Source organism: Notamacropus eugenii, chromosome 3, assembly GCF_028372415.1.
Source record: "Notamacropus eugenii isolate mMacEug1 chromosome 3, mMacEug1.pri_v2, whole genome shotgun sequence".
NCBI lineage: Eukaryota > Metazoa > Chordata > Mammalia > Diprotodontia > Macropodidae > Notamacropus > Notamacropus eugenii.
In genome coordinates, this window is record NC_092874.1 from 180,793,716 (window position 1) to 180,937,894 (window position 144,179).

Here is a 144,179-nt window from a genome sequence, read left to right on the forward strand (position 1 = left end):
TTTTCATTCAAGGTCTGTTATGTGCCAGGCATTATACTTACAAATATTATCTTATTTGATCCTTGCAACAACTTTGGAAGTTAGGTGCTTTTATCTTACCCCCATTTTACAGATGAAGAAACTAAAGCCAACCCAGATTAAGTGACTTGCCCAAGATCACACAGCTGGTAAATGTCTTAGGTTAGATTTAAATTCAGATCTTCTTGGCTCCAGGCAAAGCACTCTATCCACTGTTCCACCTAACCACCTCATCCAAAACAAAGCATAGTACTTTACATTCATTCCTAATAGAATTTATCTTGCTACATTTACAGAGTACTTTCCTCATAAAAACTCTGAAGGATACAATTTATGATATTGGAGCTCAGGTGGTTATGTGTACAATGCCTTGAATGTAGTAGGTTTTAATAAATGCCTATGGACTGACTGAATGCTCAGGGCCATCTATGCAGTAAATGATATCGATGGGGACTAGGACCTTCTTCTTCTACGTAACAATAATAATAATAATAGCCTACATTTAAGGAGCACTAACTGTGCCAGGTACTTTACAATTATTATTATTGAATTTGATCCTCACGGCAATCCTGGGAGGGAGTTACTATTATTATCCTCATTTTATAGATAAGGAAACTGAGGCAAACAAAGTTTAAGCAACATGCGCAGGGACACTTGACTAGTAAGTCAAGTATTTGATGTCAGACCTATCCCAACTCCAGGCCCCATATTCTACCCAGAGCACCTCCAGCTGCCCCAAAGGATTTCTCTTTCTCTCCTGGCCTGCTGAGAAGAGGTGGCATGACCTTATCTTTACAGATAAGGAAACTGAGGCAAGGAGAGCTGAGGTGAATTGTTCAGGGTCATTCAGTACACATCTGAGGCAGGACATATCACTCTGTTATCTCATATTAATTCTTTTTCACTTATTTTATGTTTTAGTCAAATTGGACTGGTAGCCTTGCCTGGCACTTCACATGTTATCTCATGTCCTATTACATTTTTGTGAACTATCCTCCATTTCTGGAATGTGTTTCACCTTTGGAATCATTCTCTTTCTTCAAAGATCAGTTCAGGTGTTTTTTTCTGAATTTTCTAACCCTCCCCCAGCCTCCTTCAGTTGTTAGTGCTTTCTCTCTCCTCAACTTACTTTATATCAAACTTTTCTTATTCAGTCATTTCTTTAGACTCTGATACTGGAGTGGTTTGCCATTCCCTTCTCTAGTTCATTTCAGGTACATCAAACTTATCTGTACATATTTTGCATTCCTGTCCCCAGGAGAATAAAAGTTACCACCAAGACTTAGCACAGTGCCTGGCATGCAGTAAGTGGTTAATAAATGCTTTTTGACTGACTGATTACTTGAATTCAAGGACTGTTTGGTTTTGACTTTGTATCCCCAACCCATAAGCACGGTCCTTGCACACAGGAAATATTTAATGATTTTTTTTTTTACTTAAATATAAAAGCCAGGTTTTTGTTCATTTTTTTTTCAGGGGTGGGGAAAAGGTAGTTCAGAGAGGAGGAAGGAAGGAAGGAAGAAGTACATAAGATGAGGCAAGGTCAACAATCAAAAGGAAAAAAGCAGGCACATAAAGGTGGAAATGGAGATACAAAGGGAGAGATAAATTGATTTTGTGGGTTATGAAGATAGTGTTGATCTGAGTTTATTAAGCTCCTTACTATTTTTGTTTTTGTTAGGGAGGGATGTGACTTTGGATGAATGCACAGTAATTGGCCCATAGTAGGCACTTAATTTATTGGATTGGATTCCACTGGGACTGATCTGAGAAATGTCATGGAAATTAAGTTATAGGGTGTAGCAAATGGATATGGGGTATGAGGGAGAGGAAAGAGTTAAGGACAATACTGAAATTAAGAACCTGGATAACTGGAAGGATGGTGGTGGTGCCTTCCACAGAATTATTGGAGGAGGTGAATATAATTATTATTAATAATGATTTAACACCAGCCTTTTAAGAAAGTAAACTTTTGTGCTCTTTGATTGGGGAGCTGTGGTTTCCATTCTATACTTAAAATACCAATTAGCTCTTTAATCTTTGTTTAAAGTTGTTCTATTGCACTTTATCTTTAAACCCTAGAAATTCCTGAGCCTTAATTTCCTCAGCTGCAAAATGAGAGGTCAAATTAAGTGACTTTTAAGGTTCCTTCTAACTCTAGATCTAGGATCTTATGATTTTATGGTTGATGGTGTAGGGATGTCATACAGTGTCTTAGTAACAGCTCTCCTTTCTATGACCTGATAAGATTTACAAAGCACTTTACCCAGAACAACCCGGTGAAATAGACTGGGCCTGTATCTTTGAAATTTAGGTGAAATGACTAGCTCAGGATTAACAGCAGGGTCTTAAGTACTAATTTAAATCCATATAACTCTGGATAGAGGTCAGCAGCTCTTTCTACACCAAGTTACCTCTGATGATAGTTGGATATGTCCCAAGTGCTAGAGCATTTTCCAGATGGCATGTCTAACCACTTCATCTTGAGGTTGATTTTTTTTTTTTTTTGCATTGGGGGCTCTGCTTTAAAGATGTGAATAGAGAGGGAAAAGGTAACCATTTTTCCCACGTTTCAACTCTTGGAATTGCTTCTCTGAGTTGCAAGTTTTATGTATGTATTAGCAGAAAAGAGCGTACAATGACCAGGATGTCCCATCCCATGCCTTTCTTTACCCACATCATAGCATAAAAAACCTACCAGGCCTTTCCCTGCGCCCCGCCCCCAGGGGCTGCTCAGTCCTGGCTAATTTGCTCTGGGTCCTCCAGATGGGGAACGACTCTGCCCGCTCTCTCTAATCCCTAAGAATGCACGGAGTCGGAGGTAATTTGAGTCTTGGTGATTTCTGGCCAATGACAGCGTTCTACGGCTGAGGAGGAAAGAGGCTAAGACGTGCGTCTTCTCCAGCTCGCCCGGGACCGGGAGGGAAGGGCTTCATTTGTCTCGTGCGGGTGGAAGGAGGACCACGCTGCAGTGACCCTCTCGCGCCTTCTTCTTGTCGCTGGCCCCGGGGAATCGGAGCATCACGCGGCAAGTGGGCCGTGCGCTGCTGGCACGGCTGCTGGCACGACTGGTGGGTGCCTGGGGCGCTCGCTCGCTCTGGTTCGGGAGAAGCCTCGCGCTGCAGCAGCTACCGCCGCGCCCTTCAAGGACACAGCATGGCCAGCCAGCCGGGAGCAGCCGAGGCCATTTCCTCTCAGGTACATTGGTGGGGGCACATGAAATGGGGGGGATGCAGGAGGGTTAAAGGAGATTTAAGCTCACCCATCTCCCCATCATTCTTGCCCTTGCCTTTTGCCTCTCTGATGCAGCCACTCTTACACCCATCCCAGTTTCCTTGCGCAGCATTCACCGGGACATCATTTCTTCCACATTTCTTGCCCAGGGTAACCCGCACCACCATTCGCACCTCCTCCTCCTCACCCCTTAAAAAAAAAGCCCAAACCTTTTCAAATGGGCCTCGCTTCCCAGCCCCTACAGCAGTAAGCCACAAAACCCTGGGATTCTGTGACATCCTTGCTTATCCACAAGGTTAAGGCTGGTGTGTGGCTGGCTCCCAGTTAGGCTCCGCTGAAAGCAGCTTTTTGTGGGGGTGGGGTGGGATGGAAACGTGATGCATCTCCGAGGTGGCAGCCAGACATCCCCCTGGTGGTGCCCGAGCCTCTGGCGCTGTAAAATTTCCCCGCACCTGTCAGCAGCTTTTAGAATTGGGGGCATTGCCTATTGCTTCGTTAGGCTCCCTTTCTCCCGCTTCCTCCCCCTTTTCCCTCCTTCTATCCCACTGTTGCCTGTCAGTCATTGATTAAGGAATCTCCAGATCAGCTGATTCCTTTGATAATCTCCTCCTAACCCCACGCCTGAAGAATAATAGCCAATTTTATTTGGTTTGGAGTCCTGTTCCCTAAAACGCCTCCTAAAACATCTATTCTCTGTCACTGTGTCCACTTTCAAAGGTAGGTCTGATATTGTGTGTCTTTATTACTCGTTTGGTTTCCATGAAGCTGCATTCACAACTACTGGCCTGGAGAACACAGAAGGAAATAAAAAAAGACTACCACATCCTTTTTCCACTCTTCTATTGTGCTCCAGTGTTTAAAAGACTGAGCCTTTCCCAAGAGGATGCTGGTTAAATTGTTTAAGATCCTAACTGAAACCATTTATTCTCATGTAAGAAAACAAACACAAACCTAGCTTCAGCAGGGCAAAACTTAAGATGTAACAATCCCACGGAAGCCAGAAGAAAAGCTAAATAAGTAACATGGATTGTCCTGGAGTGGTGGCAACCCTGGTGGTTGATATGGCAAGAGAATAGTCAGTGGGAACATCACCATTAATAATAGGTGGAAACAAGAAGACAGAACAAGTGTTTGAGGTTTAATTTTGCTTTTTATTCTACTAAATAGTGTTTCTGATTTTTATGACTTCCATGATTTGATTGTGCTGAGGACTGGACCTTCCATGAAAATTTTGCTTTGGCTTTAGCTAATTGAATTCTGGTTTCTTTTTAGGACTGTAATTATGAATGCTCTAAAGGATGTAGTGGGACAGGAGAACTAAAGCAAACGGCAGAGACTTTTAAGGTAAGATGCTTCCAAAGGCTAGATTAATCTGAAATATCACAGTATGCCCGTTTTTTAGATGTGGGCACATTTTCTCTGCAGTGAAGCAATAGTTTGGAGCTGCCAATATATATATACTCTAAATCCATTATAGGTTTTGTTCACTGGAGAGTCATTTTGGGATAACTTATTCAAAATGCTAGAAGTTATATTTCATCTCTTATTTAAATAAACATTTTTCTCTGCAAATTAACTAAATGAATTTTTAAAAGGATTTTACCTGGTTACATAATGAATCCGATTAAATTCACCCTTGCTAAATTAATCCAAGTTAAACACATAATTATTGTTGTTGTTCACTCATGTCTGGCTCAACATGACCCCAGTTGGGTTTCCTTGGATAAGATACTGGAGTAATTTGCCATTTCTTTCTCCAGCTCATTTTACAGATGAGGAAATTGAAGCAAGCAGGGTTAAGTGACTTGCTCAGGGTCACACAGCTAGTCAGTGTCTGAGGTCAGATTGGAACTCAGAAACATGTCTTCCTGACTCTAGGCCTGGTGCTCTATCCACTGCACCACCTAGCTGCCACTATTGTAAGTCTTAGTTTTAAGTTTTAAATGGTATTCTAAAAGCAAACCCATTATAACTTTTTTCCTTACCCTTGATTTTTCAAATTTTTAACATTTCTTATTTAAAAATTTGAGTTCCAAATTCTCCCCTTCCCTCCCCACTCCCTGAGACCATAAACAATCAGATATAAGTTATACATGTGCTGTTATGTAAAACATTTCCATATTAGTAATTTTGTACAAGAAGACTCTAACAAAGGGGAAGAAAAAGAAGGTGAAAAATAGCATTCTTCCGCTTGTATTTAATCTATATCAATTCTTTCTCTGGAGGCAGATAGTGTGCTTCATCATTAGTCCTTTGGGATTGTCTTGGATTGTGTGAGACTAGCTAAGTCATTCATAATTCTAAGTTGAACAATGCTGTTACTGTATACAATGCTTTTCCGATTTTGTTCACTTCACTATGCATCAGTGTTCATGTAAGTCTTTCCAGATTTTTCTGAAATTGTCATGCTTGTCATTTCATATAACAATAATATTCCATTAGTCATATACCACAGCTAGGTTAGCCATTCCCCAGTTGATGGGCATCCTTTTGATTTAAAATTCTTAGCCACCACAAAGAGAATTGCTATAAATATTTTTGTACAAATAGATTCTTTTCTCTTGTTTTTGGATGTCTTTGGGATAGATAGATAGATAGAGATCTATTTGCCCCTTTATTTTTAAAGACCTTATCTTTAAAGATTTTTTTTGTGATGATAAAATGAGGATATGTATTTTAAATTTAATTGAAAATATAAAATATCCTAAAATGACATAGTGGTATTTTACTGACATCACTGCCATATGAGGGACATGCCTGAAGTCAGGAAGACTCTTCTTCATGAGTTTAAATCTAGCCCCAGATACTTATTAGCTGTGTGACCCTGGGCAAGTCACTTAATCCTGTTTGCCTCAGTTTTCTCATCTGTGAAATGAACTGGAGAAGGAAATGGCAAACCACTCCAGTATCTTTACCAAGAAAACCCCAAGTGGGGTCACCAAGAGTCAGATGAGACTGAAAAATGACTGAACAATGAAAAACATATGAGGCCCTTTGTTTGAATTATCCCTCTTGATGTTAGTTTTCTACCCAAGGATGCCTCTTGCATAGGAAGGACAGGATAGGAAATAAGGTAAAACTAATTTCATTCTAATTTGCTTTTTTCTTAAACAATGTTATTTAAAGTAAAATAAAATAGCTGGGCATGAAGATCTAATATTACCAGTTGGTAACTATGAAATTTAATTACGAGTTAATCTTTTTTTCTCCTCTGGTTGCAGTGAATAATTGAAATATGACAAACCTTTAATACCATATTACTTACTATAATGTTATAATAATATAATAATGCTAATTATAACATTATTCACTTAAAGGTGCTCAAGAAAAATCAGATGATATTAAACATACCAATTCTTAGATCCAGGACCCTTTGGGGATGGAAAATAAACATTCTTCTGTGGAATTCAAATTCATGACATACAACTATGAAAAGAACTTAAGAAAAGAATAGAGAAGCTAACAGTCTGAGGAACTGTATAAGAGGTCATTTAGTTCAAATGCCTAATTTTATAAAAAAAAAAGAAATTAGGATTCAGAGAATAAAGTGAAACATAGGCTAGACAGAATTTTATCACACCACTCTATTTTGTGGCCTTGATGACTCACTCTCTGTCTCTGTTTCTCTCTATCTCTGTCTGTTTCTCTCTTCATACAGACATATATACATAGAAATGTATACATGTATGTATATATGTTTATGTTTACACATATACACACCAGTGTGTTTTCAACCGAGTCCTTTTTTTGCCATGTGTTTTCCCCAGCACTTTCTTTTCATAGCATCTGATTACCCAACCATTCATGATGAAATAGTAAAATTTTTATTTCTTATATAGCCTGCTCTGCCAATATTTTCCCTGTGATTTCACAGTCCACTCATTTCGACATTTCCAAATTTTTCCAGAAGCATATGGCAACAAGCATGTAGACTGTAATCTGAGCAAAGCACTTGAAGCATCTGAAAGAGATAGATTAATTATACAGGAGAAAGTATCTTATTGCAACTACTTTTGAGCTAGGGAAGGAAATCATAGGATGTTTGAGCTAGAAAAAGTGAACTTCAGAGACAATCTAGTCTAACCTACTAATTTTGCAGATGATGAAAAGGAGGCAGGGAAAGTCAAGTTGATTCGCTGGAAATTAAATAACCAATAAGTGACAGTCAGGATTGCAACTTTGGATTCCAAACCCATTGTTTTTCTCCTATATACCTTGTTAAAGTGTAGGAAAAAATAATGTCATCACTTTTAGTAACACTAATAAAAAGAAAATCTCAGATTTAGAACTGGAATGGAACTAGAAATTCATCTAAGTCAATTGCCTCATTCTGCAGGTGAGGAGATGAAAACCCAGTTGAACAACTTGCTTAAGATAATTTGGTTAGTAAATGTCAAAGCCCAGGTACTCCCAACTCCAAACAGTTCTCTGGACCTGGAGTGAGAAAAACCTTGAGTTCAAATTTGCTTAGACTGACTAGCTGTGTGACCCTGGGCAAGTCACTTAGCCTCTGTTTGCCTCATTTTTCCTTGACTGTAAAAAGGGGATAAAAATAGCACCTATCTTCCAGGGTTGTTGTGATGATAAAAATGAGATAATATTTGTAAAGTGCTTTTCACATAGTAAGGACTTAATAAATGCTTGTTTCCTTCCTTTTTTCCTTCTTTTCACTGTGCCACATGCTGAAAGAGACATGTATTTTTTAAAAAGAGGTAAATGGATAGCTTACTGAAAACTTGTGCATTATATCTTTTCCCAAGAGTGTAAAAGTGACTTTGCTGTCCTTCAATGAATGTTTTTGGTTTACTTTTGAATTTAACTAAAGAATGTAAACTCTTTAATTTTATTTTGTTCCCAAAAGAGTGTCTTTTTTGAGCTCTGATTGGATTCTGTAGTATATAGTCTTTAGGAACTACACGAGGCTATGCTGATAAAGGGAACTGCAATTTTGGAGCAGATTCTAAAATCATAGCCAGAACTACCTCTCCTTAGGAGGTCTGCTTTAAAGTCTCAGTGAAAAAATGCTTCCTTCCTGCACTAAGGATCTCCTTTTTTGGATGTCACATGATACTTTCCTTTGCAAGTATGTAAAGCTTTACTTTTGTAGTGTTACCAATTTTTGTGTTTACTAGAATGTAAACTAAATGAGAGTGACTGCTTTTTTTTAACCTTTATGTCCTTTGCACCTAAAACAGTGCTTTGCATACAGCAATTACTTAATAAGCATTTGTTGAATTGAGCTATAGGAAAGTAGAAATTTACAAACAGATTAGTTTTCTAATTTACAAATAGATTCTTTTAATTATTTGTTTCCAAAAGGAGTACCCAGTGATTCTTTTATATAACATTTTTCTAATGGATTTCAAGTGTGGTTTGATGATTCTTTGACCTCTGATCTACATTAAAGTTTTAGAAATTTACCATCGGCCCATGTGGGCCCATATGGAAAGGACACTGAATTTGGCTTTAAATTTAGTTTCTTAGAGTGCTGTTAACTAGCCTCTGGCTTTTATACAAGGCATTTAACCTTTCCCCTCTCTCTCATTTTCCCCATTTGAAACACAGGGAGATTGGAATAGATGATCTCTAAGACTCTCTTCTAAAATTCTGTGATCCTGTGATTTAATTGCATGAAGTATCTAGACATCGAAGGTGGGCACTGAACTTGGAGTCAGGAAAACCAACCTCTCAGGCTAGCTTTTTGACCCTGGATAAATTACTGACCCTCTTCTAGCCTGTTTCTTTATCTACAAAAGTGAGGCTAATAATAGCATCTCCCCACCTTCCCGGGTTATTGTGAGGACAAAAAGGTATTTGTAAAGCACTTAAAGTGCTATGTAAATGGTAGTGAATTCTGTAGAAAAGCAAAAGCCCATTATTATGCAGTATTTCATTCCCCTTTATTAATGTTTTAAGCTGACCTTCTATGGGAATGTAGACTCAACTGAGTGTTATATTATCATAATAAAAACAACTTACACTTACAGAATGAAGTTAGGTTTACCAAGCAGTTTCATCACTGCCAATCTGTGGAGTAGATAGGCAGTGCAGGAGAAAGTTAATCTGACATATTTAATGATATGCATAACCTTTGCTGAGCTGCGTGGTGGGGATCTGTAGAGTAAGAAAAGAGCTTGAGATTATTGGACTCTGGGGGTGGGGAGTATGAGCAAGGGAAATTTTGCACAGAGGGTAGCAAGAAGTGATAGGATAGGGGGCCAAAAAAGGAGGATTAGGATGTGTTTGCAAGTTTTTTCTTCTCTGAATTGAGATGAAATCTACCTTTCTATGACTTCTGTCCATTGTCCAAGTAGCAGAATAATTGAAATACTTCTCCCACTCGATAACTTGTCAAATACTTGAAGATATCTATCTGATCTCACCTAGATCTTGTGTTAATCTCTAGTCTCTTTACCTTCTAAGTTGTTCCTCTCTGGATTTGCTTCAGCTGGTCAGTATCATGACATTAAAATGTGGTGCCTAGAATGGAACACAATGTTTTCAATAGGGTCTGCCCGGTACTCAGTACAGTGGAATGATTGTCTCCTTGGTTCAGGACATTATGCCTAATGATGCAGCCTAAGATTCCATTAGTAGCTGCCATGTCACACTGTTGACTCATTGAATGTGCATCCCTGTAAAACCCCATATTTTAGTCATCCTGTAAGGCAGCTTTGGGAGGTGGGAGGAAGAAAGGCAGTCTGTGTCCCAAAATACACACATCTAACCAGGACACATCTACCCTTTAGGGTCAGAAACTTAGTGAGAAATTATCTTTAATTTTGGGGAAATGAGCTGATCAAGATAATAAATACTGAGATGTACTGAGGATATGGTTGTTTTACTTTGTTGAAGGGGTGAGGGGAAAGAGAGGGAGAAGTCAATTAAAAATGGGGCCAGCATTCCTGGCTAGATTATAATATTTTGAGGCCTCTTGGTAGCCAGAGGGCAGCACAAAGGCACTATGCTTTTGAGGGATGGAGAAGGGCATCTGTTACTTATCAGATTTATCATACTCTTGATGGGAAAGAGAGGTGTGCCTGCTTCTGTAGTCCTAAAGAGGAATTTCCTTCTCCATCTTCTGCCTCTAAAATAGTAGTGATTTGTTTCTTGTTCTGTCTCCTTATCTGCTTAGTTTCCACTGGAGGAACCCACCCTGTTGTGAAACTCTCAGGTCAGATGATGTCTTTGGTTTTGGTTTACAAACATAGTGAAATGTCCTTACAAGTTAGCTAATTTTTAAGCTAACATATCCTGCTCTTCATTCCTCTTTGTCCTTACTTATGTCATTCCGTGTGCCTACAAATCTCTTTACTTCCTTTCATGTACTCATCAGTTTTTTTTACTCATCTTAGAGCCAGAAAAGGGGCTGTAAAATCCAACTATCTGATCTGAAGCATAAATTCTATTTATAAAATCCCTAATAAATTCTGTTTATAAAATGGTCATCCATCCTTTTGTTCAAGGGTCTTCGGTACTTAGGAAGCCACTATTTCCCAAAGTAACCTATGCCACTTTCAGTTATCTCTCATTATTAGGGAATTTTTGTAAATTTCTAAGTCCAACTTTTCATTTCTGGAACTTCCTGGTGTTTCTAATTTTATGCTATGGACCACGTAGCAAAAGTTCATTTTTTTCTCTCATTCAGATACTTGAGGACAGCTTACATATTCCTCCTAAATTTAGGTTTGAATATTCTCATTCCTTTCGAGGTGATTTAAAGCCCCTTCATAAACCTGGTTGTCCTCTTTTGTTCAAGTTCTGGGCAGTCAATGTTGCAACTAAAGTGTGATACCCAAGAGTTCCAGGAAGATGGCTGTATGAGTCATTAACAAGTCTAGTCTGCCTTCATGTTCTCAGAATAGTGACAGTTATGTCAAAGAAAATAGAAGCGATGCCAACCCACCTCCAAAGCAGTAAAGAATCCTCGTGGAGATGAAATGAATAAACAAACAAAAAAAAAACCTCCGTACAATCAATCAACACACATTTTTTGCCTACTATATGCTAGACATTGTGATTACAAATTTAAAAGACAGGCTCTCTGCTTTCAAGAAGAGCATTCTCCTGGTGGGAAACAGCATGCTCCCAGATAAGTTCATAGAGGATATAGGACAAAGTTCTAAGAGGTGGAGATGAGAAGCGAGAACATTTCAGGCTCAAGGCTCAGTCTTTAAAAAAGAAAAAAAGTAGGAGGCAAGGGATAGAATGTCCTGTATGGGGAGCCACAAGTAAGTGAGAGTGCAGTGTAGGAGGTCTTGGAAAGTGTATTCAGGCCCCATGGATAGTCTGGAGCAAGATTGTGGAGGGCTTTAGAATTCAAGACACTCTTGGCCTTGGAGTAGCGGAGAGGAATATCAATTTGGCTGCTGTGTGGAAGATAGTTTGAAGGGGGAGAGACAAATACAAAGAGACTGTTTAGGAAGCTATTAAAACAAGTCTAGAAAAAGATGATGAGGACAGCACAAGAGTACCTGTGGTGTGAGTTGAAAAAAAGATGCAAGAAATGTTGAGGAGGTGGAATTGCTAGAATTCTGTGACATACTGCTCCATGGAGGGAGCGCATGGATGATGAATTAGAACGAGGAAGGAATAGTTTGACAAGTAGGAAGAGAACCATATGTGACAGGAAAGCCCAGGCGAGGAGAGAATGTTCAGAAGTGGGGCTGATCAACAGCGTCATGTCCTTCAGAGAGGTCAGGAAGGCTGTGGAGCTAAAAAGACATTAAATATAGAAATAGAGAGATTATTGGCGATCTTGGAGAGAGCTGTTTCAGTGAAACTTTCAGGACAAGTGAAAGGGAGGTGAAGAAATGGAGGTGAAGAAAGTATAGATAGCTTTTTATGGTAATTTAGATGTGAAAAGGTAGAAAGGTAAAACAAAAGCTTAAGGATGATGATAGTTGTTTTTTCTTTAAAGATAGGCAGCAGGGAAAGAGCCAGTGGTAAAAAGGGATCAGATACTGGGGATGAGAGATGATCAAGAGAGAGGGGGAAGGGATGACACAAATAGAAAGATTACCACTGGGTCAAATGTTTTGTACAGTTTAATGACTTTATGAGTGAAGTTCCAAATGATTGTTCAGAATAGTGAGATAATTTCACAGCTCTACTAACAGTGCAGTAGAGTCTATTGTCCCACAGCCACACTAACCAAAACACTGTTACTGGTAGCAAATGCAACATTCTCTACCCATAGTTCTTCACCTCTCCAGTGAAGTGAGGAAGGAACAACTTCTCATCTATTTTCCATGGCTAAGCTTGGCCATTGTGATTATAGAAGTTTAGTGTCACTGGTCTCTTCATTTACGTTACTGTAATCATTATAAATATTGATGTTCTGATTTTATTTCCTGTACTTTGCATCAGAAGATATATTTGTCATTTCTTCTAGTGTAGTAATGTTGCATCATATTCATGAATCACCATTTGGCAGACAGTTTTAGGTGGTTTTATTTAACTGTTTAGGAGCAATGTACTTTGGTTTTGGTGGTGGTGGTGATGAGGTATTCACTGAGATGTACCTGCTCTGTTAGAATAAAAAAAGTATCAATAAAAGCAGATAGAGTGTTACTAGGTTCATTATTGTAACCCTTGTTCCAGGACCTCATTTCCAGGCCTGGGTGTACTTGAAAAAAATTAATTAATCTTTTTTTCATTTTCAGCATTCACTTCCATAAGGTTTTGAATTTTACATTTTCTTACCTCCTCCCTCAAGATGGCTATACACACGCTATCTTCTACCTGGGGAGGGAGGAGTAGTTTAGCAATAGTAATTGACTTCAACTAATGCTATGCTAAGTAAAGAGTCTATATCCTTGTGTTATATACATATGTGTGTCTGTATATATGTGTTTATACATATGCTTTACATACACATTCATATTAAACATTTTCACATTAGTCATGTTGTAAGGAAGAATTAGGACCAATGGAAAGAACCCCAAGAAAGAAGAAAAAAACAACAAAGAGAGCAAATAGTCTGCTTCCATCTGTGTTCAGACCCCAGAGTTCTTTCTCTGGATGGGGTTAGCATTTTCCATCATGAGCCTTTTGGAATTGTCCTAGTTTCTTGCATTGCTGAGAAGAGCTAAGTCTGTCATCGCTGATCATCACAAAATGTTGTTGTTACTGTGTATAATGTTCTCCTGGTTCTGCTCACTTCACTCAGCATCAGTTCATGTAAATCTTTCCAGGTGTTTCTGAAGTCCTCCTGTTCATCACTTCTTATAGAACAATAGTATTCCATGGCATTTATATACCACAACTTGCTCAGACATTCCCCAATTGATGGGCATCCCCACAATTTCCAATTATTGGCCCCCACAAAACGAGCTGCTATAAATATTTTTGTACATGTGGATCCTTTTCTCATTTGTGTGTTCCCTTTGGGATACTGGTATCCCCAGGTGTACTGAAAAACATTTTTTTCTTTGACATAAAAAATTATGAACTTAACAAACACCAACTAAAACAAACATTTCTATGTACATAGTGGAACAGAAAAATAGGATTGTACATGCAACTGCAGCTTTCCGTTATTTATACCTTGCTTTTATTTTAAAGTTTATAATATATCCAATATGTAATTTTCAAAACTCTCTGTCCTGCTTATCTGTGGTTCCTTCTGACCTTCCTTCTGTTGTCTTCTGTTCATTAAAAATGTTGCAAAGACCCTTTTTAATTTTCTTTCATTTTTTTGGCAACCTAACGTCTAGCTTCTCCTTCCTCCCACCCACTCTCACATTGCAAAAGACAAAACAAGCCTAACCCTTGTGACAACATAGTCAGGTAAACACATTCCCTTCATTGATTATGTTAAAAATGTCTGTCTTGTTTTGCATTTTGAACCCATCTCTAGGTAGGTTTTTTTGAAAATCATTTATCTGGCCTACTACTCCCACTTATGTGGAACCAGGAACTGTAGTTCCAGACACTTTTCTAAGTGTTTAGCAGCTCCTTTTATAAGCCTTCCAACTCACTAGGTTTCAAAAACATAGAAGAGGCTTTAAATATATAGTAAAAGAAAAGGAAAGAATTCACATCTGACCCATAGAAAACTGAGAAACTGTTTCCCTCCAGGGATTAGTAGGAAGTCTGTGACTTAATGGGAGTAAACTTAGTGGGGCTCCAGCAAAGATTAGCAAGGATTTTTGTCCTATACCTTGATGTTTCTTCAGTGAATTGCCCTCTCAAAATATTGCTTTTTTCAGGATCTCATCATCCGGGTGACTTCTCCACTGATGTTTAACTCTGCTATGGTCCTCAGTGGCACAAGGTTTTCCCAGTTTTCTGTCTTCATTCTTTTCTAGTGGTCTGACTTCTTTTCTTACCTTGTGTGGTTTTTCAGAAGCTTGACCTAAAAAAAAGCATGAGGGTAAGGCAGAGGAGCAATAGGAGGATCCTTATTGGTGCATGCAAATGTTTCTAAGTTTTATGAGTTACACATGAATAGATCATTTCTCATTTTCTTTGTCAGCACCTCTAGCTGTAAAACCTCATCTTGTTGCGAGCCTTGCCTCTAAGTCATCTTCTGCCTGGGGAGGGAGGATTAGTTTAATAATACGTAATTTACTTCCACTGATGCTATGCTAAGTTATGAGTTATTTCCTTGTGTTACAGACTGCTTTCAGCCCCTCAGTGGTGATTACCATGATTTCTGATATATGAAGCCTTTTGTTGTTGCTGAGTCATATAGTCATGTCCAACTCTTTGTGACCCCTTGGACCATAGCGCTCCAGGTCCTTCTCCAGAAGTCTGTCCAAGTTCATGTTCATTATTTCTATGGCACTATCTATCCAGCTTATCCTTTGCCATCCTCTTTTCCTTTTACCTTCAATCTTTTCTAACATCAAGGTGTTTTCCAATGAGTCCTATCTTCCAATGAGTCCTATGTGGCCCAAGTATTTGTTTCATATTTAATTTAAATTTAATGTTTGTCCTTCTGAATTAATTTCTTTAGGTGTTGACTGATTTGGTTGATCTCCTGGCTGTCCAAAGAACTCTCAAAAGTCTTAATACTGTCCCTCTTATTATGTATAACCAACCAATTACCAAATATTGTTAATACTTTCACAATCTCTTTTTACTTTTAATCCGTTTTCTCTACTTAGCCACCCTCACCTCTCACCTTGATTATTGAGCCACAGTCTCTCAGTTGGTTTCTCTGCCTCAAGTCTTTCATTACTCTAGTTCATCCTAGACTTCTGCCAAAGACCATAGGATTCCCCACTTGGTCAACTCCAATGACATCCTGTTCCCTATAGGATAAAATATAAATTCCTCTGTTTAGCTTTTAAAACCCAACACAACCTGACCCTGACCTAACTTTATAGGGGTATTGTACATTAATCCTCCACTGGTGCTCTGGGATTCAGTCAAACTAGCCTTCTCTTTGTTCCTCACACATAATATTCTATCTTTTATCTCTGTGCATTTGCCCTGACTGTACTATGTGCCTGAAATGTACTCTGTCCTTAAATCTAACTTACAGTCTCTCTCTTCCTTTAAGGTGTAGCTCAAACATCATTTGCTGTGTAAAGTCTCTTCTGTTCCACCCCAATGCTAGTCTGTTTCTTCCTAAAGTACTTTGTATTTAATTTCTATGTGTATATTTGCATTTATTCACTTTATAAAAATTTGTTTGTATTCATACAATATAAAATTGCTTCCTTCCCTTCCCATTTTCCTTATTCCTTCCTTTTTTTCTTCCTTCCATCCATTCCTCCTTCTTGTTTCTCTCATTAGAAAGGGATTTCCTTGTTAAAATACATTTTTTCATTCTTTTCCTTGTGTCCTGAATATCTAGCACACTGCTTGCCACATAGTAGACTTTTTATAACTACTTCTCGAATGCTTGATTGATAATACTTGGAGTATCATTGCAGAGAACCCATGGATTGGTAGCAAAATACATTCATGGAGGGAATATGGACATCTATGAGATGCTGGATCCATCAAAGGACTGAAACAGTAAATATTAGCAATGTTGCCATCAAGTGTCATTGTGAGGATCTGATGCAATTTACATTAGAAAAGTGTTGGAAGGTAATGGATAGACTTGAGAAGGAGAAAAAAATAAATACTGGTTAATTTAAAATTATTTAGGGTGAATATCTAACTGACTTGTTGATAAGAGAAAATTAGACTTTTTATGGAAATGCAAGGCCTATATTTAAAAATATTTTTAGCTAAAGTTCTAGGAGAGAAGTGAATTGGAACAAAAAGCCCCAGAGAAGTAAATAAAGAATCATGACTCTTTAAAAATAAGTTAATAAATGAAAGTATAGTCAGGTATTATTAAACAGAATGTCATTATTATTATGCAACTTACTGGCAAACATTTGCAGAAGGTGAACATCCAGTCCTTATTACATTTCTTTGTTCTTGTTTTTTTCTGAGGAATATTGAGCTCCTCATTATGTATCATCATTAGGGTTTTTGTTTCTCTCTAATATTGCTAACTACAGGAAGACCTTGGTGTCAATTTAAAGACAAAGGCCCTTTTATCCTTGAGAGCATTTTTTCAAATCCATTTCATTTCAGAATTGGTCTGAAGGTATTTTTATTGTTAAGCAAGTTGCAGTTCACTGATGTGTTAAATGTGAAGTGAATAGAAATTTTCATCACAAAATCCTCCCTCAGATCTAGGCTGAATTTCCCCCTGTTCTGCTTGTCATCTATGTTAGCGGAAAGGCCAAGTATTGGATGAATATAGGAATTAAACCTTTTATTCACTCTCATGTGAATTAAAATAATTGCAATCACAGTGACAGCACATGTAGCAGACTATACACACATTGCTCTTGTCACTTTTGCATTTGTACCAGTTTAATCAGTTAATATTTTCAACATTATAAGTCAGTTTTATAGAAAAATGCATTTTTAAAATGAATGTAAGTACATTCCAAAGGACTATCATTAGAGATATTTATTTTTTTGTTCATTGCTTGGGTACAGATTTGCAATTTTATTAGCATGGAGAACACTCCCTGGGGTAGAAAACATTCTCCTCCAATGCACCTCCTCACATTGTAGAATAAATAGGGGATACATTCATGGTTCCCATGCTAGTATATGTTAGAGAAAACACTTAAACTCAGGTCTTTTTGACTCTAGTCACTTGTCAATTCATTCATGAGGCCCTTCTGAGATATTTGCATTTATTTAAAATCACTGAGAAAAATGGAAGGTTCTGGATGTTGTCCAAGATTCTGAATAAGTAGTCAAGAAGGTATATAACACATACAGAAAGAAATAAAATAAATCTATAGGTGTGAGAGGTTTTCTGAAAGATATTTTTGTAGTGAGGAAAATCTGTTTTGTTGGTACTGTTCTATAGGACCACTTGCTATGATCTGAGGTGCTTTGACAATGTAATCCCTCCAGTACTAAATGATTACAATGGGCTTTTAGAAGCAAAGGCAACATTCTGTTGTGTAATGAAAACAAATTAAAGAATGCCAAGATGGCAGAGTGAATGTAGAGCAACCTAGCTTAACTCTCTCAATATTCCCTTCCAAACAACTTTAAAACAATGCTGAAAAATCAGATTTTGAGCAGAAGAGTTAACAAAAGGTCACATTTTTTCCAGCATTGGAAAATTTAGGAAGTTGATAGAAGAGGTCTACGACAGCTGGGGCGATGCTTGTGAAGAGGTTTAGGGGTGAAAGGGACCCCAAAATGCCAACGGTCTGGGTCATGCTCAAATGAATTCGACTCAAGCCTTCTTAAAGCCAAAGAAAACAAAGTTTATTAAAGATTCGCCAAACTGGGTTGCCTCTTAAGGAGCCTAAGCATTTGTGATGCTTGTATTCACAAGCGGACCAGATAGAATCCCAGCTAGACAGAGTCTGAGCTGGATTGAATCTGAACGCTTTCATGGAGGCAAGGTGGGACTTAAATACAGAAAAGAGTATAGGAGGGATCTGGGGGGGGGGGAGGTCTGGTAGTCCAGGGTGATGGGAGGAGGGGTTTAGGAAGGGTCTTGAGGAGAAGTCCAAGGAGGGTCAAAGGCTGGAAACAGCTGTAGGCTATCAGGAGATAGCAGACCATGGAGGGTTTGGGTGGGAAGCAGGTGGGGCAATCAAGAGATAACAGACAATGGTCACAGATTTGAGTATGAAAAGCCAGGTTCTGTGGAGAGAAACAATGGGAGCTCAATTTGAGTATGAAAAGCCAGGTTAAGTGAGGAGATTCCAGGGGAGCTCAAGGAAGTTCCCAGAGTCTGAACCTCATCACTTGCAGCACCAGTGGTGGGCCTTGAAAGCAGCTGAATAAGCCATCAGCACCAGTTTTGGGAGCTCTCAACCTAGAGAAAGTAAGGGACTTGGACACCTGGTCCAAAAGATTACAGAGCAAACTTTTCTAGCACTGGGAGAAGCTTGCACTGATTGGCAACTCTATTGCCCATACATAGTTCTGGGTTGCAGTTAAGCATCAAGAGGAGCACTTGTGGTCAGTCACAAGGGAGCAAGGGCCCCTGGTTGCAGTACCAAGGCAGAGAGGAGCACTAGAGCTTGCATCAAAGGGGAAGCTGGGGACTTGGTCACAGGTATAAGACCAAGACGATCTCTAGAGCTTGTGATTGCAGGGGATTTCCTGGAGAGAGAGCAGTGATTATACCTCTCCCTAGATTGCACAATCTTGAAAGCAAGGGAAAATTGCAGACTACTAGAACTAACTCTGAAAATAGCGGCATAAAAAACCCTGCGACTTGGAGCAGTGCCTCCCCACTTCTAGGTGAGCAGAGCTCCATTTTAGCATAAATTTCAAAGTCAAGAAGTGGGCTAGGAAAATGAGCAAACAACAACTTGACCATAAAAGGATGCTACAGTGGCAGGAAAAAACTAAGACATAAATTCAGAAGACAACAATAAAAAAAAAGAGCTACAAACAAAATCTCAAAGAAAAATGCTTTCTGGTCTTGAGCCCTGCAAGAATTCCTGGAAGAAAAGAAAGTGGCAAGAGTAGTAGAGGTAAAAATGGGAAAAGGAATGAGAGTGATGCAGTGTTAAAGAAGCTGAAGTGTTGGAATGTAATATTCTAGAAGGCTAAGGAGCTAGGATTATAATCAAGAATAACTTACCCATTAAAACTGAGCATAATCATTCAGGGGCAAAAAATGATTATTTAATGAAATAGAGGACTTTCAAGTATTTCCAAAGATGAGAGCTAAATAGAACATTTTTCATTCAAGCACAAAACTCAAGGGAAGCATAAAAAAGTAAACATGAGAGAGAAATCATTAGGGATTCAATAAGGTTAAATGGTTTGCATTCTTATATGGGAAGCTGATACTTGAAACTCCCAAGAATTTTATCATTATTAGGGCAGAAGGAGTCTTACAGAGTTAAGTGTCATGGGTGTAAGTCATGTATGTTGGGATGATCTAAAAAAATGAAAGCATGAAAAAGAGATGTACTGGGAGAAGAGAGAAAGTAGAGATTGAATGGGGAAAATTTTCTCCCATAAGAGGTACATAAGCAGGTGCTTGTGCAGGGGAGGGGGAAATGGTGGGGTGGTGGGCAATACTTGAACCTCATTCTTATGTTAATTGGTTCAAAGAGAGAAGTACATGTATACACACACTCAGTTGGTTCTAGAAATCTGATTTCAAAAGGAAAATGGGAGAAAGGGATAAGCAGTACAGTGTGGGGGACGTGGGTGAGGGCTGGTTAAGGAGGCAGTGGTCAAAAGCAAAATAGACATTTAAAAAGGGAGGAGATAAAGAAAGAAAAGGATAAATAGAAGAAAATGGGATTTAGGGCAGTACACAGTTAGTAAACATTACCATAAATGGGATGAGATTACCCATAAAATAGAAATGGATAGGAGAATGGATTAGAAACTGGAACTAGAGAAGAAGGAGATAGACACTCTCTCTCTCCCTCTCCCTCTCCCTCTCCCTCTCCCTCTCCCTCTCCCTCTCCCTCTCCCTCTCCCTCTCCCTCTCCCTCTCCCTCTCCCTCTCCCTCTCCCTCTCCCTCTCCCTCTCCCTCTCCCTCTCCCTCTCCCTCTCCCTCTCCCTCTCCCTCTCCCTCTCCCTCTCCCTCTCCCTCTCCCTCTCCCCCTCCCCCTCCCCCTCCCCCTCTCCCTCTCCCTCTCCCTCTCCCTCTCCCTCTCCCCCTCTCCCCCTCTCCCCCTCTCCCCCTCTCCCCCTCACTCCCTCACTCCCTCACTCCCTCTCTCCCTCACTCCCTCTCTCCCTCACTCCCTCTCTCCCTCACTCCCTCTCTCCCTCACTCCCTCTCTCCCTCACTCCCTCTCTCCCTCACTCCCTCACTCCCTCACTCCCTCACTCCCTCACTCCAAGGGGCTGGAGCAGAATCTATTCTGCTTCAGCTGAAGAATAAAAGCAGGGTTAGTAAATATGATCTCAGACAAAGCAAAAGCAAAATTTAGACCTCATTAAAAGAGATCATCAGAGACACTACATTTTGCTGAGAGGTACCATAGACAATGAAGTAATATAAAAATTTTTACAGGAAGTTTCTCTGATAAAGGCCTCATTTCTCAAATAAATAGGGAACTAAGGGAGGAGAGAGCCAAGATGGTGGACTAAAGGCAGAAATTCGTCCAAACTCTCCCAAATTTTCTTCCAAATAACTTTAAAATAATACCTCAAATTGGATTCTGGAGTGGCAGAACCACCAAAAAGATGGAGGGGAGAGTGAAACCATTTTCCAACCTAAGATAACTTTTATAAGGTCAGCAGGAAATGTCTGTTTCACTGGGAAGAGAATGGAGGGCAGGCCAAGCTGACACAGGCCACATAAGCTGGCAAGCCAGCACCAGGCCTTGGGGGATGACTTAGTCTGTGTATTCAGCTTCTGGAGCTCTCAGCCCAAAGACAGTGAAGGGGTTGGACAACTGGCCAGAAGGAGGTTTCAGGGGATCATTTGCTGACTCTGGTTGCAGGACTCTTGCACCACTTATACACAGTGGTGAGGGAAGTTAAAAATAAAAACTGAGAAGAAGACAGCAAAATGCAAGCCTCAAGGAAAAATGTGAATTGGTCTCAGAACCAAAAAAAAAGTCCTGAAAGAGCTCAAAAAGAAATTTCAAAATTAAGAGGGCTAGAGGAAAAATTGAAAAAAAAAATTAGTGATGCAAGAAGATCATGAAAAATTAGTCAACAGTTTGGTAAAGGAGGCATTAAAATTACTGAAAAATAGACACCTTAAAAAATAGATACCTTAAAATATAGAATTGATCAAGTGATAAAAGAGGCAGAAAAATCCATTGAAGAGAACTCCTCAAACAGTAGAATTGATCAAATAGAAAAAGAGGAACAAATCTCGCTGAAGAATGTAATTTCTTAAAAAGTGGAATTGGGCAAGTGGAAGCTAATGACTCCATGAGAGAGCAAGAAGCAATCAAACAAAATCAAAAGAATGAAAAAAAAATAGAAGAAAGTGAAGTATCTCATTGGAAAAACAGCTGACCTGGAAAATAGATTGAGGGGAGATAATTTAAGAATTATTAGACTACCTTAAAGCCATGATTAAAAAAAAAAACTTATTTCAAGAAAATATCAGCAAAAACTATCCTGATATTCTAGAACCAGAGAGTAAAATATAAATTGAAAGAATTCACAAATCAACTCCTGAAAGAGATCCCAAAATGAAAACTCAGAAATATTATAGCTAACTTTGAGAGCTCCCAGGTCAAGGAGAAAATGTCGTAAGCAGCCAGAAGGAAACAATCACTAATATCATGGAGCCACAGTTAGAGTAATACAAAATTTAGGAGCTTTACATTAAAAAATCGAGGGGCTTGGAATATGATATTCCAGATGACAAAAGAGCTAAGATTACAACCAAGAATAACCTATTCAGCAAAATGGAGTACAATCCTTCAAGGGAAAAAATAGATATTCAATGACATAGAAGACTTCAAGAATTCTTGATGAAAAAACCAGAGCTGAATAGAAAATTTGACACTCAAGCACAAGACTCAGAATAAACATTAAAAAAGTAAACATGAAAGAGAAATCATAAGGGATTCAATGAGGCTAAACTCTTTGGATTTCTACATGGGAAGATGATACTGTAACTCCTAAGAACTTTCTCATTATTAGGGTAATTAGAAAGAGTATACATAGAAAGAGAGGCTGGGTGTCAGTGGACTATGATAAGATGATAACCAAAAAAATAAAATTAAGGTATGAGAGAGGGATGCACTGAGAGAAAGGGGAAGGGAGAAGTAGACTTGGTAAATTATATGACTTAAATGAGGTGCAAAAGAGTTTTTAGAGTGGAGGGGAAGATAGGACCTACTGGGCAATGCTTGAATCTTACTCTCATCAAAATTGGCTCAAAGAGGGAATAATATACACACTCATTTGGGTATAGAAAACTATCTTAACTTACAGGGAAGTAGGAGGGAAGGGTATAACATGAGGGCTGAGAGAAGAGTGGGCAGATTGGGGGAGGTGTTGTTCAGAAGCATAACACTTTTGAGGCAGGATAGGGTGAAAGGAAAGAGAGAGAGGAGAGGAGAGGGGAGGAGAAGAGAGCAGGAAAAAATAGGATGGAAGGAAATAAATAATAATCATAATCGTGAATATGAATAGGACGAGCTCATAAAACAAGTGGATATGAAAATTATTAAAAACTAGAATTCTACAATATGTTCAAAAGAAATACAATTGAAATAGAGAAATACACATGGTGTAAAGGTGAAAGTATGGAGCAGAATGTGGTGTGTTTCATCTGAAGAAAAAAAGGGGTAGCGATAATGATCTCAGACAAAGCAAAAGCAGAAATAGATCTAATTAAAAGAGATAAACAGGGAAACTGTTTTGCTAAAAGCAACAACAGACAATTAAGTGAAATCAATACTAAAGATATATGGACCAAATAGTATAGCATCCAGATTCTTTTTTTGGAGGGGAATATATTTTATTTTTAAATAAATTAATTTGTTTTTAATTATTTTTAAAAATAAAAACCTGTGATAGCAGATTCCCCTGTGTATGTTGGGGTGCTTACTGATACAAACATTCGCTTCCATAGATTTTGAGTTCCAAATTTTCTCCCCCTCCTTCTGTTCCCCCCACCCAAAGACAGTGTGCAATCTGATATAGGTTCTACATATACATTCATATTTAACATTTTCACATTAATCATGTTGTGAAGATTTAGAACCAATTTGAGGAACCATGAGAAAGAAGAAATAAATAAAGAGGGTAAATAGTATGCTTCAATCTACATTCAGACTACAGTTCTTTTTCTGGAGCATCCAAATTCTTAAAGGAAAAGTTAAAATCAGTTATAGGGGGAAATAGTAAGTAAAACTATAATAATTAGGACCTCAATTTTCCTGTCTCAGAACTAGATAAATCTAACCACAAAGCAAATAAGAAAGAAGTTAAGGAGATGAGTAGAACTTTGGAAGTGTTAGATATGATAGACCTTTGGAAAAAATTGGATGGAAATAGAAAGGAATATACTTTTTTTCATTGTTATTTGGCACCTAAACAAAAATTAGCCTTGTATTAGGATATAAAAACCTCACGACCAAATGCAGAAAAGCTGAAATATTTAATGCATCTTTTTTTAGAACATAATGCAGTAAAAATTATATTCAGTACAGGGATGTGGGAAAACAGATGAAAACTGGAAACTAAATAATCTAATCCTAAAAATGCATGGATCAAAGAATCAATCATAGAAACAATAATTTCATTAAAGAGAATGACAACGGTGAGACACTGTGCCAACATTTATGAGATGCACCCAAAGCAGTAGTTAGGGGAAAATTTATATCTCTAAATGCTTATGTGAATAAAATTGAGAAAGAATAGATCTATAAATTGGGCGTGCAACTGAAAAAGCTAGATCCAGATGATTCAGGGAGGAGCAAGTGAGGCTGGTGACTTGCCTAGCCCTTCCTCACTCAAAACAAAGTCAAGTACAAGTCATGCCATCATTTCAATGATAGTCCTCTTCGAAAATGAAGGACAGCACAACACACGTACAAAAAGGCCATCATTGGTCTTGTACTCAAAGCTTTTATAGCTTTTTTTGGATATGCTAATTCAGATCATTCAACCCAATCCAATCTGATCCAGTAAGCATTCATTAAGGACCTACTTGTCCTAGCTTCTGGGGGCATATTAAAAGGGTGAATTCTCTGGAGATTAATGGACTCCTGTGTCCCCTCTCCACAAGTGATTCCTCAGAAGTTGGGTGGCTTTATATGAATCCATACATAAAATCATTTATACCATATCAGCTACATATATGTCTTACCCCTCAGTTGAATTGTGAACTCCTTTATCTTTTAAAATATCAAATTTGCCAATACTAGGCACAGGTCTGATGGTTTTTTTCAGGAAATTCTATTAGATGATGATGATGCTAAAAATCTAATTTTTTATCTTTTAGGCTAAAGATATAATCATCACACCAGCCACCATTTTAAAAGAAAAACCTGACCCAGATAATCTTGTATTTGGGACTGTTTTCACGGATCACATGTTGACCGTGGAATGGTCTTTGAATTTTGGATGGGAAAAGCCTTGTATTAAACCTCTTGAGAACCTGTCATTACATCCTGGCTCGTCAGCCCTTCACTATGCAGTGGAAGTAAGTAATATATTTCTTATGTATATTTAACTTTATTTTCAATGCATTGCATGCACATCCTAAAATAGCTTTTGTGCAATAGGCATTTTTTAAAAATTCTCATTTTTATTTTATGATGTTCAGGGGGAAATTTATAAAAATTTTTTTTCCAGACAGATTAAGGAGGGGGTCATTGCACATCCTTTAGATAATTATATAGTTTATAAAGAGGGACTGAAAGAAAAATTGAAAGCAAATAGAAAGGTAATTTCATAGAGAAATTTACCTAACCTAAAGTGACTAATTAACATTTTACATATCATTTAGCCTTTAAGTCTGTTACTACTGTGGAAAAATCAGAGTCAAATAGTATGGCTGGATTTCTGAGTGAGCTGGATACTTTCATGACTAGTAATAACATTTATAGTTATGAATGTTAAAAGAGGCATTTAATTTAATGTCTTTCTTCAGGCATAAGTTTATTAGTCTATAAATGTAAGGGTTTGAGAAAGGGATTTTTCTCCTTTCCATCTCATTATGGAACAGTTGTGTATGTGTGTGCATGCGCGTGCGTGCGTGCATGTACACATTTTTCTGTATGAGTGTATTATGTTTTCATATATTATCTCCTTGGAAATAAGATTATATTAGGAATGGCTAAGAAAAAATTTTGGCCCAAATATTTGGAGAGGGGGCAAAAAAAGAAATTAGCATAAGGCAACTTAGTTTCAGCCCACTGAAAAATAAAATATTATCCTTTTTTTAATTTGACTTTTAATAGGAATCTCAAACTAGAGAGTAGGACCCTTCCTACCTGCAGTTGTGGTTGACTTAAGGTGTCCATTCAGAGACCCAGTTGCCCAAGCTGTATGTGATCTACCTTCACTGCTGGCAACTCTGATGCCATACATGATCTTGAATGGCTCTGGAACAGTTTTTCTGTCTAATATATCAACATAATAATAATCTAATCATATGAAGAGTTGAGGAGGTCAATGATGGTAGGTGGAAAGAGGGAAATAGGTTGACACTCATGTCTGGGACTTTGCAGAGACTGTCCTCATGCCTGGAATCATGCCTGCTTTATCTTCTAGTTTCCTCCAAAACAGCTTAAAATATCTGCTACATGAGCTGTTTCCAATTTCTCATAGCTGTTAGTGCCTCATCCCCTAAATTACCTTGTGTTTATTTTCCATATAGTTTGTCTTACCTTTACATATTCATGTTGTCCTTCTAATAGAATATCTATTCCTTGACAGTAGAGACTGTTTCATTATTGTTTGTGTATATCCAGGGCCTGGCACACTATACACTGTGTGGTATATAATGTGTTTAAGAAATTTTGATTGATTGATGAGTCAAATAAGGCATTTATTATGGATTGATGAGTCAGTAATATTTTTGAAACCCTGTTAGGCTTTGGGGAATAACAGTTATATTGAAATAGAGATCTGATGAACTTTGACAATTGTGTTTCATTTTAGTTTAAGGAAGACTTAAAATTTCATTTGTATCAATAGTTTTAAGAAAACTCATGATGTATGGAGCTTCATGTTTTATTTAGAGGTTGAAATTGTGACTAAATTACAAATAAAGGGGATGATGGTGCCTTTTTAGGAGGTCTTAGTGCCTCTTAAGCTCAAGGGACTAGAGAAAGTAGGAATAGTATATATACTTAGGACAGGTGATGACTATATGGCAAGTCATAAGCAGATTATTCCTGAAGTTATGAATTTCCTGCTTAGACAGACCATTCACTTTCCTTTGGACAGGGTATGTATATGCATGAGCATATGTGCATATGCATACACTGGCATATGCCCATGTTCTTGAAATGGTATTTTTTATCCAATTTTTCCTAAAGGTATAAATGAACTTGTCCTCTACTCATAATCTTGAGTCTTCTACAGGTATGCTAGTCTCCCCTCTCTATGAACTAATTCTTTATGTACCCAAGTTGAGAAGTTTCCACCTCCTTTCCCCTCCCCCCTAAACTGTGAGTTCAAATTTGACTTTAGACACCTACTAGCCATAAGACCTTGAATAGTTCACTTTACCTTTGTCTGCTGCAGTTTCCTCAATTATAAAATTAGCATAATAATCGCATCTACTTCCCAGGATTGCTGTGAGACTCAAATAAGATAATATTTGTAAATTGTTTAGCATAGTATCTGAGACAGAGCAGGTACTTAATACATGCTTTTTTCCCCCTCCTTTCTCTGTCTCATTTACCATCCTAAATATATAGCAGGGCAAATCTTTTAAGATTAGATTTAGAGAACAGGTTTTCCAGCCCAATTCTCAATAACTGGATCCAAGGAAAGAGACTTTACCAAGTGATTTTACACTCTTCTCTAAAAGAGACTACTGGTGTATAGGCATGAAGTTTTGAGTTTTAAGTTATCCCAAACATGTAGGCTTTACCACTCATGCCTCCCTCTAGTTCTCTACAAGCATATCACCACTCTCCTCCAAGGATACTATGCATGTTGGTAGGAGAGTGTGACCCAGGTTTATAAGTGGACTATTGTAATTTCAATATTTCTGCTTTTGTCTTCTGTTGAGCTAACGTTCTGTTATGATCATTTATTGCATTTACCTTCTCATTCAGTAAATGTTTCCTGCTTAAGAGTTTTTAACAATTGCTAACTTGAACCATACTCTAGCCAGATACTGAATTTCTGCACTTTTAAAAATTGTCAGAATACAAGTGACCCTAACCTGTTTCTGAGTTCCTAGGAAATTTTGGAGTTGATATTTCCTTTGTTCTTTGCCCAGCTTTCATATGCCCACTTTTATTTAATATACAAATATAAAATAATAAATATAAACTTTGAATCCTTTCATCCCACTTAGCATGTGAAAGGTGGAGGAGGACCAATAAGGAATTAGAGAAATTTACGTGTTAGAGTTGGGTATACTCCACTAGCTACCACTTGTTGTTATAGTAATTTTTTGTTGTTATTGTTGGTTTTTGAATAGGACCAACCAGTGGTTTTACTGGATTCCAAAATGCTGAGGTCATACTCTTCGAGGGGAATCATGATAAAGTGAAAAGAATTCTAACTGTGGATTCAGAAAATTGGAATTCAAATCCTGGCTCCTCTGTCTGATCTTGTCTCTCTCAGTTCCCTCATTTCTAAAATGGGGATAATGATATTGCATTACCAACCTTGAAGCATTGTTCTGAGGAAATTTTCTTTGTAAAGTGACACTGCTCTTTCCTGGTTCTCCTACCTGACTGACTGTTCCTTCCCAGTCTCCTTTGCTGGGTCTTCATCCACTAACTGTGAGTATCCCCCAGGGCTCTGATCTGAGCCTCTTTTCCCTCCATACCATTTCACTTGGTGATCTGCTCAGCTCCCATGGAATCAGTCACAATCTCTCTACTGATAATTATCAACTCTATATATCCAGTGCTAACCTCTCTCCTGCCTTCCACTTTCACATCTCTAGCTGCCTATTGGATATCTCAAACTGGGTGTCCTTTGGACACTTCAGACTTAACATGTTCAAAACCAGAACTCCTTTCTTCTCATCAAAACCTCCCCTCTTTTTAACTTATATATTACTGTTGATGGCATCATCATCTTTCCAGTTATTCAGGCTTGCAACTCAGGTGTCATCCTTGACTCCTCACTCTCTCACCTCTGATTTAAAATTTGTTGTTAAATCCTATCGATTCTACCTTCATAACATCTTTCATATACTCCCATTTCTTTCCTCTGACATTGCTTTCACCTTACTTTATCTCATTATTTCATGCCTATTAGATTGCAATATGTTTCTGGTTGTTCTCCTTAACTCCAGTCTCTCACCAGTACAGTTCATCCTCCATTCCCCAACCAGAGTGATCTTCCTAAAATAGATATGCCCTCTGTCAACTCCTACTTAATAAGTTCAAATGTCTTCTTTTTGCCTCCAGGTTCCAAAATAAAATCAGCTGTTTCGCATTCAATATCTTTCACTACCTGGCTCTTTCCTACTTTTTCAGTCATCTTACACTTTACTCCCTCCCCTCCATATCCAGGGACATTGGTTACCTCACAAAAGATAATCCACTTCACAACTCCATGCATTTTCTATGTACTATGTGAGTCCTTGGCTGTTCTCCATGGCTAGAATTCTCTTCTACATTATCTTTACTCCTGACTTCCTGTAAATCTCAGCTAAAATCTTAACCTTCTGCAAGAATTCTTTCCTGATCCTCCTTAATGCTAATTCCTTCCTCTGAAATTATATCCAATGTATTTTGTATGTATCTTGTTTGTACATAGTTATTTGTGTGTTGTTTCCACCATTAGTCTGATCTTTTTAGGAGAAGAGACTGTTTTTGTCCTTCTTTGTATCCTTAATACTTAGAACAGCGCCTGTTACCTAGCAGGTACTTAATAGATTCTTGCTGAGTAAAGTGTAAAGCAAATATTTCCTCTTTCCCTACTGTTATTTGACATAGTATTAGAAATGCCATCTATAGCAATATACAAAGAGAAAGAAATTTAAAAGTAAGCATTGAATATGAGTAGGAAAAAAATTATACCTATTTTCAGAAGAAATAATTGATAGTTTTAATAAAAGAGCAGGAAGCATAAATCTACAATTATCATCAACATATTTGCATTATATTAACAAATACAAGAAGGAAATGATAGAGAAATTCTGTTCTAAATATTCCTAGGGCCCTTTCAATATAGTTCCCCAAAAGAAGCATCCAATTTTTAAGTCTCTCTTTGAGTCAAAACCTTTGCCTTTGTGTTCTCTCAAAGACCAAACTGGAACACACATTAAATCATCTCTTTTCCCTCTCTATATACAAATGGATTTTTTCATAGAATCTTAATATTCCAGTGGCAAAGAGAATGTTTGTTACCTGAATATTCATATATACCAATGACTGTTTCAGAGTTGGAACATTTCTTTGCCTCTTAAGTGGGTGCATATAGCTTTCCCATAGAACTGCTAATGTCCCATGAGTTGCTTGCTTTGATGACCTCCCACTCTCAGTTGTCACTGTCATTTACTACTTCTCTATTGAATTTCAGCTGGTAGGGCGTCTTTCTTCTTTAACAGGAGTATTCATAGCTCTTTTGTGAGTCAGAGCCACTGCAATACCTAGTCATCACAGCAGGTGTCCTTTACTACAAATCTGTCTTTTAAACATGTTATTTATAAAATAAATTGTAAGGCGTCACTTAAGATAGGCTATATTTATTCCAGAGAAATAAAAAAAAGCCTTGTGATCTCACAACTCATTTCCTTTCTGTATTTAAAATTATATAGCCTAACATCAAAAAGGCAGGCAATCAAAAAAGAAATACTTAATCTTAGTTTTAGAGCACTCTGTCTACCTAGCTTTTGTTTCCCAGACCCCAAGTTAAAAGTGTTGGTTTATGGTTGGGGAGATATTTTGATTCATTACACACTAGCAAGCTGGTTAGTAGGTAGTTCTGAAAAGATGAAGAGAAGTTCATAAAGAGAAGCAAGCCAGTTGAAACACCCAGTATCTACCAGTAGATCAATGCTTAGAAGAGAGGATGAATTCAATGAATATTAAAGACACAATACTCAGGAAAAAAATCCCTAAGAATAGTGCTGTTATATTTTTGAGGACATCACCAACTCTGTAGCAATCATACATATGATTTTCTCTGGCAGCCCATATTCCTTGTCCATATGTCCTTTATGTAGTCCTTTATCCATTTGTCCTGACCAAATATATTCCTGGCATAAGCCTCTTTATGTGTGTTTCTTGGCCACATGTGCTTCTTAAATGTATGTCCTCAATATTTCTTGGTTTACTGTTTTCTCTTTGTAAATTCCCTTTCTGTGGTGTGACCAGTAAGGGAGCACATCCCATGTTCACAAGGCAGTCTTCTTGTCACTTCTTTTGTTATGCTGTTTGATTAAATGTCTTTTGCTAAAACTAATGTATTCTTTAGTTGACTGGTAAACACATTCATGAGGGTCCCATTTTTATCAGAAAAGGTAGTATATATAAATAGATACATGTACCATCTCTTTATTGGAGTGTTAAGTAAATGGTTATTTGAAGATCTAATATGTCTTCACTATGAGTGACTCAGTTTGTATAGTGGAAGCACCTTGGTAGAGAAGTGAGAGCCACAGTGTTAAGTAGAGAGATAAGAGAGATAGGAGAGAGTAAATTCCCAAGAAAAGGGGAAAGCCAGTGCAGAAGCACAGAGATGGGAGATTTAGTAGTGTATATGAGAAACGACATAGAGTAGAGGTATCAGGGATAAGTAAAAGGCCTCAATTTCATTTTGGCCAACAGTTTTAACTTATTTTGTTCTCCCTTATCAGAACTATTGATAAATATCCAAATTTTAAGTTAGATCACCTTCTGTCCTTTATTAAGCCTGCTCATGGATGGAGTTAGCATCACAGAGTGGGCAGAACCCTGGATCTAGTGTTAGGATAACCTAAATCAAATCCTTCTTCAAACCCTTATTATCTGTACTGGTTACTTAAGCTCTCTGGACCTCAGCTCCATTATTTGTAAAGTTAGTGGTTTGGACTAGAGGACCTCCAAGGTCCCTTTAAATGTTTCTCTCTATTCTTTGAAGATAGGGAACTGGTTTTCTCTTATCTTTCTACCACCGATCATTGTGGTTTGGCATGTAGCAGGCACTTAATACATGTTCATTGTTGCATTGTATCTATGAATCTTTAGTATGAAAGCATCAACAGACAGGAAGGAAAAACAGAATACTCAGGTAAGTGATAGCTCCTTGAATTTGATGGTAATAGTAGTGACTTCTTTCTTATGCCAGTTTTTGTTGGCCAGATTTTGCTAACACTCTGCTTAGACATAGCAGGCTGCTATCTGGCACAGTGGAGCTTGAAGTAGTGCACCTGGCCTGGAGTCAGGAGGATCTGAGTTTCAGATCCAGACTCATCTGGCTGTATGACCTTAGGCAAGTCACTTAACCCTGTTTGTCTCAGTTCATCTGTAAAATAAGCTGGAGAAGGAAATGGCAAACCACTCTAGTGTCTTTGCCAAAAGATTTGCCCAAATGGGGTCATAAAGAGTAGGACATGATTGAAATGACTGAAAAACAACATGCTTAGAAATAATTGTTCCCTCTTTAAGAAAAAGGCAAATTTAAATACGTAAGGAAATATGAAACCTGGAGAAGTCAGTCCTTTGATATCAAGAACTCTATTTACTAATCATCATTGGTAATAGATTTTCAATTGTCTTTAAACTTCAGTTATTTGAAGGAATGAAGGCATATCGAGGAATAGATAAAAAAATCCGTCTGTTTCGACCAGACCTCAACATGGACAGGATGCTTCGATCTGCAGCAAGGTTAACTTTGCCTGTACGTAAGTCAAGCAATTTATATTCCTTTTTATTGAGAGAGTTTCCAGTACACTATTTGAAAGAAATGTCCATGAATTTGGAAGAAATGTATCATTGTAGGGAACTAGCAAAATGAATTGTGGTTCTAAATAGTCTGGGTGTTGTTTCTTGCCTGCTTTCTTCTCTAGAAGTGACAGCTAAAAATCTTCAGGATGTGAATTTATTCCATTTGGTAAGTGCATAATATGAGGCAGTGTGACTTAGTGAATAATCAATTAACCTTAGAGGGAAGTGCACATAGGTTCAAGTTATGACTTTTTGGGACTGTAGGCAAATTTAAGTCACTTAGTCTCTTAATGCCTTGGGGAACTTTCTACTTTCTTAATAGTCAGAATTCCTATTTTTTTAACTGTAAAACAATTGGTAAGAGTTTTTATGTTTCCTATAGGTTTTGAAAGATAGTTTAAAAAAAACAACAGAAATAAAACAAAAGAAAAAAAACTATACAGCCTGAAGTATTAAACATATATAAGGACGAAATCAGTTTAAATCTAAAAATATTTCTAAAATATGTTTAAATTATAATATTGAAAAGAAAAAAATGATACTTAGAAAATGTAACTGTTTTTTCAGTATATTGATTGCTGTTCACAATAATAAACATGTTAAAAGTCTTAAATTACCTTAAAACTTTTTCCAAAGCTAAGTAGATAGAAATGTTTAAAAATGGAACCTAGGGTATCCTTTACTAGTAAGCTGAATTCACTATAAGATGTCCTGAGCATATCAAAGGTAGTAATTTTCCATAATGAATTTCCACCTCTCATTAAGAAATGAGAAGATCCCTTTGCCACAAACTGGGAGAAATGGACTATCCTATAATTAAGAATTTGTTAGATTTATCAGTAAGTTCTATCCATAATGCTAATTTATTTAGCTCAATATGCTTCCTAAGAAAACCAAAGGAAAAAACATTTAACTGCTTCTAATCTTTGCCTTCAGCACTGCATGGGAGCTCTGGGTAGTATCCTGGAATTGGAAAGTAAATTTATGTGGGACCCTGACATCATCCACCACTTCATGCATATTCTCTTTATGCTTATTCTGTATACGTAGCTATATAACTTGTTGCCCATTAAAATGTAAGCTCCATGAGAGTAGAGATTATTTCACTTTTTGTTTGAGATTCCTAGCACATATCATAATGCCTGGCATATAGGAGAAGCCTAATAAAGAAATGCTTCTTGGTTAATTGATTGATATCTTTGAAAAAGTATGTTTTTATGTGTCAGGCAATTATTCCACTCACTTTTAGTTCAGCAGCCACTTACTAAGTGCCCTGTGTGACCGTATGCTTTTAACCTCTCAGCACTCCAGGCTGAGCTCTAAATTTTGCAAAGCAGTTGTCAGTATGAATTGGTGGGGGGATTTTCAAAAGGGAGAATTACACTGGGGAAATCAACAACAACAAAAAAAGTTCCAATGCATCTGAGACAAAAATGAAGGGGTTCCTGCCCTCCATGTGTTTACATTTTACTGGAAGGAAACATGTACACAGAGAAGTAAGTCCACAGTAATAGGAAAAGGGGAAGGAAGGACAATACATCCTAATAGGAAGAGTGAGACTCTGTAAAATAGTTTGAGATCCATGGAAAGGATATTCTGGTTGGCTTATTTGAGAAAATAGTTTTAAGATTTGTGAAAAATATATTATAGCAGTAAAAAGCTATGATGATTTTTCTGGAAGAAGCCAAGATACAAGTATTGTGCTGAGAGCTTGAAGGATCCCGCAATGGATACAAGAGAACAGAAGGCTGACCCCTAAATTGCTAATGTCCTTACTGGTTTGTGTTGGGGGAACGTATCTTCCAACAGAATAGCGTAAGGTGAGGATTATAAATTACTATGGAAAAGAGAATCTTCTTAGCCCGAAGTCACTGAATCAGAGTTTTGATATATTACAAATCAAGATTTCGCACACCAAGATATTAATAATCTGTTTAATACACCCTACAGCCCCAAAGTGGACTAGTATAACAACATTAAGCAGATGCATTTATTCTTATAACCAACAAAATACTTCTGTTTAAACTGAACACTTCAATTTATTAGTTTCATATTTGCTGATTAGTAAATTTTTTTTTTTTGCAGGATGACAGCTTTCAGGAAGGCACAGAAGGGCTTATTTAGGTCAATAAATGACTGTTCTTTGTATCAGAATTACTAACAGTCTGCTGCTAAATGAATATGCCATTTTCTATTTCATATTTCTGAGTTTCAGCTCAAATTCAGGCCCTAATTAGGACTGATTATAAGGAGTAAAATCATGATATGTTCTTCTCATTTGGAACTTAAAGGATTAGGAAGTGAAAGAAATAAGTTTGCTAATTTTTTTCTTCTAGAAGAAATTCTTGAAAGTCTTATGTCTTGTGATGTTACTAGTCAAATCATAACAAGTCTTATGATGGCATTAGTTGTTTCTCCTTACGTTTCATCTTCCTTCTAAAATCTGCCTGTAGAGTCTGGCATTCAAAGCTGGGGACAGAGAGCTATATTCCAAGTCTCTGCCTCAGTTCCTTAATTCTTTAAGGTCATATGGCCACGATAACATACAAGTTTAGAGCATAAACGATTACCCTACTGTTTAGGAATTCTGTCTGATTGATCCTGAGCATGTGCTAATTCTTGCTTTGCCTTTCTTTTAAAATGCTTCAAAGTTGCATTTTGTAGAATGCTCATCTTTCTTAGGCTTGTTCGCCTCACAGAGATAATTACAGTCTCTTAAAGCATGACTTATAAAAGCTTACACCCCTCCTTAAGAAGTGAAATCATGCTGCCACAAGGCAGCTGTCATCTGGGAACCTGGAGGCCAATAGCATACATCTGAAATGACAGGGGAATTCTATTCCAGGTCATGGTGATTGATTACAATAAACATTACTATGGGGAATTAGAAAGAGACAATTTTTACTAAGTTTTAAAGCCAAAAGTACACAGCATGAAAATATTGTTTATGGTTCAGGGCTTTTATATTTCTGTACTCTTTAACTTAGGAGCCATTATGGGCTAAGGCAGGAGTCTTAGGACCATGATTTTTTTTTTTTTTTAGTATTTTGATAACTTCAAATCAATATAATTGGGGTCCTTTGTAATTTAATTTAATTTAAAGCCTTTAAAAACATTATTCTAAGAAAGAATCCATAGGCTTCACCATATACCCAAGAGGTTCATGACACACAGAAAAGTGAATACCTCCTGGGAAGGATCATGGATTAGAATTTTGAAGTCCCTGAGGGTGAGTCCCAGCTCTTTCACATCCTAATCACATTACCATGAGTAAGACACAGCCTCTTTGAGCCTCTGTTCCATAGTTGTAAAAGGGGAATAATATTTTTTTTAATTACGTATTTTGCAGAGTTGTTTCAAAGAAAGTTTTTTTAAGTGCTATATATATCTAAGGTATTGTTATTATTTGACATCATTTCCTGGAGTCAGGAGTGTGGCTCTTACAGTCTAGAAAATTTCTTCCCAAACATATTAGTACTAACCACTTCTCCCAGTTACTTTGTGTTTTTTTAAAGTATATTTTCATATATGTACAATTATTATTTTCTCCTAGTTGAATGTAAGCTCCTTATTGGCAGGGACTGTTTTTGTTGTTATTTTGTCTTTTATACGCACTGTTTAACTCAATGCCTAGTCCATACAAAGGCTTAATAAAGCCTTGCTGAATTGAAGGCTTGTGAGGAAATTCTGATCCTTTTTTTCTTGTGACCTTATTTTGCTCCCCATCCTTGTAGGAATTTGACAAGAAAGAACTTTTAAAGTGCATACAAGAACTCGTGAGATTGGATCAGGAATGGGTTCCATATTCAACATCAGCCAGCCTCTATGTTCGCCCGACCCTTATTGGAACTGAGGTATGTCACGGGTGTTTGGAGTGGAGTGTGTGTGTATAAATTTCATTTTTGCCCCCTCTGCCAAACTGTTGTCTCTTGTTCCAGTTCGTAATTTGAAATACGTAACCACCTTAGTATCCCATCAATAAATATTTGTTTTTATATTTATGTAGCAATAGTATGAAATTATTCTCCTATGTGTATGTACCTTTGTGACCTCTGCTGTTCAGGCACTACTATTCTTTTTAGCAAGAGACGGCAAGGGAACTGTGAGTTTAGGCTATCAGACCTACTGGTACCAGTTTCTTTGCCTCAATCCCCTGCAGTAGAAGGCATCCTCAGCTAAAGGAATCTGAAAGAACTGGGGTCATGCAGGTAAGGGAGTAAGTTGTATTGTATTTGGAAAGTGTGCTGCTACTTGTTCTTTCCCCAGTGAGGTAGCTGGCACCAGTAGGTCAGAAAAACCGAGAGGGTTGGTAAAGATGACTCTAAATATTGTTTCCAGTTTTAGATCTGATTACTGTCATCCACACTTCAGGCAGTTTAACGACCTAGAACTGGGCCAATTTGAGAAGTTTATTTGAACTGTTTACTAAATTTGTAGAATAATACTACAGTTATTTAGACAGGTCTGTGGAAAGTAACACATCCACTCCCCCACTCTACGGTATAACAACCCTGCATACCCTTGCTAGAAGCTCTTTGTATCATACTGGTATAAGTGATGAGACCCTAAAAATTAGCCATGTAATTAGGATTCATTTCCTGCTGTTGTTTATAATGTAATTTGATTTAGAGGGGCTTACTTAAAAATTTGATTAATTTAGGAATTTCAGAAGGATCAGATTTTAGCTGTTGATAGTTTTATCATTTTCACTCAATATTAAAACAAAAGATGGGAAGCTGTGGGAAAGGAAAAAGGTGTAGTATCAGTCCCTTTGTTTGCCCCAAACTTTGCTGATATCATTCTAGTTCTAGAATCTTTATCTTACTTTTCAGAAGTCACATAAATCAGGAATTGTAGGAAATTTTATTGTGTAACAATATCTGTAAGAAGGCAAGGGAGAAGAAGACTTTTTTTAACAAAAACAGACCCATGGCAGTGGTATTACATTGTTACTGCTTGTGCTGAACTGCAAGACTGGATAGCCTGTTACCAACTTGATTTAAACATGGTGACAACAAAGTTACTTATTTTCTGTCTACACATCTTTCTAATCTACAAGCTGCAACAATGAAATGTATCCTTTTTTAGCTATCTCTCAAAGAAGAAACTCTTGGATTCTTCCCTTTCCTTGAGTTAAGTAGCCCAGTCCTTAATAGATGTCTGACCATGGCACATATTTGACATCTATCAGTCTTATTTTTATTTTCTTAATTTGTAAAATGGTGATAACAAGACTCACATGATATAATTCACCAGACTGCTGTGAGCAAAGTGCTTTGCAAACTTTTTTAAAACTTGGTGGAATTGTGTAACAAATGCATACATCCCAAGGCTTCCCTGAAATTGCTGCTTTCCTTCATGAATCTATCTTTTCTCCTTTGGTACTCACAAACTTTTCTGTGTATTTTTATCTCCATATCTAGTACACATTATTTAATTATCAGTGCTACTGTAATTGTAATGTAGAAACAATCAATTCATAATCTAGTCAATAAGCATTTATTGAGCACTTACTGTTTGCCAGGCATTTTAATAGTGTTACATGTGTTATCTCACTTGATACCCCTCCATAGGTTGGGTGTTATTCCCATTTTATAGGTGAAAACTGAGGTTCAGCGATGTTAAATTTACCCAAGATCACCTAGCTAGTAGCTGTGTGAGGTAAGATTGGACCAGATTTTCTTTACTCCAAGGCTGGTACTGTATCCAGCATGCCTTCCTCCATCTATTTAAACATCTAACTTACCTTTTTCACTGAATCTTAGAGTTGGAAGGACCCTGAAGACTATTCAGTACAAACCTATAGAATGATTTTTATCTACAAAGTCCCTGACAAGTTGTAAGCTAGCCTCCATTAAACAGTCTCCAGAGATGACAAACTCACTACCTGATGAGACATCAATCCTTTCTCACTTCATGTCAACTGTGTTAGGAAATTTGCCCTCTATTAAGGCAAATTCTTTCTTTCTGAAACTTTCATGTATTAGTCTTAGTAGGGTTAGCCAATGTCAAGCTGAACAAAACTTACTGATGTTTTATTAAAACTTAAAACTGTTATGAGATTTTTGAGACACACTATGTAATCTTTCCATGTGACAATTTTTCAGATATCTGAAGTTCCCTATCACCTATTTCATGTTCCCTTCAAGTTTAAAGAGGTTAAATATCCCTAGTTCTTTCAACTGACATCTGGCATGGTTCCAAGATTCCTCACCATCATGAGCCACTCTCCTCTGGATGTGCTGCCATTTCTAAAATATTACTTGTTGAGTTTACACACACACACACACACACACACACACACACACACACACACACACATACACATATACATACACTGTTCCTCAGTCTTTTTCATTTAAACTTCATTGCTAGCCATGCCTATGCTTGAGCTTCCTGTACTTGAGAATTTGATTTTTTTAAATCTAATTGCCAAACTTTACATTTAACCCAATTACATTTCATCATTTTGGTTTTAACCCAACGTTTATCCAATTCAGGAAGAACATTAATATCCTCTGTAATTACCATGTTACTTTTCTTCCTATCCTATCTTAATATTCAGTTTCCTCAGCTTTTATGGCTCCTATGTAGTTTTTCAAACTTATTATTATCTTTTATTTAGTTTAACATTTCTCAAATATTTGTATTTTTGTGCTCCAGATCTGTTATTTTCTTTCCATACCTTCTGTTGATTTGGAGATTTTTCTCAGTTGCATCACCTATGTTCTCTCGTGTCTTGTTTGGTTTATTGGTTTCTTCTTTGAGAGTTATTTCTGTCCTAACCTTCAGCCTCATTTCTTCATTTGAACTATGCTGCCCCATGACCATTCATAGGAATCAGAGAAATTTGTTGAAGAAGCTTCTCCCAGGAGATTTTTCAAAATTATTTGTTTCCCTCCACAATACTTTTTCAGTGTGTTGGTTCTTTGCTCTTTTGTTATCTCATTTTTGTTGTAATTTTCTAGTGAATTTCCTGTGATACCTTTTTGTGCTTAAGTTTCCTTTTCATAATCCCCTTTATGTTTATATGAGATAGGGTTGACAGATAATTTCTTCCCTTTCTCGTTATTGCTTCTCTTTTGCATTTAGTCTTCACTTTTTTTTAGAAAGACTGTATCTTCTAGAAGTGTTAGCCCAGTTCTACATTAACAATTACTTCTGCTATTTGTCACTGGGCACTTGAGTTTTTTTGCTTGTAAACTGTTAACTGAAGCTCAGAGTCACGGTAATTGCAATGAGGGTGGGGAGTATCACTTCTAGGGTACAAGGCATGGTTGGACCTGGATCAAGTAGAGTTTAAGTTGGGGTCCTTGCCTCAGGAGTTCAAGGTAAGAGCTTTCTTGGGGTTATGTGAGCAGCTTTCCTCTTGGCTCTCCCAGGCTTGTCTTATGCTCTTGGACAGTTCCATGTTTTCTCATGTGAAAAATACAAACTCCTTTGGGCATATGAAGCCCAGCACAATCAGACGTCCACCTACCTTTCTAGGCTTATTACCTATTACTCTCCATTTATGCTGCTTAAAGATTCTATTTGGCACTGTATGTCCCAAAATGTGAGGGAGAAATAATTTCTCTTAAAATTCCTTATGGACTTGGATTCTTAAGGCAATCCGTAGAGCTTGACCAAAATAGTTTTAAACAACTTTTTTCTTCAGTGACCTTTTGAACTCATTTTCTATTTGGCTAATTCTACTTTTTAAAGCATTCTTCTCCTCATTGGCTTTTTAAGCCTCTTTTGCCAATTGTTAGCCTATTTTTAAAGGTGTCATTTTCTTCAGCATTTTTATGGGTCTCCTTTAGCAAGGTGTTGACTTGCTTTTCATGCTTTTCTTGCATCTCTCATTTCTCTTCCCAGTTTTTCCTCCACCTCTCTTACTTGATTTTCAAAATCCTTTTTGAGCTCTTCCATGGGCTGAGGCCATTGAATATTTATTTTGGATGTTTGAGTTACAGAAGCCTTGATTTTTATGTCTTTTCCTGATGGTAGGCATTGTTCTTCCTCATCTGAAAGGATGGGGGAAGATATCTGTTCACCAAGAAAGTAACCTTCTATAGTCTTATCTTTTTCCCTTTTTTGGGCATTTTTCCAACCAGTTACTTGACTTTTGGGTCCTTTGTCAAGAGTAGGGTATACTCTGGGGATCTGTAAGATCTCAGTTCCTCCAAGGTGGCACAATCAAGCATGTGCACTGGTCTGGGAGCAACAAGAAACTTTTGTGCCCAGAATCTGTGAGTAGTAGTTTCCTCTCCACAACCTCCTGGCCTCCAGTTCCACCAAGCCAGCACTGGGGGCTGAGATTCATATAAGCTGCTCAAATCCCCCAGGGGCTTTAGGTGGGGGCAGGGCTGCCATTCAATGTGAGATAAAGATCAGCTGCTCAGATCCCCCAGGGGCTTTACAAGTTGGATTGGGCTGGTATGGGAGCTACTGGCCCCTGAAGTGGCTGCCACAGCTGCCTGAGGCTGGAGCTGTGGGAAGACCCCCGCTCCCTTCTCAGGCAGCTGAAAAAAACACTCTCACTGACCTTTGGTGTCTGTAGGTTGAGGGATCTGCAAACCGCTGTTACTGCCACTGGGGATTCCACCCCTGAGGCCTGTTCCAGTCCTCCTCCTGGGCTGGGCTGGACTCCGCTCTGCATCCAGTGAGACGGACCTCTCACTCCATTGTTCTGTGGCTTCTGTTGCTCTAGAGTTTGTTGAGTCTTTTCTTTACAGATATTTTATGGGCTGCGGGGGAAGAGCTAGTGTATGTGTGTCTTTCTATTTGCTATCTTGGCTCCGCCTCCCAAAATAGTTTTAAAAGAAATAAAAACAGGCTGACACTGATCCTTGCCACTTTCTCTACCAGCTGTTACCATCCAGATTTAAGCTTATGTTACTTGATTTTGATAAGGACCCTGACCATGTCATTATAGTATTTTATGAGCTGGAATTTGTTTAATGTTGTATAACAAGATAATTGAAACTCAGCAACTCTATGGAGTTTAAATAGTTGTGTTTAGTTTAGTTTAAATAGAAAAGAACTGTAACAGATAGAAAAGATACTTTCAATTTGTAGGAACCAGAAGAAGAAAAGGCTTATTTCATCATCTTGGTCCTCCTCTGATTGTTGTCCCATTTAATTCAGGGGTTTAGTTGTTCTAAATTCTGAATAAATATGGACAGTTTCAGTAAAACTGCAGTGGTTCTTTTCCTAAACAAGACTGCAAAGTTAAATAACTTGAGATGCTGTCAACCCCAGTACTTTGAAGAACAAAGAAACATGATCTATGGGTTTGTATAACCTGATTTCTCTCTCTGCTTATAAAAAGTCATTTAATAATTTATTTGCTGCCAGAATTATTATAAAATAAAACACACTACATTACTGGACTTGAAGTCAGGAGATCTGCATTCAAATCCTGTTTTAGATACTTGCTAAAGAAATTTACTTCTTAGAGCCTCAGTTCCTCTATCCACTGCTAAGTGGCGCATTAGATAGAATGTTGGACCTGGAGTCAGGAAGGTAGGAGTTCAAATCCAGCCTCAGATACCAGCTGTGTGACCCTGGGCAAGTCACTTTACCTCTGTCTGCTTCAGTTTCCTCTATGCTCAGGGCCTCCCCTGAGCCGTGGCCTAGAAACTTACCTCTCCTGTTAAGCCAACTGCTTTTACCGGTCTTCCAACGGTTCTGGCCCCTCCTGTGGGGGAGGGGAATGACCAAACAGTTCACCTGAGGAGGCTGCTTACTGCACTTTATTCTTACATCACTTTCACTTCCCCACCTTCCCATGTTCCCTCCCCCCACCCCCCATATATACCCCGCCGTAGCTCCTCCCATGTTCCGCCCTGGAGGCAGAGCCAGCTCCGTAAGGGGCGTTCCCAGCACCCGAAGGTGGGTTCTCACCCCCGGGCGTCTCTGGGCTCACCAGGGGGCCACGGTCCAGAGCTCGGCCCTCTACACCTCTACTGTGAAATAGAGATAATAATAACACCTGCCTTGAAGAGTTCTTGTGAGGATGAAATGAAGTAATTTGTAAAGCTCTTAGCACAGTGCTTGTTACACAGTAATCATTATATAAATGTTAGTTATTGCTGTTATTATTTATAAAATAAGGATCATTGTACCTGGATTCAATAATACTTGTATTACCTGCTTCATTTGCAAGCCTTAGAATATCATATGAGTTATTATTTTTGCTGTTGGCTGCTCCTTTGGCTGTTGCTTGGTTTTCAGTGTACAGACTTATTCACTTAAATAATCCTTTCCATACTCTCCCTACCACCATCTAATGGACCTCATTTTTGTTTAAATCATGGATTTATGAGGTATGCAATCAGAAAATTTAATGTACGTAAAGAAGGGAATAATTACTAGGAATGAGGTTTACCTTAAAAATGTTTCCAAGTGCTAATAATTGCTCTTTATTTTTGGATATTCTATTACATATTATTATATGCAATATGTATTATGCATTATATGTAATTATCTATTACATAGATATCCTACAATAATAGAGAAAAAGTTGCCATATCTGTTTAATATCCAATATCAACAAAATACTTCATCAACAAAACCTGAGAGCAGTTTCACATAATCAGTTGTTAAATCAGTTACTCATGTCACGATTTGTGTCTCTTTGAAGTTTGGATTCAGTCAAAGGGCCACACTTGAGGACCTAGAGGGCCACATGTGACCTGGAGGCCACACAGTCCCTACCCCTGATAAAGACTCTTTTAGTTACAACCGCCCCCCATCCTATTTCTTCCCTGCCATTTACAGATGCAGAATGAGACAAGGCTCAGAGAAAATAATAATAGCTGGTATTTATAAAGCTCTTCAAACTTTGCAGAACACTTTACAAATTTCAGCTCATTTTATCTTGACCTGAGAAGTCAGTGCAATTAGAAGCATCATTTTACATAATAAGAAATTGAGGCAGATAGAAGATGAGTGACTTACCCAAGGTCACACGAATAGCAAATGTCTGTGATCAGATCTGAAATTGAGTCTTCTTGACTTCATGCCCAGTGCTCTGTCTACTGTAGCACCTAGCTCCGCAACCAAAGAGGTTAAGTCACTTACTCATGGTGATGCAGAAATTAAGTAGCAAAACTGGGATCTAAACCCAGATTCAAATCATCTACAGGGAATTTAGGAAATAAATATAAAGCCCTTCTTTAATTCCTCATAGCCTAGTTCTGTAAGTTCTCTCTAAATCTTAATTAAGCATAAAAATTCTTCTTTGAGTTAAGTAAATACTTTGTTTCTAGTTTAACTGACAGCTTAAAGAAAGCACATTGAGCTGACTTGCACTTAATGTAACTAGAGATTTTTATTAAAATTGGGAATAAAATTAAAGACAAATGACTTCTTAGAGTTGGCCATCTATTTTCACTGTGGGCAGACGCACCCCATTTTATATGTCTTCAGGTTGTTTCATTATGTTATGACATTAGATTAGGACCATACTTTTTCATTTGTTCTAAATGTTTGTCCTTTAGAAGGATGATGTCTACGTTCAGCTAAAATACACATTTACATGCAACCAAGTTCATATAACCAACTCTTTATTTTCTATGATAATAGAGACAACAGGAAAAATACAGATAATTGAAATGCACAGAAAGTCCTCAATTTTTTTTGGTGATTTTCACTTAGCATTTTAACTAGAAGCAAAGTAGACTTGTTTGTTAGATCTCATCTCTTTTTACTTTACCTACCTGCTTTTTATTATAGCTCCTTATGGCATGAAGTAAGTTTACTAGTATAGAGCAATCATAGAAGTCAGTCCAGGTTAAATGGAATAGGGGTGGGGTGGGGTGGGGTGTGCAATGGCAAGCAAAGTAGGATCTTTTGCTGTTTTTGTCTTAGTATAATCAAGTGTCTGACTGAATTTTGCCTTTGATTAATCCAGAATCTTTAACTAGAAACAGTCTATGTCTTTGTATTGTTAATTATTTTAATGTGATTAAAGATTTTTCCCATCCATTAATGGGCCTGCTCATTAAGGGGAGTTTGATTAGGAAAGATTTGTAGGAAGGCCTACACCTTTTGTTAATGAGGCACTGGTTCTCAAAGGTTGTGGTGCCCTCTGGCTCTGAAAAGTGTATAAAGCCTCTGAGGTAAGGTTTTACTTTGGGGATTAGTTTTTGAAAGAAGGTTTGTGTGCCAGATGAGACTCTGGGAACCTGCTAAGCAACCTCCCATCCCAATCCCCACCTCTGCTTTGAAAACCCAGATGTTGGTGCTTCTTTGTCTGGTAAGTATGTATGTATGGTCAGGTAGTTAACTGTCTGTTGATTTGTGATGTATGTATTGCTTACTGTCAGGCAGTTGGAAGCTCTGTTTGTTGATTTTGATTTCCTTGTATTTTTCTCTGAGGTTCTTTTTCCCCTGAACTAAGTGAATGATGGATATGCTTGATTAAAGTGATTGTTAACCCCTTGAAAATTGCCTTTCCTTTTAGAAATGCAGATCTAAGAACCTGTGATAGCAGGCCTCCTCTGTATGTTGGGGTGCTTGCTTTTACAGGGTGTTTCTCAACCATGTGTGTATTTGTATTTTTATATTTGTTTTTTCATCCAACTTCATCCAGACCCTAATATCTGTCCAGAGGTTCATGAACCTCAGCCAATGAGCCTCTGTTCTTCAGGATTCTTTTCCATTTTCCAAGTTCTTTTGTTGTTCAGTGCCTAAGGATCTTTTTTTTTTTTTAACATAACCTTTATATAGTAACTTTAAATTCTTTCCCTATAGTGTGTACCACCCCAGTTTCCCTTTTAATTTTGCTTCCTTTTCTTCCCCAGGAAGCAGCCTGCCTCTAATTACTATTTTTAAAAACTATTTATTTTGGAGATTTTTGTATGTTTTGTGTTATTTTGCAGTTGTTTCACACTAATGATGGAAAATTGCTTTTAATATCTTTTTATATGAAAGAATATACTAATTAATGTGTCACTTGCTTGTCTCTGTGCCTTCCTTTGAAGATACTTTTGACTGTTTTGCCTGGTACTTAAATTCCTGTGGAACATACTGACTCTGTGATGTCTGGGAACCTATGGTAGATCCATAGTACTGTGTTAAGCATTTATTGCCTCAGTCCCTCACATCCACTAGTGGTATGAATGTGAACCTATAGCAGCCCTAAGTAGAAGCAAACAGTATATTCAACTCTAAGTAATCAAAATTTGTCTATATTTTCCCACCTCACACCTTCAGACTTTGACAGATAGGTAACAAGTAGGTTATCAAAATGAATTTATAAATACCTTTTGAAGATTTTCTTTTCCTCACTTCCCACTTCCAAATCTTACAAACAGAAAAACTTTCAAATCAATTTAAAATCATTCAGTCAAATCTTTCTTTGTGAGGGGGTGAAGCCAAGAAGGTGGAGTAGAAAGATGCATATACTCTAGCTCTTCTCCCACAGCCCATAAAATACCTGTAAAAAATGATTCTCAACAAATTCTAGAGGATCAGAAGCCACAGAACAACAGAGTGAAAGAGATTTCCAGTCAAAGGTAACCTGGAAAGCCCACAGGAAAGGTCCATCCACATTGAGCAGAGCAGAGCCCAGCCCTGCCCATGAGGCATTGAGAGGACCAGGAGCAGACATACCTCCCAGGGCAGAATCCCCAGCAGGGAGGGTCTCATCTCTCAACCCACAAGCACCGAAGAAAGCTTCAAAGGTCAGTGAGAGGGCTTTCCCACCTGAGTGAGAGGGAAACAGGGTCCTCCTCAGCATGGGTCCCAGGCAGCTGTGATACAGCAGTGTCCATCTGTGAAGAACGCACTTGGCCTAAAGCCCCTGGAGGAATTGAACAGCTTATCTGAATCTCAGCCCCGAACACAGTCTTGGGGTGAGGAGGAGCACTAGGACCCTTCTGTTGACAAAGGATTTAGAAATCAAGTAACTGTCTGGGAAAATGCCCAAAAAAGGGGAAAAATATAAGACCATAGAAGGTTACTTTCTTGGTGAACAGATATTTCCTTCCATCCTTTCAGATGAGGAGGAACAATGCATACTGTCAGAGGAAATCAAGGCTTCTGCTTCCAGTACTTCCAAAATGAATATGCAGTGAGCTCAGACCATGAAAGAGCTTGAAACGTGAATCAACAGCTTACTGAAGGATACCCAAAAAAATGCTGTAGAAAATAACACCTTTAAAAATGGGCTAATTCAACTGGAAAAAGAGATCCAAAAAGCCAAAGAGGAGAAAAAGGCTTTAAAAAGCAGAATTAGCCAAATAGAAAAGGAGGTTCAAAAGCTCACTGAAGAAAATAGTTCTTTAAAAATGAGAGTGGAGTTGAGGGAAGCTAATGACTTTATAAGAAACCAAGAAATTACAAAACAAAACCAAAAGAATGAAAAAATAAAAGATAATGTGAAATATCTCATTGGAAAAACAACTGACCTGGAAAATAGATCCAGGAGAGACAATTTAAAAATTATGGGACTACCTGAAAGCCATGATCAAAAAAAGAGCCTAGAATTATCTTTCATGAAATTATCAAGGAAAACAGAGGGCAAAATAAATATTCAAAGAATCCACCTATCACCTCCTGGAAGAGACCTGAAAAGAGAAAGTCCTAGGAATATTGTGGTCAAATTTCAGAGTTCCCAGGTCAAGGAGAAAATATTGCAAGCAGCTTGAAAGAGACAATTTGAGTATTGTGGAAATTTAATCAGGATAAGACAGGATCTAGCAGCTTCTACATTAAGGGATTGAAGGGGTTTGGAATAGGATATTCCAGAAGTCAAAGGAACTGGGATTAAAACCAAGAATCACCTACCCAGCAAAACTAAGTATAATATTTCAAGGGAAAAAATGGTCATTCAATGATATTGAGGACTTTCAAGCATTCATGATGAAAAGACCAGAAGTGAACAGAAAATTTGACTTTCAAAACACAAGAATCAAGAGGAGCATGAAAAGGTAAACAGGAAAGAGAAATCATAAAGGACTTTCTAAAGCTGAACTGTTTACATTCCTACATGGAAAGATAATATTTGTAACTCTAGAGACTTTTTTCAGTATTTTGGTAGGTGGAGGGATTACACACACACACACACACATACATACACATATAGACAGAGAGCACAGGTTGAGTTGAATAAGAAGGGATGATAGGTATAAAACAATAAAATTAAGGGGTGAGAGGAATATATTAGGAGAAAGGGAGAAATGGAATAGGGTAAATTATCACTTGTAAAAGAGTTAAGAAAAATCTTTTTCAATGGAGGAGAAAAAGAAAGAGGTAAGAGGGGAAAAGTGAAGCTTACTCTCTCCACATATGGCTTAAGGAGGGAATAACATGCTCACTAAATTTGGTATGAAAATCTATCTTACACTACAGGAAAGTAGGGGAGAAAGGGCCAAGTGGGGTGAGGGGGATGATAGGAGGGAGGGCAAATGGGAGAAGGGAGTAACTAGAAGTAAACACTTTTGGGAAGGGACAAGGTCAAATGAGAGAATAGAATAAAGGGGGGACAGGGTAGGATGGAGAGAAATATAGTTAGTCTTACACACCATGACTGTCATGAAAGTGTCTTGCAAAATGACACATAAATAGCCTGTATTGAATTGCTTGCCTTCTCAATGGGAATGGGTGGGGAGGGAGGAAAGGAGAGAAGTTGGAATTCAAAGTATTAGAAATAAATGTTGAGAATTGTTATTGTATATAACTTGGAAATAAGAAATACAGGTAATTGGGTACAGAAATCTATCTTGCCCTACAAGAAAAGAGAGAAGATGGGGATAAGGGAAGGGTGGGGTATGATAGAAGGGTGGGCACATTGAGGAAGGGGTACAGAATGCAAGGTGTTATGGGGTGGGAGGAGGGGGGAGATGGGGAGAAAAATTGGAACTCAAAATTTTGTGGAAATGAATGTCATAATCTAAAAATAAAGACATAAATAAAAATCTTTCTTTGTTAATGAGATTGACTGTTCTGTGTATAGTCTAACATTCCATAATAATGATAATTCTGTTGGTGGATGGCGTGTTTTCAAACTACAATTGAAAATTTTGATTGTTAATCTTTAAATGATGTCCAGGTAATCCCTGCTTTTTGTATTTTTTTTCTTTTTCAAAGCTTTCCCTTGGAGTAAAGAAGCCAACAAAAGCCCTACTTTTTGTCATTCTGAGTCCTGTGGGGCCCTACTTTTCAAGTGGAAGCTTTAAACCAGTATCTCTGTGGGCCAATCCAAAGTATGTAAGATCCTGGAAAGGTGGAACAGGAGACTACAAAATAGGAGGGTAAGAGGAAATTGACATTATTGCATGATATAAGAATCCCTTTTGGTTATTTATTTACTCTTATTTGACTCTAGTTAGCATGCTCATCTACTTTCTGTAGTTTTTGATGTTTTAAATTGACTAGGATGCTTAAGTGACAAATTATGCAAGTTGTTGGTATGGGAGGACAATTGTAAATGATATACACTAGAACTTTTTTGAATCACTAAAATTAGAGATTAAATTAGCTGCTGCCATATGTCTGTTCTATTTTGCCATAGCAATTAGATGGGTTGAGAGAAGAGACCATCTGGTGTTTGGGGCTGCAGCTCCAAGCTGGCCCTAGTATTTTAGGAGTCATGTCTGGGGAAGGTGCCTGCTGAATTGACATGCTGTCTTCATTGTCACTGAATATAATCATACCTGCTGCCAACTGGCTGAAGGATAGCCCTTCTTTGGCTCAGCCAGACTTCACTGAGAATTCAGTCAGGAAGCATTAATTACCTACTGTGTGCCAGACAGGAAAGGCAGCATGCCATAGGAGATAGAAGGCTGGCCTCAGTTAGGGAGACCTGGGTTCAAGTGCTGCCTCTGACTCATACAAGTTATAGTGATGCTGAACATGTCTCTTAATCTCTCAATGGTCCTGGCCATTCTCCAAAACTACTAAGTTGCAGAGCAATTCTGCATTGGTAGATGGAAATTTCTCACCAGATACCAATTAAATCCCTGGCCTGATTAAGAAAAAAAATTACTAGAATTTGTCCTGACAAGCTGGAGATATAAGGACAAAAAAGAGAATGTTTCACCAAGGAGCTTACATTCCACTGGAGGATACAACATGTGCACAGATAAGTAAATACAAAATAATTTGAAGAGGGAGAGGGAACCGTGTAGCTGGCTATTTGGAAGATTTGAAAAATATTCAACAATTTCAGTGGTATACTTGGCTGTGAGTTGGAAAATCTATCATTTGGGATCCAGTGAGTTGCCTGAGGCACATAAGGGTTAGATTACTTACCCAGGGTCTCACTACTAATAAACATTATAGGAGGAATTTGAATCTAGGCCTTTCTGACCCCAAGTTCAGCACTCTATACTCTGTGCCCTAGCTGCCTCATAGGGGACTTACCTAGATATAATTTGTTGATATTAAAATGAAGGATCTGTTGAAGGGATAAGCCCGCTTGAACATAGCCTCCTGGGATCCTGTTAGTCTTGGGACATACTACAGAGCTTATAAAATACTAATAATAATGATAGTCAAGCATTCAGATTGTACCTTAAGATCTGCAAAAAATTTTACATATATTATTTGAGAAGTTGTCAGCTGACAGATCCTGAGACTTACCTGAGGGACTCTTGACATGGGGCATCCACTGCTTTATACTCAGGAGGACAAAGGGAGCTGGAATCCCTTACAAATTGAGGAGGACCAATTTAGGAGGTTATCTCTCAGAAGTGCTTATAAATTGCATGAGTGCACAAAAAGGTTGGTAAAATTCTTGTGGATTTCTGTGTTTGCATTCAGAGATTCCTTAGTCATTTTAGTTGCTTTTGTGTCTATATCTCTCCCATTCTTCATTTTCAAGAGAAAGGATCTAGTCTTTTTCAGACTATTTTTATTGTTAATACTGTAAATCTGAATGCACATCACACATCCAGGCCAAGAGCACCTGGGAAGGAAATAGAGTGACATTTTTGTCTGATTCCAGCATCCTGGAAGAATAAAGAGCCTTGTGAGCATTTCTGGATATGAGAGAGTGAGATGTTCCAAACTGGCTCCTTCTATTACTTACCTGTGACAAGGAACGGTTTGGGAAACCTAACAGCCCTGATGTCATTTCATCCACATCAGCAGTGTCTCTCTGCTGCTGTTTCTTCTCTGTTAAAAAGAAGGAAAATGAGGATGGTGGTTACAGGACTAATTTTTGAGAGCCTTCTTTTGTCACTTGTGTATAAACTTCTCCATTCAGACAAGTTGAAAGAAATAGTAGTGGACTGTTCTGAGCCTTTTCTGTAGAGTGGAAAGACTGGAATGCTTAAAGCAATAGTAAGTGGAATCAACTACTATAAGTCTTTAGTGAACTCTTTCAAATAACTTTACTATGGAACACATTACAGACAGCGAATTCACAATTTTGTTGGATTAATAATGCCAATTTTAAAGGAGACTTTAACTTTCTTTTTTCCTCTATATCATTTTTTCCTAACCCGAGGATAAACGCATAGTAATTATTTCCATATTTACCTTATCCCTCTTTTAAAGTTAAATCTGCAGACTGTCTGGAAAGTATAATAAAATTTTTATCTGAGGGTGGTCAGATTATCTGAAAGTTAAAACAGCAATGGAATACCATGCCACTGGGCAATTAGAAAGTGACTCTAATGAGGTTTGGAAAAGTTCCATGATCAGTATGAAAAGCCAGAATAGTTTCCCTTGTCACTTAATTTAGGGAGGAAAAAGCAGAACCCACAGCTTCCTCAAGTAGATTACCAGGAATGCAAAATTTAAAAGAAAAAAAGAGACTGGGCTAATTAGATTTTTTTTAATGGTAATTGTATTTATGAGGACTTTTACCTGTAATATCTTGTATCTGCATTAAGTTGTTTCCGTCATTAGCAAATAGAAGAAGTCAAATTTCTCTAGTTGAAGCTAGGCTTTTAGATTTTCCAAAGGAAAATCTAACTGAGCAAAAGAAAAAAAAACAGGTTATATCACTGTGTGTCAGTACCCTTGGGGGGGGGGGGGGGGGGCGTGTTTCTTCTATATCAGAGGCTATTTATTACTTGTGTGTTAAACTTTAAGGAAATCTAAGAGTGAAAGGCAAAACAACATGTAGATAAATTTGGGGTGCTTATTCATTTAATGGAAAGATTCTTAATAGTACTCAGTATAAAATTCCATTAAATAATAATTTTCAAAAAATCTAAAATTTGAATTGATTTATACTAAATAAATTGCTTTATTGCCACTAGCAAAAAGGTCTATATTTATTTGTAACAAGAGTTTGTTTTCCTTTTTCTTTCCATTTGTCAAAGAGAAGGAAAGCAGATCAGATTTTTTGTTCATTAAATCTAAAATAAGAAACTGGGAAGTAAATTTGCTTCTTGAACAAAAACTTCCCCCTTTCCTCTTAGACTGACTTATATAGATATCTGGCCTTCCTTAGCAAGTCATTGTCCCTTACTACCAATTTAATCTTGATAAAAAAAGCGGTACTATGTTGCTACCTTTTGGAAGCCCTTTAAACTTGGATAAAGCCCTAAAATCTTTGTATGTTAACGTTGTTTTTATTTGGACACCATGAGTCAAATCCTTTGTGTACAGGATTTCTAGCAGAGTCTTCAAGTACAGGAGCAGGCATGCTTGGATACATGCAGTCTGAGGACCAGCCTAGCTCAGTTCATTAGGTGGACTGCAGGGTGAAGAATTGTTCTGCCAGTAGAAGTCAAGAAGGCTGTCCGCTAAGGCCTGGATCCAGGCCTTGGAAGTGTGATATGCTTTGGGGATATTTAAGTTTTGTGCTATATGAAAGATTGAATCAGTTAAATTACCCATTTAGGTGTCTATGGCCTCAGGGAAACATCACAGCAAACCCAGCAAGTGCCCTGTGGTATCCCAGAAGTCCCTGCCAAGGTTCAAGTCTTAGCCCTGTCACTAACAAGAGGAAAGCCATTTTTGTTTCTCTTTGAACCTCCGCCTACTGAAATTTAAAACTTGTATTGCCTACCTTGCAGAGTGGCAGTAGGGGAAGCTATACATGTGAGCCATTCTTTTTTTTTTTTTTATTTAAAAATTTATTTATTTTTTTTTTATGTTGCATTTTGAGTTCTGAGTTGTTACCTTACCTCCCTCCCTATCCCACATTAGAGGCAACATTTGATATAAATATACATGGAATCACTCAATACATACTCCATGTAGCAGTTCTTTCTCTGGAGATGAATAGCATTTTTCTTCATGAGTCTTTTGTACTTGATTTGAATATTCATATTACTCGAAATAGTTTAGTCATTCACAGCTACTCTTAGAACAATGTTGCTGTTAGTGTATATAATGTGATCTTGATTCTGTTTGTTCCACTCAGGATTATTTCTTGCCAGTCTATCCGTGTCTTTCTGATACCAACCTGCTGTCTTATAGCATGGCATTATTCCATCACAGTCATATATTACAACTTAGTCATTCTGCAATTGATGGGCATCCTTTCACTTTCTAGTCCTTTGACACCACAAAGAGAGATGCTATAAATATTTTAGAACACATGGCTTCTTTTTCTTTTTCCATAACCTTGGCTAATAAAGAGATTGCTGGGTCAAAGGGTATATGTACAATTTCATAAGTCTTTGGGCATAATTCCTAATTGCTCTCCAAAATGGTTGGATCAGTTCACAGTTCCACCAACATTGTGTTAGTGTCCAAAATTTTCCATATCCCCTCCATTTGTTATTTTCCCCTTCTTTCGTTTTAGTCAATCTGATAGGTATGGCATTGTGTCTCAAAGTTTAAATTTGCATTTCTCTAATCAATAATGATTTAGAGTATTTTTTCATATGGGTATACATTGCTTTGATTTCTTCTTCCAAAAACTACCTGCTCACATCCTTTGAAGATCTGAGCCATTTTTACAAAGAGGATTGTGTTATTGGAATAAATTCTCAGATGCTCACCTTTGCTTTTAAGATTATAGCAGAGGATCAGCTTCATACATTTTGAGCTAGAGGAGAAATCAATTTTTTTTCTTGCTTTTACAGCTGACTTAGTTTTTTGATGGTAGAAGATCTAGTTCCTTCACTTTCCTAGTTCTGCATGGAATTCAGTTGTAATTGCTCTACTCAGGCAGCTTTTCAATTAGCTTTTTGAACTGTTAGATCTCCTTTCTCCCCCAAAGTAACATGTTATTCTCACGAACATAGGAAACACATGAAAGGGATCAAAAATGTGTTAATGACCTCATGAACAACAAAGAGCACAGTTAACACCCAAGAGGGAACTTGAGCACAATAAAGAGCTGAGCTAAGGTAATCAGCCTACCAGGAAATAAATCTATGGGGTCCAATCATAAATACAATTTAACACCTGCCATAAAACTTCACCAGGTGAAGACTGAATTTCTTTCATTGCGGAGGGGGTTTCCTGATATCAAGAGAGGTTTGTTTTTAATTTATCCTGTAGAATGCCTCACAATACACTATAAATGTTAAATAATCTTTTCCTGGATTATGCAGTGAACCATCTTCACAGTGATTTTCAATATATCAAAGGTTACATGAGAAATTCTCTTTCTTTTTAAACAAGTTAAAGTGATACTTTTGTCTCTCCATAAAGTCTGGTTTCAAGGTATTTATTTAAAGAAATGTAATCTTAAAAGGAAACAGTCTAATATTGTATTATCTCCTGGAGGTATTTGTGTAACTTAATTACTGAAAAAAGCATAAAGACAAATAATATGGTACTTTTTAATATTACATATGCACTTTAAAAGAAATCTTATGTAGCTACTCAGTAATTTTCAAATTGAATAAAAGGTAGGTATGTTCTTGATCACTTGAAGACCTTTTTTTTTTTTTTTTGCTTATTTACTCTTGGACTCTGCATGTACTAAGGAAAGATGCAGTGTTCCTTAGTCCTGATACAGCTTAGAGTGGATTTGATGCTCAGAATAATGAGTTTGTACATCTTGTGCTGAACCACGCTAATGCAGAGCCTTTGAACTTTAAAAAAATGCTCCAAGGTTCTCCTCCCAGGAAGCTGGCATTAATTTCACATTCATTCTGCTTCTGTCACTTACTAGCTATATGATTATGGGTAAGTCACTTAAGTTCTCTTAGCCTCAGTTTCCTCATCTGTAAAAATAGGGATAATAATAACACCTTATCCAGTTGTTTCAGTGCTCAGATGAAATAATGTAAAGTACTTTGCAAACATACATGCCAAAATTCCTAAACTCTGGCCAGCCCAGATTCTAGTTCATTTTAAAGTGAGTGCCTTGTCAGATAGCCAGATCGTCAAAAGAGTTTCCTTGTATAGGCATCGCATGAAGTTTTGAGAAATTTTATTGACATTTATTTTTATCTCCCTGGGGGTAGGGAAGACAAAGGAGTAGACCCTCATAGTGTTTAGCAGAATATCTGGGTAAAGGTGTTTTAATATAATAACTGAGTAGATAGTATGAAAGACATTTGGGAAAATTTCAGCTTCAGGAATGCAATGAACATGTTTATGATAACTTAACACTAATTGATGTTTTGCCTCTTCAATTAGCAATTATGGTCCCTCCATTTTTGCCCAAAATGAAGCGTTGCATCATGGATGTCAGCAAGTTCTTTGGCTCTATGGAGAAGATCATCAGATAACTGAAGTGGGAACCATGAACCTTTTCCTGTACTGGATAAATGAAGATGGAGGTAATAGCATTAGATTCAGCTCTTTGTTGTTCTTAGATCATGGCTGTGTGAAACCCTCAGGAATTCAGTGAAGGGCTTAGTTACTGATTAATACTGATGGGTGTTATTGTGACTCACTTCTAGAGAAGTTCACATCTGTCACTATTCACAATAACATCCATGAAAATTTCCACCTAGCCCCTCACTATCCTGTACCACCATTTAGTTGACCAAGGAACTTGGTTAATTTTTACAGGAAGAAAATATTTTGACCTCTTAATTTGGTGCCTACATCAGAACCAGTTACTACATCACTTGCAACTACCTCAGCCTTTCTGGTAGCAAATATCTATGCAAAAGAATGATTGTGTGCTAGCCCAAGAGTCTGAACTAGGGAAGTTCCATACAAATTGATCCTCCCACAGAACCTTTACAGCTCTGTAAGTAGGTGCAGGTACTGTTCTGCCTGGAGAGTTTTACATCTTTGTCATGGTATAGGAATTTTATTGCTTTTTACAAAGCCATATGGTAATTATTGTGAATCCCAAAGATTCTGAAAACCCCCTATCCTTGCCAAAAAATAGTTTGATTTTATATTATATTATTATGTATACATTATATGAGATATATATCATATATAGAATATATTTTATATTAATCAAGGTATAATATTTAGCACCAGAAAGATGATGGTCCCTAGCAAGCTCCTTGAGGAAGGGACTATTTTTGTTTTTGTCATTTTGGATTTGTAGTGCTATGCCCAGAGTAGCCATTTAATGAATGCTTGTTGATTGATTAATGTTTCTCTAGTACCCTGCCCTGGTCAAATTGCATCTGGAATATTGTGTTCAGTTCTAGGTTATACATTGATAAGCTGGAGAGTATCCAGAGGAGGGGGATGGTGAAGTGCTTTGAGTCTGTGCCAAAAAGTGATCAAATGGGGAAGGCATAGCCTGGAGGAGAGAAGACTCAGTAGGAACACGAGAGCTTCAAGTATTTGAAGGGCTGCCAAATGGAAGAAGCATAAGACTTGTTCTGTTTGACCATAGAGGGCAAAACAGACAGGAGTTAGAAAGAGAAAAATTGTGTTTGTAAGACGATTAAGTAACAGTAAAGGTAACAATTAAGGTATCTTAAAACAGAGCCTTGATAAACACCTTTAGGGTATGTTATAGAGGGAATTCTTGGCAACCATCAAGTACAGAATGGAATAGGTAGTGCTGGGACCTTTCCAATTGAGATTCTGTGATTAGGATGAGAACCTGTTGGACACAGGAGTTTAGAATTAAGATCGCAGGTCCTTTAAGTATTAGAAGGACGTTTTCTATAGGAAGCATGTAAAATAAAGAATCTGATTCTTGAAAATTAATGAGCAAACCAACATCACTGTGTAGCCTAAAAGCAGTCATTGATTGGACTAAAACCCTGAATATTCTTCCACATACCCTTTCTATTTCTCTTCTGTTTGCTTGAAGATGCATGTAGGGCCATGGAACATTTGCTGTTGGCTGGAGAAAGATTAGTCAATTGTGAAAAAAATAAGAAAGTGAATTCTCACTTCCTGTGGGAAGGGGAAGATACAATATTTGTAAAGGTGATTAGGGCTGATGCAAACTTTATGAATCCTTTAAAAGTTTGGTGAATTTGATTTTGAACTGATAGTAAATTTCTATTTCTCAATATGAATGTTGACCCAAAGTACTTGAAGACTGTACTAGAGTAGACCAAGCTCTTAAAAGAGTCCAGATGGAAAGCCTTTCGGTATGGGTGCAGTTAGGAAAATTATGCAAAAACCAGTCTAGCCACACTTAGAGAGGCTCATAGCCATATAGTTGGTTTTTAGGTGATGGATATTTTTGGTCACAGCAATTCACAAATCAGTCTGCTAGTAAATGGAGGCCAGTGAAGTATATTTAATTCTTATGATTTTACAGTTATTAATAAGCACAATGATATCATTATGCTAAGAAGACCAAAAAAGATGATTGCTTTTAGAACCATGAACTTATTTTTTTAAGTATGTAATAAACTAAACACAGTAGTGACAAAATTTTACTGTTTGTGTCCTTGTGATTCTCCTTTTATTTTTCTTGTTTTCTCAATGTTTATTGTTTTATTACTGCTTATTTCTGCTTCTCTCCCCCTCCCTCCCCCCTTCTTTTCTTTCTTCTTTCCTTTCCTCTTTCTTTCCTTCCCTCCCTCCTTCCCTCCCTCCCTCCCTCCCTCCCTCCCTTCCTTCCTTCCTTCCTTCTTTCCTTCTTTCCTTCCTTCCTTCCTTCCTTCCATTACTCACTCTGTCACTATACTGTAGGAAATATTCACACCAATGAGATAACCAATATTTTGAAGTATTAATTTTGAAAACTATTTTTCAAGTCTGATTTGCTAGCCTGTTTGTTTCATGATAGTGAGCAATGGAACTATGAAAGGAGAAATCTTACTTTAAGAAATACTTAGTCATTTAAAGATCTCGTTTTGTTTTCATCATTAAATCTGAAATGTCTTCATTGTTTCAATAAGCAGATGTGCTACTGTAGTTACTCCCATGTCATTTGGCTACAGAAAGATGATTCCTATAAATCTGAATCATTACTAGAACTTATTTTTAGTAATCTTTTTACTAGCACTGGCAAAGTTAGCCTCATTCTAATCTTGGCAGGGCAGACACTGAAAACACATCATTCAGGGATTTTTGGTGTGGTTAGTGTCAGACACATTGAATTACAGAATCTCAGAGGTGCAAGAGGACTCATACAGAATTTGTAGTCCGCCCAAACTTTCAGATTCTTTTTAGACCACGACTGAGTAAAATTTTTTTGGTATAGTTCTAAAAGGAAGCTAGGTGGCACAGTTGATGAGTGCTGTACTTGTAAATAGTAGGACCTTAGCTCAGGTACTTTCTGAGCTGTTTGACCCTGGGTAAGTCACAATCTCTGTCATCCTCAGTTTCCTCATCTACAAAATAGGGATGATATAATATACAAGGTTATTGTGAGAATCAAATGAAATTTTACATATATGTATATATATGATATTTATATTTATATAATGTATGTTATAGAAATATACACACTATATATATATATGTACACATCTATCTATATCTATCTGTATCTTTATCAATCTTAAAGTACTCCATAAATACTAGCTATTCTTGCTGTTGTTGCTTTGCACAGTGGTAGAACCAATGTACAGATCTACCAACAGTGTTTAATGTGTCTGTTTTCTCCCATACTTCCAATTTTTGTCATTTTCCTTTTTTTTTGTTTTCCAAATCTGACGGATGAGAGATAGAATCTTTCATTTTTATTTTTCTACTTACCAGTGATTTGGGACATTTTTAAAAATATGACTATTGATAGTTTTGCATTTCTTCCTTAGAAAATTGCCTGTTCATATTAATTGAACATTTTTCAATTGGGGAATGGCTCCTTTGAAGTATTTCCCTCTATATCTTGGAAATAAGACCATTATCTGAGAAATATTTTGCAAATTTTTTCCACTTACCTGTTTTTCTTCTAATATTGTCTGTATTGGTTTTGTCTGTGCAAAAACTTTTAAGTCAGGAAAATTGTTCATTTTATACTTACTGATCCTGCAATCTCCTACCTGATCATGCTTCCCCTAGCCATGGATCTGAAAAATAATTTATTCCTTGTTCCTCTAATTTTTTATCACCTTTTATGTATACAAAAAGTCATGTATTCATTCGGAGTTTATCTTGGTATAAAATGGGAAATTCATACCTAGTTTCTATTAGATTACTTTCCAGTTTTTGTTTTGTTTTTAATAGTTCCAAGTTTGTGGGTTTATCAGATAATAGTCTACTCTGTGTTGACTTGATGAGTTTTACTAATCAATCTATTTCTTAATCATGACCAAATAATTTAAAAAATTACTGCTTTGATATCTGGCACTGCTAGGTCCCTTCCTTCCCATTTTTTTTCATTAATTCCCTTGATGTTCTTGACCTTTTATTCATGCAGATGAATGTTATTTTTTTTCTAACTCAATAAAGTAATCCTTTGGTAATGAGATTGGTATGGTACTGATGAAATAAATAAATTTAGGTTAGATTGTTATTTTATAAATATTGACTTCTGTGAGGAATGAATATTTCCATTTTCCCAATTATTGTTTTTCTTTATTATTTTTCTTTGACTAAGGAGGCTAACTTATTGTAAATTACAGAAGTGTTGCAATATAAATCAGTGAAAGGAATATCCCCACTACTAAAATTGTAGGTCTTTGAAGTATTGAAATAATGTATGTGATGTATATCATATATAATATCTATCTATGATTATCATATGTAATAGCAGGGGGTATATTCCCACTGATTCCCATATAGCATATATATAGCATGTGTAACAATAATAGTATACATTGTCCTAGATTTAAAGATTTCTGTTTTGTTCTATTTAATACTTTGTTCCATAATATTGTGATCTGAACGGTTACAAGTGGAAGTCTTTTGGTACACTTTCGGTACATCACATACATTGCCTTACATTTGGGTGGGGCTGGTTATGAGACAGGAAGGAAGCCATGAATCAAGACAGATAATACTTGGCTCCCCCGTCAAAGGTCCATGAGCTTTTATGCCATGACTCTGATACAAGGATTTCATAACAAGTTAAAGTATCCTGTATTCTTTATCCATAGTCCTCTGCCTCTTTACAGATAAGAAAATTACAAGGGTGGGTATAGTGTTTAGGGTGTACTCAGCGTTGAAAATCAAGATTACTTTGTATGCTTTCTAAGGACTAGATGGCAATTGTAATTGTATCTATTTTTTTTTTACTGTGTTTGACTCTGCTCTCCCGGCCCCCCCCCCCCCCCCAATTTGTTGATTTACAGAAGTTGGGTCTGCCACAGGAGTTTCTGGAGCCCTGTTCTAGTAAAAGCATTTGGTTCTAAGTCCCTAGAACACGGAGACAAACAATGTGCTTTTCTCTTACATATCCCTGATGAACTATTTGGCACTTAGATGCTTTTAAACAATTATGATCATTATAATCCTCTCAACTATGGCAGTGTCTCATTTGGTAAAGAATAGGTCTTCTGTTGTTGTACTGCTTCTAGATAATCCAGTTCCTAAACATGATTTTTCTGTCAAAAGCGAGCCGAATTTGTGGGCTTACATTCTGCTTTCCTTGTGTTGGATAATCTGAGGCCATATGGAGCTCGTTCTGGCTCCAGTAAACATGTTTGTGGTTGCAGAGGAAAATGAATATTTCTCACCCAAATGTTTTCATGTCGTCATCTCTGTCTGGCACCCAGGGGAACAGATGTTCTGTACATTGACCCCAGGCTAATGGGTAGGATGCTGTGTAAAAGATGCATTTTGTAAAGCAGACAGTTTATACACTTTATGATCTTATTTTTCTTGCATTCCATGTAGGCTGGGTGCTGAGTTCAGCATTAGGGAAAAAATGGAACAGTGAAAAAGTGAGCTGAGTTTAGTCAAAGGACCTGCGTGCAAATCTTGCCTCTACCACACACTATTTCTGTGATCTTGTGCAAGCTCTTTAACTTTCCTGGCCTAAGTTCCCTCATTAATAAAATGAAGGAGTTAGACTAGATTATCTCTAAGGCTCTTTCCAGGTTTAAACCCATGATTCTTTACCAGATCTGTGATTGAAGAAGTTGAAACAAGTAGACCTAAAAGAAAATGATTGCCTAGGGGATGTTGATTTTCTTTTTGCCCATAAAACTATATTCAGTAGAAGATAAAAGGCAAAACAAAACAAAAACAAACAAGCAAACAAACTTTTTTCTTAACAGACTTTATCCCCTGGCTTGAGGAGAAAAGAATGCATCTGAGTTATTTTGGATATGAAAACTATTTACTTAAGCAAAGTCTTTTTTCAAGTATTTATAGAATATGTAAGAGAGGTTGGGAAGAAACACAACTCATCCTCTTACTATCTATCTTCAAATGGTCTCAATTCATCTATTATTTATTCTTTAGCAAAATCCTCAGAGCAGTTATTCCAGACTTTTTCTTTCCTTAATTACCACATCTTTCCCTATACTCTCAAATAAGAGGATAATAGTCACAGTTCTTGGACTTTTCTTACATGTACTCACAGAAGTAAAAGATCAAGGCAGTTATCTGGATAATTCAAGAGAAAATAGCTAGAAAAATAGCTTTCAGTAGAGATAGACATATTGGAGGTAGCACAATGTTGTGGAAAGTGCACTCTACTAAACGTTGGGAGTCTTGGTCTCCAGGCCTGGCTCTGCCACTATTAGTGTGGCCTTTGGCAAATCACTTGATTTTTTTAGTTTTCAGTTTCTTTATTTGGTAAGTGAAGGGGTTGGACTAGATCAGGACTTCTTAAATTCTTTCAAATGTGACCTTGTAATGCTAGTTATGTTAATAAGAGTTGAAGATCTTCCCCATTCATTAATGGCCCTGCCCATTTAGGGCAGCTTGATTCAGGGAAATTGGCCCACACCTTTTGTTAATTTCTAATGAGTTAATGGTTCTCAAGGGTTCTGATGCCCTCTGGCTCTGAAAAGTGTATATATATAGATGAGGTTTTATTTTGGGGCTTACTCATTGGAAGTGTTTATTTGGCCAGACTAGACTGGGTAGCCTCTAAGGAGCCCCCTGGCTTTGAAAATACAGATGTTGGTGCTTCTCTCTCCAGTAATTATGTATTGCTTGTGGTCAAACAGTTGGAAGCCCTGTCTCTTGGTCTTTATTTCTGTTTGTATTTTCTCTGAAGTTCAGGGTGCTTTTCCCCCTGAACTTAGTGATATTAATATATGTGCTTAATTAAAGTAGATTGTTGACTCCTCAAAAGTGGCTTTCTTTTTAGAAAAGCAGAGCTAAGAACCTGTACAGCAGACCCTCCTGTGTATGCTGGGGTCCTTGCTGTTAACAGACCCCTCCAGCATTTCTTAAATTGTGGGTCACAACCCTATATGGATCACACATTACTCACAGTTTAAGAAGTACTGAGCTAGATGATCTCTACATGTGAGTTTATGTTTCAGCTCTCCAATTATAGGATTTGAAATTATATTAAAGATTAATTTCTTCTATCTGTATTTCCTCATCACACATGAATTGACTTAATACTCTTCTTACTATTAAACTTCTTTGTAAGTTCACTTAACTAATTTTGCAGCTATATACTTGGCTTCTCCACTTGCCTCCTTCTTAATGCAGGGGCTGTATCTTCTACTTCTTTTATGTCACAGAATTACAGAATTTCAGAATGGAAAGGTCATCTGGTTGAAACTATGAAAAATAATCCATACCAAATGACCACAAATGACCATGCAGCCTTTTCTTTAAGGCCACATCTGTTCCACTTTTCAATAGTAATAATTGTTGGGAAGAGAGTTAGGTGATGCAGTGGAGAGAGTGCTGGGTCTGGAGTGAGCAAGACATAACTCCTTGAATTCAAATTTGGCCTCAGACAGACCAAAAAACTAATGCAAACTTGATTTTACTTGTAGAAAAAGAAGTATAGGTCTCAGAAATAAAAGAGTTGATATCCACACTGTAGGACAGCTAGGTGGTGTAGTGGCTAGAGTACCAGTCTTTGAGTGAGAAAGACTCATTTTTGTGAGTTCAAATCTGGTCTCAAACACTTACCAGCTGTGTGATCCTGGGCAAGTCACCTAACTGTTTGCCTTAGTTTGTCTGTATAATGAGAAGGAAATGGCAAAGCATTCCAGTATTTTTGTCAAGAAAACCTCAGATGGGGTCACAGAGAGTTGGAGAGGACTGAGAGTAACTGAACAACAACAAACCAGTTTTCCTTACATCAAAACTAAATTTAATTCTTTGCAGTTTACACCAGCCATTTTTAGTTCTGTCCTCAGGAGTCAAAGAGAACAAGTATTATATCTCTTCCATAAGATATCTCTTAAATTACTTGAAGACAGCTGGTCCAACTCCCTTAGATCTTTTTTTCCAGGCTATACATCTTAAGTTCCTTCAATTAATCTTTCTATATGATGTGAATTCAAGACCTTTCATCATCCTAATTCCTTCCTTTCAGTGGTATCTTGCTTGTTAAACCTCTTCTTAAAGTATAATCAAGATTGAATAATCAATATTGCACACTATACACTATACTGACCAGTGTAGTGTACAATGTGGATTGTGCTGTTGGTTGTGGAGTTGCGTTTGACTCTTTGTGACCCCATTTGGGGTTTTCTAGACAAAGATACTGGAGTGGTTTGCCATTTCCTACTCATTTACAGATGAGGAAACTGAGGCAAACAGGGTTAAGTGACTTGCCCAGGGTCACACAGCTGGTAAATGTCTGAGGCCAGATTTGAACTTGTGAAGATGAATCTTCTTGACTCTAAACTTGGTATTCAATCCACTATGCCACTTAGCTATCCTACAGTGTGGATATCATCTCTTTATTTCTGAGATCTATATCTCTTTTTATATAAGTAAAATCAAGTTTATATTAGTTTTTTGGACTATAATATCCACATGACTGTCTCATTGAGCTTACGTTACAAAGAAGCCTCTGGATTGTTTTTAGACAAACCCTTCTATAAGCATACCTTCTCTAGCTTGGACTTCGATTGGTTTTTTGAACCCAAATTCAAGACTTTTACACCGTGCCCTATTAAATTCTCTTTTAAACAGTTCAGTCCAATCTTGTAAACATCTGTTCGGATCCTAACTCATCATTTGTTGTGTAAACTATCCTCAGATTTGTGTCATTTAATAAATTTGATAAGGATGCAACTATACTTTTATTGATCAAAAATGTTTAACAAAGTAGGGCCGTAGGACAAGCTACTGAAACCCTTCCTCATTGGATTGGAATCTGATAAGCTGTAAACAATAAATAATATCTACAAAACATAATTTGTAGTCTAATCATCCACAGGTGATATTTTTCATCTCTCTTGGTTCTGATGCTCTGCTCTTTGTACAGAGTGAGGATCAGGAGTACCTATGGTATGGCACCCACTGTTAGAAGGAGAAGGAATGCTGGAGACCAATCATTCTTATTCTTGAAAGGTTTTCATGTGAAATCTCATGAAGAGGGAGAAGGAATGTAAGTGTAGACTTGCACATAGTAGGTGCTTAATATACTTTTATAGAATGGATGAACGAATTAATGATAAAAATATCTTATAAAAGCCAATACATGGACTTTGACATATGAGGAAGAGAAATATGGTAGCAGAATCCAGTCAGCGCAACCCTAGAAACTGACCTGTGTCCTTGTTTGTTGCACATGAGTTAGAGGATGATCGTTTGTGTGTCATTTATAGGACAACTTAATAATGAGTAATACTTTAAAAAAAATCAGATTCAACATAGCTCGAGTTCTTTCCTGGCTGTATTATTCTTCATTAGGATAGTTTGTGTCTTCTCAGTTCATTTTTGTGGGGAAAGCTGTTATCTTTCTCTGGGCCAATAGCAAACTGATGGCAATTAAATCAGTTGTCTTTTTTTTTTCTCTCACAGATTTATCTGTCATTTGAATGATTTGGGAAACTTTACAATGGAAAGATGATAACAACATCTTCCCTGAATCTGAGTTATTGGTTGCCAAAATTGGTTAAGTCTAGTAATTGTCGTTGCATTTGAAGTTTATACGTGTGATTTCTAATGTATATTTCTATATTTGAAAAGTGCCTCCCCCTTAATTATCATTACTATTCTCTTGCAGAAGATGAATTGGCAACTCCACCACTAGATGGTATCATTCTTCCAGGAGTCACAAGGCAGAGTATACTGGATCTGGCAAACAAATGGGTGGGTGATTTTGTCATTAACAATTTTTGTAACTGCAGAGATTTTCCACTTGCAACTTGTCATGAGTTAAACAGTAATGGATATAAGCCCAGGGTAGTGTTGAAATAATACCCTGTGGTTCCAACTAATCTTATCTCTTCTTTCAATCTTAACATGAGTAAGAAGAGCTTCTTTAAAAGAACTATCTTGGCAGGTTCATCAAATAAGCATAATTCATTCCAAAGGATTGAGAGAAACCTGTTAGGCAGGCTCTCAGAATGAAAAAGGAAAACTCCATTCTGAAGAGTGTTACAAAAATGCGTACCATCATTTTACTTAAAGACCCCCAATTTTTACTCTCTAAACATTGTATAATGCTTCAGAATGTTTTTCTATAATAAGTGTGCTTAAAAACTTTTGCCTCCAGCTATATTCATACTCCCTGTTTCTAAAAGGTAATAGAAGTCCCCTATGCACTTAGTAGTGATTTGAAAAAGAGTGTACTTACTGATTAATAAACTAATTGTCAAGATATCTTACTACAAGTGGATTCCCATTACCCCAACCCTACTTTTAAATTAGAATGTTCCAGAAAATAAATCCAAAAAATCCAAAATTGTTTAGAGTAGCTCTAATGTTCTTTTGTACAACACTGGGGAATGGATTAAACCATTTTGTATTGGGAACAGTGTTGTGAGGAACTCATGATGAAAATGTTGAATGGAATGCTTGTCTGACAAGGATATTTGGATAGAGCTTTTGACTAATGTGGTAAAATCATCTCCAAGGGACATGGATAGGCTTTGTCCACACTGTGGTCAAGCAATGTTAATAAGAAACATGTTTATAAACACAGATTTTTTTTTCTAGAAGAGTGCTAACAGTTTCTCTGGCAGAGATTTTTGAGATGGAGGAAATGTGCTATAAATAATTCTGCAAACCCCTGAAGTAGACAAGACCCAACTGCCACATGCTGGCTGGCACGTTGGCCATGACATTTGCAAACTGTTGGTATAATTTCAAACAGCTTGCCCTGTCCTAAATATGTTTAGAGTTGGAAAAATGTGTTTTTGACACTCGATAATTTGTGTTGTATTAAAAAAAAATCAACCAAGTACAGAAGGTTTGATGACAAGTTGCAAGTGGAAAATCTCTGCAATCCTAATGATTTGCTAGTATAAAAAGTAGGTTATTATGGGGGAAGCTTTATTTTTTTTACTCCTCAGCTGTAATTTGTTTTAAAAGTTATTTTAAAACAGGGAGACATGAAATGGCAAGAGTATGGGGGGGGGGGGTCAAGTTACAAGCCCTCATCAGCCAGAGGAAATGATCCAAAGATAAATAAGGGTGGGCAGAGGGAAGACAGTTCAGCATGTGTGTATTTTCCACAACACAGAACTCAGCTTGTTTTTAATTGGCTTGGCTGATTTTCTGGACAGGTTTGGTTGGTGGTGTTTTTTTCTTTCCTTTTATAAAGACCGTTGTAAACTCATGGTTGGAAAAAAGCATAATTACAATTGCAGGCTGAGATAAACCGAAATTTACAAATAAGCATAATTTCATTGGCAGGCATACTTTTCCTTCCCTTCTTTCTCGTTCAGCTCCGTTAACCTACCTGTGACAAAATGTATTTCCCTTCCTGAGCCCCTAAGAGCTGTATTTCTTTTTCTTGATGTTAGTGGGTTTAATTTTTTTCTTATTTTGATATTCTGTAAAAAAGGGTGATTGCTTCTTTGTTACCCAGGATTCCAGGGCATCTGGTGAAAAAAACATTTCTTTTTGACCAGTTACTTAGCAGGAGCTAAAAATGATAGAATTAAAATGGAAATTACATTAAATATTTAACTATTTCTCCCTACTTGTTGAACTTTTCAGCAAGAGTCTCTGCATATCTGGGTAATAGCCAGTGAGATCTGTCACTGCTTACAATAGGAAAGAATATAGAAACTGAATATTAAGAATGTTGTTGAAAACAAATCAATAAGTTAGGAGGGGAAGGAATATAGGAAGTAGAATTCTCTATTAAGAGGAAGAGGAAGGGAATGCACATTTATATGGTGCTACTATGAACTAAGCCCTGTGCTAAATACTTTTTTAAAAAAATATATTGTTTGATCATCACAACCACCCTGGGAGGCTCATATTATTATTATCATCATTACCCCCTTTTACAGTTGGAGAAACTGAGCCAAACATGTTAAATGACTTGCCCAAAGTCACACCATTAGTAAATGTCTAGAAGGCCACATTTGAACTCAGGTCTTCCTAACTCCAGGCCCAATGCTCTCTCCCCTACACCAAAATCAAGTTGCCATCATATTTTATCTTCTTATTTGCTGTGTGGCATACAGTCAGTATCATCTTCCTTTATTATCTCATTAGAATTCTCAGTGGCTTAAACCATGGATAATTTTTTTGGAACAGAGGAAATGTGCTATTAATAATTTTGTAATTTTCTCTATCTGTTGCACATAATTCTTACTTTGGAGAAATTTGAAAAGTCAATGATGGTCAGAGAAATTGTGTAGCCCTCCATTTTGTTGATCATGACCATCATCTTCCTTTGTGATAAAATTCCTTCAGGAAATTATGATGATGGAAATAGAATGCATTTTGTTATATTTTATGTCCTCAGTAACTGGAGTAATTTAAAGGAGCTTATGCCTGGCATGTGGGGAAAAAAAACCAGGTGTTAAAGATAACAAAGTAAAAACTATGTAATACCTAGTACTAGAGCTTTCATTTGTTTTTCAAGAAAAAGAGGGTCATGCCAATGTAGCTAACTCTTGATAATTCCATTTAGAAGCTGTACTACTTTAGTGTATCTCTAAACTACAATTTCTTCATTAAAAAGCAAAACAAAACCTTCCCCAACTTACCTGTGAGGTTACATGAAATAATGATTATTTTCCACATCAGAGCTTAAAAATTATTTATGGGTAGTAGCAAGGTTAGAAATCTTATGTCTGATAAAAAATATTATTTTCAAACTCCTGAACAGAATGAATTTAAAGTGACTGAGAGGTACCTCACTATGAATGACTTGATCGTTGCCCTGAAGGAAAACAGAGTAAAAGAGATGTTTGGCTGTGGTACGGCTTGTGTTGTTTGCCCAGTTTCTGATGTACTATACAAGGGTGAGGTAAGAGAAGTATTTATTCATTTTTATTATTTCACAGGGCTGACTTATGGTTTTATTAATTTTCTTTGCATGGATTATGGTACAATTTAGACACAGCTTGAAAGGAATCTTTTTAACTTTTCATGCAATTAGCCTTTGGTTTGGGTTTGGGTTTGCTCGTTTGTGTGTTTCATATGGAGCCATATTAGCAGTTTATTTCCTACCATCTTGCTAAGTGATTTATTTTATGAATGCATAGTTATGGAATTTAAGTGTTTTTAATATTTTAATATTCAGTTTGAATATTTTAATATTCAGTTTTACATATTCCCAGCCTTTAGAACCAAGGAAGATTTCCATTATCCACATTACTTTTCTAAGTAATCAGTATGAGCTTTTTGTGCATGACTTGGTTTTCCTTGTGTTAAGTGACAGTTTTACAGAGAAATGTATTATTTTGAGATGTATTTGTGTTTCTGTGTATGTGGTCAAACTCCTACAAGGCTATAAGCTCCATAAGGTCAGAAACTGAGCCACTGCTAAGTATAATCTTCCATAGTATTTTGCACTTGGTAGGTATTAAATAAATGTGTTTTTATCATTAAATGTAAAATTCCTGATGCACTTACAAGTTCTCTTAAAGAAATGTGAAGATCTAACTGGTAGACATGTTCTGCTCCTAATAAATTCCTCTTGCTTTCACATTATTTCTACCTACTTTTCTCATTATTCTTATTCGTTCTTTATGATATCCCAATTTTCATGGTTTACATCAGTTAAATTTATAATTAGATGGTATACAGGCGTTACTCCTTGAGATATGGATTAGTTGAATTTACTGACTGAATCTAAATTTCTTTGATTTTACATCGAATATAATTTTTCCTGGTTGTTGAGTAGATTTTTTTTCTCATTTCCCATTCTTGACAGTCTTAGTATTTTAGGTCTTTAGTATATCATAAAAAGATTTAATCATATAGTGAATATTATATATCCTTTTTGTTTGATGTTCTATACTTGTTTTAAAACATTATTGACAATATTAATCAATGAGATCATTATTATCTGTTGATATAAGGATAAATAACAACCCAACTGTTACCATTTCCTAAGGAGATTTAAAATATGTAAGTCAATCAGCTTCAGAAGAAAACTTAAAAGAGCCTAGAAATTGCTTCAGTGAGCAAAAGCTTCATTTCTTTATCAAACAGAAGCCTATAACAACAATTATAAGAATATAAGTTTATTTTTAAAATGCTGTGGTGGAATACTATGAACACTATCACCTCATAATACAAAGAGAAACAGTATGAAAATAAACAATTTTAAATAAAGCTTGTCAAGAGATTCAACTAAGTGATCATACTAAGATTAAAACTAAATGGACAAGAAAGAGATTAAAAATAAAAAAAATTGGTAAAAAATTTTATTATAATCTTTTTTTCCCCATGTAATAGAGCGAAACCACCATAATTAAAGTCTTAAACATAAAATTCTTTGTTGAACCATGTGAAGAAATAGAAATGACCTTAATGAAAACAAAGATGGAAGCATCTTGATTTTAACAAGTTTTGCTTGTATGCAACAAAGATCCATACTGGAGGCAACACAGTTTGGGAGGCAACAAAGTATCATCCTTTAAGCTTTCTGAAAGAGGTAGGGATATGAATTTTGGGGTTTGGCTAAAAAATTTGTATTGTTACCAAAAAAGGTAACTCATCAACTCATATATATGCCTACTTTCCAGTCTTACAAAGTTATGTGAGAGTATCCTATACACATACTTCATAAAAATGTGAAGAGTGTACAAGTAAACTTTTGTAAAATATTTTATGGTACGCAACTTCTTTATAATGATAGAATTGATAGAAAGGTGTAGAGAATTCAAGTCAGAATTGTTTCTATTTATTATTTACTCAAATTTTTTGTTCTTTGATCATTTTCAATCATATCTGACTCTTCATGACTTCATTTAGGGTTTCTTGGCGAAGAAATTGGAGTGGTTTGCCATTTCCTTCTCCAGCTCATTTTACAGATGAGGAAACTGAGGCAAGGTTACACAGCTAGCAAGTGTCTGAGCTAGATTTGAACTCATGAAGTTGAGTCTTCCTGACTTCAAGCCTAGTGTTTTATCCTATGTGCCACCTAGCTGCTCTATTGTTTCCTCTAAGAAAGCATTTGATAGCACAAAATTAACTTGCCTCCCCTACATATGCCAAAATTATACAAGATTCCCAGCAAGATATAACAATAGACATGGCTTTGGTTGATCACTTTGAACACTATTCAGACTCTAAAGTAGGGAGATGTATGCTTATTAAAAATTTCTGCCAACTTGATGGAAAATGTTCAACAGTTTAAAGTCTAAATGGAACAAGGAATCCTTCTAAAATGGTGATGTCCTCCAGTTACCTCTCCTTTGTAGATAACATTCTGTAAATTGCAAGAAGACCTAGACTATTCTTGCATCTCCTAAATGAGATACAAAATCACTTTAGGGAGTTTGGCTAATATATCCACACTGAAAAAGGAAAAAACAGCAAGTGAATGAAGAACACCTACTGTGTTTTCTTGTTTCCATTCTAAGATGTACTTATTGGCCCTCACAGCAGCCCACAGACATCTGGGTTTCCATTGTGTTTGAGAAACTGAGGAGAAGATGAGATGTCCCTTACATACCTCTGGATAGCTCCTTTCTTTTCTATGATTCCCCTCTATATTAAATGACCATGACCATTCCTGAGCCTGAAGGCGTCTTTCTGGGAGATGTTCCCTGCTGTTTCTTCCAGATGTTCAGTGTTTGTTTTCTAACTATTCCATGGACTAAATCAACTCCCTACCTGTCATACAGAGAAATTCCGTTACTAGGAATATATCATAGAAAGGTCAGGAAGGCAAAAAAATATTTCTAATAGCACTTTGTCATGTCAAGAAGTGATGTAAATTGGATGACTGTAAAATGACTAATGACTAAATAAATTAGCATATAAAATGCAATATTATGCTCTAAGAAATAATATTATCTTGAAGAATTCAAAGAAAAGTGGACTTATATGAATGACACAAAATGATATAAGCAGAACAAAATACTCAATTATGACAATATAAACAATACTTAATCTCGAAAAAGCTTCCACTCTCAGTTTAATTTCAATGTCCAGTTTTTGTCCTGGAGAAGAGATGAAGACCTGCTTATCTTTTCTCCTTAGAAAGTGGTGGACACTGTGAAATCAGAACCGTATCTCTAACATAATACAGAGCCAATCAATCAACAAACATTTATTAATGTTTGACAGTGCTTGACACTATACTGTGTACTGGGGATACAAAGTCAAAAAATGAAAAACATCACCAAGGAGTTTATTTTCTAACTAGAGAAAAAATCTTTATGTGTATAAGTATATACATATGAAAGAGGTATTAATGAGTCTTGTGACAACCCCACAGTGTGTGAAGAAATTCCTTATTCAATCTGAGAAGATTATGAAGGGAACTGACACCGCACAGAAAACATCTAATAATTAGCTAAGAGACTCTGTAGTATCCCTTGGGCCTTTATAAAAAAGAAAGCAATCCAGAAGTTCAAGAGTTTGCCAGTTCCAGTCAGCAGTGGAAGAGGAACCCTCCTGCTGGGAAGCACCTACACATCATGTCACTTCAGAATGAAAATACTGTTGTTGTGTTCATTCTTGGTTTTCGAAGAGGGCCATGACATCAGAGAAATGATGACATGATTTGCACTGGACTTTGTTTTGAGTGAGGGAGGGTTTTGCAAGGCCATCATCCTCACTTTCTCCTCCTGAGCCATTCATCAGGGTGATTGGAGATGGTTCAGGATCTGGCAGTGGGCAAGACTCTCCAGAAAGAAAAGGATACAGAAACATAGTCATCTGAGAAAAGAAATAGCTTCAAAGAACGTGATCCTCTGGCAGCAGAAAAGAAAGCCTGCTATGGAGTCAAGAGAGAAATAGGTCTGGCAGTAGAGTTGGACTGCAGAGATGACTGTATTAGAAAAAGCACTTCAGGCCCCTTCAGTTCCAGAGTTGTGAATTTTCTTGGCACATATTTCCTTCCTGTGTGCCTCACTGACACTGTATTCTTAAGTTTGCATCCATTCTCTGGACTGTGTGTATTTGTAGGAGAGTAATTCTGGGGGAATGGCTTTTTTTTCTTGTAGAAGATGGGATTTTATTTTTTTCCCCAAATTTATTTTTTTGTTTTCACTTTTCAACAGTCACTTCCATAAATTTCAAATTTTCTTCCCCTCTTTCTCCAAGATGACATGCAATTTTATATGAGTTCTACACATATATTCCTATTAAACACATTTTCACATTAGTCATGTTGCATAAAAGAATTAAAGTGAATGGGAGAAACCATGAGAAAAACAAAACATAACATAGGAGGAAATAGTTGCATCATTCTGCCTTCCAACTCCACAGTTCTTTCTCTGGATGTGGATGACATTTTGCATCATGGGTCCTTTGGACATAATAAGACATTTGTCTTTTGTCCTTTGCATTGCCATGAAGGGCTAAGTTTATCAAAAACAGTCCTGTGACTGATACTGTGTATAATGTTCTCCTGGCTCCATTCACTTCCCTCAGCATCAGTTCATATAAGTCTTTCTAGGTTTTTCTGAAGCTCACCTGTTGTCATTTCTTATAGCATACAACTGTATTCCATTACACTCATACACCACCACTTGTTCAGCCATTCCCCAATTGATGGGCGTCCCCTCCATTTCCAGTTCTTGGCTGCCACAAAAAGAGCTATTATAAATATTTTTGTACATGTGAGTCCTTTTCCCATTTTTGTGATCTCTTTGGGATACAACCCTAGTAGAGATATTGCTGTGTCAAAGGGTATGAACATTTTTATAGCCATTGAGAGCAGTTCCAAATTGCTCTCCAGAATGATTGGATGAGCTCATACCTCCACCAACAATGAATTAGTGTTCTAACTCTCCCACATCTTCTTCAACATTTATCATTTTCCTATTTTGCCATGTTAGCCAATCTGATAGGTATGATATGGTACCTCAGAGTTGTTTTGATTTGCATCTCTAATCAATAGCAATTTAGAGCATTTTTTCATATGACTATATATAGCTTTAATTTCTTCCTCTGAAAACTGCCTGTTCCTATCATTTGAACCTTAATCAACTGGGGAATGGCTTGTATTCTTGTAAATTTGACTCAGTTCTCCATATATTTTAGAAATAAGGCCTTTAACACAGATACTAGTTGTAAAAATTCCTTCCCAGTTTTCTGCTTCCCTCCTAATCTTGGTTGCATTGGCTTTGTTTGTGCAAAAACTTTTCAATTTGACCCAATCAAAGTTATCCATTTTCCATTTCGTAATGTTCTCTTATCTCTTGTTTGGTAATAAATTCTTCTGTATAAATCTGACAAACTATTTCTAGCTCCTCTAGTTTGCTTATAGTATCAGCCTTTATACCTAGATCATGTACCCATTTGGACTTTATTTTAATATATAGTGTCAGGATCATTAATTCCCTTGATATTCTGGACCTTTTGTTCTTCCAGATGAATTTTAATATTATTTTCACTAGTTCTATAAAAATAATTTTTTTGGTAATTTGATTGATATGGAACTGAATAAGTAAATTAATTTAGGTAGAATTATCATTTTTATTATATTAGCTCTACCTACCCATGAGAACCTATGTTTTTCCACTTATTTAGATCTGCCTTTATTTGTGAAAAATGTTTTGTAATTGTGTTCATATAGTCCCTGGGTTAGTTTTGGGGTAGACTCCCAAATATTTAATAGTGTCTACAGTAACTTTAAATGGGATTCTTCTTTCTATCTCTTGCTGTTGGGCTTTGTTAGTAATATATAGAAATGCAGATGATTTCTTTGGGTTTATTTTGTATCCTTCAACTTTGCTAAAGTTGTTCATTATTTCAAGTAGTTTTTTATTTGATTCTCTAAGATTCTGTAAGTATATCATTATATCGTCTGCAAAGAATGATAACTTAGTTAATTTATGCCCACACCTTCTATCTATGTATATCCCTTTTAAATGTCAATAAATATACAATTTTCAAAGTTAACAAGAATCATCCCCATGTAGGGATGTAAACAGTTTGCTCACATTAAATCACAGGGTTTTTTCCCCTTTTTTTCCTGTTTATCTTTTTATGCCTCTCTTAAGTCTTGTATTTGAAGATCAGATTTTCTATTGAGCTCTGACCTTTTCATCATGAAGATCTGGAAATCTCTTTTTTTCATTGAATGTCCATATGCTTGCCTGAAAGGTCCTGTGTGATCCTGACTGTAGTTCCTTGATATTTGAATTGTTTCTTTCTGGATGCTTACAGTATTTTCTCTTTGACCTGGTAATTCTACCTTAATGATTTGTTTTGGGGGAAAAAAGGTCAATAAAACTTAAGTGTCATAAAATAAATTTAGGTTGAACAGGGCTTTATAGAACACATACTTTCCTTAAGATAAAAGGTGTGGCAATTTTTCTTATTTTCTAGTTTTAACTACCTTTGTTCTGAGTCTTACAATTTCCACAGTACACATGAATCTTTTTTAAAGTACTTCCTCCCTCTTCTTTTCTTAGAATATTCATGTTCCAACTATGGAGAATGGTCCTAAGCTTGCCACCCGTATTTTAAACCAACTTACTGATATCCAGGTAAGTGTTTATTTATTTACAATGTCTACTAAATTCACTCAGTGGCTAGAAATAAATAAAATTACTTAGAAAACTGAAATTAATTTCAAGTTAGCCAACATTTATTAAGCTCTTACCCTGTGCCAGACACTGCATTAAAGACTGCAGCTACAGAGACAGAAATGATTTTTCTCCTTTCAAGGAACTCACTAGTATGTGATGGAAAGAGAAAACATACACACTGATACATAAATAGAAAATATATACTAAATGAATAACAACTAATATTGGAAAGAAAATACTAATGACAGGGGAAACAAGTGGCTGTGGATAAGTTAATTAGCCTCTTAATGCCCTTTGTACATAATTGTTTGTATGTTCTCTCCCCTATTACAATATGATCTCCTTGAGGGAAGGGACCATATTTTTGCCTTTGTATTCTCAGCACTTAGTATGATGCCTGGCAGATCTTAAGCATGTAATAAATGCTTGTTGATAAGCTGACTGATGATTCTCCCAGATGATATATTACTCAGTAGATGCTGATCTCTTTGGTAGAGTGATATTCATTAATAAGAGTTCCCTATACCAATGAAATCCATGGTCCAGAATGAAAATATCAAAACCAATAAATAAACAAAATATGGGTAAAAATTCCCAAGATAGTGTGATATGTCTGTGCCTTTCTTTGTGTTCTCAGGATTTAGCACAGTGTCTAGTACTCAGGAAATGCTTTTTGAATGCTTATTGGGTGATTGGCTGTCTAACTGCATCAAAAAAAGGGAGGGAATAGGCATATATCGTATCTATTATGTATCAGGCTTTATGCTAAGCATTCTTTACAAATATTATCTCTTGATAATGATAAAACACATTATGAGGAATGTATGGCTCTGATCTCACTTCTTCCCCTTAGAGCCACCGAAAACTTCTTTAGGAAACCCAGTTTGAGGTTGATAATTATTAAGGAAGCAAATTTAATATATCTATTTTGAACCATCTGGTACATGACCCTAAACTGTAAAAGGGAATTATTGGAGGGTCTTCAACTTGTGACTTGAAAAATAACAATAACAAAAAATTCCTTGGAAAAGAAAAAAATGTAAAAGAATCCTTTCAAGAAAGAAAAGTCAAAGATAGAAAATGAATTAAAGTAGTTCAGAAACTCAGTAAAGTGTTAAAACTTGTATCAATGAAACAGTTTAGAAACAAAAGATAATGGAAGAAAGAAGGTATTATGAAACCATTTTTTTCTCACCTCTATACATTCAATATGTAATTTAGTGCCTTTGGCTAAGAGGAAATCAAGCATTTCTCTTTTTAGCTAAGTTCAGTTAGAACTATTATACTATTTATAATAAAAACTAATTTCATAGAGAAATCCATATTGAAAAGAAAAGAAAATCATTGGATTTTGGTATAGATAGTATAACATAGAGAGGTACCATGAGACACATATTTAATAGGGGGCAGAACTTGGAGCCCCAAAGAACTGGGTTCAAGATCTGCCTCTGCTACATGTTGCCTGTGACATCTCAGCATCCAAGGCAGCTTTCTTAAGACTGTTTTTGGAGGAATTACCTATCTACATAAGGAGTTCCCCACCTACATAAGGGGTTCCCCACATGATGAAATGTTAAACAATGTTTGTGCATTAAGAATAAAAGAGACACTCTTTATTCCAGATTTTTGAATACCAAAGGATTATTCATTTGGATTATAGGACTGTGACCTTGGTCTTTTTTCCCTTTGTGCCTGTGGGCATAGTACCCAGAGGAGTTTTGAGATTGTTCTCTCACACAGTGGCAAATTGGTGCTGTCAGCCAAGCCACTAGGTTGTCTATTTCTCTCCAAGAAAAATAATTTAAATATCCATTCAGAGAAAAGCCTAGAATTGCTCCATGTGGTGCATTTGATCTGCCTAACATTACATGGAAACATGGATGTTCCCCACAAAGTACTGTGTAAAAGCTTCAGAGAGCCCTGCCAGTATGCCCCAGGGGAAACATTCCTGCCCCACCACAAATTTGGCTTTCTCTTTAACCTTCTGTATATGAGTAAGAATCCCTGTGGTTAAGCATTTAATCCCATTTAGGTAATTATATTTTCCTGTGTCTTAGTTAGATGGATTCTACAAATACCTCCTAGGAAGAGAGCACTCTAAACTCTGATTATATTTGTTGAAGAAAGAGAAGAATTCCCTGTGTGTACATCTAACCCAAATTACACTGAAGGATTGTATTTAGGGAGCATTCATTATGTTGCTAGTGTTCCTTTTCTTTTTTTCATGGAGAAATAAAAAGATACTGGAACTATCCCCACACATGGTAAATTTTAGTATCTTTAAAGGTAATGAGAGGTACTTTGTACCATTACATTCTTTGAAGGAAAAGAAATCCCAAGTGTTGCCAGAGTTAAGTGTTTTTCAAGAAAATTTCCACAAATTTTGAATTAGACTTCTTCAAAATAATTTTGAGACAGATTGAAAGTACAAATTATACTAAGTATAATGTTTTACTTTAAGAAAATAAGCACCTTTCCCCAAAAGATTTCTATGTATTACCTCCATTAATTCTAGGTTTCTCTGAGAGAGACTTCCAAAATAAATAAAAAATTATTTACACTAAAAATTTAAGTCTGGAAATATTTATGAAATAATCAGTTCACGGTTAAAATATTGAGATGTACCAACTTTAGCGTACTCTAGTCTCAGGAATGACATAACTAAAATTGGATTACCTTTGGATGGGTTGACATTGTTGCAGTCAGAAAACTTGAAATTCACAAATATATCTTTTTTTTTGAGTTCATTAAGCATTTATTAAGCACTTTCTATATAAACACCAGGGATACAAAGATGAAAAATATGATGGTATCTTCCCCTAGGAGCATATAATAATATAATAATAGATCAATATAATATAATAGATCAAATGAGATGATAGAAGTAAAGTGCTTACCATATGGCCTGCCACATAGTAGGTACTATATAAACTCTTATTCCCTTCTCCCTTTCCCTTTCCCCCTAAAAGGAGGGCTATACAGATATATTAGTAAGTACAGTGCAGGTCACAAAGTAATAAACCCAAAAAAAGAGATCTATACAAAGTGCCCTAAATATATAGGAAACCACAGAAGACCATGTCTGAGCGGGGTTGAAGGAAGAAGGCAGAGATGTGGAAAGAGCCTATTGTGGGTATAAGGGTTGGCTTACAGGCATGAAAAGAGGAAGTGTACCCAAAGAGGACAAGAAAATGACTATTAATCAGTATTCCCGGAACACTGGGAGATTTAAGGGGAGTATTATGAAATAAAGCAAGATGGGTAGGTAGGAGGGACAATATGGAAGGCCTTAAATATAAAAGTATATTTTATTTCATGATTATCTAATTGATTAGTCATAATTAAATTGTTAACTATAATCATTTCATTCATTCATTCAATGAGTCCCATATAATTTATGATTGTATTTCAAATCTTAAAAGTAACAAACAAAACCATGTTGAATATGTATTTCTCTAATTCTTCCAAGTATGACGTACTCTGTGTACTTTTCATTTTCTCTTGCCTTTAAGTTCATTAGAGAACTTAATTTGCCTTGCAAAGATTCATCAGTCAGGTCATCTTGCTTAGAAGATAATCAATTATCTTCTTCAACTGAACTGAAAGGATCCAGGGATACATACATACATACATACATACATATACGTAGAAACATACCTATGTGTATTGATAGATACATGGGTGGATAGTAAGAATCTAATGAAAATTATTGTTGTTTTAGCATGAGTGGCATGATCACACCTGTGCCCTAGAACAATCATTTTCACAGCTGTGTGGTTTTAATCTCATACTTCATCATGGCCCTAAATGTATGATGATTATGCCTGAGGAGTACAAGCTCTGGCATGATATAAAGGCTTCCAGTAGAGTTCCAGTAACAAGTTATGTCTGCATTTCAAGGAAAAGTCTCACTAAATACAGAGATGCTTTCTACCAGTTGATTGGCTTCTTGAGGATGAAATTTTTGGTTATGTCAAACTATGAAACAAAGGAAATGTAAAATGATTCTCTCATTTGTTGGATGGTGAGTGTGGCAGAATGGTGGAAAAGGGACAGAAGCTGCAAATAACTATTGTTTTTAGGCATTCTACAAATTTAAACTCATGTGGATAACCTTACATGAGTGATCCTTGACAATAAACAAGTACTTGTATGGAACTCAGTCAGATCAGTTTAGACATTCTTATTACAAATGAAATGAGGAGACAGGCAATTTCAACTCAGCAAAAGAATGGCTTGTGAGTTTTCCTAGAGAGGCACATCAGGGAATTGGCAGTTGGCTTTACTGTGTAATCAAAGGCAAAAAGTAACATAATTTCATGAGTTATTTGGTCATTTGTTTTGTAGTGATCATGGTAAGAATTTTTCAAAAAGACCTCCATGAAATAATTGCAGATTATGTACATAGTAACAACAGTTGAGAGGGTTAGGAGACATATAATTTTACAATTCTTCTTACTTCTCTCCAAATTAAATAAGCATAACTGACACTTGGTAACTTTAATGAATAAAAGAGGATAACTGAATTTTACAACTGAAAGGAACTTGAATCCATTTTAGTCTAATTCATATCTAAAAAAAAAAAAGATCTCCTACTATATTTCCAGTGAATGGGAATAGTCATCCAGCTTATTCTTGAAAATTTCAAATGATCAGGAACCTATTACCTCTTGAGGAAACCTACTTCATTTTTGGACAGCATTAATTGTGAGGAAGTTTTTCTCTATATTCAGCTTATTCTTGTCTCTTTGGAGCTTCCCACTGCTCCTTGTTCTGCTCTCTAGGGTCAAATGTGACCAAGTCTTTAAAATACCTATCTTCAGTCCATTCCTACTGAATTTTCTTTTCTCCAGACTAATAATTTCTAAATCCTTCAGTCAGTCTTCATAAACTATGAAACTGAGGACCCTCATGATCCTGTTTGCTCTACCCAGGACATGCTCCAGATTAGAAATGATGTCTAATCATGTTACCATGTCTTGTACTTATGAAGTTGTTTTTTGAACCTCAAATGCTGTCATGTTTGAGGTATTCTAGTGTTTTAGCGTGTCAAAAGCTTTTTGGATTCTCCTTCTGTATATTGTGTTAGGCATTTCTTCTAGTCTTGTGTCATTTGCAGATATATTAAGAATACTATCTATACTTAATCTAAGTCATTGACAAAAATATTAAACAGGACAAGATCAAGCACCAATTTTTGACACACTACAGCCCTTTTTGCAAGTTGATACAGAACCGCTAATGACTATTCTTTGACTTGACTTTGCTTAATCAATACATCTGAAAAATGGTTCAAGAGTAAGAAATGAGAGTACAGGCTATAGACTACATAGAAGATCCATACTTAGATTGTGAACATTCTGAGAAAAGAATCAGGTTATAGGAAGCATCACATATCATAAGGAAAAATGAAATTGATCATATTTTAACAAACAGGAAATAACTTATTACTTCTATGGCAATAATTCCCAAATCATATTCTTGTGTACCAAGACCAAGAAATTGTCAGAACAATGATGACAAGTAATGCAAAACTGAGATAATGAAAATGAGAAAACATATGATATTCAAGGAAAACAATTCCAACCTGACCTATTTGAACAAGCTATTGATGACTTAAAATGGCACATAAATAGAAGAACAGATAAAGACAATGATTAAATTAAACTGTTTTCTAAATAAATTTAGGTAAATGAATTACCATAACAAGAAAACCAAAAGATCTTAGAAATTGTCTTAGTGAGCAAATACTTGAAGTCACTGATAAATGAAGAAAGATATATAGCAATTAGCATCCACTTAGAATATAAAATTTTTATAAAATGTTATGGAAAATAGTTAAAGATTATAATAAGTGTCATTTCAGGAAAAATGAGAAACTTCATAGGGAAGAAAATATTTAAATAATGCTTGGTAAGGGAATCGTGTAAACAGCGTCATCCAGACGGCATCAATAAATTGAGCTGGAAGAGCCAGAAAAAAATGAACAAGATGTGAAAATACTTTAAAAACAAACTCTTCATCTTCACAATGAAGCCATCATGTTTGTACTCTTAACATCATAGTTATGGATGTGTTGCATGTAGAATAGAAAGTAACAAAGAAGAAAATGAGCATAAGAACAATTGGACAAGACAAAATATGCACAGAAAAAGCGTGTAATGGAGGCAATACTGTTTTGAAGCATCAGGTTCTTAAGATATATGAAAAAGGGGAATATATCAAACTTGAAGAAAAAAACTTGGATCCTATTTCTTTTTTAAAAAAAGGTAAAGAAAAGAATATCAGTTATTACCAACCAATATGCTGACTTTCCTGTCATCATCATCCCCTCTCTTCATCTTTCTTTTTTTATTTCATTTCTTAAAAATTTATTTATTTATTTTGAGATTTCAACATTCATTTCCACAAAATTTTGAGTTCCAATTTTTCTCCCCATCTCTCCCCTCCCCCATCTCCAAATACCTTGCATTCTGATTAGCCCTTCCCTCAGTGTACCTTCCCTTCTATCACACCCCACCCTTCCCTTATCCACATCTCTCTTTTCTTGTAGGGCAAGATACATTTCTACCCAATTATCTGTATTTCTTATTTCCCAGTTATATGCAATAATAATTCTCAACATTCGTTTCTAATACTTTGAATTCCAACTTCTCTCCCTCTCTCCCTCCCTCTGTAGCCATCCCCACTGAGAAGGCAAGCAATTCAATATAGGCTATATATGTGTCATTTTGCAAAAGACTTCCATAATAGTCATGTTATGTAAGACTAACTATATTTCCCTCCATTCTACCCTGCCTCCCCCTTTTTTTCCTATTCTCTCATTTGACCTTTTCCTTTCCCAAAAGTGTTTACTTCTAGTTACTCCCATTCTCCCATTTGCCCTCCCTTCTATCATCCTCCTCACCCCACTTGTCCCCTCTTCCCCTGCTTTCCTGTAGTGTAAGATAGATTTTCATACCAAATTTAGTGAGCATGTTATTCCCTCCTTAAGCCATATGTGAAGACAGTAAGCTTCATTTTCCTCTCTCACCTCCTCCCTATTCTCCTCCATTGAACAAGATTTTTCTTGTCTCTTTTATGAGTGATAGCCTGCCCCATTCCATTTCTCCCTTTCTCCTCCCAGTATTTTCTCTCTCACCCCTTAATTTTATTTTATTATGGATATCATCTCTTCTGATTCAACTCAACCTATACTCTGTGTGTGTGTGTGTGTGTGTGTGTGTGTGTGTGTCTGTGTCTGTGTGTGTATTACCCCTCCACCTACCAAAATACTGAGAAAAGTCTCAAGAGTTACAAATATTATCTTTCTACGTAGGAATGTAAACAGTTCATCTTTAGAAAGTCCTTTATGATTTCTCTTTCCTGTTTACCTTTTCATGCTTCTCTTCATTCTTGTGTTTGAAAGTCAAATTTTCTTTTCAGCTGTGGTCTTTTCATCAAGAATGCTTGAAAGTCCTCTATATCATTGAATGATCATTTATTCCCTTTTATTCAGTTTTGCTGAGTAGGTGATTCTTGGTTTTAATCCCAGTTCCTTTGACTTCTAGAATATCCTATTCCAAGGCCTTCAATCTCTTAATGTAGAAGCTGCCAGATCCTGTGTTATCCTGATTGTATTTCCACAATACTTGAATTGTTTCTTTCTAGCTGCTTGCAGTATTTTCCCCTTGATCTGCCAACTCTGAAATTTGGCCACAATATTCCTAGGAATTTCTCTTTTCTGGTCTCTTTAGGAGGTGATAGGTGGATTCTTTCAATATTTATTTTGCCCTCTGGTTCTAGAATATCAGGGCAGTTTTCCTTGATAATTTCATGAAAGATGATGTCTAGGCTCTTTTTTTGATCATGGCTTTCAGGCAGTCCCATAATTTTTAAATTGTCTCTCCTGGATCCCTTTTCCAGGTCAGTTGTTTTTCCTATGAGATGTTTCACATTATCTTCTATTTTTTCAATCTTTTGGTTTTGTTTTCTAACTTCTTGGTTTATCTCATAGTCATTAGCTTCCCTGAACTCCACTCTGTCTTTTAAAGAACTATTTTGTTCAGTGAGCTTTTGAACCTCCTTTTCCATTTGGCTTATTTTGCTTTTGAAAGCCTTTCTTCTCCTCATTGGCTTTTTGAACCTCTTTTTCCAATCGAGTTAGCCTATTTTTCAAGGTGTTATTTTCTACAGCATTTTTTTGGTTCTCTTTTAGCAAGCTGCTGACTCACTTTTCAAGCTCTTCTATGGCCTGGGCCCATTTCATTTTCATTTTGGAGGTACTGGAGGCAGAAGCCTTGACTTCCTCTGGCAGTATGCCTTATTTTTCCTTACCCGAAAGGATGGAAGGAGACATCTTGTTCACCAAGAAAGTAACCTTCTTATTTTTCTTTTCCCTTTTTTGGGCATTTTCCTAGACAGTTACTTTACTTCTGAATTCTTTGTCAAGAGGAGGGTCCTAGTGCTCCTCCTCCCCCCAGTATTGTGCTCAAGGCTGAGATTCAGATCAGCTGCTCATTTTCACCAGTGGCTTTAAGCTGAGCTGCCTGGACAATGGACCCAGGCAGTTTCTGCAGGAGGCTATGGTGGCCTGCTGCTGTTGCTGCCGCCCCCTTGGGCCAGTGCTGGGGGCACTCCATTTCCCTGTCACCCAGCTGGGAAAACCCTCCCACACTGACCTTTGTAGCTGTCTTTGCCACTTGTGGGTTGAGGGATTCCCTGCTGGGAATTCTGCCCTGGAGGTCTGTTCAGGTCTTGTTCCTCCAAGTGCAGCATGGCCAGGTCTGGGCTCAGCTCTGCTCAGCTTCCTGTGAGATAGACCTTTCCTATCAGCCTCCCAGGTTACATTTGGTTGGAAACCTCTTTCACTCTGTTGTTCTGTGGCTTCTGCTGCTCTAGAGTTTGTTGAGACTCGTTTTTTACAGGTATTTTGTGGGCTGTGGGGGAAGTGCTAGAGTAGATGCGTCTTTCTACTCTGCTGTCTTGGCTCTGCCCTCCCTCTCTTCATCTTTCAAACTCAATTTCTCTTACATTGCATTGCTCCACCAATACCTTTTCATCTCCTTTCTCCCTTTTATTTTCTGGATTTTTCCAATACACTCTGATTTCTTGGATTCCTTGTCACTGATCTGATAGCTAACAGAAGTCTGTTTGCTTGCTTTGATTCTATATCTTACACTCAGCCAAGCCTCACTCCTCAAGTTCCAGTTCTGTTGATCCTTCCTTCTTTTGCATTTCATCTTTTCTGACTTCAAATAGTACTCTTGTTTCTTTGATTAAAAACCATGGAAGACTGGGTTCTAAGAGTAAGAAAAAAGCTTTGGGCAGGATGGAATAAATACCATTGTTTCTCTGAGTTTTGATAAGTGAGTGTTTGGGATCAAAGGAATTTTTTTTGAAAAGTAGATTGTGAAAGTAGCAACTTATTCCAGGGAGAATCAGAATGAAAAAGGTGCATATAGAAGTAGAGTTGTGCTTCTTGACAGCCAGTGGTTGGGAGTCTGTGTTCTTTATGAAATGTAATTCAAAGCATTTTCCCAGCTCGTGATGATAATTTTCACAGATGAGTAATCATTAACAGTTCTATTATAAAATCTATTTTAGTTTTCATGAAATCTTGACTAGAAAAGTAAAAGTTATTTGGAATTAAACATCTCCTTTTTATTTCCCTACAAAATCCATACTAACCCTCTCTCCCCCACTATCTTTTAAATGCAGGCCAGCTTGCAATTTCTAGACTACTCTAATAATTTTGTCTCAACTAATTTTACAACTTTTTGTTGTTTCATAACATAGTTTTCCCACATGTAGGAGGATTTACAAAAGTTTGAAAGCTGTCCAATAGAATTTGCAGCAAGAATAACGAATTATAACCTGAGGAACATCACTGATTACATTTTTAGTGGTGATAGAAGGCAAGTGAATGTATTTTGACAAGTATAGTTTTTGATTTTGTTGCCAAGGATTTTCCATTGAGTGTAAAAGGCAATTCAGCAATATTTGTCATAGTCCTAATGTAAAGTAGTATCTCGATAGCACTTTAAGGTTTGAAAATGGCTTTATAGTTATTATTTTATTTAATTCTCTCTTTTTTGGAAGCAAATAGAATTACGTGGCTTGCTCTGGGCCATACAGCTACTAAGTGTGTGCGGTCAGATTTGAACTCAGGTCCTCCTGACTCCAAGGCCAGTGCCCAGTATCCACTGTGCCACCTTGCTGCCCCATTTTATTTATTTTTTACAATAACTTTAAGAGGTATATTTGTAAGCTGTTATCTCACTTTACAGAGATGGAAACTAAGGCACAGAGAAGTTAAGTGACATGCCAAGGTGCACACAGTTAGTAAGTGTGTGAGGTGAAAATTCAATTCTGTCATGCTGTATCCAGTAAACGGTTTGACATGTATATGTCAATGTGGAGCAACGGAATGATCACTAGTAGAATGCAAAGTAACGGAGTAATTACTTTTTGAATGAAAAAATGATTAGAATTTAAATTCAGTCTCACAGAGACTACAGTAAAGATTACTGAACAAGCCTAATTCATCCTAGCATTTGCTTCTATCCTTGAGTCTACTGTCTTCCAGCCAATCAGTGAAGTACTATGTGTTAGACATCATGCTAAGTTCTGGGTACATAAAGAAAGGCAAAAAACAAGTTTCTGCTCTCAACTAGTTCACAGTGAAACGGAGGAGACCACATGCAAACAACTAAGTACAGACAAGATTGTACATACATATATGTGACAAATTGATAGTAGTCTCAGAGGGAAAACTCTAAGAGTAAGGAGATTTGGATTTTTCTTGTACAAGGTGTAGGACTTTAGCTGAGACTCGAAGGATGCCAAAAAATATAGGTGAAGAGGATGAGAGAGAGTATTCTAGGCATGGGTGATAGGCAGTGAAAATTTCCAGAATTAGGGTTTTGACTTCCTCATGGCAAGCCCCATGCTGAGGCATATGGTATCATTTTTACTATGATGCTAACAATAAAAACACCCACTTAGAACAGTGTTTTTCATGTATAAACAGTTAAATGTTTGTTCATGCATTCATTTGTAACAATTTCAAATTGTATCAGGTATGCCTATTTCTCATTCCCCTCCCAGTCTGAGCCCCCATTCCCAGGAGAAGGAAGCAGTACTCACTCATTTTCACTTACAATTCATTTCCCTCTAAAAAATTATTTCCCTCTCAATCCACCCTTTCTCCTAACTTCCTTATTTTTGTTCAGGGAACCACATCCTTCCAGTCATCTAGGTTCATAACCTTGGTGCCATCCTTATCTCCTCACTATTCGTCACCTCATATAACTACTCAGTTACTTAGTCTTGTCAAATATACCTCCACAACATCTCTTGCCTCCATCGTTTTCTATCCACTTCCACAGCCATCTCTGATAATTAAGCACCTTATCACCTCTCATCTGGAATATTATAATAGCACCCTAACCAGCTTCCCTGCCTCACCTGTCCTGTCTCAGAGCTGTCCTCCTCACAAAAGTCAAAGTAAGATTCCTAATGCACTGGTATGACCTTGCCATTCCCCCTGCTCAAAAAGCTCAGAAACTCCATACCACCTCTTGGTTAACATACAAGCCCTTCTGTTTGGCATTTACATAACCCTTCATGAACTGACCACAGCCTACTTTTCCAGCCTTATTATACATTACTCTCCTTCATGCACCCTTCAGTCCAGCCAGTCTGGGTGCCTTACTAATACTCACACACAGCCTTCCACTTCACATCTCTATTTCTGCCTTTTAGAATCCTTATTGCCTTAGTTGCCCTGCTCAGGTGCCAACTCTCCCGTTCCTTCAGGTTCAAGTGGCTCCCTTACTATAGTGACCTTATTTTGATTTTGTGTTTTTTATATTCAGATAATGTATACATGATAAGATGCTGGAATGCAGGAACTGTTTTCCTTTTGACTTTGCTTACCCCATGCTTAGTACATAAGCACTTAATAAATGCTTGCTTATTGGTTGATTTGAAGAATTAATGCATTAGTAGTTTTGCTGAACTGCCTTTTTTCTCTCTCTTTTTTACTTTCTTACAAGAGGAAGGGAAGAGAGAGGAAAAGGTATACATGAAAATTATTGAAAATTAAAGATATCAGTAAAAATGTTAAAGAAAAATAATTAATTGTATTGCCCATCAGCCAAATCAAAAGTTTTATTATTGGATTCTTCTATCTGGCTTCTATCTATCTGTCTGTCTATCTATCTGTCTATCTATCTATCTCTCTATCTATCTATCTATCTATTTCTCTGTGTCTAATCATCTTGCATATAGTACTTTTAGATTTACAAAGCACTTTTTTACATTATCTTATTTGATCTCTAAAAGAGAAAACAGCAGTCCACTAATTTAAGTTAATTTAATATTAAGAATTATTTTAAATTTTGGAAGAAAGCAGCAATAGCAATATAAGAAACATAGGGGACAGGTTTACAAAAAAAAGTTTATAATATTATAGTACAACAAATGAAGTATCTTCAAATAGTTGAAGAACTGTTATGTACAAGAGGGATTAGATTTATTATGATTGACCCCTAGAAGGTTTATGGGAAAAATGGGTAGAAATTACAAATGTACTATTTTAGGCTTGATACAAAGAAAATTTCCTAACAGAGCTAGATGAAAGTAGAATGCTCTGACTCAGGAGGTATTGGGTTCCTCATTAATGAAGGCTTTAAGGAAAGCCATTGAGGAAAATGAGAACCTCACAACACCCTTAAGAACCATTATCCACTTTTTTAAGATGAGGAAACTGTGTTTAGAAAAGTTAAGTAACTTGTCCAAAGTCAAGCTAGTAGGCATCTATCCACTGTACCTCCCAACTGTCTCCTGTTGGTAACCAAATGATAGGACCAGGAAGACAGGAAGAGTGTTATATAATTGGATGGTATTTGCTTCAGAAGAAGAGAGATTGTTCAGTGTAATTATATAATTCAGTTGTAATAGTATTATAGTATTTTATACAGTATCATAGTATTGTAAATTTTAAAACTTTTGAAAACTTTTTTTAAAAAAACTATTCTCACTTTAATGATGTTTAATAGGCAATGTAAGTATCATTATTCCCATTTTACAAATGAGGAGACTGAAGATGAGATTTGCTGAAGGTCAAGGTAGTCAAGACTTGACCTCAAGTCTTCTGACTCCAAGATTCTTTTCACTAGCTTCACAGTGACAGAAAAATGTTCTAAAAATTGCAATAAATATCAAGAGTATAGGCACATCTACTCTTCCATTGATCTAGGAGAAGTGTACCAAGAATTAGCTTCCATGCTGGATCAAGGGTGCATTGCCTTTGATGGAAGCTAGATTTCAGTTAATCAAAGGGTCTTGGAAAGTTCTAAGGATGTTCCTGAGTTGGATTATAATATAAGATAATATTGAATTATAAAATAATATTATTGTATTACATCATATATATAATAGAATATTATATCATAATAAAATAGGATGGATCTTCTTTCCAAGGTGAAGAGGGAGCCTAGGTAAAGGTAGGCCTGAGTTCTGTTTTCATATGGCTTTGATTGAGACTAAGAATTTTTGAATGATGGAAATAATTGTTGATATGAAATGTGGCACACAATTTTAGTTAGCCAACATTTACAGATTTTTAAAGAATTTTGCTTCCTAGCACAATTATTCTATCTATTATTCTATCAGGCATCTATTCATCTATCTGTCTGTCTGTCCATCTATCTAATCATCTTACATGTAGTACTTTACACGTTTATAAAGCACTTTTTTTTTTACATTATCTTATTTAATCTCCAACAGAGGAAATAGCAGTCGGGTAATTTAGATTATATTCTTTTTGAGCTATCAAAAGCGAAATGTAGACATAGCAACATTTTAAAAAGCCAAGCAGTCATTTTGAATTTATTCAGCACCTATTATATCCTAGGTTCTAGGAGTAACAAGACATGAACAAGTAACAAAAATGAAATTGTCCTTGTCCTCAAGGAGTTTACATTCATTTGGAGAAAATGACATGAAAAATAGACTTACATACTTATAAGATCTAATAGCTTAAAGCTGAACTAAGAATTTTGGGACACCCTGCACAAGGTTAATTTCCAGGGGAGAGGCACTAGCAACTATCAAGGAGGAGATTAGGAAAGGCCTCATGTACGACACAGCACTTGAGCAGAGTTTTTAAAGAAACTATGAGTTGTAAGGAATAGATACTTTAATGATATATTGACATGTAGTCATGTCTCACTCCTGTTCTTTATTGTGGCTAGAGTGGATTGAGCACCAGCCTTGAGAATTAGTTGGATCTGAGTTCAAGACTGGTTGTGTGACCAGGAGGAAGTCATTTTGCTCCTTAAAGTCTCAGGCGACTTTCTAAGAATACAAGTTTGAGGTGAATTGACAATATGTATTAGTGGATTTCTGTATCAGTAGCTCCTGATAGTAGGGATATTATCAGAGGTCAAAACCCAAGCTGGAAAGGCTTTGAAGAGTCATCCTAGCTGAGCTCAGAAAGATTCATATCCAGGTTAGATTGGGCGGGGGTGATAGATTTTGGTCTTGGCAGTGTTTGAAAACGGTCTTTTAATTCATAAAAGAGTAGTGATTTACATCAATGGGGAAAATATCACACACCTCCTTGAAATAAAGCATATGCAAAAGGGCTTACATATAAGCTTATATAAGATTGATCTTTGAGTATGATACTTTTAAAGCTTTTATTTTTTCCACCTAGCAGAAATACATTAAACAAAAACGATCTCCCTGTGTGTTTTTCTTCTTCATATGATGTTTGATTTTTTTCTCAGAATGATAACTAAATTTAATACAGAACACTATATAGTATTTGGCCTTGACTTTCTTATTGTGATTGAGTTTTAAGCTTTTCCTGCATTGTCATCTTTCCTTCTTGAAATGTGTTTTCTTGTTTTTGTTGCAGTATGGAAGAGAAGAGAGCGACTGGACAATCTTGGTGTCTTAAATGACAACACAGGCGGTATCATCTACGTAATATTGGGACAAGCCATTGTGTTGAATTGTGATAGATTTGTTAGGCTGCCAATTTATAGCTGTATGTAATGTATTTTGTATTATCACTGTGTTCCTGGGGATGATTGTTTCCATGTGCCAGAGACAGAATAACAATCATGTTACTTTCTTCAGTAAGCTTGCTAGTAGAAGTTTACCTTCTTGTAGTAAGTAAGTAGCTAAGGTGAAGCCATATAATGTAGAATTTTCCTCACAACTTTTAGTGCCTCCTTTAGTGGCCTTGTTGATATCCATGATTTAGAATGGAATATACTCCTCTTCCTTTCTCTCCTTGGCATTTCCCCCCCCTCTCTTTTATTTACCAAATGAAGCTTGACTGACTAAAAACTGGTGCAGATGAATTTTGTCATGTATGTTTTGTTTCCTTCATCATTTTTGGGATGCTCTTCTCTGTGGCTGTCATTTTTCTCTGTTTTTTTCTTTGAGATATTGGTAGAGCTGGATTTGCTGTCTGTACTTGGGTTTCATAGTGAATTTCCCTCTGGCGCAAGTATTTTGCTTTACTTTTCTCTTTCACACCATAGAAATGTTGCCAGAGAGGGTAAGGACGTGATCCCCCTGCTCAATTCTGGATCTAAAGTATCATTAATAGCCTTCTGTTAGTCCCTTATGCTTGTTTGCCTTTGTTGCATGTTCACAGGGGGTTTCCCCAGGGAGGCTTCGGTTTGCAAAGCTCCTCTTCATTGCACCTGGAACCTCAGGGGATTTTCATCAATATCCCTGCTAATAATTTGCACGGTAATTCATTTTATTACTCATTCTCCCTCTCCCTTTTTTGTATACTTAACTCCCACATGCCAACACTTAGCTATAAAACACTTATCTTGTAGCTAAAAGACATTGCAAATTGATTTTTTTTGAACTTCTAAATTTCTCTGTGCAGTATTACGTCCCTACGGGACTTCCTTTGAAGTTCCTCAGACTTCTCAAGGAATATTCTCTCCCTTCTTTTTAAGTACTTCTTCAAATATCATAGTGGCCTATCCTATTCTCTAATCATTAAAACAATTACATATTTTTACTGAAGAATTGAATTATCGCTGACAACTATGAAAGAGGGTTTTGAGTCTACATTCTCTTTAAAATACATTGTTAGCACAGAACAGTATTCAATTTCATAGAAGTGTGACTGTATGTGTTTTTCTGTCATTACATAAGTGAAACTGGTTAATGGGAATTTGTGTTTGATTACAGTTAGTATATTTATCTTACATTGCTTTTATTTCCCATGGTCTGCTGAATCACAAGCCTGGAGAAATACCCAAAGACACACTACAAGATAGATAAATTATTCTGATAACTGACTTGTGCCTTTAAGTGAAAGACAAAGTTATAAGAAAGAGAAACTATTTTCTAGTGAGTGAAATAATAGTGAATTGTGTGATATTTGCTTATTTTTACATTTCTGGGTATAAGAAGATGGCAAGATCTGCTACGATTTAATAAGTACTCTTTGCTACAAAGCAGGGGCTATAGATTGTGTGTGTGTGTGTGTGTGTGTGTGTGTGTGTGTGTGTGTGTGTGTGTATCTGTGTATCTGTATAATTCTGGAATGAAGAAGATAATGGAAATGTTCTTTATAGGGCTTTTATGATGAGTTGTTATCTTGGAAGATACTCATTCAGGACTTGCTCCTGAGAAGCTTAAGACTGTCCCACCATTAACCATGTCGTTTACCTTTTAAAGGATTTATTTTTTTCCTAGTAAATCTTTCAACCTCATTTCAGAAATGAAAGCCTAGAAAAGACTAGATTTGGATCTGTGAACTTTTCAAAAAATATTTTAGCAACTATATCAATACAGTTTCCATTAGAATCCTATTCATTTTATTTTTAGATTAAAAAATATTATTCTGAAAAAAAGTCCACAGGCTTTATGAGATTGTCAAAGCAATCCATTATACAAACAAACTTCTAGTCTATGGAAAAGGAAGGGTTGCTTTTTGCTGGTCCTTCAACACACTTTTTATTTAGTTTTGCAATTTTATGAATGATTTCCATGATCTCTATTTGGGGTCATCTCAAGAATTTTCTATTATACTTATAGTCCTTCAGGATATAACTCATATTTATTTATACAGTGTTTTAAGGTGTACAAAGCACTTTCCTCACAAAAACATTATGAGGTAGATAGGACAAGTATTTTAATTTCCATTTTTCAGATGAGAGAGGTTAAGTGATTCTTCTCATGGTTACTTACTAGTATCAGAGTCAGGAGTTGAACTCAGCTCAGATCAGTGCCCTATTCATAAAATCTAGGAGCTGTACATCTTTTGGGGGGAACACCAAGGAAGTTCATGTTAAGATGCATGATCTTTTCTATCACTTTAATCTGAGCTAACTATGCTACTAACTTGTTAAATGAATTTGGAAAGAACATCTGCACATCTTTTTTTATCTGTGCCCTATTTGTTTAATTGTAGTGAATTAATATACCAAGAGTAGCACATTATAACTAGGCAATTATCCATTTTTCAAGTTAGTTGTAGTAACACTAATTGATCATTTAAGACATAGGATAATCTAACATTAGGAACATGTGAAGCTAATCTGCTCAGAAAGATCAACAAATTAATACTGTTGCTGATATTTGCATAATTGACTGCTGTTATTTAATGTTTAATTAGGTTGATCAAATGAGATTCAGGAACTCACATGAGCATGCATATAAACAGAACTGATGGTACTTAAAATGATAATGATTAATTGTTTGGCATTTTCTTTTTTCCTCTACTTTATTGAGTTATCACTTTCAGACCAAATCTATCCCTAGCTTTCTATATATATCAAAAGAAATCAAGACTTTAAAAAAAATGAAATATTATCAGACATCTACTAAAATGGAAATGTCTCTTAAATAGTATTTAAACTCCCATCTGGCATTAGAAATTTTCTTTGTCGAATTCTTTTTTAAGGAGTAAAGTTGTGCCACATCAAAGAATGAAAAATCAGATCAGCACATTCCTGAGGTCTGTACAGTATTGATCTCTCTGAATGAATAAATAAAAATGATCAATCTCAGCTTTCAAACTAGCTAGAAAACAAATGATGGAGAGAGTCATTGTATAAATGACTTGAGAACTCTGGAAAGGAATCTTTTATTCAAGCCTTAGGGAGTAGTCCCTGGATTGGGAGTCAGGAGACCAAGATTCTAATCTCCACTCTGCCACTAACCAGCTCTGTTATCTTCAACAAATCAGTCTACCTTTCTGGGCATCAGTGTCCTCAGAAAAATTCAAACTAGATATACTGTGATGGCCCTTCCAGCTCTAACATCCAGAAATTCTGTCTCTAAGAAGTACCCTGTTTTGATGGAAATTATCTAATTTCCTTGATAGTAAAATCTATTGTGTTTTCCTCTTTTTACCCCCACTCCTCCAAGAATATAGCACAGTAGTGTGATCATGGTAGGTACTTTAAAATGTTTCTTGAGTAGAATTGTAGGAAAAGAGGTACACTATTCTTTCATATCAAGAGGAAGAAACAGCAACAGATAATATCAACCTTGTGATGAAATGCAGTTCTAGCACTTTTTAGAAAGCAATAAATGAACATCACAACCTAGTGTTAGAAAATGCTGCCAATTTGATGGTTTGCCTTAATTTCAGTACCTAAAAATAATTTTCCATTGGCCCATGGAGGTAGGACAATCTTGGGCAGAGAGCTTGTTAGAACTTTGGTTTTAAATAGAGGACGCTATTGTAGCAGGGAGTTAGAAGACCCCAGTAGACATTTTAAAAGTTAAATTTAAAGTTATTTATGTCTTCTGACTCACTGAACGTATTAAACTTGTATTCTTTTTCCTTAAGCAGTTTTTCTTTATCCCTGAAAACAGGTCATAACTGTACCTTGTAGATATGGAAAAGTGCTTAAGCAGAAAACAAAGTACTTTTGTTTTTTAACAGAGAGAAGTTTTTGAGTTCTGTTTTCTGAAGTATGTGGTGTGTTTCATGCAATAGATCATACTGGCTTCCCAAGAAGGCCACTTTGGCACCTGTTATGGAACCCTAATCTGTTAAAGGACCAGTAATCCTTTATAGCATATACATGTCTATGAAATGTAGTCAGTGGATTCTTTCATAAAATGCTCGTTTCTTCTTAAATATCTCAGTGCTAAATGAATTATAAATAGCTGTACTAGCAATTAGTCTCATTGGATACTTTATCCAGATAGGTCGGTTAGGTTAAGATTTGCCATAAACAGATTTTTTTTCCCCATCCATTTCCCTTTAAAAAGTTCCTTTAATTAGCAGCATGCCTTAGAACTGACAAGAATATTGATGTAAGTTTTAACTTGTCTTCTTGATTGCAATCATTGAGTAACTTAAAAGGTGCATGAGTTAAAACTGATTTTAGAATATGGTTATTGTCCTCAAGGAGCTTACAATCTAGTAATACATTCTACAAGACTGAAAGTGTTTGATACATGCAAAGAAAAAGGAGAATAAGTTAGCAGAAAATGTATTGGGGAAAAAAGCTCACTGAATATTTTAATCTATCATTTTCAATGAAAATTGCTTATTTTCTATTTCTTCTTTACTTGTAGCAAATTCTCTACTACTTAGCCACTGAGCATGGCATAAGCTATGCCATTTCTTAAATGACTAATGCTAATCTGATGTAACTATTCTAGGCCATGTTAAATTGATGCCACATATTTAATAAGAAACCTCAGATAATAGTATCCCCACCAGGATTCTTAATCCTTAAGAGAGCTAAGGCTGAAATTCACATACAAAATGTTATCTGAAAATGAGATTCACTGGAGACTATACATTATGGAATGAGCTACTTTAATATGCTAGGTCATATGGTGAGCTACTTAGAAAATGACAAGTTGAAGATTAATTTTAAACCAAGCCTGAGAAATGTGTTTCTGCCCTGAAGACCAGTTCTTCAAAGGACTATAAGTTTGTGTACTTTATGTTGTTGCCAAAAGAAAGTCTTTTCGAAAATCCTGGCTGATTAACAAGAAAATTTTAGCTTCTTTTTCATTCTTCAATATACCTTAAAAGTGAAGTACCCACTTCGTTGAAATACTTATCAGATGCTTTCTTTATTTAGTTAAAAAAATGAAACATAACAAGTCTTAAGAAATACTCGTGCTTACCTGGAATGATTTCCAGCAATTAGATATGCTTAGATATTTGCTTCTAAAAAAGACATCAAAACTCAGTCTTTGAGAATGAAGCTATACTCCTCCCCTCCCCCTGCCTTTTTTTTTTTTTGGCTAGTCAGATCAGATTATTAATCTCACTTTTTTGACTGTGTGGTTTTTTTGTACTAGAATCTCCATTGTTAATAGGACTTAGCAGTTAAATAGTTTGCTGCACATTTTATAGCATTCCCAAACTCTTGTTTGCAAAATATTGTGCAGATTGTGATTCGTAAAGTAAAATGCAGGGGTGGATTAGAGTGCCATTTTATCAACTGACAAATAATAAGACCTAATTAATTCCTCATGTCCAACGCTACAGTGGGTGAATTCTCTCCTATAGTTTGCACAGAATGAAGAAAGATGTGAAAAAGAAATTCAATGGCAGAACAAGAGTGAGAATGAAAGAGGAAGGGAGATGAAAATATTTTGTTCTACTTCTATCCTGTCTAAAGGAAGACTATTTCCCTCCCCCTGTAGAATCCTTGTAGTGTGCTGCTCTTTTAAGCCTTGGCTTCTATGCTTAGGCTAGTTATAGGTGCCAAGTGGAAATAGTGCCAATTATTATGTGTCTTCAAGAAAGTGGTTTTAAGTTTTTCTAGAATTAGAGTTAGCACACAGACATATTTTATGACAGGGCCTGTGGGCAATTTTGTCTTTTATTTCCCATACCTAGTGCAATGCCAAGCATAGACAGGACACTTAATAAGTGCTTACTGAGTTGAACTAAATTATTGGAATATCTAATAGAAACTACTTTGGACAACTAAAAAGCTTGTCTGGAGTTAATCCAAAAGATTTTAAAATCCAAGGCCTTTAAAAAAATAACTCTCGTACATACTATCAATTTTTGAGCAATCTTTTTCCTTTCAGTTTCTCTTATGAATTTCTTTGGGCAAAAGAAAACCATAAGGAACAAGAATCATGTATTGCAGATGTTGTTATCTGTTCTTTAGACAGAAGGATTACTTTGCTTCAGGAATTAGATGAATATTGTAGCTTTATTTTTAACTGTGAAATTAAATATTTACTTGTATTTTCTTCCTGTTAGTTATCAAAAGGTACATAAAATAAATCTAAGGTTAAAATGAATGCAAGAATTGACCTCAAACACTGGTAAATTTCCAAGGTTATAGGAAATTCTGTTAGACCAGATCTTGGAAAGTAAGTCAGTCTCTGAGCATAAATCAAGATTTGTTTTTTTTTTTTAAAGAAGTTCCCCCAGTGAATTGAAAGAACTGATTCAACTATAGATAGATACATCTCATTTATACCATAGTCCTCACTCATAGTTTGAAATTATATGTTCTTATTTAATAATGGAAACTTGATAAAAGAGAAATTAGATTAGAAAAATAGATTAGAGTGAATATATCTTATGCTAATTTATAGAAGATTAGGAACATCGAAAATTTAGCTAAAAACATAGACTTTTTGAACCTTATTTTCTTGCATCTGAATCTGATTATAGCTACCACAGGAGTGATAAAACCTGGCCACTAGTGTTTTAAGTTTCCTGTTTTATGAGGTGACTACTTCTATACCAGTTTGTGAAATCCTCTTTAAGTAAGAAAAATTGGTCATTCAACAGATATAAAGAAATATTCTGGAAGACTTATGTTTTCATAAATGTTTGAGCTGATGTTAATGTTACAAGGATTCAGACACATTAAAAGCATCATAATAACAGCTATGAGGAAAATATAATGGGTAAAGTAAAGGAAACTCTACCTCATTCTTCTTTAAAGGTTTTGTAGAAGCACAATTACACTCTCATAATGGCTTTGTTACACATGAACCATCTGGTGTGAACGAACACTTTATATTTGTACGTCTAAAGAACCTGTAATAATTGTATTTTGCTGGTAATAGATACATTCTTTATTGTTTGCATTTTCCTCATCCAATATGTAATTATGCAGTATTTCTCTCTTCAATAAAACAATTTAATGGACACCTGTTTGTGTGGTATGAGGAAATCAGCATTGTTGGATGCATATAATAAACTTTAATTGCCATTTTTATGATGTTTCAAGGTTTTTGGTTAGAGGATGTAAAAACAGTGTGATTTTAGCATTTTTAAATAATGGCATTGAAAAGAAGGAAAAGAAACAAGGATATAAGGAAGAAGAAATGTAACAGTAGCATATGAATGTTAAATATATTAATTTTTTATTAAAAAACTTTATCAAGGATATGGATTTATCTTCTGCAAAATGTAACTTCTCCCTTTAAATTACTGTAAAATGTATCTTGAGTAGAATGACTCTTCCTGTTCACCTTAAAATTGCATCTACTACATCAATTAAATCGTATGCCCACGGTAGTAAAAAAAAAGCTTTGAGACAAAAGACGTCTAAATGTTAGAAATCAGTTCTAAAGATAAATATTAGTAGGATTAGTAGTACCTAATGTTTATATAGTGCTTACTATCTGCTAGGCAGTGTACTAAGCAAGTTCATAAGTTTTATCTTATTTGATCCTCACAGTAACCCTGGGGGATATGTGTTATCAGTATTCCCATTTCACAGATGAAGACTCTGAGGCAAATAGAAGTGAAATGATTTCTATCCCACAGATAGAAAATATTGATTGCCATATTTAAATTCAAGTCTTCCTACCTCCTGTTTGTTTCAGTTGCCTCATCTTTAAATCAGTTAGAAAAGAAATCACAAACTACTCCACTGTCTTTGCTAAAAAAGTCCCAAATGGGGTCATGAAGAGTTAGACAGGAGTGAAAAATAAGTCAACAACTTCTTAACTCCAGACCCACTGCTCTTTCCACTGCACTACCTAGCTCTCCCTTAATTTGTCTTAGAAATAAAAGATATCAGTAATCCAACTTTCTAACCAAATGAAGAGCTGCATGAATTGCCTTAAAAAGTGAAATGAATAATTTGTAGATTGGACATTTTGTGTTTATTTTCCTATAGTTTGGCCCACATGAGTACACATACAGTAAAACCTTAGCTTTATCAAAGAGATACTATAAACAAAGCTTAAATGACAGGATTCATCTTAGACCTTTTCCCTATGCGTTGTCAACTTCTGAAGATAACTGACCTCTTAGCAAGCTAAGAACTTATATTAGACCTTAAAGGGCATGGGTGAAGGTTAGTAGTTTGGTTCAGCAAGTGTCAAAGCACATCTCCCAAAAGAATGACATAGATTGAGATGGCATTGCTGAGGGTGATGACTTACAGGAGCTTCCAAGATTAATAAGACCAGACAGGTCTGTTGGTTAAAAAAAAAGGCAGTTTTCTTCAGGGGAGAAAATGCCTTTTCTACATTGTCCTACTAAAAAAAAAGAAAGAAAAATATCAGACATTTACTTGCCTTTTTAATTAACTCCCTTCCCCTCACACAAGCCACCTAGATTTAATCACATGCACATTCTCTAAATTTGCATATGTATCCAACCAAATCAAAATACACTGTACATTACAGTGGACATTGTGTATTTTTCCAGGTCATACTCAAGTTCCTTTTTACCTATATTCTTCATCTGCTTATAGTGGTGATGGCTTGCATCATGCCATTCTGGTAATTTCAAAGTACGTTAAATGAAAAAACTAAAAGGGAATTCATATTTGTGTATATCTGTGAGAAATATTACATATTCTTTGTAATCTTTTATACTTATGATCTTTTATACCTCAAATATCAAATGGATACGTTGTAGTCCTATTGACTTTGAATCTTTGCTTAATAAATTATACTTGCACTTTGAGAAAAATCAGTTCATAGGTAAAAATTATATGCAAATAGTTACTACACCAAAGCTTCAAAATATATTATTGAAGGAAAAAAATTCTTAGGAAGAACAAGTAGATATAAAAAAAGGGGGAACTTAATAGATTTGTTTATCAAGTATTAAGGCTGAAGTAAAAGGAGGCAGAAATATGATGATTACTATCTTTTCTGTGTAGCACCAATGGTGGCCAGGAATATCCCAGCACAATTCTGAATTGCGAAATACAACGGACTATCCACATGGAAAACAGAACCAAAACATTTATTCAGATACCAAAAAGCCAAATCCATCATAGTAACAAAAATCTATACACAATGACAATACAGAAGGCAACATCATCCCCAAACTTTCCTTCTGCTGGGCTTTGCACAAACCAACTCCATTAAACAAATCACAAGCAGACTCCCTTTAACAAAATCACTAACAAGCTCTTTCACTTACACTAGCCAACAGCCTGCATTCTTCCTAGCTCTGACTACTTTCAAGACTTAACTTCCTCTGAGCTCTGCTCTAACTGCCTCTTCTTGTTCCATCCTTCATATTCCACCCATTCAGCAAACTCTTCCCACAGCAGGCTATATGTGACTCAGATTTCCATGTGACCCAAGTAGATTACATGAGCCTATCAATGAATGGGAAAGATCTTTCCATTTAAATTACCATTACAGCTGGCCAACAGATTCCTCATTTCTAAAATGAGGGCATTGAACTAGATGACTTCTGATGCTCCTTCCAAATCAAAATCTTAATTCCTCAATCTGATCTTCTCATTATAAATTTATATATGAAAAATTTCCAAATGAATAATCTTGGAGACAATGAAAACAATTTCAACAAGAGATTCTAAAAAATTTTCATAATTATAAGTAGAAAGCTAACACCATCTTCAGATTCATTGTGTGGCAAAAGATGAAGTTTGATTAAACTGGACAAAAGGACAGTCAGTTGCATAGTTTTAAAATTTTAGGGACACTGGCAGAAAAACATTCTTCACTATAATTCTACTCTCTGTTATCTATGGATTAAATTCATTATTCCAAGGTGCTAATGACCATTAATTCTTAAAAATGTCCATCTTTTATAGATGTTTTCTACTTTTCCATCTCTTCTCATTCCCTCTTAATCCTAAAACTATTCTCCATCCTCACCTCTATCTTCACTTCCTCCATCTTTTTCTGTTCTCTCATTTCATCACTTCTATTCTACTTCACTTTCTTCCTTTTACAATATTGGCCCTTTAGATCAATGATTTCCAAACTTTTTTCTGTACTAACATCAATAAAAATTAAGTATAGCACCAATGTATGCATATTTAGAAGTTACATATATATACTACTATACTGCTACATATATTATCAAAATGCACAATAATGTGTATTGATTACAATTTCACACACTATAATTTCAACAAAAATAGAAACAAAAGATCATGAGATGAAAAGGAAATAATCTTTAAGTCAATTGGTATCCACTGGTATTTACTGAATGGAGTGAACATCAATGAATAGCCAAACTTTTGTTTCAGTCAAGCCATGTTGGCCACTGTGTTGACAAGGAATTGGAGAGATGAGACAAAGGAGATCAAGAGCCTGATGAAATAGTGCAGATGAGAGGTATTTAGAGCCTGAATGAGGGTGATGGCTATATGAGTAGGGAAAAGAGAGCATGTGTAAGAGGTGTGAAGTAGAAATGGTAAGATTTGGCAATTAACTGTGTATAGACGTGAGAGCAAAGTGTCAAGGATGATATCAAGGTTTTGAACCAGTGTAATGGGAAGGAAAGTTCCTTCATATACAAAAATGACTAAGACTAATTGGGAATATTAGAAATGGGGTGAGTTTGGAAACAAAGATAATATAATGAGATCTCTCATGTAGACTACGATCTATCTTTGTGATGCACTTTCTCCCACCATTGACAAAGTGTACCGTTGAAGAGAGGAGGGTGATCTCTTACCGAGACTAGAGTGTATAACCAGCCATGGAGTAACTTGAAGTTGCAACATAATACTGGGGACAGGGGTACAGTTGCTGGTAGGAGTGCCTTGGTCAAGGTTAAGTTACAATAACCTTGAGAAACCCACAGAAAGGGAGAAGTTGGAGGCTTACGCAACTGTGGAAGGGAATTGAGTAGGGGGACTATGATTGAGTTGGAGACAGCTTTCATGATTGGTTATCACAGGAAGGGTGAGTTGTGACCCATCATCTTACCTTCTAGTTGGTTCATAAAGCACCCCTTGTGGTAATGTTAGTCACACTACTTTTATTATGTTATACTTGAGATTTCATTTATGGGTTGGAATAAATTGATGCTGAGGTCCCTTCTAACTCTCAAATTTTGTGATTCATGCCTGGATCTCCATTTTGGAGACCACTACTTTTAAAATCAATTCAACCATTCGCTGTCTTCAACCCTTGGTATTTTTGTTCTTTGTCCTTCCACTCTGAGTCACTCTTCCCATCTGACTTCTTTAATCCTCTGATAAGCTGCTGAACAATTCTGTAGGAAATCGTGTAGTCCTATATTAGGCCCACTACCAACTCAAGTTAGTTAATAATTTCCACTGTTAAATGAAGATTCTTTTATCCCTCTATGACTGACTGTCTAATCATACTCCTCAAAGCCCTAGTCTAAACTTTCTTCTTTTTTAAAAAGTCCTGTATTGTTAAGGGACTTAATTATTATTAAAATTACTATTGAAGTCTTTAACTCTACTGTATTCTTTGGCAGAGAAAAAAGAAAAAAATAATTAGTGGGCATCTCTATATTTTGTCTGTTATCATTATCCTACTAATTCAACTATAATCTCAAAATATTAAAAGGCTCATAAATCAATCTCAAAACCAAACCAAATCAAAGCAAGACCTTTGGGCTACTTTCCTTCACAGTCTCAACTCATTCTGTTTTTAATAATCTTGAATTTATTTTCACATGATCACAACATCTAAGTCATCTTTTGTTATGTCTTCTTTCTTCCATCTTCTGAATATGTCTTTTCAAAAATGTAAGTTGGGTGGTGATTCTCTGTGCATCCATACTTTTTTTCTACTGACAACTCCCATTTCTCAGTTTATATTAGGATTGTTTCCTTTGATATCTTCAGACTTTCATTCTTGAGAGTTTCCTGTCATATCTGTGATGTCTTCCCTTGCAGAATTTTTGTCCTTGTTATTTATCCATCCTTCCTTCCTGTGAATTCTCACTAAATCTAGGATGTATGTTGCCCCAGTTTTGTTTATCTCTATCAGAATCTCTAGGAAGGAATAGTCTTCTTTCTCCAAGGTTATTATTATCTCCACTTCAGCAACTAGTTCCTATGTCAGAGTGAAAATCAGGTCCTGAACAGTATTTTCACTTGCTGATTGACCTACATTTTGAAGAATTAAGTTGTGATTAAGGAAGATCACGAAGTTATCATTCCAATGTTTTGGTCAGAAAGAGCGCTCTAACAGATAGATGTCTGGATAATTTGAAGTTCTCCATCACTAATATAACATTTCTCTCAATCAGACTTAAGATCTGTTTCTATTGTCAATGACACATTAAAAGGCTACAGGTGTAATAGATGACATTTATAATGGCCCATAATATTAACTAAATTACACTAGTTACAGCATATATACTTATTTGGGTTAAAATTCTGCATCACAATGATAATGCTTTTGGTAGCTAGGAATATCCTGGATATAATTCTGGAAATACCTAGAACTGGACTTCATGATCAGGAGGAAGACAAATCTTCAGTGTAAGGGTCCTTGGAATAGTATTTCTCTGGAAACAATTACTACCCAAAGGGTGATAAAAGTATGTTATATATAATGAAGGAGGCTTAGTGGAGAGAAGAAAAGAAGAGTGGAATTGCTTCAAAACCATACTCTTCTCATCCTTTGCTTCTTTATGTCACACTGGATTATTAGGGTACAGATATTTTAGAAGTGTTTTATTTCAGTCTGACCCCTGCAAATATTTGTGCCATTTCTATACACATAGGTTCTAACCTGGGTGCACAAATCATTATAGAAGCACTGATTACATTTTCAAGGATTAGAAGAATTGACTGTGAAAGAGATAGAGGATACTCTAATTCACTCATGCTATTTCTGGCATTGATATTAAAGAATAAATTTTAAATCTTTGCCATAAATAGTTTCTTTTGGCTCTAAAATGATAACTTTAAGCAATTTGTCTTCAAAATATGTAAGGGGTATAATCAGAACCACTTCAACACATGCTGGGATTCATCCTATTGTGGAAAAAGTACTAGATTTTTGGAGTTAGGGAGCCTTGGTCTAAATCCTTGTGATGCTAAGTAACCTTAAGAAAATATAACACTCCTCTAGATCTCAAATTCTTCTTCTACATAAAAAAAACATATTGGAATCTAAGGTTCCTTAGAATTCTAAGCTATGATCAATTATTTATGAGCCTTTAATATTCCAGTGATCCACATGACCATTATGGTGACTTGAGTGTGTTTTCCAGGTGCACTGCAATAGGTGACCTAGTACTCATTCCTTGTTGGTGGGTTGCTAATTAATCAATATGTCCAACAAAGTAATCATTTCTATCAATGATTTGGTCTTCTAATTTAGGGAATCCACTAAAATAGAAACATTCAATTCAGTGTGGGAAATCAAAATAGGATAATATGGGACCTCTGTAGGCAGAGCCAAGATGGTGGAATAGGGTAAGCAGTTGGTCTTTCCAACATTCCCCTCCAAACAACTTTATAATAATGCCTCAAATTGAATTCTGGAGTGGAAAAGCAAACAAAAGTTTGAGTTGATACATTTTTCTAACCTAGACAACCTAGGTTGCTTAGGCAACCTAGAAGGTCAGAAGGAGAGGTCTACGACACCAGAGTAGGGTCTGGCCTGGAGCTCACATGGTGGAAACATCTTAGAGGCAGAGACTGCAGGCGCAGCAGCTTTGGGAGCTCTCAAGCCAGAGATGGTAAGGGGATCTGGTGACTGGTCAGAAAGAGATTACAGGAGATTTGTGTGCTAGCAATGGGTGCAAGACAGTGAAGGAACTGAGGGAATTAAAGCAGCAAGTAGTCATGGGGATTGGGTGAACCACACTGATTCTATCTTCTAGGTCAATTATGAAGCTAGTTCATTTCCCATTCTATTCCATTATGGATCTAGTCCAATTCCTGTCTTGTGACAAAATTTAATTCACTTGTGGGAACTGTGAGAGGATTTTGTTGTATTGTTTGAATCTAGCCCTATGTGACTGGGAAGCTATGCTAACTAAACCTGTTGCTTAGACCCTTAACTAATGACTTAGCTGTCCAGAAACCTAATCAGACCTAAAGAATGATGCAAGGAGTTTTCTTACAATTATACATGGCAAGGAACCCATATGTTTCATCTGAAAACTGGTCTCATACTAATCAATCATTTATGATTGAATATAGACACTTGCAGGGGTGGAATGCCTCTTTTTCTTATTTCAGGGAATTGCACCTGTTCTCTCTCTCCCTTCCAACATAGAAAGTTCTTAATCTTTCCTCCAATTAGAAATCAGATTGCCTAATTTTGTATCTTAGTTAATTGTTTACTTTTAATTAATTGGTCTTATTTGATTAATTGTTTTTAATGTATAAAAATCTGTATCCTGGTCCCTACCACCTGTATTTAGGATCCAGTCCTAATCTGAGGAAGGGACCTGGTCCTTATTTGTTGGGCAGTGCTTAATGAAGCTTGAAAACTTGAATTTTTATTTCTTCAGTGATTTCATTTCTCACCCACCACAAGAAGGAGCTGTTTGGCATCTACATTGTATATACTCACTTTTGTGTCACAGTTCCAGAACCAAGAGGAACAATTGCAGTCACAAGGGAGCAGGGGGCCTGAGTAAGATCCAGAGAGCAGACTAAGAGATGAGTAATCACACTTCACTTTGAATCATAACATCTTGGAAGCACCTAAGACTTCCAACCCCCTAGAACTAGCCTGAAAATAGAAGTTCAAAGAAACCAGAAGCTTGGGACAGTGCCCCCAATTTACACCCTGAGAACAGAGTTCAACCTTAATATGACATTCAAAGTCTAGAAATAGGGTGGAAAAATGAGCAATTACTGAAAAAAGAACCTGATCATAAAAAGTCCTACTCTGGTAACAAGGAAGCTCAAGACACAAACACAGAAGACAATGATGTCAAAACAGCTACAAGTAAAGCCTCAACACCAACAAAAAAGTGAATTGGATACAAGCCCAACAAAAATTTGTTGAAGAGTTAACAAATGATGTTAAGAATCAGGGTGGTAGAGGAAAAATTGGAGGGGGAATGAGCAATACAAGAAAATAATGAATTAAATTAAATTAAATTAAGAATAGACAATTAATAGCCTGGTAAAAGATACACAAAAACACTGAAAAAATTAGTTTTACTTGACACCTCAAGTAACAGAATTGGCTAAATGGAAAAAGAGGTATAAAAGTTCCCTGAAGGAAATAATTCCTTAAAAATTAGAAATGGGCAAGTGAAAGCTTATGACTCTATAAAACATCAAGAAACAATAAACAAAGTCAAAAGAATGAATAAGAAGGAGAAAATGGAATTTCTCATGGGAAAAACAACTGCCATGAAAAATAGATCGAGGAGAGATAATTTAAGAATTATTGGACTACCTGAAAGTCATGATCAAAGAAAGAGCCTAGACATACTATTCCAGAAACTTATATAGGAAGATAACCCCAATATCCTAGAACCAGAAGGTTAAAAATAGAAAGTGAAATATCCACTGATTACCTTCTGAAAGAGATCCCAAAATAAAAATTTCCAGGAATATTTTTCTGGAATTCCAGAGCTCCTAGGTCAAGGGGAGAACACTTCAAGCAGCCCAAAATAAACCATTCAATTATGAGACAGTTGGGATCAAACAAGAATAAGCAACTACCACTTTAAAGCAGTGGAGAGCTTGACAAATGATAGCCCAGAAGGCAAAAGAGCTAGGATTACAACCTAGAATGATGCAGCTAGTAAAACTGAGTATTGTCACTCAGGTGAAAATATATATTTAATGAAATAGAGGACAGTCAAGCATTCCTAATGAAAAGACCAGAAATGAATAGAAAATATGAATTTTAAATAGAAGGCTCAAGAAAAGTATTAAAAGGTAAATGTGAAAGAGAAATCCTCAGGGACTCAATAAAATTAAATGCTCACATTCCTATAAGGGAAGATGATACATATAAATTCTAAGAACTTTATTAGGGCAGTTAGAAGGACTCTACACAGATAGAAGGCACAGGTGTGAGTAAATTATACTGGGATGATATTAAAAAAAGATGGATGAGAAAGAGGGATGTACTGGGAGAAAATGGGGGAAAGAAGTATACAAGGAAGATCTTGTATAGTGTAGGAGAAAATGATAGGGGGCAGTTGATGCTTGAACCTCACTTTCATCTAAATTGGGTTAGAGAAAAATATATGTACAAATTCATTCAAATATAGTAATCTATTTTACCCAATAGGGAAATAGGGGAAGGGAATAAGAGAAAGTGGGAGTAATAAAAGGGAGAGCATATTAAAAGACGCAATGGACAAAAGCAGAACATCCTTTTGAGAAGAACAGGGTAAAAAGAGAGAAAAAGAAGAATAAATGGAAGAAAATAGGATGGAAGGAAAGGTGCAGTTAGTAATCATAACTTTGAATATAAATGGGATAAATTCACCCATAAAACAGAAGCAGATAAGAGAAAGTATTGAAAACCAGAATCCAAAAATATGTTGTTTACAAGAAATATACTTGAATCAGAGAGAAACACAGAGTTAAAATAAAGAGCTGGAGCAGAATCTATTTTGCTTCAATTTAAGTAAAATAAAAAAGGAGTAGTAATCATGATCTCAAGCAAAAGCAAAAATAAATCTAATTAAAAGAGATAAAAAAGAAAATTACATCTTGCTAAAAGACACCAAAGACAATGAAGTAATATAAATATTAATTGAATATGCAGCAAATGACATAATATTCAAATTCTTAAATGAAAAGTTAAATGATTTACAGGAGGAAGTGGACAATAAAACTATACAAGTCAGGGAACTCAACTTTCTTTTCTCAGAGCTAGATAAATCTAATAAAAATAAATAGGAACAAAAGGAGATGAATTAAATTTTAGAAAAGTCAGATATAATAGGCTTCTGGAGAAAATTAAATAGGAATAGTAAGGCTATACCTTTTTTGCAGTTGAACAAAAATTGACTATGCATTAGTACACAAAATCCCACAAAACTGCAGAAAAGTAGAAATACTGAATGCCCCCTTTTCAAACCATAATGCAGTTAAAATTACATTTAATAAAGGGTCATAGAAGCACAGATTAACATTTATTTATAATAGATTAAAAATGAATTGGAAACTAAATAATCCAATCCTAAAAAAAAGAATAGGTCAAAGGACAAATTAGAGAAACAATCAGTAATTTCATTAAAGAGAATGATAAGACACCATTCTAAAATTTGTAGGATGTAGTCAAAACAGTATTTAGGGGAACATGTATGTCTCTAAATGATTATTTAGATAAAAGAGAGAAAGAATAGATCAACTATTTGGGCATACAGCTAAAAATATGAACAAATTAAAAATTCCCAGTTAAACACACATAATGAAAATCCTGAAAATCAAAGGAGAGATTAATAATATTGAAAGCAAAAAAATAATCATTGAACTACTAAATAAAACTTGCAGCTGGTTTTATGAAGAAAATTCCCAACAAAATAGACAAACCATTGGTTAATTTGATTTTAAAAAAAGAAGAAAACTGAATTACCTATCTCAATAATTAAATGGATGAATTCACCACCAATGAACATGAAATTAAAGCAATTAGTAGGAACTATTTTGTCTAAGAATGTGCCAGTAACACTGATGATCTAATTTAAATGGATAAATATTTATGAAAAGGTAAATTGCCTGAATTAACAGAGGAGAAGAAAATACCCTACCTGAGAAAAAGAAATTAAACAATCCATAAATGAACTCCCTAAGAAAGAATCCCCAGGATGAGATGGATTTATGACTGAATTCTACCAAATATTTAAGGAATGATTAATCCTAATATATAAACTATTGTAAAAATAAGTAGTCTTACCAAATTCTATTTATGGCATAATTATAATTTTGATACCTAAACCAAGGACAGCAAAAACAGAAAACTAGAGATCAATTTCCTTAATAACTATTGATGCAAAAATTTTATTTTTTTTTTAAGATTAATTTATTTTGTTTTCAATTGTCAACAATCACTTCTATAAGTCTTAAATCTTCTACCCCTCTCCTCCCTCCCTTCCTGAGATGGCATACAATCCTATATGGGTTCTACACATACATTCTTATTAAACACATTTTCACGTTAGTCATTTTGCATAGAAGAATTAAAACAAATGGGAGAAACCATGAGAAAAACCAATATAACACAAGAGAAAATAGTCTGCTTCATTCCGTGCTCCAATTCCATAGTTCTTTCTCTGGATGTGGATGGCGTTTTGCCTCAAGAGTCCTTTGGGAATGCTTTAGGTCCTTGAATTGCTATCAGAAACAGTCCTCACACACTGTGGTTATTACTGTGCATAATGTTTTCCTAGTTCTGCTCATTTCATTCAGTGATGCAAAAACTTTAAATAAAATATCAGCAAATTGTCCATAGCAATACATCATGAAGATTATATAGAGTGACCAGGTGGGATTTATACCAGGAATGCAAGGCTGGTTCAATATTAGAAAAACTATTAGCACAGTTAACCACATCAATAACCAAACAACAAAAATATGATTACGTCAATAGATACAGAAAAAGATTTTGACAAAATGTGATACCTGTTCCTATTAACAACACTGAAAAGTACAGGAATAAATGGAGACTTTCTTAAAATGCTAAGCAGTACCTATCCAAAACCAAGAGCAAGCATTATAAGTAATGGGTATAGGCTAGAATCTTCCCTAATGAGATCAGGGGTAAAGCAAGGATTTCTATTATTAACATTATTATTGAATATTGAGTTAGAAATGCTAGCTATAGCAATAAGACAATGAAAAGAAATTAAAGGAATAAAAAGAAGCAATGGGGAAACAAAACTATTATTCTTTGCCAGTAATATGATAGTATATTTAGAGAATTATACCTAAAGAATTAACTAAAAAACTATTTAAACCAATTGACTTCATCATAGTTGTAGGATACAAAATAAACCCATATAAATCATCACCATTTCTATATATTACCAACAAAACCCAGCAAAAAGAAATAGAAAGAGAAATTCCATTTAAAATAACTACAGACATTATAAAATACTTGCGAGTCTACCTGCCAAGACAAACCTAGAGACTATAGGAACAAAATTACAAAGCACTTTTCACACAAATTAAGACAAATATAAATAATCAGAGAATATTAATTGCTTGAGAGTATGCTCAGCCAATATAATAAAATTACAGCTCTACCTAAAACAATTTACTTATTCAGTGTCATGCCAATCAAACTACCAAAGAATTATTTTACAGAACTATAAAAATAAAAAAATTCATCTGAAAGAATAAAAACCCAAGAATATCAAGAGAATCAATGAAAAGTATGTGAAGGAAGGTAGCCTATTAGTGGCAGAGTTTAAACTATATTGTAAAGTGGTGATCATGAAACCAATCTGATATTGTTTAAGAAATAGAGAGATGGATCACTGGAACAGATTAGGTGTACACTACACAGTAGTAAATGACCATAGCAATCTAGAGTTTGATAAAGTCAAAAGCTCCTTTTGGGAACAAGGACGCACCATTTGACAAACATTGCTGGGAAAATGGGAAAGTGGCTTGGCAAAGGCTAAGTGCAGATGAACTTCTTACACTGCATACCAATATAAGGTTAAAGTAGGTTTAAACATAAATGGTGACTTCATAAGTTAGCGGGTCATAGAAAAATGTATCTGTCAGATCTATGGACAAGAGTTTAAGACCAAACAAGAGATAAATCAGATCACAGGAAGTAAAATGAACAATTCTGATCACGTGAAATTCAAGTTTTTGCCTAAACAAAACCAATGCAGCCAAAAATTAGGAGGAAATGAGGAAACGGGGAAAATATAGCATATTTCTCTGATAATGGCCTTATTTCTCAAATATGTACGTAATGGAACCAAATTTATAAAAAGTAAGAGCCATCCTCCCAACTTATAGATGGTGCAAGAGTAAGAACAGTTTACAGAGCAAGAAATCACATGAAAAAATGTCATAGGCGCAGCAAGGTGGCACAGTGAGTAGAGCCCTGGCCCTGGAATCAGGAGAACTTGAGTTGATATCACAATACTTGCATTCTCAAGGGGTGAGGGAGGGGTGGTAGGAAGAGAATTTGTTGCTCAAAAATTTTTTCAAAATGAATGATAAAAACAAATAGATAAAATTTTTTTAAAAAGGTTAATCTGCAAAAGTAAAACAAATTATAAGTGAAAAATGGTTGTATCAAGATGGTTAATATAAGATCCCACAATTTATAATATTTTGTCATGGTAATGCCATATAAAATTACCTCTATAAACTATAATGTAGCTACTTGACTATTATGTCTTCAATCAATATTACCAAGTATTCATTAGTTTGCTGCTTTAGCAGCCAGCAGATGATTCATTCTCTTCACCTATTCAGTTCCTGAGAAGTCTTTCCAAAATTTTGAGATCTTTTATTCTTCTCCTAAGCTTCCAATTTCACATCTAAAATCATGTATTATATACCAAATACTCATCATTGCATAATCCAAGAAAAATTAATGTCAGCCAAACATTTAAAAATAGTATTTTAGTATATACCAAAAAGAGTAGAACTTAAAATAAATGGAAACCATTGTCAGCACGTTAAGTCCTCTCTCATCCATGAAAAATGGTCATACCTATGAAAACATGTTGTGCAAATTCCAAAATGGCACTGAATCAATGATTCAGCATTCAAGATTTTGGGAAACTAACCTCAAAACTCATAGCAATTTGCAATTTACTTCATGATACAGGCAATTCCTTCATATGACAACTATAGCCTTCAATTTTTATTACTCAGTTCAAAAAATCTGAAATACTGCAACAACTTCAGTTATTTGCATTACATTCCAGTTATCTGCAATTATTGTCACCTATACTGTTCCCAATAATTGATTTTCCTTTATCTCTGGTTGTGATGTCTTGTGGAAGTGGGGACCATCCTTTGACTCAGGGTCTTTTGTTACATGCACTCAATCAACTCAATGGTGCTTTGACTTAAAAACTTAATCTAAAACACAAAAATTCAGAACATCATTCCTCATACAAGGGACAGGAAACAAACATAAATAAGATAATAGCTGACGATGATAGAATGTTTTAAGTTTTACAGATATTTATGTACATTACCATATTCATGCTCATTTTTAGTTCCTGGTTGCTGGTGAAGCTGCCAGACTGATAACTATGTTGTCCTTTTTTCTAATTTACTTTTGTAATGTGGGCAAAAGTATCTTCTTCCGTATGCATGTCCATAAATCTTTGCTGCTATGGATATCACTATAATTAGTTACTAATTCTATTATACATTATGGGCACTTCTAATTCTGATTTGCTGTTCAGGTGTTTTTACAGGCTCAATCCACATTTCATCACTAGACCAATAGATTTATGAAATTCACTTAAAATCATAGAAACTGGTTATTTCAGATATTCTTTACTGAATATCATAAAGTAATGCTGTAAGACTTTAAGATATTGCCAAAAGTTGACCAAAATATAGGAAGGGTCAAAGTTGGAAGGGTTGTGGAAATGTAGGTACACTAATACATTGATAGCAGAACTGTGGATTGGTACAGCTGTTCTGAAAAATGATATACAATTATCCTGATGAAATAACTAAAATGTGCACCCAGGCATTCTACTGCTGGGAATATACCTCATGAAGGTCACTGACCAAGAAATATACACCAAAATATTTATGATAGCACTTTTTATAGTAGCAAAGAACTGGAAACATAGTAGATAGCCATCAGTTGGGGAATAGCTAAAAAATCTGTGGCACATTAATGTGATGGAATTTACTGTGCCTTAAATGACAAACTTGATGAATACAAACACTGACAGACTTCTATGAACCGATGCAAAGCAAGTTAAGCAAATCCAAGAAAACAATATTCACAATGTCTACATCAGTATAAACAGAAGAAATAAGAACAAAATAACTGAATCTGAATGTTACAAAGTTAAAAAGAACATTATTGGAAATGAAGAAGATACAAGAAAAGAGAGCTCTTCCTGCCCCTTTGCAGAGGTGTGTGTGGGGGTGTCCACTGGTTGGAAAAATTACATAAAACATCAGTTTTTTTTTTTACTGTGCTCATTAGTTTTGCTGAAAATTTTTTTCTTTCTTTAAAAATATTATTTTTCATAAGTGGTGACTTTGGGAACAGGAGAGAGAATGTCCAAGGGAAATGTAGGTTATGTTAACAACCACAGCTATTAGTATAAATCTATTTTTTTTCTAAAATTACATTGCCAGAAGTTTAGAAAGCCTTTTTTTTTTTTTTAACTCCCCTACCGGTAAATTCTTAAGGCTAAAACTGATACGTGAAAAACCCCAGTTCTTGCAACTTGCATTTCTAGATGATGGTTCTGCTATTTAGAATTACTTTCACTATTCTCAAAATTCTTTGCCATTGTTCAATTTTTTCTAGGATTTATAAATATATATATGTATATTTGGAATATACATATATATATATGTAAGACAGAGTGTTCAAAATTGGGGAAAACTACAAATGCCAATTGGGGATGGAAAAAGTTAGGGAACTCATACACTGCTTATGGGTAACAGATAAAACTGGGAGTTACAAGGCCAATGACCATCCCAGATTCTTGACTCATGGCAGTTCCTGGGACTATACAATACAGTTTTAAAATTAAACAGAATACCTAGAGGAGACAAAAAGCACATTATTATTATTTATTATTCCTTATTAAGGAATGTCACAAAGGGACTAGTGATAACACATTCAAATCTTGGGCCCACCAATTCACTAATTTCAAGACATAACTTCGTAGCAATTTAAAACACATCCATAAATCTATCATCACATTTCAGGAAATATTACAAATCTAGCATTCATAGCTCTTTCCCAATTTAAACATAGAAATACTACTTTAGAGTCCTGACAGAAACAAGAAACTGGAGCAAGTCTAGCCAAGACTATTACTATCCAACCAGGTCTGTGGAAACTCAGAAACACATATATGTCCATATTTTTGCCGCCTGTATCCCTGTACTGTTTATGGAAAAGAATGGACAAGTGCCTATGTTCATCTTTCATTCATAACTATTAACAAGACATTTCTTGTGAACATGTTCTTATTTTACATGTGTCCAAGAGTCTTGTGAACTTTTTGGAGGAGGGAAAGGAGAGGGAATGAAGGAGAAAGAAAGAGAGGGAAGGAATGAAGAAGTGAGTGAGAGAGAATGAGGGAGAGAGGGAGAGAGAGAGAAAAGAAGAAAAGAAGAGAAGAGAGGAAGGAGGGGGAGAGATAAGAGGGCGATGGAGATGGAGAGGGAGAATGAGAAGGAGAGGAGAAGAGAGAAGAGAGGGAAAGGAGACATAGAATTGTACAGCAAGAGAGAAGAGCTTTTCCTATTAGACTTTCAATATTCATTATAGTTTGGGAGCAGGTAACTCTGGAATACACTGAATACAAATTATTCAGTCCCCAAGTCTCCAATTTAATAATTCCTTAACTTACTAGTTTCCAGAAGCATTCAGAAAATCACAATAGCAAAACACATGAAGCTCACCTTATGCCTTCTCTGGGTAAGTGGAATGCTATTTTTAAAAGAAATCAATAACTATCTATCCAATATGTCACTGAGGATGAGTTTGAATTTCAAACATTGATGACATGGCCCCAAACTCAATTTCTATCCATTATAATTTATAGTCCACTACAATGTGGTAAATAAGATTACTCCCATGAAGAATCCTAATAGAATAAAATGCAAATAGACATTTTATATGTGAAGAAATTTTGAAAGCATGATTATTGTCAACTCCTTTCCTCTGAAGGAATTCCAATGTAAAACAAAAATTCAGAACAGGTAAGCAGAAAACTAAAAAAAAAATAGAAAACAGGATTGAAATGTTCCTTGGTTCCCTGAATGGAAAGAAATTATTTTTAGATACAAACACATGCTCACATACACATTTGCCCATTCCATATAGCCTTTAAACATCATCAGTTTAATTCTGGAGCTGAAACATCATCTTTATTGTCCAAGAATAAAAGGATGAGTAGCTAAAACTTTGTAACATGAAGTTTTATCAATGTTAAGTGCCAAAAACACAGGATCTCTGACTAAAATTCAAATAGTAACTGTGAAGGCTTTTCTTTTCTTTCTTGAACTGTCAGATTCCCCACCTGCCACACACACTGACTCAATCTGGAGCTTGATAATTTTTCCCCAAAATGTTTTTTTAATCAACTTGTTAGTAAGAGGAATAGTAAATTCTTAACCAACTTCACTCCTAATGTACTAGTCTTTACATATTTAAAGAGTAGGTTGACACACACATCAGATATAGATATATATATATGTAGATATAGATATAGATATACAGATATATATGTACAGAAAGATCTCAAACACACTAAATCATAAAAACTATTAATATACTCAAATGCCAGTCGGATAGTGGCAGACTCCGTAGACATCAAGTCAGTAAAGATGAAGTAAAACTCGCCTTCCTTAGTCCATCCAGATTTTCTATTTTGATTCCTCTTCACAAGCACACTTCCCTGTGGAATATGGGAGGGAAGCAGATATCATTATATCTTTTTTCTTGTTGCTCAACTTACTCCTCCCTGGGGCTATCTTGATTTTGGCTCTCCTCATTCTCCTTTGTACATGGAGGGCTTTGCCTCTACCACTGATGGGTCTTTAAAAAAATTGATACCTTTTGTTTCGACAGATCATTCACTTCCCAACCAATATCTTCTCTTGCATAGCACCTTCTCATAACCCCCCGCCCCCCAAAGCAAGACTCTTTAGCAATTTGATTACAACTGATAGTAACTCGTTGTCACTTTTCATTTCTGTAATTTACTTACATTAGTCACTACATTTGATATTTTCTGTAGTCTTTTAGCGTCTTCTTAATTTGCATTGTTGTAGAAATTACATATTTTCTTGATTCTACTTTCTATATTTTGCATCAATTCATATAAGTGCTATCATATTTCTCCAAATTTTTCATGATTGTCATTCCTTACACTCCAATTTTATTTTTTACATTGATATACCACCATATGCTTAGCCATTCTGTACCTATTGTTATATAGTTTGTTTCCAGTTTAACATTATGAATAGAGCCAGTATAAATATACACATGTCCTTTACTTCACACTGACCACTTTGAGGTAGAAACTGAATGGCAAAATTATAGGATTGATGGGCATGAATAATTTAGTGTCTTTTCTCATGTAATTATAAATTGTTTTCAAGATTAGTTGGATCAATCAATTCATGTCTTCAAGGGTGATGAATCATCACTGATGAGACAATTGCTAGACAATTTCTGCCTGTTTAGAGAAAGTGAACAGAGATTCTTGCAGTAGGGTTGCACAGAGGCATCCAGCATTGTACTGAGCTCCTTGCAATGGCAAGGAAGTCATTGTTGTTCCTTCTCATATTGCACTTTATTCCTCAGGGATCCCATCTTTCTGCATTTTTTTCACTTTCTTATATTACTCCAGGGAAGTGATGATCATTCTTCTTAAACCGACTCCATTAGCAAATATAATTTCCTGGTGCCATGGAAAAACTTGCAAAAAAATTAGTTTGTTGCAAAGCCTTTACAAACTAAGAACATAGTCTTTCAGCTCAGTAAGGGGCCATCATCACCTCTTTCACTCTCCTGTTTTCCCTTGTGACAGATTTCTCCTACCTCACCCTAGCTCATAAGTTCAGTTCCTGGACGTGGTATGCATTTGTGTCAGCCTGCTGGACTAATCTTTTGATGCTTGGGGTCAAATTATGAGGAAGAACCAGCTATGTAATCACTGTAGGATCTGAACCAATAGGTTTCTTTCTACTACACTGCTGACACTCATTTTTTGACAGGGGAATGTTCCTTCACTGAAAAGACTGTAGTTGTTTGTTTAAATCACTTTAGAGGATAGTTTAAAAACCTTGATTTATTCTCCTTAGTCTTTTTAAATGTCATATTTAGTGCAAAAAGGAATAATCATTTTTTTAAAGGAAACATCTTTATTAGAGACTGTACAAAGTTTTAAGACATCCAGAATTTTAAGTATTTAGTTAGCAAAGCTGAGAATTATGCTGATAAAGAACATTGTAAACTTCTACCTATTTAACTAAACTGATCTGCTGGTGAAGTCTTTAAGTGGAACCATTTATGTATTTGCTTTTAGCTTTCAACATTTGCTTTTATAAGATTTTGAGTTCTCAATTTTTCCCTCTTTCCTTCAACTTCCCATCCAAGACAACATACAATCTGATATAAGCTATACATATATGATAATATTAAATGTATTTCCAAATTAGTCAGATTGTGAAAGGAGAATGAGAGCAAAAGGGAAGCACCACAAGAAAAGAAAAACAAAAAACTACAAAGAAAAAGGGAAAATAGTCTGCTTCAATCTGCATTCAGACTTCATAGTTCTTTTTCTGGACATGAATAGCATTATCCACCGTGAATCTTTTGGAATTGTCTTAGATTGCTCAGAAGAGCTAAGTCTAACAAAGTTGGTCATTGTACAATGTTACTGTTACTGTGCACAGTGTTCTCCTGGCTCGTCTCACTTTACTCAGCATCAGTTCATGCAAGTCTTTCCAGGCTTTTCTGGTATCTACCTGCTCACCATTTCTTATGGTACAATAGAATTCCATTGCATTCATATACCTCAACTTGTTCATCCATTCCCCAATTGATGGGCATCCTTTCAACTTTCAATTCTTGGCCACCACAAAAAGAACTATTATAAATATTTTTGTACATGTGGGTCCTTTTCCCTTTTTTTAAAAAAAATCTCTTTGGAATACAGATCTAATATTGGTATTACCGGATTAAAGAGTATGCTGTTTTATTGCCCTTTGGGCATAGTTCCAAATGGTTTTCCAGAATGATTGGATCAGTTCACAACTCCACCAACAATGAATTGTTGAAGTGGAATACTTTTGATGGGGAAGGGAAACTGTATGATTAATTCACATTGCATATTATGCATATGCACTGTGTATCACTTTTTCAGTTTCTGCCAATCTGTCTGAAGTAATACTGAAAAGCATATTCTTCCTTGAACAATAAAAAAGGAAAGAACTAAAAACAAGATGGGGAGGATTAATATAGAACAAGAGAGTCAACCACTATTGACAGAAAGATGGGGCATTCAAAATATTATTTCACCAAGAAAGTTAAAAATCTGCTGTAGAAGAAAAGTGGTTGGGTTTTAGAGACCTGAAAAGCCCTGAAGCCAAACATAAATCTTTGGTGGAGTCTAATGTCAAGAAAGTTTAAAGATGAATAAGAAGTAGTGTCCTTAAAATTTCCCTATGGAACCAGCGTTAGGCTAAGAGTTGATAAATATTGAAAATTAGTAAGGAAGGTACCTAGCTGAAATTGTTTCACTTATTTAACTTGTCTTCTAAATTGTATATGTAATTTATATATAAAACATCAATTTATATGTAAATATTAATATATACATATAAGTATACCAAAATATTTTTGTTTATTTATTAATAGAGCTTTTTTATCAAAAAAGTAAAACTGTATGGGAATATGTGCTGTATTCTCTTTGAATGATTTCCTTCTCATATTTTCCTCTTGAAATCCTTCATATCCTTCAAATTTTACCTCAAATTCTACCTCCTTCATTGATGTCTTTCTCCATCTACTCCATTTGGAAAAAAAAAAATCTTTCCTTCTTCAGACCTAACACCTTGCTTCGTACCTTGCTTATTTTAGTGGGGCTAGATATATAGGTATTATATCCTACCTGTATCATAGTGTTTGTTTTGTTACTATGAAAAAAAATTTTTTCAAACATTAAATAATATTCAAGTGAGATTTATGCTCTTTCTGACATCCTTCATCTCCTACAATATAAGCAGCCTCACTGGTAATGAAAGAAATCTTGTCATCTTACTCAAAATAAGAATAAAAATACTGAATTTAACCAAAGCATAATAATTATTTCCCAAACCTTCAAATTTAATTATGTATGAATCTGTATCTTTTAAAGTTTTTTTCATGTATGCAACAAATTGTTGAATTTTAAACACCTAGAAACCTAATTCTGCTTTATGATTAAGTTGATCTCATGAATATACTTGTTGCTGTTCCATTGTTTCAGTCATATTCAACTCTTTTTGATCCTGTTTGGAGTTTTATTGGCAAAGATAAAAGCTTAAAAAAACCTTCTGTGACTTTTCATATTTATATTATGTATTAATTATGAGTTATTATTATGATATATGGCATAAGATGTTGATATAAATCCAATTTCTGTCCAACTGCTTTCTAGTTTTCTAGTAACTCTTGTCAAAAGGTAGTCTTTTCTCCAGTAAGATATATATTTGGGTTTATAAAAAAATTGAGCTATTGTTTTCAGTTGTTTTGTATTCATCCGTATCAGTTCTATTCTAGTGTTTTCTTTTTCTGGGTTTTAAAAAAGCCTATTTCAAGTAATTTTGAATATTACTAATTTATAATATAGTTTGAGAACTAGTGATACTATGCTCCCTTATTCTCACATTTTCTCATTATTTCCATTTTGATTACAGATTTGTTTCCTGGAATGAATTTTAAAGTCTTTTTCCTTTTTGGTAATTTGATTGGTATGGTGCTAAAACTGCAGATAGTATTTTCATTTTATTCTGTGAACACTGCCCAACCATGAACAGTAAGCAGCCTTCTGATTAATTATATCTCCCTTTATTTCGGTAGGATATTTTTGACTATACTTTGTATGCCTTCACAAGTTAACTACCGTATATTTCATAATTTTGTATTTATTTTGAATATTTCTCTTATTTTCTCCAGTTTTGTTATTGTAATATGGAAATGAAAAATTATTTTGTTCCTTTATGCTAAATCCCCAAGGGCAGTATGATATATTTGAAAGAGTGTTAGGAAGATTTGAATTCAGCTCCTGCCTCTGATATGTACTGGCTGTGGAATGATAACTAACCCTCAGGGCCTCCAGACAACTCTTTATGATAAATTTATAAGTTGAAAAAAAAATTCCTTAGTGAGAATTTCCTTACTGGGACCTCCTGATTCAATATAATTGGAAGTTCACAGCCAAAAACATGAACAAAAAAATCATTAAGCTCTTAATGTTGGTCAGGCAACAAGTATTTATTAAGTGCTCACTATATATCAGGCACTGTGCTTAGTCTGGAGCTATAAAGGAAGAAACAGTCCCTGTCAGTGAGAGATGGGAAACTGCATATCTAGCCAACCCTGATGCTGCTTCATGAAGGGGGTGTCCTGCCACCTTCTTCCTTTCCATGTGATGTTTTCCCTTCTTGAATGTGATCTCTCCTTTCAGTTTCATCACAGTCCAAACCATGTGATATTTCCTTGCCTAGGGAGATGAGCACAATCTTCAAATTCCAGAAGTCTATACATGTCCAGAGCCTACCCAGAGGATGCATTATAATAATGAGGTCACATCTTTCTAAGAGCTTAAAGAATATTTTTTCCTTGCCTTTGCTTTTATTATCATGTTTACCATGTTTATCCTATCTGAATTTTCTATATAAGATAGTTCCCTTCCAAATTTAATGATAACATCTTATAGTGGAAGAAACCACTTCTAAGACTTCAATTCAAGGATTCTTCTTTTGATCAGCCATCTAATTTTAGTCCTGATTGCCTAAGGGAGAACTACTTAATTTCTTTTTACCTCTCCTTATCTTCTCACTGGAATGACTTGGTGTTTTAAATGAGTTCTGTAAAGCTTCAAAAGAGCTGCAGGGCAAATGACAAGAACAGTAACATTCTTGGTTTGGCAGAAGGTTAGCAGATAACTTCCAAATGAAAGTTACTGAGAAACTTTTTCTGGAGACCTACTTTTTCTTAATCAGGTCTTAGAAATGGTCCTCGTTTGCAAGATGGGGAGGGAGCTTCTGAACCTGAGGAATATCTTCTAGTAATGACAGGTCTTTGTATTATTGAACTATGTATGTGACTTCTTACTGTGAATAATAATAATAGTAACAGTTATAATGTCTATAGATTATTAAGTTTTGTAAAGTGATGTATAGATATTAGCTGAGTCTGCCACAGAGCATATATATGTATATGTATATATATATATGGACTCAATATTTAAAAAAACTAATGTCTGACTTCTAGAATATTTTCCTAATACTTCCTTTTTGTTTATATACGATCTAATTCTCTGTGATTGTGCTCTTCAACACCTTCATAATGATTTTCTGCTCCTCAATCAGGAAAACACACTTGATCCTGTCACAGACACATTTAGCACGCATGGAGCCACCATAAGCCCTGCTGACATGCTTTTTTGTCTTTGATAGCCTCATAAGAACTTTAGGTCTCACTGCACAAACACCTTGAAGTCTTCCTGGGCACACACCACAGGCTGATTTTGGGGCTCTTCCAACTTTCTTGGTATAAAGGTAAATAATTCTGTTACGTGGGGTTTGTGACAGTCGAGTTTTGTTGGATGCTGTAGTGTAGGACAGCCTATGGTGATATGTCACATGCTGAACCATTTTTAATTTCTGTCAGGTCTGTCACTAGAAGAGGGAAGAGGAAGTGCCTACCCACATTTTAAAGATGAGAAAACTGACACTGAGATTAATTGCCCAAAATCACAGAGCTAATATGGAACCAAAATTTAAACCAATTTCTTCTCAATTCAAAGTCAGAACTCTTTCCTTCACATCTTTCTATCTCTCCGTCTCTATCTTTCCCTCTCTTTTTTTTCTCTCCTTCTCTCTGTCTCTGTCTCTCTCTGTCTCTGCTAACCTTTTTGGTCACTTTCCATTTCCTCTTTTTTTTTTTTTTCCACTGGGTAAAAGAGTCTAACTCCTTTAGCTACTTTTTATATCTTTCTCTTGAATCTTCTTAGTGTCTCTCCTCTTAACCCTCTGCTCAGGTTCTGGAGCCTGAGACTTGCTATCATGTTTTAGTAATATCATGGTCATGGAGGGGTACATGGATCCATATGCTACTCAATAAATAATTGTTGAATTGAATCACACCCAAGCTGTTTGTTTCCCTAATGGTTTTCTCCCTCTATTAGACTTCATTTTCTCTATTTAAAACTAATCTGCCAAGGCCATTTTGAATCCAATTTTGGTCTCCAATTTGATTGTCATAATAAAGAAATGTGATGCAGTTTAGTAGCAAAACAATAAACTGAATACTCTGTCTAGACTCACAGGGGCTATTAACTCTTTCATCATGACTCCTTTTGTCTTTTCAGACATCTAGATCAGGATATCTAAAATACAACATATCCAATCCCTTCTTACCTCATAACTTTCCTCTAAGTATAGAAGGTAACACCATTCTCCCAGTACATCAAGCTCACAATCTAGGTATTATCCTTAACTCCTTACTATCTCTCATCTCCTATATATCTATATCTATTGCAAGGTCTGTTGATTCTACTTTTGCAATATCTCTTGAATATTCCTCTTTCTCTCTTCTGATACTATCAATGCTCTGATACAGACTTTCATCACCCGATGCCTGGACTCCTGAAATAGTCTGCTGGTGGGTCTGCCTGCCTCAAATCTCTCCTCACTCACATATATCTTCTGTTGGAACACCAAAGTGATTTTCCTAAAGTTCAGGTCTATACCTCCTTCATGCCTACTCAGCAAACTCCAGTGGTTACCCCTCACCTCCAGCATCAAACACAAAGTCCTCTGTTTATACATTTATATATTACATATATATAATATAATATATGCAATTATATTTATAATTATATTGTAAATATATAATTATTATATATAATATATTATACTTCATTATGTTATTGTAATAATTATATTAGTTATGATAATATCATATATTATTATAAATGTAGTGTGTTATAAATATATCCTATTACAAATAAATCATGAATATATTATTAATACAATATATTATATTTATATATATTTATATTTTACATAAAACAATATTATTTTATACAAGGTCAAAAGATCTGGAATCCTTTACAAATTTACCATTTAATACATCACAAGTTAGCTCAAGAAGTTTGAACAAAAGGTCACTAGAATCCTGTTGGTATCAGGTAATGCACTTAATGTAGTCTTCAACATTTTTTCCCTTACAATTAGGGATAGGGCTCAAGTGCAATACCTAGGAGAGGTAACACTGAAAAATTTGTGCTAATACTAGAACAAATGACATCAGATTCTTTTCTAGTGGTGTATCTTGATACAATAGAAAGCATTTTGGGATTGGAAGTTTACAAAGGGGAATAGTGAGAGGAACATTTTCATGGTGGGGAAAGGGGCTCAGAAAAGAATAGACAGGAACAGGGAGAATTCACTTATTTCACTAGAAAAGATTGCTGGGGCAAACTTTTCAGAGTTGTCAGGTCCTACCCATAATGTGAGACTTATAGTAGTTCTTAACCTTAGGACCAGGAACTTTTAAAATATATATATTTTGATAACTATATCAATATAATTGGTTTCCTCTGTAATCCTATAAACTTTGATGCATTTAAAAATATTCTGAGATGGAGTCCACAGGCTTCACCAGACTGCAAAATGGTGAAGTCAGTCAGTCAGTCTAAAACATTTATTAAGAATCTACTACATACCAGGCCAAGGTTAATTGCAAGTCATTGTATCATCTTGATGTTATAGTTCTCTTCGAGAATGAAGGGTAAACACAACAACCAGGCACTATGGTCAGAGCTGGAAATACAAAAAGACTCAAGAGACAGTCTTTGTCATGTCCAACTCTTTGTGACCCCTATTTGGGGTTTTTCTTGGGAAAGATACTGGAGTGGTTTGCCATTTCCTTCTCTAGCTCATTTTTTAGATGAAGAAACTGAGTCAAACATGGTTTATTGACTTGTCCAGGGTCACACAGTAGTATCTGTGGCCGGATTTGAATTCAGGTTCCCCTGACTCCAGTTCCAGTTTTTTATCAACTGCCACTGAGCTGCCCTGGACTTATTACTCATGTGATTCATCTCAGAACCAGAACTGAGCATAGTGAAGTAGAACAACTAATATCTCATTTTATGATTTTTATCCCATTGGGGGTTTGTATGCCCTATTAGTGGAAATTTAGGTACATCATCAAGCAAAAACATGAGGCAAGGATGTATTCAAGACAACTAGATTCTACCGTAACTAGCTGTACATAATTGCTTCACTTCAGTTTGTCTCAGTATTTTCATCTTTAAAATGAAGGTGTTAGAAAAGGTAATTTCTAAGGTCTTTTCTAGATCTAGCTTGGCAATTCCCAATGAGATGGAAAGAGCTGGAGGCCTGGGGGCCTTTTCCAGTGCCCATAAATCATTCTCCTTTTCTCAATCACCACCTATCCCACCCTTGTGTAAAGCTGGCCTCGGCAGTTATGATAGTCACATCTAGGTATTATTCATACATCAATAATTATTTTCTGTTTGGATGGTGGATTACACAAAGTTCAAGCTAGTAATCTCTGTTACCTTAACCTCACTCTTGTTTAGTTTCCCCTGCCAGAATAGAGCCTAGAGGAATAGATGCATTTATCTATGGAAGTCATTTAAAAAGAAATAAACTGAGCTAACACGAATCATCACCTCCCCTATATCTAGTAAAGGAATCTCTGATACCAGTCCTTTGAGTTATTAAACAAGAGCTCAATCTATTCATGACACTTCTGTTTATGAATGAACTATTCATTCTCTACTGAGCCATAGTTTGCGTACTAAGCCTCTTGTAAGGATCATTTCATTCATTGAATTTGTATCCTCACCACCTAACACAGTACCAAGAACATAGCAGGCATTTAATAAATGTTTGTGAATTGATTGATGTTCACACTTATCCTCATTTTAGGCTGAAGAAAACAAAAGAATCGTGTGGACTTCCTTTGCCATTTGCCTGCTGTTTTACTATTCAGTAGTACAGATTAATATGCAATGTGGATTTTCATTTCCAAAATCTGTAAAAAATGAGAGGTTAGGCAAATAAACATTCTAAAAGGAAATATCTAAAACATAAATCCTCTATTTTAGCCAAGCATGCTACATGTTTTCAGATTGAAGATTCTCATAATGGCCCAGCGCCAAGGGAAGGTAAGTGTGGAAAGTGATAATAACTATGTGTTGTAGGATGATTAAAAAAATCATTATTACAAAACAATCCAAAGCATAGGAAAATTATTTTCACAATATAGGAAACTTTGGGGAGCATTTATTGAATAATATGAACATGGATTGTGAAAAGAGAATGCCAGACAATGAAGTCTAAATCCAAGAAAAAGGAGAAAGAAACTAAACTCAGACACAATGAGAATGAGAGATTGATCGTGCTTACTTTTGATATGTTGTAAGATCCACTATTGACGTGAAATACTTCCTACAATCCATGATTATTGGCACTATGTATTCTTTAGTGATAAAAGGAAGGGAAAAAAGGTACTTACATGAAGCATTTTTAATTATCTGTTAATTGGATGAAATGGCAATTAAAGTGCCTAAAGGCCAAATGCATATTCATAGATTGTCTTCAAAGACTACAATTACCAAAGCACATGAAAGAGATTATGAGTTAATATTGGATTGTGAATTGGGGCGGAGGAGGAAGCCTACAACTTCAGTGATCCATCCCAAAATAGCTGCTAAAATTAATTTGTCCCTCTAGTTTTATATGACTATGTAGTCCGACAATCTGCCTAAAAGCACTATATGTTTGTAAAAAGAATCTGTTTCGTAGAGAGATAGTCCATTGATAATTTTCATGAAGTTTCCAATTGTATAATACTTGAAAAAGAGGAGTAAAGAATAAATTTCCTATCCCATCCAAAGTTTACACATTATTTTCCATGACATCTAAGTGTCTAATATTATTTCTATTGGAAACAATAATTTCTGCTTATGGTAAGAGTTCAGTGTAATATTCCTTTTGTGAACTTCTGTGAGAGAACTAAAATAGTTCTTTAATAGTAGTTAATAAAAATTTCCTTTCAGGGCTGGTAAAAACAATATGCAAAAGAGATTTTGTAATTCAAGCTTCAGTTTTCTTTTTGACTTGAAGAGGAGAGGTTGAAATTGTATTCTTAAAACAACTCTCTTTACTTGGTTTCCTGTTGGCCCTATAGTAAACAAGAACATTTGTCAAAGCCTCAGATGGTTGAGTGCTAATAAAAACTTCATGCTGAGTCTCTTCTATGTTTCTGGGGGATGGGATTGGGGGAGAAGAATTCACAAGTAGTAGAGATTATAGAAGAGAAAAGAAGTAATGATAGGAATGTGTCAGCCAGTGCACCTGGATTTTCTTTACTGTTTCTCTGACATTGAGGCCAACTCAAGGCCATTAACTGAGATACAAATACTCAAACATTAAGAATTTGGAATGTCTTAAGATTCAAATGCCTAAAACAATTAGGGATAGGCTAACAAAAATTATTTTCATGGGTATTTTGGAATTGTAGTTTCAAATGGCATAAAACTTTTCTACAGCTATCATTCAACTTCTGTTTTCAAAATAGTTTAGTAATTAAATTCCCTCAGACTGTACTTTTTCCTGCAGGGACATACATCTCAATACAGAATAGTCGGAGACAATCTCTCAATTTAGTGATGGCTCCAATAGGCCTTATCCGTGTCCAGCAGAGCTATTGTAATGCTTCCATTATGTAGGAGGTAAGCCACTACAAGTCCCAAGATACCCAACAGTATAATCTCAAAACAAACAACTGAAGAAAGTTTTGTCAAGATAACTTGCTGGTCTTAGGAAACACTTTTTTTTTTTTAATGATCCAAAAAGTGACTCTACACATGGACATCATCAAATGGTTAATATAGGAATTGGACTGATTATATACTTTGCAGTAAAGGGTGGAGAAGCTCTAGGCAACTAAAAGAAGACCTGGAGTTGACTGTGGCTCAGATCATGAGCTTCTTATTGCAAAATTAAGACAAATTGAAGAAAGTAGGGGAAATCATCGGACTATATAGGCATGACCTAAACAGTGTCCCTTATGAATATGAAGTGGAAGTGATTAATAGATTCAAGAGGTTAGATCTGATAGATAGAGTGCCTGAAGAACTATGGACAAAGGTTCATAATGTAGTACAGGAGACAGTAACAAAAAAGCATTTCAAAAAACCAGAAGATCCAGAAAACAAAATGGCTCTCTGATAAGGCTTTAAAAATAACTAAAGAAAGAAGGAAAGTTAAAGTAAAGGAGAAAGGGAAAGATATAGCCAACTGAGTGAAGAATTCCAGAAAATAGTAAAGGGAGATAAAAGGGTTTTCTTAAATGAATAACACAAATAAATAGAAGAAAATAATAGAATAGGAAATACAAGAGATCTCTTCAAGAAAATTAGAGATATCAAATGAACATTTCATGTAAAAATGGTCATGATAAAAGACAAAAATGGTAGGGACTTAACAGAAGTAGAAAAGATTAAGAAGAGATGGTAAGAACACACAAAAAAACTATGCAAGAAAGATTTTTAAATCACCAATAAATACAGTTATATGGTTAGTGTTCTAGAGCCAGACATCTTGGAGAATGAAGCATTACAGAGTAAGATTAATGAAGGTGATGGAATTACAGATAAACTATTTAAAATCCTAAAAGATGATGCTATAAAGTGCTCTATCAATATATTGACAAATTAGGACTACTCACCAGCGGCTCTGGAACTAGAAAAGATCAGTTTATGTCCCAATCCTAAAGAACGGCAATGTCAAGGAATGTTCAAACTACTGAACAATTGTGTTAATTTCACATTTCAGCAAGGCTGTGCTTACAATTCTGAAAGCCAGACTTTAGCAATATGTGAATTGAGAATTATCAGAAGAGCAGGCTGATTTTTGAAGATGCAGAGGAACTAGAGACCAAATTGCCAACATTTGCTGGATTACAGAGTTCCAGAAAAACATCTACTTTTGCTTCATTGACTACACGAAAGCCTTAGACTGTGTGGATCACAATAAAATGTGTCAAGTCCTCAAAGAAATGGGAGTACCAGATATCTTATTTGTCCCCGAGGAGCCTATATTTGGACCAAGAAACAAGAGTTAGAACCAGACATGGAAGAACTGATTGGTTTAAGGTTGGAAAAGGAGTACAACAAAACTGTATGATGTCACCTTATTTATTTAACTTTTATGCAGAATACATTATGTGAAGTGCCAGGCTGGATGAATTAAAAGACAGAATTAAGGTTGCTGAGAGAAATATCTATGATCTCAAATATGCAGATGATACCACTCTAATGGCAGAAAGTGAAGAAGAATTAAGAAGCTTCTTGATGAGGGTGAAAGAGGAGAGTGAAAAGCTGGCTTGAAACTTAACATAAAAAAATTAAATCTTGGCAACTTGACCCATCAGTTCCTGGCAAAAAGAGAAAGAAGAAATGGAAGCAGTGTCAGATTTTATATTCTTGGGCTCAAAGATCACTGCAGACAGCAACTCCAGTCATGAAATTAAAAGATGCTTGCTTCTTGGAAGGAAAACTATGGCAAATCTTGAGATCATACTAAAAACAAAGATATCATCTTGCTGACAAAGGTTGGTCAAAGCTATGGTTTTTTTCCAGTAGCAATGTATGTCTTTGAAAGTTGGATTCTAAGGAAAGCTGAGCACCAGAGAGCCAATGCTTTTGAATTGCGGTGTTGGAAAAGGTTTTTGAGAGTTCTTGGGAAGCAAGGAGATAAAATGAGTCAATCCTGAAAGAAATTAATTCAGGCTATTCACTGGAAGGTCAAATACTAAAGCTGAAACAAATAATTTGTACTTATTCAAAAAGATCACCCTCATGTTGGAAAAAAGTGAAGGCAAAAGGAGAAGAGGATGAAAGAGGATGACATGGGTAGGCAGTGTCATGGAAACAATGAACATGAACTTCTACAGATTTCAAGAGATAGTGGAGGATAAAGGGGGATGGTGTGCTATGGTTCATGGGATCAGAAAGAGTCAGAAATGACTGAACAGCTGAACAACAAAAAACAAACAAATATAATCAACTATATAGACCAAATGCTGAAATGTGATTTTCTTGAATAAGGATTCTTCAGTCAGTTATAAAATGGAAGTCTTTGCCCATTATGGAACTTTATGAGTAGGAAAAAAGTGACCAAGGAATCTACTGTGGATTCAGACTTCTTTGAATGCAAATTACACAGATCAATTTCTGGGGAAAAAAAAATGAATGCATGATTGTTGCTCACTACAGTGATTGCCTTGTTTGTCTCACACATCCTACCTTTGAGTTTAAATATTCTGGGGAGGAAAGTTTTACCCACACAAACTGCTACATCTTTGGGAGCTTTCTTGCCCATATTGTCCAAACCTCTGGTCCTCACAAATAGTGAGGGTCTCCACTTGAAAACTTTGATTTATGAAAGGTTTTTCTTGGGCATCTAACTTACTGAAGATATTTATATTACTGGGAGCTTTTATCTAAAGCACTGCTGTTTCAAGCTTGGGCTTAAAGATTCGTATTAACTTAAGCAGTTTTCCTCTAGAGAGCTTCTGTCGACCTGGCTCGTCTCTCCTTGATAGTTTCTGACAGAAATGTTGCCAACAGGAACATGCTTGTGGTATTCCTGGAACTACTGTGTAAAACTAATTTATTCAAGGTATTTTGAGGTCAAATCCTGAGAATGATCTTCTGTTGGTGATTTTTTTTGCTGAATATACCACGATACACACACACACTCAGACACACACACACACATGCACGTATACATGCACACACACACATCTATGTGCTTATATATTTTCTAACCTTGAGTTTTCCCAAGGATAATTTGTGAGTTAGATGTTAAGTGGGGAAACAGTGAGCTTCTACAAAAGAAGCTTTGTTTGCAAGGGTTTTGATCAACTGACTTATCAATTTTCTGAATTACTCTTTCCACAGGTAAACAGTACTGAATGTCTCCTATGTAATTTTTACTTAGGAGAGGTGTTTAGTTTTGTCAAAGTATTCAGTTATGGTGGGAGAAGTTTTCAACTCTGCTAAATATTCTCCCTTATTAAAAACCTTTATAAACTTTTAACAAAATTACTATTTGGGGAAAAAAGGACTTCTAGAATGCTATGCATTTATAAATGTTCATAGAAATGAATGTTGGTTACCGAGAATGATTTTACATATCACATATCAGTTTGACACCGATACTTCAATCACTTTATGATTTAAATGATGTGGATTCTACTTACAATGCTTTAGACTCTAACCCATCCATATGTTTGCATCCTGGGCATAGCTTGTTGCAGTTTTGTGGGCATTCTCTTTTAGCTCTTTTGACTTTGTGTGGATCTCAGTGGAGCACATGTGCTATTATATTATATGGAACACATTACTTATCCCTTACTCTCACTACACATTTGGTCATCTCCATTTTTCATAATATTTCCCTGAATAAATAAATCCTTTATGCTGAATGATGAAATGTTTTTTGAACATGGAGATTTTCTGGTAAGATACAACCTCCTGCAACAGCAAAGAATGAAGCATTAAATTATTTTATAAATTAAACATAATAGGAAAATTATCGAAAAGTAGCTTTAATCTTTGAATTGAAATTCTCTCAATAGTGGTTTTATTCATATATCGAACATTTGGAATCTCAGAATTTCAGAGATAGAATAGAGCTTGGAAATAATCTTGAAACTTCACTTTATCATGGTGATGTCATTTTGGTCTTCTTCATGAACAAAGGACAACAAGCAGAAACCATGCTACCCAGACTATAATAACAATCTGGTCTACAAATTTACCCAACATGGTTATCCCTCATTTGAAGACCCACTGTCATCTTAAGCAGCCTGTTTTATTTTTAGATAGCTCTAATTATTGGGAGAATGTTCTTAGAAGAAGCCTCAACTGATTGCCTGCAATATCTTTTCAGTATTATTATTCAATTCTAGGATAACTTGAAAGATATTGCTAAATTAGTTCTTCACTTAATCATCATGAAAATTCTGTCTTAGGCTAAACTCATGAATTTGATATATGCTAACTCTATTGAATTTGGAATGGGGGTCCCTCATCCAGCACTAGTTATTTGATTCCTAATAAGTCATCTGATTTTTCTGGATTTTAGTTTTACTGTTTGTAAAATGACAGGCTTAGTTAGAGTCACCTGATCCTCATCTTTCTCTTCCAATTCTACATGGTCAGTCTGGGAATTCCTAGAATGCTCTAGGAAACACTATATTTTAGAATACACTGAGTATGTTCATAATAATGATGGTTTTCATCATGCTAGTGATAATTCCTGCCTTGGAATATCTTACTTGGTTTAGATTTCACTAGATTTCACTTTTTTCTAGAACAAATTTTCTTAATTTGGGTTATATGAACTTCAAAAATGTACTTGATAACTGTATTTCAATATAAACGCTTTCTTTTGCAACCCTATGTATTTTGTTTGATGAATTTTAAAATAATTATTCTGAGAAAGGGTCCAGGAGTTTCACCAGATTGCTAAAGGGCTCCATGCCATAAAAAGCTTAATAACACCAGTCATAGGAGCAGATTTACTATCCCTTTGGCCATAAATATTATACTTTATCTTTATAAAGACTGACATTTATTTCCATTGAATTCCCTACCAAAAAGACTTAAGAATTCTAAGCTAAGTTCTGTTCTTTTTTCTTTATTTGCTTCAGACTCTGCATTTCCACTGGCAACATGCCCTCTGTGCCTGGAATGCTTTTCTTCCACTCTTCAGCATCCTATCTGTCCTGGGTTCTTTCAAGTCCCAAATAAAATCCCACATTCTGTGAAAAGTCTTTTTGTCAATCAGTCAATAGACGTTTATTGAGTACCAGAGTGCTGGGCGCTGTGCTAAGTTTTCCCCAATCTTTAATATTAATGTCTTCCATCTATGCTTATTTCCAGTTTATCATATATGTGTGTATATATATGAAATTATATAGATACAAAGGCATATCTATATTTACATATAGATATATCTACATATATCTCATTCATATGTAATAATTTGCATGTTGGCTTCTTCCCTCTACTCCCACATTTTGGGAGATCCGAGGGCAGGAACCACTTTTGCTCCCTTCCACTTTTTTTATTTGCAGCTTTTAGCATAATGCTTACTGTATAGTAGATCCTTACTATGTGCTTGTTGAATTAACTTAACTTCTAGTGAATGTATTTGTAGAAAGAAGCAGAGCTATCAACCTACTGAATTTTTATTTTTATGTTACCGCAACATTTCAAATGCTTCTTCCTCTTCTTCTATGGGACTATATTAAAAATCATCTCAGACAGGCTTGGAGATCTACATGACAGGATATATATAAATACATACACGTGTATATATATATATATAGATACACATGTATATATATATATAGATACACATGTATGTATATATATGCACGCACATATTTAGGTGTGTACACATACACATAATGTCCCAAAAGTCTTAGTGCAGTGGTAAGCTGTAAGATTTTTGAGATACCCTATATATATATAATATAAAATATAGATATGTATGTATGTGTATGTTTAGATATTCCTTTCCCCACAATAATAAGTATTTATTTTCTGTCCTGCTTGACTCTCACTATTAAAAAAAGGAAAAAAAGAAAACCTTCTAACAAATATGCACACATATTTAGATATATGTATATAGTCAAGAAAATATTTCTACATGGGACATATAAAAAAATCTGTTTTAGTATTCATCTTGAGTCTATCAAGGTGAATAGCATGTATCATCATCGATCCTCTGGAATTGTGTTTGGCAGTAATCAGAGTTAAAATATAGCTTTGACGCCATATTTAAATGTGTGATAATCCTTATCTCACTAAAAGCAAGAAAAAACAAAAAAAGCCTGGCCATTTCCTGGAATATGAATGTGAAATATTTATCTCCTCATTTCTCTAATTCAAATAAGTAGCTCCTTTATTTCCTCAAACAAAAATTACTAATGAGAAAATTTGTAGAAATTATTATAAAAATGGAGAACAAGTGGGTAAGTCAACCAAATCACCCCACTCCTGCTGAAAGTATGTAAGTAACAAATGCTAGGTCCTGATATGTTTGTCAGTGGAGAATATGCAATCATTCCCATCAGAGACATGAATTGGGTATGATGAAGATGACCTAGACATCACTCATAAGAGAAGTGGCATTGTACAGGAAACCTGTAAAGTTTCCTTGAGAAATTTGGCCACATTGTATAGGGCTCATATAAACCCACTCAGCTAGTTGGCGTCTGAGATTTGAGTAGCCAAGAACTTAGTGGCAGAAGCTGCTACCAAGACCCTGAGGAGCCTGGAGAGGTTGAAGAGAGCACCTTGGTCTCTCCTCCTGATTCCACACATACACTTCTGGGCTAGAGAATCCCTTATGAACTGGATGGTTCACAAAAGATATGTTTACCACATTCTAAACTATTTGAGCAAGATGGCATCTATCTTGGATAGAGCTTTGTGGTTACTAAGAATTTTAATATATGACTTCATTTGACCATTATAACTTTGTAAGGTATAAATTACATGTATTTTAATTCCCATTTTATGGATGAGGAAACAGGTTAAGAGAGATTATATGTCTTTCCCAAGGCCATATGGATATTAAATGGTGGAGTCAGGTATTGACCTCAGATCTTCTAACTCTAGGTCCAATTCTTTTTCCACTACACAGAAAAAGAGAGAAGTAGGGTTTTAATCCTTTCTCTGGAGTCTGCTATCTGTATAAATTTTGGTAAGTCATTTAACCTTACCATTATCTATAAAATAAGAGGGTTGAATCAGATGATTCCTAATCTCACTTCTGACTCTAAAACAAAAACAACAAAACACACAACACTTAAAATTCATAATATAGAGAGGCAGAAATGAAATATATAAACAGATTAAAAAAAGAAAAAGTAATGATTGATATCCTCAGTACTTTGAAAACTATAGCATGGAAGGAGTTAAGATCCTCTTCCATAAAATATCAATTACCATAATTGATTAATTCTTGAAGGCTATGTTAGTGGAGTGGAAACTGGTCAGGTCCTATTATACTGGAATGGGTTTGAGTATAGTCCCAGGAACAGAATAAGTTTGTTTCCTCAAGAGCAGGTTACCTAAAAATGGAGAAGATTGTTATGACTTGACTGACCACTTAGTGATGAATTCTTTAGCTATGGCAACTCATGAAACAAGAGAATATACAAAATGGCACTCAGTTCTGTATAATCCCCTTTCACTTTCGTAATGATGGTGGTAGAATGGGAGAAAAGGAAACAGAGGTTGTTATTAATCACACAGCTTTTCTATCTATAAACTTTAACTTAGATATTATTGCTGCTCTAAATTATTCCTGTTCAAAGACCACATGAGAGGTCATGTATGGTCATGTATGGTCAAGTATGAGTGGACATACTGCTGAGTTGTAACTTAATATCCTCATTATAAACAAAAGCAGAAGATGGAAGGAAGTTCCGGCTACACAGAAGGATGGCTAACAGGTTCTCCTTGAAGAAGCAAATAAGTGAGTTTTTGGCATACATAAAAAAAACAGTAAGAAATACCATTCTATTGAACATTCAGTCTTCTTTACAGCCAGGTCCCAATAAGTACAAATAACAAATTCCCTGAATAGTCACATTATTCAAATTCACACTGCACATTTCCATTGGAAATAGCTACCATTTTTACATAATTATAATTTTAAACAGTGTGAATTTAAATACATGGGATCATTTCGTGGGATTCATTATTCTCACCAATTAAGACTAGCTATATTTGCAAAAAGACCACCATGAAAATTGGAGCCTTACCCATCAACATCTGCTAAACAAAATGAAATGCTCGGAAAATTCAACTTCAATTAGATGAGATAATATAGGTAAAATACTTTACAAACCCTAAAATCCTATGTAAATACTATCTATTCATTGTTGTTAAAAGGGAAAATATCAAAGGATGATCAAATTCTCAAAACTTATTAATTTCAAAAAGGCAACTGAGAAAACAACTATTAACAATTCATCTGTCTACTTTCCCATCTACAAAAATATTTAAAAGAATAGGATAAACATATAGTTAGATTATCCGTAATGAGTGGATTAGTAGGGAATAAGGAGGCTTTTGTAAATAATATTCCACAGGAGACCACATATTTCTTGTCACATAATTGCCTGAAATAATAGATAACATATGAACCTACTATGCGTATTGTTTGTTGACTATTTAAAAAAGCTTTTGCTTCTTTACACATCTTTAAAATACATCTTTAAAGGCTCTTTTCCAACAATGTGACTCCCAAGCATATGTCTATATTATGGAAGATTTCTTGGTAGGTATAACAATGGAAACAGCCTTCCTGATGGTCCTCTGATGAGCAGAAGATGGAGCATAAAACTATGGGATTAACGTTCAGCAAAAATGTTTGCCATTGTCAAGATGATACAATACAGAATCTAAGTGGAAGGGGGATATCCTTTGGGTTGCAAGATTCCATAGATTGCTTGTTTGTGGGTGTCATTATACTAGCTGCATTAAGACCCAGAACACTGTAGAGTTTCCTGGACAAGAATAATAACAACTCAGATGAGTCTGACCTAACTAAATATACAGGAAAAACCAGAGAGAGAATGCCTGGTGTCCATTTTATGCCATGCCATTAGACACCCTATACAGAATAGATCCCTGAATGTTTAACACCAAGTTCATTAGCCCTTCCTAAAGTGACTAAGGATGGTTTGTGTGTGTGTGTGTGTGTGTGTGTGTGTGTGACACTGATGCTACAAATGGACAAGTTGAGCCCATGGCTTAATCAAAGGAGAGATACGTTATCTTGCCTATGCTGTAACACTCTCTGAATGACCCCATTTCAAAAAACATTCAGCTAATACTGTTAATAAGACCATATATTTAGACCTGGAAGGTACCTAAGTGAGCAGTCATGTAGTCCAACCCCCTCATTGTAGAGATGAGAAAATTGAGGTACAGAGGTATTTGTAACTCACCCAAGGTCATACATGAAGTTACAGAAACAGGATTTAAACTTCTTTCACCCTGGATGCAGTGTTCTTCCCATTGTACCTCAATACTTCCCTATATTCTTCATCATATGTAACACTACATGCACTGAAGAATTAAATTTGAATATTGCTCAATGGATTAGGCACATGATAAGTGCAAACAGGCTGCCCATAACCAGTAAGAAACTATGGAGATGAAACAGAGCGAAGCATATCATCAAAACAATGTGTGATCAAAAAGATAGACTGGTTATGTTCTAAGAGCAAAAGACAGCTATGGGAAAGCACATGTGCTCCATGCCATCTTCATGATGTGAGAAAGAAAGCAGGGAAGGTGTCTAGCACTTTGGTTGGACTGCATGTGGTGAATTTATATAAAGACATCAAGAAGAGAGTCCCAGAATGAGTGGGCATTGATGGGTTGAAATCTGTATCCATGGAGGGAATGTACATATTGATGTGATTACAGATTCATTTAAGTGTTAGAGTGAGCTCCTTGTGTGCAGAGACTGTTCATTTACTTTTATTATGCACCGGTTCATAAATATCCTACATAGAAAAGAGAATGCACAGGGGCTTCTCAATCCTAGTTCTAAATTGAACCTAACAAACAAGATTTCATATTTTCCATTAGTACAGAGGCTCAGATTTCCAACGTGAATGAAAAAGATAAGCGTTTTTATGAAGTACACACTATAACTTCTAACTTAACAGCAAACATTCCTACGTCCAACCCTGCAGTCTTCCCATCATCCCTATTACTTTGATTTTTGTATCTTGTCCTTATTTTGGCTTTTCCAGAATAATACAGTCTTCAATGCTTGAGCAGTTGGAACATACATTCCCTAGTAAAATGCATTTCCTAACTTTTACTTCTTTCACTTAACATTCCAAACCCATCTTGTCTCGAGTGATCAGAGATGCTGGCTTTGATTTTGGTCACCAGGATTGCTCCAGGTTATTTTTCACATCACAGTTTTGGTAGGTTTTCTTTTTAAACTTCTACAAAATGACTGTCATCCTCAGAGAAGCCATCCAAGACTTTGTTCCTACTTTAAGTCCTTTTCCAAAATCCAATTTATCCTCTTGCCCAGTGTTCCCAGACAGGGAAGAGACAGCATAGTGTAGTAGAAAGGATGTTGAGTCTGGAGTCAAAGCCCTGGAGTTTGTGTTCTTCCATTTGTGACCTCTTTGAAATTCAGCAGGTTGCTTTCCCTCACTGGGCCTTGGTTTTCTAGGTAAAATGCAAGGTGGTCAAATAGCAATCCCAAGAGATGAACCTTTCCTAGCTGGGTGGCTACCTATGGGGTTTGAGAATTCCTGGATTGCTAATTTGGTGCACCCTACTAATACACTGCTTTGAAGGAGAGAAGATGGGTACCATTAGAAAGATGCTGCATCTGGAAGGACTGAGAGAGCACAAACCATGTTTGTTCTGGAAGGCCAGAAGATCTGGAACTTGAGACTTGTCAGGGAAGCCGGTTTGAAGTGAAAGTGAAATATCTTTTCTCTCTTTCATAAAATGAAACAAACTTTACCTCCCAGGAGAGTATAATAGATCCAATAAGGAATTGTTTTATATTTTAGGTATTTTTAAAGTACGCATATTTTAAACATTGTGTGTGCATGTTGGAGAAAAGAAAAAGCTGTTTTGTATATATCTCCTTCATATACTGAGTATCTTTTCTAGAAGAGACCCTGTCAATTGCTTTTAGGAATGACTCTAAAACTGAGTCATATCTAAGCATTGTTGTAGAAATTTTTCCTATAACTCCCTGAAACTCTGGGGTAGAGACATAACTAGTCAAAAAGTAGGAAGGGGAAAAAGCCTTAAATTCCCACTTTGGGATCAGGCTTCCCCAGGCCTGAACCTAGTTTGTGTGAGCCCAAAACTAGAGCCCTTTTGTGGGAGGTAGCACATCAGAGGTCATAAATAAGGGATTACTTCATTGAAGTGGAAAGGAGGAGACAGGAATAGCACAAGTAGGGAGAGAATGATAGAGTGGATGGAATTAATCTGATTTTTTAGGGGGGAAAGAGAATATATAGCATTATGGAAAAGGTAGTAGAAAAGAAATTAGGGAATTTGGGGGTTTTATTCTCAGCTTTGCTACTGTGTGACCTAGAGTAAGTCACCACTTTTAAAGATAAATTTCATCTAGTCTAACTCCCCTCATTTTACAAATGAGACCCAGAGGCAATATATAAGCTAACAAAAGTAATACAGCTAATTAGTGGCAGATCCAGGACTAAAACCCAGGTCTCTATCTTCCTAATCTCATATTATTCTACGCTTCTTCTATTTCCTTGGTTCTCAGTCTCCTCATCTATAAAACGAGAAGTCAACTAGGTAATTTCTTCCCTGAATATTCTATGCTTATATAAAATATAATAGCAGTTGGAATTTAATTGAAATTGTCACAGAACCTGAGTTGCAAATATCTGAAACCATCTAATGTAATTTTAGGGATAGATACTGGGCCAGTGTTTGCAGTGATATAGGTAGCAGCCTGGTGAGGGGACATCCTCCACTAATGCATGTCATCAACCTTCTCTGCAAGTTATAATGTTGCAAAGTTGCCAAGGGAATCAAGAAGTTGATAGCTTGCTCAGAGATGCTGTGCCTGTAGGCAGGAGCTGGAACTTAATCCCAAGTCTTCTTGGCTCTTAGACCAGCCATCTACCCAACATGTCATATTGTACCTTTTAGACAGAACTACCTTCTGAGAAGTTTTCTTCTATCTATTTTTCTTGTTATGACCTCTGGTGCCAAAAAACAAATGTCATCTCTCTCTTCCATATGACAACCCTTTAAATACCTGACAACTTTCATGTACCCCTTTAATCTTTTGCCAGGCTTCCTCAGTTGACTCAACTGGTCCTCACATGGCAAGGTCCTCAGGTCCTTTCACCATCCTGGTAGTTCTGCTGAGGACCTTCTCCAATTCGTCAATGTCCTTCCTCTATTGTTACACCCAGACATGAGCTCCGTCCTTCTGATGGTAGCATAGTACAACAGAGCTATCACCGTAGTAATAGTTGGTACTGTGTCTCTCCTAGTGCAGCCTGAGATTGCATTAGCTTTTCTGGATGTCTTGTCACACTGTTAACTCATATTGATATTATAGCCTACTAAAACCTTTTTTTTCCAGATTAGTTACTGTTTAGCCACATATTCCCTATTTTGTAATTATGAAGTTGATTTTTTGAACTCAGTATTAACACTTAAGATATCCCTTTTAAATTTTAAGTTATTAGATTTGCCTCACCAGTCTAGGCTGTCAACATCTCTGTATACCTGTTCTGTTATATAGTCTGTGAGCTGTCTCTCCCAGGTTCTGCAGAAAATTTGTTAAGTATGTCACTGATGCCTTCATCTAAGTAAATGACAAAAATACTAAGCCATATGGGGCAAAGGATGGATGTTGAGGGAGCTCAATATCTTTTTCTGGGCTGGTATGAAACCAAGAATGATTACTTTGGGAATCTGGCCATTCACCTGCTTCTGAGTGTGTCATTTAGATTCTAAACGAAGCACTGTCAAGGCTAGTGTCCATCAGTCCATTTTCCCCACAAGACTAGCAAGAGGCACTTTGTCCAATGCTTTGCTTATATCTAGATTACTTATAGAATTTCCCTGAACTACCATTTGTGCATCACTCAAAAAAGGAAATGAGCTTGGTCTGGCGTAACCTGCTGTGAAGCTCTGCTATTTTTCTGTAACTGCTGTTGTCTTTTCTAGAAGTACACCGTGATTTCCTTAATTTCACATTTAAATGTACAAAATGTACAAATACATTTAAGAAATTTTGTCAGGAATCAGTCAAGTTCACTGACCTCTAGTGTGTAGATACCATTCCTTCTCTTTTAAATCACCACTCTTCTTTAGTCTGTAGCATGCACCTCTATCATTCTTGACAATCTTTCAAATACCACCAAGAGTGATTCAGAAAACACACCTGCCTATTCTTTCAACATCTTGGGATGTAGGAGAAATCAAAAGACTATACAGAGATTAGCTCCCTTTACAGCTTTTGGTAGAAGTTTGATCCTCATTTATTTGCTTAAGTTTCTTATCTCTAATATGGGGAGAGTGAGTGACACTTTATGTGTTTACATTGACATGTACTATGGGGAAATGGTACATATCCAATGTATTCGTTCATATTTTTGAAATTACCTTTTTGCTTGGGAAGCTAAAGAGAAGAAAGACGTATAAAGTCATTAAGCGGATTCATGCTTCAGACATGATCTTGTAAATAATAAATCATGTCAGGACAATTTACTTTCCTTCTCTGTTAGAATGAGAATACATGCAGGCCAAGATGAGACCAAATATCTTATAAACAAACAGCTTTTGTTCCTCATGAAATTCTCAGGGGCAAATTGAAGTCCAACATAGAGGGTGCTATGACAAGAATATTATGACAAGGAAAGAATATATATTAGCAACATTTACCTCTATGGGGTAGGCAGGGTAAATATTAGTCTCATTCTAAGGATGCGGAAACTGAAACTCCGAGACATTAAGAACCTGTTTAAAGTCACATGGCTAGCAAGTGGCAGAAGACGAATCTGCAGCCTTTTCTTCTGATTTCAAGTTTAATGCACTTTCTGTTGTATCACATTACATTCATACCCCATGTGTACACAAGAGTGAGAAAAAGGAATGAAAAGCCAAGTATTTTATTGGCTTGAACAAGTAAAAATGTAGGAAGATAGGTGATAAGAGACTAGTTAAAAGAAGGCAGGGCAGAGATTGGATGAAGGTATTATTTTTATTTACTTTGGACTATGAATAGATATTCACTTAATTCCCAAGATTAACTCTGTATACTGTCAAGCAAAATGAGACAGTAAGTTCTTCTACTAAGGATTAATCAAAACCACAAATTCTTTGATAATCAGGAATGAAAGATTAATGTTAGTTTTTAATGTAACATTCATTGCCTAAATTCATGTATTTATGAATAGGCCTTCTGTATCAAACTTGAACCTATTCAACTTAGTCTTAATAAGCCATCATTTTGGAGTATACAAATAACCTGTGAATCACCCCTAACTGATAGGAATAATGTATTTCTGAACAGAACTGTTGTAGTATCACCTAAACAGCTTTAGAATGGGTAGAGTCAAGGGACTCAGATCAGGATAATTTGAATATAATAGTGTAGTACTGCTAGCTCAGAGGTCAGTCCACTGAAGATATTCTACAGCATTTTTCCTTTTAAAATGTTGATCAAGTAGGGAATTAATATAGCTGTCCAGTGCCCACAAATAAGGATTATGCCCACTGAAGCCTTCTTTATAACACCTGCTTATCAAGAGAAGTGATTCCCCTTTGTTCATTTTTATAATTCAGCATTTTAAGATATCTTAAAATGATGATTTGCTCTCTGTAAATTAAATATATAGGTTTGAAATGGCTCACATGATATTGTGGATTATTTTCTTTCAAGTGTTTGGTGCACATGACTCAGTACATGCTACTTATTTTTGAATTCTTTATGGAGTTTTAAAAAAATACACACTGGAATTCTTTTATCAGTACATTTTGTACATTGAATCATAATGATATCCAAAATCTTTGAAATACTGAGATGACCTTGTTTAATAGTTCACATCCTTATCTATGATAACTATGACCATATTATAGAAGTGCTTGGTACAACTCCACAGTTCTCTGAAAATCTCACTTTTCTAACTACCTAATGAGAAAATTTGTTTTTTGCCAGATATTTTGTCCAGGTTCTGAATGTAATTTCATATTGATATCATGTGCTTATTGTTACATATACCCTCATTCCATTCCAGAGGTAAACTGGGTTCCATTTAATGCCACCCATTTTTCATTTCAACATATCCACATATCCTCCTAAGGGTAGAATAGGGATCTAAGATCATTCAAGGATTTTTAGGGAAAAGAATTCTATTAACTGAATTCTGTCCTTCAGACTTACAGGGATGATTGACTTTTGTTAGTAGTTTTGTGATCTGGAGAGAACCAAGTTTCTACCAATTACACACAGTAATAGAATCATCCTCTTTTAAATATTTCAAGTGGCCTAAGGCACTCAGCATTGCATTTTCTCACAATGAATTTCTTCTTTTCAGAAAGTGATAAAATAGCACAGCATCAGTAAGCTAAGAAAAGTAGCATGCATCTATGTACCCTCTAAAACAAGTCAGGATGGTCTTCATAAAAATGAGGCACTGAACCATGATGAAATTTACCAAACTATCTCTATTCCTTCTATGGACTTTTTGGCTATTTGTGGCAGGTTAATTGAAACTCTTTTGAAGTAGTCAGATGACAGTGTTGTAATAGATATTCATTCTTCATTTTTTAAGAGGGTCAGTGATACCCCAGAGATGCTGTCTTGACTTGCTTGTAAATCAGATTTAAGTGAGGCAGGGCGCACAAAGTTATCAGCCTTACCCTTACAGAGTCATCAAAGTCCAGTGGCAAGAAAAAAGTCAAGACAATTGGAAATAGCCCAGGATGCAGTGGATGACCTTGGTTTCTTCTATACCTGACCAAGCTCTAAGTGCTCCATAGTGCCTGCTTCAGCTGCCTTTATGGCTATTAGAACAAATTGTTCTCTGGATGTAGTAGATGAGTGAAATAGGAGAAGTATAAGAGAAAGTGGGAAAGGATAACATTTAGAAGTATCAAAAGGGCTAGTGAACTTTTTGACAGCTTTAAAAATTGTTGATCCTCTCTGTGAGACTGGTCTGAGGTTATGTGTATATGTGGTGAATGATTTGCAGTGTGCCTTGGCTGATACATATGTTTAGGCAGCCAATACTGATCACTACTACCATATCAAGCATGAGGCAATCTGTACTGATGGTTCACACTGGAATTAAAGGATTAGTCACATTGCCAACAGTTCATTTCACAACTACAGACATGACCCATGCCATCTCCCATCCCGGCATTTTACAAGTTTTTAAAATACCAGATTTATGTGGCAGTTATAATATTTGAATTAAGAGTGGGAAATGAGAAAGGGCTGTCATAGCAACCATTTATACTTACATCTTCAGGAGGGCAGGTAAACAGTCATCTGGCCTATGGCCAAACAAGATTTTTCCATTTCAGCTTTAAAAACAGCCAATAGATAAATAGCTTCTGTATTACTTTAACTCCCCTAATAAAGAGGATTGCAAAATAATAAACCTAGTGATTCTCAATGGTTTCCATTCATTCTCAAACAGCAACATAAACCTCAGCTATGCAACAGTGAAGGAAATACAGATTTGTTTTCCTATATTTCAAGAATGTCACAAATTATTTGAAGATACTGAAAATCTTTGCTTTTACGACACCCATAGCAATCTGTACCTAAAGGACCTAAATGGCATATTCCTTTTTTGGACAAACCTGAAACATATTCTCTCGAAGTGCTACCTTTAACTATCTCTTCCACAAAGTAAAAAAAAAAAAAGCAAAACAAAACAACAAAAAAATCCTTCAGGTAGCAAGGTGGCACAATGGATAGAGCACTGAATCTGGAGACTGTAACAGCAAGGTTTCCAGTATATACAGGAGGCCCTGCTGCACAAGTTCTTAGACTTGCTTTTCTAAAAGGAAAGCAACTTTTGAGGGGTCAACAATCTACTTTAATCAAATACATATATCATTCACTTAGTTCAGGGGGAAAAGTCAGCAGTCTGAACTTTAAGAAAATACAAACAGAGAAATAAAAATCAACAGACAGGGCTTCCAACTGTCTGACCATAAGTAATATATACGTCACAGATCAACAGACAGATCCAACTGTCTGACCATTATATACTCATATAGTTACCAAAGAGAGAAGCACCAACATCTAGGTTTTCAAAGCTGGGAGTCTCCTTAGGGGCTGCTGAGAGTCTCAAGTGGCACACAAACCCTCTTTCAAAAACTAAGCCCTAAAGTAAAACCTCATCTCAGAATATATATACACTTTTCAGAGCCAGAGGGCATCACAGCCTTTGAGAACCAGTGTCTCGTTAGAAATTAGCAAAAGGTGGAGGCATTCTTACAAAACAAAGCTCCCCTAATCAAATTTCCCCAATGGGCAAGCCCATTAATGGCTGGGGAAGATCTTTAACTCTCATAATTACCATTACAGAGACAAAAATCTATGTTAAAATCCAGCCTCAGATGTATATTCTGAGCTAAGCTGTATGAACTTGGACCAGTCACTTTTACCTTATTTGCCTCAGTTTCCTCAACTGTAAAGTAGGGATAATAATAGCACCTACCTCCCATGGTTTCTCTGAGGATCAAACAATATTTGTAAATGCTTTGCGAACCTCAATGTGTCATGTAAATGCTAGCTGTCATTATTGCTGCTGTTGTCAGTTGGTTAGCTTTTCTCTCATGCTCACAGTAGTTATTGTTTCTATAACTAGAAAAGCAGCCCAAAGCATATATCAACATTATCATTTCAATGTGATAATGAGGTACAGTGGAAAGAGCACTGAATTTCCAGTCAAAAGACTTGAATTTATGTCCTATCATCAGTGTTTACAAGCTGTGGGACTTTGAGCAAGCCATTAGAACTCTATGAATCTAAGTTACGAACAAGTAATTTCACTTCAGCTGAGTCCTCACTCTTGCTTTGCCACTTTTCTGTACCACCCTCCTCCCTTTCTGTTCCTATCTATTTGATATAAAGATGGGTCCAGGATAAAAAGACCTTACCCATAATTCACCAGGGGCACTGGCCTCCTGGGCTGTTCTATGAACAAGCCTGAGTATTTTCACTGCATGTCCCTCACTCCCGAAGTGCTCTTCCTCCTCATCTCTACCTCCTATTTTCCCTCAAGTCCTAGCTAAAATCTTACCTTCTATAGGAAACTTTTTCAGATCTTTCTGAATTCTAGTACCTTCCCTCTCTTGATAATTTCCTATTCGTCCTGTATATAGCTTGTTTGTATATAGTTCACATCTTGTCTCCCCTAGTAGACTGTGAATTCCTTGAAGACAGAGACTATTTGCCTTTCTTTATATCCCTATCACTTAGCACAGTGTTTTCCGCATAGTTCTAAGTGCTTAATAAATATCCCTTGACTGAGTGGTGCAGTTCTGCTTTGGCATGCCTCCTATGCCTTTCCTATACTACCAGTACAACATTTTGCTCCCCTAGCTTCTCTTTCCATTACAGACATGAATATTACAGACTATCAAGAGATTCTCATGTGTGAATTGTAGGTGCAAAACCCAGAGGCTGGGTGCCTGCCGTTAGAGGTGACTCACTTTCTGTTTTCTCTTTTCTGACTGTGGAATTTGAAGCAGAAGCAGAAAATATGTTAATCATCAATCAGTTAACCACATTTATTCTGCATCCAATGTAATCACAGAACGCTTTACCACAGGCTGTGGGGGAATTCGAACGCATCAAGCAACAGCCCCTTCCCTTAAAGAGACATTTAAGACCTGGTTGTGGAAAGACGAAATAAACACACCTGAGAAAGTCTCAAAAACCATCGTCTTACTGTAGCAATAAATTAACAAAGATCACTCCAAGTTGCATGGGCGACACGTTAGAATGTAGCTTTTCTCTTTCAGTGCAAGTAACCAAACGAAAAAGTTGTGCCTCTATCACAATGGACTCTTTGAAAGTGACAGGACAGAATTTGAAAGATTTAAGTGGATCTGACAGA

General features: G+C 35.9%; 2 protein-coding genes across 4 annotated transcripts; one reads left to right on the forward strand and one right to left on the reverse strand.

The window, feature by feature from the left end:
- The first annotated feature begins 2,540 nt into the window (after positions 1–2,540).
- On the forward strand, positions 2,541–89,738 carry BCAT1 (branched chain amino acid transaminase 1). 3 transcript variants are annotated; one of them, XM_072653479.1, is made up of 11 exons: positions 2,541–3,216; positions 4,525–4,596; positions 24,645–24,845; positions 32,057–32,167; positions 35,949–36,068; positions 48,295–48,458; positions 54,706–54,848; positions 64,496–64,581; positions 67,562–67,702; positions 74,277–74,351; positions 89,302–89,738. In XM_072653479.1, exons 1-11 carry the CDS (start codon positions 3,175–3,177, stop codon positions 89,341–89,343), a joined length of 1,197 nt encoding a protein of 398 aa, XP_072509580.1. In that variant the 5' UTR covers positions 2,541–3,174; the 3' UTR covers positions 89,344–89,738. The 3 variants fall into 3 exon arrangements, with proteins under 3 accessions (XP_072509580.1, XP_072509581.1, XP_072509583.1); XM_072653480.1 differs by lacking the exon at positions 89,302–89,738 and adding an exon at positions 84,171–84,228; XM_072653482.1 differs by lacking the exon at positions 2,541–3,216 and adding an exon at positions 3,682–3,969.
- A 29,996-nt stretch (positions 89,739–119,734) lies between these two features.
- On the reverse strand, positions 119,735–120,079 carry LOC140531312 (large ribosomal subunit protein eL34-like). The gene has a single exon (XM_072650318.1). The coding sequence runs from the start codon at positions 120,077–120,079 to the stop codon at positions 119,735–119,737; it is 345 nt and encodes a 114-aa protein (XP_072506419.1).
- Positions 120,080–144,179: the final 24,100 nt, after the last annotated feature.

What these genes read in the sequence shown, in the direction of transcription:
- BCAT1 (XM_072653479.1), top strand. Translation starts at nt 3,175, where the DNA reads ATGGCCAGCCAGCCGGGAGCAGCCGAGGCCATTTCCTCTCAG. An exon ending in AAACGGCAGAGACTTTTAAG is followed by an intron (nt 4,597 to 24,644) that starts GTAAGATGCTTC and finishes TTTATCTTTTAG; the next exon opens with GCTAAAGATATAATCATCAC. An exon ending in CGACCCTTATTGGAACTGAG is followed by an intron (nt 36,069 to 48,294) that starts GTATGTCACGGG and finishes TCTTTTTCAAAG; the next exon opens with CTTTCCCTTGGAGTAAAGAA.
- LOC140531312 (XM_072650318.1), bottom strand. Translation starts at nt 120,079, where the DNA reads ATGGTTCAGCATGTGACATATCACCATAGGCTGTCCTACACTACAGCA.